Consider the following 123558-nt stretch of genomic DNA (forward strand, 5'->3'; position numbering starts at 1 on the left):
TCGAAGGGCGGTCGTGCAGAAAAGGGGTCACATCATTTTTAAAAAATATTTTATTTGTTTATTGTTAGAGATAGGGGAAGGGAGGGTGAGAGAAAGAGAGAAACATCAACGTGTGGTTGTCTCTCATGCGCCCCCTACTGGGGATCTGGCCTGTAACCCAGGCATAAGCCCCGACTGGGAATCGAACCAGTGACCCTTTGCTTCACAGGTCGGTGCTCAGTCCACTGAGCTACACCAGCCAGGGCCACAACATTTCTGTAAGGTTTCCATACGATCTGCCTTTTTAAAAGTCATGAACAAGAATTACTTTGGTAAATAAATAAATTTTTAAAAAAGAACACTAGAGATGGCCCAGAATGGCAAAACTGGGATGAAAAGGCAACACTTTTTTGATGCAAAGTCAGGAAGAACCGTCCAAGAAGTGGAGCTGCCCGACAGGAAATGGGGTGTGTAGCGCGACGGCGAGATTCTTGTTTCGATGATATTCACGTAAGTGCTGCCTGAGCCCTGGATCCCAAAAGGAATGGGGGGTTCAGCAAAGTGGCCCCCCTACTCAGTCTCCGTTCGGCTACAAAGTAAGAGCGACCTCCTTACAGTAGCTCCCGTCAGACAGGATTTCTGGAGAGAACGCAGCTCTCGTGACATCCACGGAAAACCTGAGTGGCGCGGCTGTGGGACAGGCAGGACAAAGGCAGAGGGTGGGGCGTGCTGCGTGACAGGCCTCCGGGCAGGACTTTGGGGCCGAAGGCTCAGGGCAGGGAGAGCGCAGCAGAGCCTGGCCTGCTGGTCTGAGGGGCTGGGGTGGGAGGAGAGGGCAGGGGAAGAAGGTGAGGGCAAGGCTACGGCGGTGTTCCTTGACTGCCAGCAGCCCAGCAGAGGCATGAAACACCGCAGCCTGTGGGACTGGATGGCCTGGGTTCAAATCCTCTTCGTCTCCCCAGCTGTGTGACTTTGAGCAAGTTGCTTAACTTCTCTGGGCCTCATCTGGGGGCAAGCCAAGCGCCTGCCTTCACAGGGCCGTCGTAGACCTGGAGTGAGAACGTGCGAAGCCCCGAGCACAGTGCCTGGCACCTGTGCTATGCAAACATTGCGAGCAGCGCAATTGTGTCAAATACAATAGTTTCAACGTTAATCAGTATTTCCCAAATTGTATTCCATGGGATGTTCAACTAACTTCCACCAAAAAGGTTCTTACAGTCAAGTTCTTACAGTTCGGAAAATGTCTCCTATCATATCCCCAGGAGCTCTGACATGTCTATAGTTTTAAAAGAAAAAACAAATAAACCTAACTCTGTTTAGTGCGGTGTTTCCCTTGCGGACACCATGTGGGACAATGTTTCACGGGACACCAGTTTGGGAAGGGCTGTGGGGTAGGCAGGGATGGGGGGGTCTCTGGAAGTAGGGGAGAGGTCTCCAGGAGAAACCAGGGGCAGGGGTAAGCCCCTAGGGTCCAGGCAGGAGGGGAGGAGGGGCTGAAACGCCAGCAGGGTAAGAAACTGTGAAGGAAGGGAAGGGTCCGTGGGAGAGACCCGGGGCAGGACAGGAGGGAGAGAAGACCAGGGTGCTGTGGGGTGTGGAGGAGGGGAGAGAAGAGGAGGCAGAAGTCACATTTATGGGCAGGAAATGGGGCAGCAGCCCAGGGGTATAGAGTGGGGAGCATCCTTCATTCACTCACACACCCACTCAGGTGTGTGAGTGGGCAGGTGGCTTCTCCAAGGAGAGGCTCAGAGAGGAGGAGGCAGGGGTCAGCTGCCTCCTGGGGAGAGACTTTCAGTTTCTGGAAGTCACAGAGGCACGCTGTCCTCACTGTGCACAGACCGCGTGGCCGTAAAGTTGACAGCAGCTGTCCAGGGCCCCTGGGCTGAACTCCGAGCTGGGGCTGGAAGGAACTAGAGGCTGCAGACCAAGCCCCAGGATGGGCCCTGCCGGCCACCTGAGGCTGGGCCGCCCCAGGAAATGCCCTGCTCCCTGTCTCGGGTGCGTCTTTCCTCCCCAAGTTTGGTTCTCAAGCCCCGCTTCCTCCTCCCCAGCCACATGAACCACAGCTGTGACATTTCTACCCCGGGCCCTGGTGCCCCAGGCTTCCCCCACGCCCTCACCTCTGGAAGGCCTCATGGCAGCACTGATACACCTCAAAGCTACTGCCACTGAGGGTCCAGTTCAGGAGGGCCACGCAGTCATCCTTGACCCCCTGGGCACGTAGAGGACCCCTGAGCAGGGAGAGCAGTCAGTGAGCAGCGCTGCTCTGCACCCCACCCCCCACTCCAGGGACCCCTTGAAGAGACCGGAGCCCCCTTGCCCGGCCCAAATAGGAAATCCGGCTCTGCCAGGCAAGGGCTCACCTGCGACGCACGAGTTCACCAGGGACACGCAGGTGCCTGTGCAGAGTGCCCGCGGTACGATCTGGGAGAAGTCACTCTTCCGCTGGGGGACCATGGAGACTGCGAGGGGACAGGGAAGCTCAGGGCCAGCGCGCAGGGGGCCTCTCTGCCCATGCCCTGCACCGCTGGCCGCAATTGCGGACTCCCTTTCCTTCCCTGACACTGGCTGGGTTTTGGAGTCCAAGGTCACTTCCTTGGCCTGACTTGGGCCAGTAGGTAGCACCCCACAAGCGCCATCGGGGGCGGAGGTCGGAAAAGAACCTGAGTCTGGAGTTGGGCAGCCCTGGGATTAAATGCAGGCTTAGCCAATCACTAGCTGAGTGATTTAGGCCATCACTTGGCTTCTCCGAGATTCCGTGTCCCAGCCAATTCAGTGTCCTGGTTCCCCCACTAAGTAGGGGGAATGGTTCCTCTGGAGAGCTGAGAGCTGGGCACCGCAGGCCTGCCTGTCCCCTGTGGGTGCCGGAAACGGCAGGCCAGAGTCTCGGGACAGGCCAGCACCACACCTCCTGCGGCTCCCAGATCCCAGGGCCAGACTTGGCCTGGGCCGTGCCTGGAATCAGGGAGTCAGGGAACTCCTAGGCTGGGAGGAGCCTCGATGGCCACCTGGCTCCAACCTTGCCTTAGACAACGCGGGGAGCTGAGGCCTCCAGATCCCCGGGAGGCTGCTGCACAGCAGGGCCTGGAGTCCAGGGCCCGGACGGCTCAGGACGCCCCCAGCACTCACTCAGGCCTCCCAGCACGATCCCGATGGAGCTGATGTTGGCAAATCCACAGAGGGCGTACGTCGTGAGGATTTCTGCTCTGGCCTGGAATTACAGAAGACGAGTGAGGAGGGGCTCCCCTCCGTCAGGACGGGAGCACCCTACACCAGCCAGCACCCTGCCCTTCACTTCACCCGCTTTCTCTGTGTCTTTGACCTTGGGCGTGCTCGGTGCTGCCCTGGCCTAGGCCTTGCACACCTGCCTTTATATAAGTCAGTTTGAACTACACCACCTCAGGTGCCCTTCAGTCTGCTTCATCAGAGCCTCTCAGGCTTGCTCAGTCCAGCTCTGCACCCAGCGGGCACTTGGGCAAACGGCCCCTTCCTTACTCTTTGTGGTCTCACACTTCTGTCTCCCGGGACCCTCTCAGGTGGAGAGCTCCCAGGGTGCTGTCATGCTGAGGGTGGGGAGCCAGGGACGCGGAGCCCACCCAACTTGGCTTCCAGGCTTGGCAAGTCAGTGGCCTCTTTACATTTTCATGTCCCTGCCTGGAACATGGGAGCAACAGTACTGGCCTGGAAGGGCCATGGCAAGGATGGCACCGTGTTTGGGGAGCACCGGGCACCCGGGGAAGAGAGGGTGGCAGGAATGGAGGGTGAGCAGTGAGGGGGAATCTGGGTTTTTTTTTACTCTTTCTTTTTAAAGAGTACATTCCTTTACAATTTTAAAAAAATACATAACTTGAAAGACAAAAAAAATTATTCATGTTAAAAGTTCCTAGTAACCCCAAGAAACACACGTTAAAACAGTGACCTATTATTCATCCATTCAGATAGCAAAACTTCTTTTTTGAAGAGGCTCCTTCATGCTGTTCAGTGTGTGGGAAAGTCCAGGCTCACGGGCACAGCTGGGGTGGGGGGTGGGGCGGGGATTCCAGCTGCCGGAACCCTTTGGGAAAGTCGCTGGCAGCAACCACGGGAGGGCTCACGCCGCACGATCCAGTCCCCCCTCATCTGGGAACGCTCCCGCGGAAGTGAGCGGAGAGCAGGCAAAAGTTCTGTACACAACCTGTTCCTTTCAGCCTCGCGGATAATCGCCAAGTAACGGCCTTACACTGAATGGCCGGACAGTGGGGGGTCGCTTAAATAAGCGGGGATACAGACATCGACAATGCTGCTTATGTCACAATAGTGGGTGGGGAATAAACCTGGCTACAGTAACGTATGGATACTAAAATGAACACTACGTAAAGTCTCTTTGAAAGAACCAAAGAAAACGCCCTCGCTGGTGTAGCTCAGTGGATTTGAGGGTGGGCCCGCAAACCAAAGCGAACCTAAGGGCTGCCAGTAGGGGGCATGCAAGAGGCAACCACATATTGATGTTTCTCGCCCTCTCTTTCTCCTTCCCTTCCCTTCCCTCTAGAAATTAATAAATAAAACGAGAGGCTGAATGTCACCGCAGGCCCAGGGAGCAGGGCAGACAGCGCAGGTGTCATGCCCCTGCCTCAGGGAGGGGACCGGGACACTCACGGAGATCCACTGCTTCTTGNGTTTTTTTTACTCTTTCTTTTTAAAGAGTACATTCCTTTACAATTTTAAAAAAATACATAACTTGAAAGACAAAAAAAATTATTCATGTTAAAAGTTCCTAGTAACCCCAAGAAACACACGTTAAAACAGTGACCTATTATTCATCCATTCAGATAGCAAAACTTCTTTTTTGAAGAGGCTCCTTCATGCTGTTCAGTGTGTGGGAAAGTCCAGGCTCACGGGCACAGCTGGGGTGGGGGGTGGGGCGGGGATTCCAGCTGCTGGAACCCTTTGGGAAAGTCGCTGGCAGCAACCACGGGAGGGCTCACGCCGCTCGATCCAGTCCCCCCTTATCTGGGAACGCTCCCGAGGAAGTGAGCGGAGAGCAGGCAAAAGTTCTGTACACAACCTGTTCCTTTCAGCCTCGCGGATAATCGCCAAGTAACGGCCTTACCCTGAATGGCCGGACAGCGGGGGGTCGCTTAAATAAGCGGGGATACAGACATCGACAATGATGCTTATGTCACAATAGTGGGTGGGGAATAAACCTGGCTACAGTAACGTATGGATACTAAAATGAACACTACGTAAAGTCTCTTTGAAAGAACCAAAGAAAATGCCCTCGCTGGTGTAGCTCAGTGGATTTGAGGGTGGGCCTGCAAACCAAAGCGAACCTAAGGGCTGCCAGTATGATGTTTCTCGCCCTCTCTTTCTCCTTCCCTTCCCTCTAGAAATTAATAAATAAAAGGAGAGGCTGAATGTCACCGCAGGCCCAGGGAGCAGGGCGGACAGCGCAGGTGTCATGCCCCTGCCTCAGGGAGGGGACTGGGACACTCACGGAGATCCACTGCTTCTTGCCGCCGACCCACTCCTCGGCCCCCGCCGGGCGGCGCTGCTTGTACTGGGACAGCTCCTGATAGGCCACAAACTCGTTCAGGACCAGCTTGATCCCCAGCAGCTCAGCCACCACGGGGCAGTCCTCCCAGGCCACGCCCATCAAGAAAGCCACGGGCCGCAGGACGTAGGAGCAGAGCAGCTGAGGCACAAGGCAAGAGGGGCTGCTGGGACCTGGGCTGATCGGGCCCTGCTGGGTGTCCACCCCCCGCCCCCACCCCAGTGCCTGGGCTACCCCCTCCACAGGCCCAGCCGGCCGCCCAGAGCTGTACCTGGAAGCTGAGCCCCTCAACGTCCACCAGGTCCCCCAGCCAGGAGAGGGCAGCGTTGATGAAGTCCAGTGCCGCCAGGAAGGCGATGAGGTTGGCCGCGATGTTAGCCAGGACCCTCACGGACATGGTGGCCCCAGTGCTGGCAGCCTCTAAGAAGTTCTGGGCGTCTCTGTTGTTGGGGTCGAGAGCCATCTTACTGGTCTGTCCCCACCAACAGCAGGGCCCCTCCTCCCATGGAGGTCAGAGAAGAGCCCTGGACAATGTACTTCTGAGCCGAAGGTTCTACTTTCCCCTCTGACAGCCAGAGAAAGAAAGGGGCTGGTCCCAGACCCAGGATGAGGCCTTCAACGCAGGGTGGCTGAGGCGGAAGCGGTCAGCCACGCATGTCTTCTGCGCACTTGAAAGGAGACCGCTCAGAACCAAAGTGTGTTGTAAGAGTAAGTGACACACCGGGCTTTGCAGATACAAAATAAAGTACAATGTAAAAATAAAATTATTTTATAAAATGATTACATTTCTATTTTTTACATGTTGAAATAATGGTATTTTGAATATATTACATTAAATAAAATATTTTTATTAAAATCATCTGTGTTGCCCTGGGTGGTGTGGCTCAGTGGACTGAGCACTGGCCTATGAACCAAGGGTCGCTGGTTCGATTCCCAGTCAGGGCACATGCCTGGGTTGTGGGCCAGGTCCCCAGTGTGGGGGCATGCAAGAGGCAACCACACATTGATGTTTCTCTCCTTCTTCCTCCCTTCCCTTCTCTAAAAAATAAAGAAAGAAAATCTTCTAAAAAATCATCTGTTTCTTTTTACATTTTTTAAAAGACGACAAATAGGAAATGTAAAATTATAGATATAGCTTGGTGGATTGAGCACTGGCCAGTGAGCTGAAAGGTTGCTGGTTCAATTCCCAGTCAGGGCACATGCTTGGGTTGCAGACCAGGTCCCCAGTAGGGGGCATGTGAGAGGCCAACGACTGATGGATCGATGTTTCTCTCTCACATCAATATTTCACTCCCTCTGTTTCTCCCTCCCTTACCCACTCTAAAAATACATACATAATACCTTTTTTTTTTTAAGTTCTAACATGATAGCTGTGGCTGGCATCGTATTTCTCTAGGGCCACGCTGCTTTGGACCTTTGGGCAGACTGGAGGCTACGGCTGGGGAGTGTACCCCGCAGCACACTCATCAAAGTGGCACCTTTTCAACACGTTTCGAGGGTTAGATGTTACACGGCCGCTGTTAAGTCTGTGATGTCGGGACGTTAGGAGGTGAGTGAGGTCCCCAACAGCGCTCCATATGTGAGTGTGTGACGACACCCTGGCGGTCTGAACTCCAGGTGGGTGGAGAAGGGGCCACAGAGACTTCTCACCGCCTCTCCGCCGCACACTCCAGCCCACAGCCCCAAGCCCTGGGCCGTCTCCAGCCCATTGTTTCCTGCTGGTCCCGGCGTGGAAGTTAAGGTCTAAGAACTGGGGGCCTTGTTTTTCTCAGCCAAGCCTGCTGAGAGCAGTTTCAGCAGAGTGGTGGGCCTGGGCTTGGTGGAAGAGCAGAGAAAATGGGGTTCAGTGCTATTCCTGCCTCTGCTCCTGTCCCCACCTCCCCCCCACCCCCCCACCCCCGCTGGCCCCTCTGTAGGCGCTCCCCCTGTGCTCACCCGGAGCTCAGTTTCACGCCTTCCTCACTCCTGAACTTGGACTCCTCCACCTCCGGGTAGACCAGCTTAGAGAGGGCCGCAGCACAAGGGGCGGCCATCACAGAGGCAGTGATCAAGGGGGCAGCGTCGATCTGGGACAGTGAGGGAGGGAGTTGCCGGGTGGGGGGGATGTGTGGGGGCCGAACGGTGCGGCCCAGGGCAGCACCTCTTGGGTATCCTTGGGTAATCTTGGGACTGTCCCTCCACTGGCTGGGACCCTCCCCCTTCCTGCGGCCTGGAGGGTACCCCTGGTTGGTCACCTGGAGTCCCAGCAGGGAACACATCCTACCAGTGTTTCGTTCCTGGCAAGCCAGTCACGGCCACAGCCTCCAATGCCCCAGCTGGTCAGTTCCTGCCCCCGCCCTAAACAGGGGCGCATCCTGCGCAGACAGGGCTCCCTGGGCCACTGGGTCAGCTCACACACCTCCTCCCCATTGCTGGCTGTTCCCCGAGGCCCAGACGACCCCAGGCGCTGCCACCAGAACCCTGGTCAGGAATGCATTCAGTTCCAGTGTCCCCCGGCTCAGGTTAGGGAGAGACACACAGTGTGCGCTTCCCCTTTGAACTTTCAAAAAGATCCTTACTGAGGAAGAAAATACGTCCAGACAACTACAGAGCGTGAAAAGGGCCTGGCTTCCAAAGGGTGGGTTTCGGACCCTCATATGCCAGAGAAAGAATGACCACGTCTTCCACACCCTGCCAGGTGCTTTCTGTCTATTGTTGCATCTAATTCCTATTGCTGTGAGGTGGGCAGGAATCCTGCCCATTCTACAGATGCGGAAACTAACTGCTAGATGTGCATTGGCCCTGCCCAGGACCCTACCGATCTGTCCCAGGGGCTCCCCTCTTGCCCCACTGACTGGGGAGCATCCGTGCCCGGCCCGCTCTGTGCCTCCCCACCCGGCCTCTGGCCACATCTAAACCTCCTCTCATGGTGGCCCCTGAACCAGGCGGGTGGGTAGAGAGACCAGTTCCCAGGGGTAGTGCAGAGAGCTGGTGCTTGCTTGAGCATCTTTGGGAAACACGGTGACAAGGGTATAAGTGTCAGCCGCCATGGAAGGACTCAGTCGAGGGGCCCCGGGGACCTCAGGCCCGAGAGAAAGTCTAGAGAGCACTGATGCCCACGGCAAATATAACGTGAACCACGTCTGTGATGCTAAGGGTTCCAGTGGCCAGTTACAACAATCAAGAGAAGCAGCTAACGTTCATTTTAATAATATATTTTATCTAACCCAATAGATCCAAAATATTCTCTTTCCATCCATGCAATCAATATTAAACATATCAGTAAGGTGGATTAATTCTTTTCCCCACTGAGTCTCACAGGGGATCTCATTTCAGAACAGCCGTGTGGGGTCAAGCGGCCGCTGTGTGAGACAGCACGGGTCTAGAAATGTCCAGATATTAGCGATAGGAGGGATGCAGGGCAAAGGGAGCCAGGGGCTCAGCAACGAAAACAAAGGAGAGAGCAAGAGGGATCTTCCTGGAATTCAGGGGCTGGGGCACAGCCATCAGCTCTACGCAGAGAAAGTGCGTGGAGGAGGGCGTGAAAGGCCAGGGGAGAGGATGGGAAGAAGGCCCGGCTGTGAGAGGTCCCCCGGCTGCTGCAGTGGCGGCCAGGAGCCAGGTGGGGGCAGAAAAGAGCTTCTCAGATACCAGACTTTTCACCTGCGCAGCTGTGCTGGGTGGTAGGTAGCCTGGGGGCTGCCACACCCCTGGCTGGGAACGGAGCCCCACAGCCGCCTGGTCCGCCCTGGCAGCCTGCATACCCTCTGTAGAGCTACAGGGAAGTGGGTGCCCAGGCCCCTTCAGTGGGGGAGGCCCTGCCGCCTGGGGCTAGGCCTAGACTTCTGCCTGAGAAAGGCAAAGAGAGCAGGATGAGTTAGAAGGCAGATTGCGGAAAAGGGACCCAGTTGCTCCAGGATCTTAGCCTGAAGTTAATGGCAGCCACGCGCATGCAGTAGAAAGAACGCCGTTCTTTACACTGGCCGTGAGGCCTGGAACAAGGTGAAGACAGTGAAAGCCCCTAAGTCCTGAAACTACGAGGTGTTCCCTCCCCTAATACACTACCATGGAAGAAGCTTCAGGAGCAGCTCTGAAATACCAAACTCCTTCCTCCATCCGTTTCCATGGGGGGGGGGGGGAGTGGGGGGTTCCCCAGTGCTGATGGGCCCTTCCTAAGCCTCAGTGAGACAAGGTATGAATCAGGAGAGTCTAGAATTCTAGAGGGGAGGGTGCCAGGCCAGGGGACAAAGCCAAGAGGCCTTCCTGAAAAGTCACACAGCTGCCTCTCTGCCCAGGGAGCTCCAAGGGACCTGGAGGTGACTGCTGCCACCCGCGTGTCCTGAGCAAAGGAGGGACCAAGCAGGAGCAAGCAGGCCTGTCCTCTAGCCCACACCCTTCAGCTGCCTCTAAGGAGAGAGATGAGAGGGACAGGTGCAATTTGGGACCAGAGAAGGGGACTGGGGGGTCACTCTGTCCTGCCCCGACCTGTATACGCACAGCATTAGGGGCTGTGCCAGGCCCACCTCACTCCCTCCAGGACCAACCGGTATTCGTGGTAGGGATGGACTTACCCATGCACCCCCTTACTGCTTGTCACGTGCGTTGTTTCTGTTTTTTTGTTTTGTTTTTCTATTGTAGGATGGAGTTTTGCATTTTGTGACCACGTGTGAAAATATTTCTGCACCCTCATATTCCTAACCAGATCAAAGGGACGTTATTTTCAAACCGACAGACAGATGTTCTCCAATAGGATGAGAGCAAGTTGTAGGGTCATCAAGAGTGTGTTCATACCCCGAAGAAGATGTAGGCGCCCAGCAGGGAGCCGGCAATGGTGGCGTAGCCCCCGGTCATGACCACATGGATCTCGGAGAGGGTCATGTCCTCCAGGTAGGGCCGAATGAGCAGAGGGGCCTCCGTCTGCAAACAGGGACAACGTCGGACAAACAGGACAGAGCTGGCTGGGCGGGCACAGGCCCCTGCGGATCTCCCCCAGCTGGGAGTGGGCAGGGGTCCCCAGGGAAGAGACAGCGAGTCAGGTGAGCGCCGTGGCCTGCCCCTAACTGGGCCTCTCTGCGAGATGGTGTCGGCCTGTCTCTGTGCAAGGACCCCCCAGTCCTCCCTCTTGGCCTGCCAGCGCTCCCCTGTACAGGGCTCCCTACATCCAAGCACCCCACCGAGCACCTCACATTTGCACTCATAACCTTCTGAGAAAAAAAGAGAGCACCCCCAATTTTCAGGGGAGCAAACAGAGGACAAGAGAAGTTCAGAGAATGACCTCTTCTTACACAAAGGACGCTAAGCAGATGTAACTCCAGTCCAGAGCTTCTAATGAAACCTGGTGGTTACCAGAAAGGCAAGTATGTCTCCCAGCAACTGAAACGTTGGCCAGATGGGCTGGGACGGCGGAATGGTTGGCGGAGACCCCCCACTGGCAGGAGGGTCAGACGTTCAGAAAGAGGCTCAGGGCTGATAGAGCCACATTTACTTGTGAAAAACACATTTCCAGAAAGAGGAAGTTAAAAAAAAAAAAAGACAAAATGATGTCGTGGAAAGAACCCTGGTCAGGAAGGAAAAACTGGGATTCTAAGCCCTGGCTTATCTTGTGGGGCCTTAGCCAGCCATCCCCACGCCAGCCTCAGTTTGCTTGTGAATGGAAGGAGAAAGTCGGACCTGCACCTCGAGGGCTTGCGAGTCTCCAGGCTGATGAAGGCAGCCGAGGCCTAGAGCGGTCAGAGGTGCCAGACGGACACCGTCCTCCCTGGCAGGACCCAGCAGGCAAAGTGCATCCCTGGGGGGGGTGGCCGCCTTTGGCGACCCTGGGGGAAGGCTCCCAGGCTCTGCCGCTGCCCAAGTCCAAGCCCCAAGGACCCGGGCGCCTGGCCTCCTGGGGAGGCTGGCGATCGGCGTGAGGGCAGCGGGCAGCGGCACCCACCTGGTTCACAAAGATGCTTCCAGCCACGCTCAGGGTCTCAGTGGCCGTGGTTCCCATGGTGACCTGCATCAGCCAGGCAATCTAGAAGGAAGCGGAGGACTTGGGGGCTGCCGTCTGCGAGCCCCAGGGGCAGACAGAGCTGGGGTGGGATGACCTTACAAGCCTTCCCTCCAGCTCCCAACCCAGGTAGGAGCCCCTCACCCACATTTCCCCCCAAAGGTCTATTCACCTTCCCATTCCCGACCTCCATCAAGGGGGCGTTTATCACCCACAGGGGCGGGGGAGGGAGGAAGGATTTCTTGGTCAAGTGTACTGGGGCGTTACTGTATGCGCACGCCTTGGACGTAACCCACACGTATCAGCTCAGGGAAGGCTCTGAGAAGTCCTGCCCAGGACTCGCTCACACCAGTCAGCTTCACTAAGTCACCTGACCGCGGGGCCCTTCACCTAGCAGCATTTATTAACCTGCTACGGAGCTACAGTTCTATCCCCCACCCTCACCCCCCCAAAAAGAAGAAAAGGCTTCAGGAAGCACTGTGTGAGAGGAGGAACGGGAAATCTGTTTCCCCTCACCTCTCAGGGGCCGCCCCCACGCCCCAGGCCGCCCTCCCTGCTGGCCTCTCCGTGTCTGCAGGCTGCTGCCATGCCTGGCCTCTGCCCCGGCCTTCTCTCCCCCAGGCCCAGCGGCCCCACCCGCTCCAGCCCTTCTCTGGAGGGCACGGTGTTTGGCCCTGTGGCTCCCCCGTGGATGGCTCAGTTTGTCACCGCCCCTGGGTTGAACCTATTCTCCAGGTTCGGGCGTCACTGCCTCACACACTGAACTGTTAATGTGGCCACAGGCGGGTTTCGACTTCCTGGCGGTCACCTGATGGCGCAGGTTTACTCTGAGCCCCGTCAGACAAAGGCCCCGCATGTTCTGTGGGGCCCAAGGCTGTCTGCTGCATCCCGTGGCCCCCTGCTCCAGTCTGGCAAGATCTTTTTGGTCTAAATTACATTTTTCCCCCTAACATAACTTCCCGATGCAGCCTCCGTGCTACCAACTTCACCTTGGATTTTGACGCCATTTCTCCTTAGTAGCACAACAAGGGACTCCGTGGAAAGATGCCTGGTTAGCTGTAGGCTGGAGAAAGTGTAGACCCTGGGAGCAAAGCATTCTGGGAGAGTCCCAGTCTCTGGGAGAGCTCGGGCCACGGCGCCAGGACTCACCTTCAGGATCACCCGCTGCATGAGGCCCACGTGGTAGAGGGCTGACATGACGCAGCTAGAGAAAACAATGATGGTCAGAACCTGCCGGGGAAGAGCAGAGGTCGTGGGTGAGACGGCAGCAGGTAGCAGGGGCCGGGGCCGGGCCGGGCCTTGGAGACACTGGACAGCCCACTCCAACCCAGGCCCGGCCACCCTGGGGTCTGACAGAAGCAGCTCGGAATTCAGTGCACGGAACCACGTCTGTGGGCCTTCAGAACACCTCTGACACCTACCACCTTGCCTCCGGGCCAGCGCCCCACCCCAGGGCCGCCTCCCGGCAGGCTGATTTACGGCCCCCAGCACAGGCCACGAGGACAAATGGAGGGTGAGTTTTGTGACCCGAGGAATGGCCACGCCACGGAGCGGTGGAGTTGGGAAGCGAGAACAAGGCAGCCTTCACTGGGCAGGTCTGGGGTGATGCCCAAGATGGGCTGTTCACGGGAAAAGGGGAGGTGCCCGTGAGTGGGGACACAACAGAGCTAGAAGGACCTCCCCGTGGAGAGGTTTGGGGGCTCGGCGTGGGAGGGAGGCACCCTACTCCCTTTCGTTCTGTTGGAATGTGTTCTCTGTTGCAGATTTAACAGCACAGTTTACGGTGCGCTCACGGGCAGTTACGCAGAGTTGCGGCGCGTTCTTGCGCTGAGATGTGGCTCGGGGAAATCAGGACGGCAAGCCCCCGAAAGGACGCTGGATCCGGAGCGCCCCCACAGCCCGGGTAGTGGCTTGTGTGTGCTGGGACGGTGGCTGGTTTGTTTCCTTCTTTCTCTATGTCCACTTTCTCACCTGCTTCTCTACTCTCCTACAACGGGCGGGCACTGTTCAGAGCGGGGAGCTTGGGCAGGGAGGGGAGAGGTGTGGGGCAAGCTCATCAGCTCGGTTTTGGACCTGCCGGGTTCGAGACGCCTGGAGGACATCCAAGTCGGAGAGCGGGCAGGAGGGTCAGGAGCCCAGAGGGGAGGCCTGGGCCTGGCCTCCATGCCGGGCTCCTTTGCACAGCTGTGCAGCTTGAGGCCAAGGGGTGGATGCCGTTCAGAGGCAACAGCCCTGAGGGAGAAGAGCAATGAGTCTGGCCAGGGCCCTAGGGTCGTGGTCAGGGAGCAGAGGGGCCGGGAGAGGGGCACGGAGAGACAGAGAAGGGACACGGGGACGGCCTTTCCGGAAGGCACGGCCGGTCAGCTGGGCCAGATGCCTCAGAGAACTTGAGAAAAATGAGGACTGAGATGGACCTTGGCACCTGGCGATTCAGCAGGCCCTGGCCGTCTAGCTGAGACAGTGTCAGACAAGGGCTGGGGACAGAGGCCGGGCGCCCACAAACCGAGAAGTGGGGCAGGGAGGGGTAGCGAGAGCAAGGATGAAGCTCTGTGCAGAGGCTTGGCTGTGTGGCAGGAAGGGGGGCCTGCGGGGAGGGAAGGGGAGGAAGGGCTGTGTTTGTTTTTCAGAGGAAGGAATCTTAAGCAATCGATTTAGGCTCTAGTTCAAAATGCACAAGGATGGCCGTCCGGGTCCACCCCACAGGGCGCCCCTGGTGATGAGAGACAAGACGAGGGAGGTGGGTTCCTTTCCAAGGCAAGGGCTGTGGGGTTCCTCCAGACCTGCTGCACTTGACATCTGTCACCCGCTTTGCTACGAGGCGGAGGGGGGAGGGATGTCACCTGACCGGGAACAACGGCCCTGGCTGGAGAAAGCCTTCCCACCCCGTGACTGCCCCTGACTGCCGGGTGCCGGACACACGCCCCCCTCCCCCCCCAACACGAGGGCTGCTGACGTCACACTACCGTCCCTGGGAGGGAGACGCATCGAAGGTCACGTACTGTCTAGACGGCCTGTCCAATCTGTCATGCGAGGGGACGGCTCCACAGGCTGGCAGGGCCGCTGGGGAGGCCGGAGCCAGGAGGGACTGTGCCCAGGGCCTGGGACCCGACTGCAGAATTAGACTTTCTCCAGGCAGTGGCCAAGAGACATTTTCTATCTGTGAGGTGGGGCTGGCTCTCTGGTGAAAGGGAAGCTGCGTTTTGGATTAAATGGTGACTGTCCAGGCAGGGAAGATAAATGGAATGGAAGAGAGGGAGCCCCAGTTTGCTAAGGTAGAACGCTTAATACTGAAGAACGTCCCTGAGGTTGGTGTGGGTGTGATCTCCCAGCCAGGAAACTTCACTCCCCAAGTGGGGCCACTGAGGCTGTGAGATGTTGGCTACCTGCCCAAGGTCACACACCTGCAAAGACACAGAGGACGCCCTGTCCACCAAGCAGGTGGCCAAGCCCCTGACCTGACCCCAGGGGAGCTCTGCTCTGGGCCCGCCCTCTGGGCCCTTTCTCCGTCTCCAGGGAGACCCTCCACGGAGGGCCTGAGCCCAGGGTGCGGCTGCGCCGGAGGGTCCTGACCGCCACTGTACAGAAACTCGGCTCGGGCTGCCCCTGCTAGTACCAGCGCTCACCTATCACTCAAGGGAGACGAAAGGTCTAGCCCCCCTCAGCCGGTGGGTCTCTGAGTGTTCCCTGGGTCAGCAGAATGGCCTGAGAACCCACCAGGAGTGCAAATTTGGGGCCGCCCCCAGGGTCTCAGATTCAGTGTGTCTGGGGTGGGCCTGGGAATTTGGCCTCTCAGAGGCTGCTGGGGCCTGCTGGCCTGGACACCACCCTCCGAGAGCCACACCCTCCGAGCAGAGGCCGTGTCCTCCCCAGGAAACAAGGTTCGGTTCCACAGGTCGAAACCCACTCGGACTAGGCCCGCCCTTCCTCCCCCTGGAGGGTGCTGAGCTGGGCTCTCCATGACCTCCCGAGGCTACCTGGGGGGTCCCTCACTGCCCCAAGGCCCAAGCACTGCAGACCGCTGGTCACCAGCCCCGGGCAACAATGAACCACAAAGCCCCAAAGCCTAGCAGGTTCCTTGGAGGTGGAAGCGTCTATGCTGGACACAACACCCTTCTGCCCAGAGCGATGTCACCACCGAGCCCCTCCCCCTGTCTCTGCCTGTCCAGGTCCCCCAGGAGACCTCCCTGCAGGTGCCGCGCTCTGACTGGCCCCTCCTGGGCCAATTGTCCCATCCCCCGCCACTCTCATCCCAACTCCGGTCTCCGTGTATTGCCCAGTCCTGCCCCTGAAAGCAGTGCCAAGGTGACCAGTGACCCCTTAATTACCAAATCCATTGGCACCTTTCAGTCCTTATCTTAATTTTTTCATCCCTATCTTACTTGATTATTTTATTTTATTTTTTGCAAAATTCGGCACTGTTGATCATTGGGGATTGCAAGGGCTGCACCAGGCAGATGTCCTGAAACCCTCAGGAGGTGAGAGCATGTCGCTTCCCCCTCGGGGCTCCTGGGGGAGACCGGGTGGGCAGCAGTGCTGAGCCCAGGAAGCGGGGGCGAGCAGCAGAGGCCAGAGTGTCCGCGAATGAGTGAGTGAGTGAGTGACCGCGTGCTCCAGGTCAGCCCGGCCCAGGAAGAATGCGGAGCCTGGCAGGGGGCGGGGGGAGCTGTCATGTGGGTGGAAAGTTACCAGAAGGGAGATAGAGCCAAGCCAAGGTGGAGCGACTAATCACAACGATGCAGCTGGGAGGTGGCTGCCACGGCAACCGGGCGGGACTGGGGGGGCGAGGGGGGTGTGTGGCTGAAGGAGCCTCAGGCTGGGGCTCGGCTTCCTGGAGGGGTGCTGAGCTGGACTGTGGCCAGCAGGAAGCTGTGGGGACTCTGAAAATCTGCGCAAGCTCAGAGAAGACTTCCCCAGGCTGACGGGGGCGGGGGGGGGGGGAGGCTGAGGGCCTTGGACTGGGGCCACATGATTCGTGGAAAGAACAGAAAGGAAGCTTCCGAGTCTTCGGTTCAGCTCAGCACCAAAGAAGCCACTCCCGCGTGGGGGACAAGCCCCAGTCCTGGCGAGTGTGTGTGTGTGTGCGCGCGTGTGTGAGTGGGCACATGTGTTTGCGTGAGAGCGTGCACGGCACAGAGAGGGGGCTGTGAATGAAGATCTGTGATGAGTGCATCTCGGGAGGAAGGGAGTTTCTTGGCCACGGAGCATCTGTTATAATTCCTCCCTCGCCCGCCCCACCTTTGCTCTGAAAGCCCCTGGCACGCGCACGGACCAGGGTTCATCCACGGGACAGGGCCTCCCAGAGGCCAGGAAAAAGTTCAGTGTGTGACGGGGCTGATTCCTGCCCACCTCCCTCAGTTTCTCTCTCCTGACGGAAGGTCCAAACACAAAATCTGTAGCGACCATTCACGTGATTTAAACACGTTACTGCTGTTACTAGGGATGCTCTTTGGGAAGTGGGCAAGACGTCACTGACTTAGACTATGAGGAAGACACATCGCCGGACCGGAAACCCAATGACCCAGCTCTAGGCCTGGCTCTGCCCGAACTCCCTGGACTCAGCATGGCCGTCTGCAATGCAAAGGGCAGACCCAGGGTCGCTGAGCATCCTCGCAACCTGATGGGCCATGAATTCGTGGTTCTAAGGGGTGGTTCGGGGAGGCGTGCAAGTAACAGGCATGTGCACCTTCTTCCAGAGAGGCAGAAGAGATGAAGGACACAGTAACATCAGCAAAAACATACCACCAAGCCTTGCAATCGCATTGCCAGAGCCCCTCCCAGGGCCTGAGGCTTAAGCACTGTTAGCTTCCAGGGTTCCCTCACCCCCTCACCCCAGGCCTGGCCCGCACAGCGTGCTGGGACCCCTCACTAGCCTGGCAATGGCAGGCCGGCCAGGAAAGCCTCGTGGCTCAAGAGTCGGCTGACCTGAAAGGCAAAGACATCCTTGACCAGAGCTTCCCCGAATACGAAGCTGGAGACGGCCTCCGTGTAACTCAGGAAGATCTNAGCTGGACTGTGGCCAGCAGGAAGCTGTGGGGACTCTGAAAATCTGCGCAAACTCAGAGAAGACTTCCCCAGGCTGACGGGGGCGGGGAGGGGGGGAGGCTGAGGGCCTTGGACTGGGGCCACATGATTCGTGGAAAGAACAGAAAGGAAGCTTCCGAGCTCAGCACCAAAGAAGCCACTCCCGCGTGGGGGACAAGCCCCAATCCTGGCGAGTGTGTGTGTGTGTGCGTGCGTGTGTGAGTGTGCACATGTGTTTGCGTGAGAGCGTGCATGGCACAGAGAGGGGGCTGTGAATGAAGATCTGTGATGAGTGCATCTCGGGAGGAAGGGAGTTTCTTGGCCATGGAGCATCTGTTATAATTCCTCCCTCGCCCGCCCCACCTTTGCTCTGAAAGCCCCTGGCACACGCACGGACCAGGGTTCATCCACGGGACAGGGCCTCCCAGAGGCCAGGAAAAAGTTCAGTGTGTGACAGGGCTGATTCCTGCCCACCTCCCTCAGTTTCTCTCTCCTGACGGAAGGTCCAAACTCAAAATCTGTGGCGACCATTCACACGATTTGAACACGTTACTGCTGTTACTAGGGATGTTCTTTGGGAGGTGGGCAAGACGTCACTGACTTAGACTATGAGGAAGACACGTCACCGGACCGGAAACCCAATGACCCAGCTCTAGGCCTGGCTCTGCCTGAACTCCCTGGGCTCGGCATGGCCGTCTGCAATGCAAAGGGCAGACCCAGGGTCGCTGAGCATCCTCGCAACCTGATGGGCCATGAATTCGTGGTTCTAAGGGGTGGTTCGGGGAGGCATGCAAGTAACAGGCATGTGCACCTTCTTCCAGAGAGGCAGAAGAGATGAAGGACACAGTAACATCAGCAAAAACATACCACCAAGCCTTGCAATCGCATTGCCAGAGCCCCTCCCAGGGCCTGAGGCTTAAGCACTGTTAGCTTCCAGGGTTCCCTCACCCCCTCACCCCAGGCCTGGTCCGCACAGTGTGCTGGGACCCCTCACTAGCCTGGCAATGGCAGGCCGGCCAGGAAAGCCTCGTGGCTCAAGAGTCGGCTGACCTGAAAGGCAAAGACATCCTTGACCAGAGCTTCCCCGAATACGAAGCTGGAGATGGCCTCCGTGTAACTCAGGCAGATCTGAAAGAAACAAAACGAAACAGTGAAGGGCGGCCACAAAGGAAGGCGAGGGAGCCGGAGGGGCCTTCGTGGCCATCCCCACCGCGCAGGGGGAGAGAGGGACACCCAGGTGCAGGCCCCCCGCAGCCCCAGGCAGGCTGGAAAGAGCAGGCTGTCCTCACAGAAGCGGGCACACTGAGTGGCACTGTCCTCGTTAAAGCTGCAGCTGCGGCCCTTCTCCCCTCCTAACCACATTCCCTGGAAGGCACACCCTTTAGCTAAATCTTAAAGAAATGCTCTGAGATGAGAGTTGTCTGGATACTAAAGAAACAGCCAAGGGACTTCCGGCCAAGATGGAGGCATAGGTGGGAACACTGTGCCTCCTCGCACAACCACGTTTAGAGACAACAAAATTTTAGTACCGAAAAACGCAGCCAAAACACAGAAAATTGAACTGTATGGAAGTCTGACAACAACGAACCATTCAGCCAGAATAGTAAGAGGGACGGGGTCGGCGGCGGAGCAGGGTCAGGCAGGAAAGATAGGTGGGACCGACCCAGGCGCGCAGGAGCACATGTGGCGTTTGGCAGATCCCAGGCATGGGGTGGCAACGGACAGACCCAGTGAGGGTGCAAGGCGGCTGGCTGACCGAGGTCACACATTCTCACGCGTGCAGATAAACCAAGTGAAGGAGCGATCAGTGAGACAGACCACTCAGGCTAGGGCCCCAGCGATGGGAATTAGAGCCTGAAAGCACCAATTGAAAAGACTTTCAGGGTTGAGGTGCCGGGAGAGGCTCCCAGGCTCACAGAGAGTTTGTTGGAGAGACCCACAGGGTCCTGGAGGGTGCACAGGCCCACACACCCAGGAGCCAGCACCAGGGGGGCCAGGTTTGCTTGTGGGAAGCAGCAGAGGGGACTGAGATCCGAGAGAGCAGGAAAAAACGCCATTGCCCCTCTCTGACGCCGCCCCCACCTACAGCATCACGACCCAGAGACTGGGTCGTCCCACCCTGGTGAACACCTAAGGCTTCGCCCCTCATACCTAACAGGCAAGAACAGACCAAAACATTACGGCTCAGGAACAGCTCAAAGCCCCGTAGCCGATACTTCTAAGCGACCAAGAAATAGCCAACCTTTCAGATACACAGTTCAAAATACTGGTGATCAGGATGCTCACAGAACTGGTTGATTTCAGTAACAAATTAGAGGAACAAATGAAGACTAAACTAACTGAAATGAAGGGAAATGCACAGGAGACCAACAGTGATGGAAAGGAAACTGGGACTCAAATCAAGGGAGTGGACCAGAAGGAAGGGAAAAATGACCAAACAGAAAAGAATGAAGAACCAAGAATTCAAAAAAATGAGGAGAGGCTTAGGAACTTCCAGGACATCTTTAAATGCTCCAGCATCTGAGCTATAGGGGTACCAGAAGGGGAAGAGAAACAGCCACGAGTGGAAAACTTATTTGAACAAATAATAAAGGAGAACTTCCCCAATCTGGCAAAGGAAATAGACTTCCAGGAAATCCAGGAAGCTCAGAGAGTCCCAAAGAAGTTGGACCCAAGAAGGAACACACCAAAGCACATCATAATTACATTAGCCAAGATTAAAATGAAGAAGAGAATCCTAGAAGCAGCAAGACATAAGGGGACAGTCACCTACAAAGGAGTTCCCATCAGATTGTCAGCAGATTTCTTAAAAGAGACCTTCCAGGCAAGAAGGGACTGGAAAGAAGTATTCCAAGTCATGAAATCCAAAGACCTACAGCCAAGATTGCTTTATCCAGCAAAACTTTCATTTAGAATGGAAGAACAGATAAAGCGATTCTCAGATAAGGTCAAGTTCAAGGAGTTCATCATCACCAAGCCCTTATTATATGAAATGTTAAAGGGACTTATCTAAGAAAAAGAAGAGGAAAAATATGAACAGTGAAAGGACAGCAAACTCACAGTTATGAACAACCACACCTAAAACAGAAGCAAACTAAGAGGACAGCTAGATCAGGAGTGGAACCACAGAAATGGAGATCACATGGAGAGTTAGCAACAGGGGAGTGGGAGGAGGAGAAGGGGGGAGAAGGTACAGAAAATCAGTAGCATAGACGGTAGGTAGAAAATAGATAGGGGGGAGGGCAAAAAGAGTAGGGGAAATATAGAATCTAAAGAACTTGTGGCACATGGACATGAACTAAAGGGGGGGGGGAATGGTGGGAGGAGGGTGTGCAGGGTGGAGGGGAATGAAGGGGGGAATAGGACAACTGTAATGGCATAATCAATAAAATATATTTTTAAAACACTTTTTAAAAAGATATTTTAAAAAAAGAGAAACAGCCAAGGGAGCAAGACAGTGAAAGGTGAGAAGGCTGTCAAAGGGGGCACCCTGTGCCTGCCACCCACTCCCTCCCTCCTGACCAAGGGCACAGACCCCACCTGGTCCCCANTAAGAAAAAGAAGAGGAAAAATATGCACAGTGAAAGGACAGCAAACTCACAGTTATGAACAACCACACCTAAAACAGAAGCAAACTAAGAGGACAGCTAGATCAGGAGTGGAACCACAGAAATGGAGATCACATGGAGAGTTAGCAACAGGGGAGTGGGAGGAGGAGAAGGGGGGAGAAGGTACAGAGAATGAGTAGCATAGATGGTAGGTAGAAAATAGACAGGGGGGAGGGCAAGAAGAGTAGGGGAAATATAGAATCTAAAGAACTTGTGGCACATGGACATGAACTAAAGGGGGGGGAATGGTGGGAGGAGGGTGTGCAGGGTGGAGGGGAATGAAGGGGGGAATAGGACAACTGTAATGGCATAATCAATAAAATATATTTTTAAATATATCATAATCATTAAAATATATTTTAAATATAAGTGGCACCTGTTGACAGATGCCACTCCCTCCCTCCTGACTAAGGGCACAGACCCCACCTGGTCCCCACCCCCATCCCAGGACCTCAGTGTCATCAGAATCTGGCCACCCCTCTACGAGGAGACCGATTTAGGACCCACACTTGCGTTGTGACTGCAGGGACAAGCCACTTCGCCTGTCTGTAAAATGGGGGACGGGACCCGAGGCACGACTTTGTCTTTGACACCCCCACGGCTACCCAGGTGGGGGACCTGGACAGACATGCAGGTGGGTTCCCTCCGGAGAAAACAAGGGCCTGCCTGATGAGAGGGGCGGAGCTGGGGAGCAATGGCTTGCCTCCTGTAATTTATGCTTTAAAGTGAGTCATGCTGGTTGCCAAACGACGGGAACAAACTTAATGACTTAAGAATGGAGAAAACGGGAACGGTCGTGTTGGGCGTGTGCGCTGCAGGGAAACAATGAAACTGCAAAAGTGTGGCTTCAACACACGGACCATTGAGCACACACATACGCAAAGCAGAGTCCCTGGTGATGTTTTAAGCGCTGGTAACTACGATGAGGGCCAGGTCACTGATGAACTAGGAGCGCCCTGTGCCCCGGAAGGCCTGAGACACACACCCCCACCCCCACCCCCGGTGCTGAGGCCTCTCCTGTGTCAGCCCCAGCCTCTGAGGGGACCCGGGAAGGTGGCTCCGGACCTGAGGGCAGTGGCATCTGTACAGTCCAGCCCCCAACTCCCCTCTGGTCTGGAGCTGACCACCCACCAGCCACCCCCCGTCCGAATCCCTCACCGCCCACCTTCCCTGCCCCCTCCCCCCTCCACACACACACAGTGGCTTCTTCTCAGTTCCCTGGCAACCCAAGACGCCCTGGGCAGCCAGGCCCCGTGGACACACCTGAATCTGCTCTCCCAGCCACTGGAATGCAATAAACCCAGGCTCCATTCTGATGACGAGGAGTCCGAGTACAAACTGTAGCCCGAGGCCCCAGGACACAGCCCTCCAGGATACCTGCTGTCGACCCAGGAAGGTCCTGGTGAGCTCAGCTCCTGGGGGACCCACAGGGACATGGTGGGGTGGGAAGAGAGGGCGGGGGCTGCTCTGAGGGGCTATGGGGGCTTTGGAGTGCCTGTAAGGTGGGGCTGGGCCTAGCCAGGGGTCTGGGCCTGTTGACAGTGGTCACTTCCTCCCTGGAGCTCATACCAGGCCACGCTCTTGGCAGCAATGAGCCTGGGGCAGTGGGCAGAGGCAGGCAAGGTCTGGCTGAGGACCCAGGTAAAACCCCACAGCCTTGAGAACACTGGGGCACCGGGTCCTACGTCATCACTGGTTGGGCGGAGTTGTGGCCTCGGTGTAACCTCCCCCATGTCCCTCCTCCATGGGCAGGGTCCCCAGCTGTCCTAACCCCACTCTGTCCATGCCCCTACTCCAGCAGAGGGGAGCTGGACCCCTCCCAGCCTTTCACAATTCCTTAGTGGTGCTTCCTCGGTATTTGATTGGAAACTCAGGTGTGCATCAGGATGCCTGCAGGCTTGGCAGCAGCCTGGGGGAAGGTGTTAGCCACACCGGGAGACCAGGAGGGGTCCTCACACTGGGGTGGTCGTCCCGCCAAGGAGGTGGAGGGAGGGAAGGGGCTGCGGCCCACTCTGGGCCTGAGAACTAATCACTGACCGCACGATGGTGCTTTGAACAGGCGAAGAGGATGCTGACGAACACGCAGACTCCTGCAAAGGACACCAGCTGCTCAGGCTGCTGGGAGGTGTCCAGAATTAGCCATAGGACCAGGCCCAGGGGAACGGAGGCGGCTAGACCCCTGCAGGGGAAGAGCGGAAAGACATCGCCCTCAGTACCACTCCCACCCCACCCCACGGCCCCTCGGGCCCCAGGGAAAGCACACGCAGGGCTGCTGGGAGGAGAGCAAGCTGTGTGACTCCAGGCAAACGACCTAGCCTCTCTGAGTCTGATCTCCTCACTGAGAAAAGGAAGCCAGAGACTCCCCCTTTCTGAGGGTTGGAAGGGGACTAAACAAGAGGGCGCATGTACGGAGCTTAGCACCCGCCTACCTCCTTGTCCCCAGGCAACAACTGATCTGTTTTCTGTCACCCGATTAGTCTTTATTTTCTGGAATTTTACGCCGATAGAATCACACATATTCCTTTTGGTCTGACTCCCTGGACTCAGCGTGATGGTCTTGCGATTCATCCGTATTTTCGCACTTATCGATTGCTCCTTCCTTCTTCCTGCTGAGCGGTATTCCACTCACCTGTGAATGGGCATCTAGGTTGTTTCCGGTCTGGGGCTATTATATACAAAGCAGCTACGAACGTCTGCACATTCGTGTACAAGTCTTGGCGGGGGTGTCTGTGGTTTCATTTCTCTTGAGTAAATACCCTAAACCGAATGGGTGAGTCATACGGGAGGTCTAACTTTTTAGGAGACTGCCAAACTGTTTCCCAAAGCGATTGCACAATTCTACCTTCCCACCAGCCGTAGATAAACGTTCCAGCTCCCCCACATCTTTGCCAACACTTGGTATAGTCAAGCTTTCGAGTCTTAGCCATTCGAGTGGGAGGACAGTTGTATCTCTTTGGGTTTTAATTTGCACTTCCTCATGACTAAGGATGTTGAGCATCTTCCCTTTTGTTTAATTACACTTACAGATCTCTTTTTATTAAATATCTGTCCAAATATGTCTTCTGCCTCTGGGTAGCCCATTCATTATTCTAGCAGATTTTGTTGAGGTGATAATTATTTCTCCACCGAATGGCCTTCGCACCCTTGTTAGAAATCAATTAACCGTATCTATTTGGCTCTATTTCTGGACTCTATTCTCTTCCACTGATCCATTTGTCTGTCTTGATGCCAAGAGCACACTGTCTCGATTACTGTCACTTCGTGACAAGTGTGCAAGACAGGCACGTAGTAGGTTCTTCAACTTCGTTCGTCTTTTCCAAAGTCGTTCTGGCTCCTCCAGGTTCTTTGCATTTCTATTCAGTACATGATTTTTAGACTTCCGCCCCAAAAGCCTGCTATAATTTTGATTGAGATATTATTAGAATCTATAGATTCACTTGAGGAGAACTGACATATTGACGACACAGGTCTTCTGATTCGTGAACGTGGCACTTGGCTCCACTTACGTGACGTCTCCTTTCATGCCTCTCAACAATGTTGTGTGGTTTTCCATGCACGGGTTTGCAGGCCTTTTGTCAGATTTATCCTTAAGCATTTCATATGTTATGCTATTCTAAATAGCATTTATAATTTAAACTTACGATCGCTGTTAGGAGACGAAAATACAGTCGTTTTTTGTATGTTGATCTTGTTCCCGGCAACCTTGTCAACCTCCCTTACTAGTTCTCCGCAGAGTTCTCTATATTCTCCGTCACGTTGTCTGTGGTAAAGGCAGCTTCGCCCCTTTCTTTCCAACCCACGCGTCTTTTAACTTCTCTTTCTCACCTGTAGTGCCCGAGCTGGAACCCCCAGCACCGTGCGAACGGAAAGTGGTGACAACGAACATTCGTACACAGTGACACCTGCACCCCAATCCCTCCCGCCGACTCGGACTCCAGGGGTGGTCTGATGGGAGGCGCCGATAGCGGCCCTGCCTGCTGGGTCCCGTTCTCTGCGGTCACCGTGGCCTGCGGTGAATGGGGCGGAGAACCAGACGGGAACTCGCAAACCTCCGCGAAGACTGCCGCCACCTGGGAAGCTACCCGGCAGCACCTGTCCTGGGACTTCCAAACGGCAAGTGGGGTGGGATGTGGTCCCCGGGGGCACAGGAACTGCCTGGTGGGGCAGACGGAGGCCCCCCTAGCTCAGCCCTGGCTGTGACCCCAGAGCTGACTCAGAGGCCTTCAGCCAACGTGCCCCACCCTTCCCCACCCCACCTGGGGGCTGTGAGCTCACTCACCTCTTAAACCACCGGCACAGGCAGGAATTCCCCAGAGGCGTGACGCGCCTCAGCAGCCCGGGCCCCAGCAGCCTCTTCCCCAGGCTGTGGGCCAGGAAGACCAGGACCACACAGGTGAGGACAAACGAGGCCAGGGGCCTCTGGAAGTCCAGGAGGCAGGCAATCAGCGGGAAGGCGGTGAGCGATGGGAGGAGGGGGACAGGGACAGAGAAGGGGGTCCGTGACGGGGACGCCAGCCTCCGCAGGCCCCCGCAGCTCCGCCCTCAGGCTCCACCTGCTTCACGCAGAACTCAGAGGGCAGGAATTCCACCCAGCCCCCGTGAGCCTCAGCCCCCCTCACCTGACAGTGAGGACAATCGCCCCTCCGGTGTCGGAGGGCTGAGATGGAGTGGACAGGACGTGCAAGAAAGGGCTTCGCAAAGCGTCAAGTTGTGGGCGAAACAGGAGGGGGACACATGAGGAGGCAGCCAGACAGCACGGACTTTTTAAGCATCAAAGGCGAGCCTTGTCTGTCCCAGGGCTCATGGGGTCCCATGGAGGACCGAGGGCACTGGTGTGTGATGAGCTGCCATTCTGAAATAGTACTCAGGGACCATTTCTGTCCTGCAGTCCCCCTTCCCCACTTTGTCCTTCTCCCCTTCGAGGAGCTAAGCCAGCCTGTGCCTCGAGAAAGCAGTAAGACAGTGGATCACAGAGGGGGACACAGCCCTCTGCCTGGCTTATGAACCTCTGAAGCCGGGGTTCTCTCTGGGAGAACGGAAAGGACTCACCGCCTTTCCATTGAATGAAAAATGCGGGAGGAAACATGGTAAGTGTAAACCCTACTGCGCCCCCTCTGCAGCCAGATGAGTGGGAGGACACTAGGGGGAGGGTCCCCCGCTTGGCTTTCTCCCACCTCTAATCTCAAATGCACCAACGAAACTGCAAATCGTTATTCTCAGACGTATTTTTCTCAGTCTGTTGAGCTCTGGCTACCAGGTGTATCCTTCGCTTGGTTGAAATAAATTGTTATAAAAGTTCTCTACAGATTTGGTCGTCCTTGCGCCAGCCCTGTCCCATCCGTCGTCCAGCCTCGCCCTCCGGAACTCCTGTTCCCCTCCAGCCACACTAGACTGTTGATCAGCGCCCTGTCCACACCCTGCCTGCTTTTTTACCTTTGCTCCCGGGGCTCCTCTGCCTGGAGTGCCTTCTCACTCCTTATCAGCCTTCTTCTCTACCTGGCTAACTCCTGCTCAGCCTCTGAGACTCATTTGTCACCTCCTCCTGGAAGTCCTCCCTGATCACCACCATCCCTCCTCGGTGCTCTCAGGTGGCTTGCTGCACTGTGTGGCACTAATTGTTGCCCTCTCCCTTGCTGGTCACAGTGCCCTGGGAACAAGGTCTGGTCTGCCTTTGTTCTGATGACCCTGCCCTGAGACATGGGTGGCTGGGGTGGAGGGAGCCAAAGTGGGCAGTGGGGCGGGAGGGGCGGGGCTCACCCGTGCAGAGCAGGCCTTTGCAGATCCATCGAAACCGCTGTGGATGCCCCCTGCAGAAGCCCCTCGCTCTCAGGGCTGGCTGTAGCCCCCTCCTGGGGAGAAGAGACCAGAGGGTCCACGAGTGGCCTCCAGACTCCCGTCCCTGTCGGGGTCCTCACCGCCTCCAGGTGGAAGCCACCCCAGTAAAAGGGCAACGTGGGGTGAGCCAGGCACTGGCCTTGACCTCCCACAGGGCTGCAGAGCAACCCCAACCCAGAGCACATGGGGGAAAGGCTCCGGCCACCCCTGCCTTCCTGCCGGCCAGTGCCTCTGCCTGACAGGCCCACACCCCTCTGGCTGCTACCCCTCCCCATCACTTTGCCACCTGTCCGTGGAGCAAGGCGGGGAGGCCCCCCCCCATCCTGTAATCACTCCCCTGGAGCCCAGGACACTTGGCATGGAGTCAGCAGCTCCTCCCCAAGAGGACGCGCCAACAGCCCGCCCTGCACCCAGTGGCAGTGGCCCCACTGCCTCCCAGGCCCCCCGACAATGCCCATTCCGGCCTGGCCATGGGGTCACTGGTTTATCTCTGCACTGAAGGCTAGACTCTGACTAGCCTCTGGGGTCCCCCAGGCTGAACATGTGGGAGATGTGCGGGCGGAGCGCAGCAGGCGTCAGCGGCAGTTGTAAGGATGCCCTCTTCCCTCTCTCTGCCCCCACCTCCCCAGCACATCTTTCTCACTCTGCCCCCAAGGCAGGCACATAGAATCCACCCCTTCATGATCTCCTCGACTCAGGACTGGCCGGTGAGGACCCCAGTGGTCCTGGGCATTGGGGGGCCAAGTCCAGGCTCCGACGTGCTGCTGTGTGACCAGGGCCCATCCCTTTCCCTCTCTGGGCTTCAGCCTTCTGGTGTGAAAACGGGAGCCTGGCCAAGGCCAGGGGTTTTCAAGCTAGGCCTCCGTGTTCCCCAAGGTGCCCGGAGATGGTGTGTGGTAGAAGGTGAAGGGGGGGTCAAGGGGAGGGCCAGTCTGGTTTGGGGACCCCACTCAACTTCAACCAGAGCCGCCCCACAGCACATCTGCGGGCTTCCCATGGGATTTCACTCTGGCTGCTTCAAAGCCGGTTAGGAGCCTTCTGGCCCCGCTCACGGGAGGAAGAGGCCAGCAGAGCGCATTCTTCGGGGGAAGCGTGCTTTCTCCTTCCCTCAACACCCCTGTCCCCCAAGTTTGCCCCTTCCCCAAGCCAGCCCGCGTCCCCTGCGGGAGACCACCTACCATTCTGAGAGGGGCTTCTGGCCGGTTGGGCTCCAACTGTTCCTGCCGTCTGCAGGGGTCAGGTCACGGCCAGGGGTCCGGCGTTCCCCCTAAAGCCACCAGAGAGTGACCACCGTGTATCTGCTGCCCCAAGGGAGGGCCAGAGCTGGGGGCCCGGAGCGGGGAGAGGCCCTGGCTGCCACCAGGCATTGCGGGAGCAGGCTGAGGTGGGGCCTGGGCTTTCGCACAGGAAGTAACTGAAGGGCAACTTAAATTCTGCAGCGCTCGCCCTCAGCCCCTGCTTTGTGCTAGACACCCCCTGCCCGCAGAGCGCCTGGTCAGCCCGAGGCTCGGCCGTGCCTGCGCTGTGGCCGCCTGGCCACGCAGCCCCAGGGCACCAACGGCCCCGTCTGTGGAGCTGTGTTCTGATGGGCAGCTCACGGCCTGAGCGGCGCCCCGCCCCGGTTTGTGCAGTGCAGTGAAGGGGAGCCGGTGTTCTCGGGGGATGTCCCTCTCAGACTCCGTGAGTTCCAGGTGGCAGGCCCGGCTGGCCGTGTCAGAGCGAGGACACGCTTGCCAGCTCCTCAGAGTCTGAGACTTCCACCGAGACCCCCCCCCGCCCCCGCCATGTGGTTGGTTTCTCCTTCTCATCCTTGAAATCCCAGCTCGGTCGGCTCATCCTGGTTGAGGCCTTCACGGCCCTTTCAGACTAGGGCGGGCGGTGCCGGCGTGTTGTGGGTTCAGGGGGTGGCATTAGGGGCTGCCCTGCGAGGAGGAGGCCAACACACGGGGAATGAGGGGGTGCGGGTCCCGATCGGCTGGCTAAGTGAAGAGGGGAGAGTAAGGGGTGAACTAAGGCCCCTCCCACTAGGCGGCCAGGATGGGGACAGGGAAGGAGACAGACCAGGTTTTCTAAGAGCTCAGCCCCCATGTTGTCCAGACCATTGGACACGGATGCGAGAGAGATGGACTCTTTGGGTCTCGGTGCGTTGTCCTCCATGCGCCAGACCTTCCCGCTGAAAGACAAAGTCGGGGCCCAAAGCTGAACGGGGAAGAAGACCAGGCAGGACCCAGGGAGGGGCCTGGAGAAGGGAGAGGGCTGGCCGGGGGCCGACAGGGGGCCCAGACACCCGGAGCTCAACCCGCCCGATGTCTGGAGGCCGGGGAGGGACGGAGGGAGGTGTCCCTTCCTACTCTCCCTGCTGAGCCCGTGAGAGGCAAGTTCTCACAAATCTGTGAGGCCAGGAAGTGTCGGGAGCCGACCAACACCTGTCTCTTGACACAGTTGGGGCGGATGAGATGCATCTGCACAGCAGAGGCAACTGAGGCTGGATTTCCCGTCTTTCTCCCCCTTGCATGTCTGTCTGTGCGATTAATAGGTGGTGGGATTTTTAGACACCTGTATTTCAGGTCCCATGTCTGTCTGTGCGATTAATAGGTGGTGGGATTTTTAGACACCTGTATTTCAGGTCCCATGATCCGCAGAATTCCAACGAGGTTGTACACAATGATTTCTTGCCCATAGGACAAAGGGCCCCCTAATGGGGTAGCCCCTGAACGTCTAAAAGTTGGTGAAGTAACAGCCCCTTCTCTACCTTGGACAGGAATATATATTCATGGAATTAGACAGGCAAAGAAGCAGGAGAAGCCGGTTAACTATTACAAACTGAGCACGTAGAAACAATCGCTAAGGAGTTAGAGTCCAAAGTACATAAAGTAAGATTCTAGACAAGAAAATAGTTAAGTCAGACACCGCAGAGGCCTTGTAATAAATTCTCCATAACCACTGTTCAGTCTAGCGTATCCTTCTGACCCATGCCAAATTCTAAGAACTTTAATAAACATCTATTCATCAATAAGACATTTAAAACTCTGTACATACAGCTATTTCTAATTGTCTGATTGATGGCTCTCCTGGTCAAAATAACCTTTGTTTAACATTACTGAAACTATGGAATTTCCTGTACTTTTCCTAGTTACTTCTGTATCGATTTTTTCTGCTTAACTGATCACGCCATGCACCTGTTCTTTTGAGGCCCTGTAAAACAATCTCTGTAAAAATAAAGCTCAATCAGACTCTGAGAGTTCGGTCAGACCCACAGAGGCTAGCTGTTCTCCAGCGTCTAACCAGGTGTCTGACTCTTCATTCGTCACCTGCACCGTCCATCCTTTGGGGACCCTGAGACCTGATGAGGCAGGACCCTGGCCAGGAAGAAACAGGGCAGTTCTGTCTAGTACACAGGGACGTGTACCTGACACAGGTATGTAGTCCCGAAGTGGAGCCCTGGTTTCCAATGTTCTCCACAACACTCTTGCTTAAAACCATTGCCCTTCAATGACACCTTCCCTGTATTGTACTGCCCCACCTCTGAGAGTTGAGACACTATGTCCTGAAGACTTCAGTCCAGTCCCTGGGTCCAGCTGTACCTGAAGCCAGCCTCAGCCCTCAGCTTTCCAATTCCAAGAGCCAAGTTTGTTGGTGGTGGTTGTTGTTGTTAATAAGACCCCTAAGGCCCCATCTCTCTCCATTCCTGTCCCCTCTCTTTTTCTTCCCCAGGAAGAGTGACCTACACTATCCGAACCCCAGCCTGGGGAAGGTCCCAGGCCCAGAGGTGTGCACCGCTGTGTGGGCACAAGAGCGGGAACATGAGTGAAAGTGCCCACACAGGTGGAGCCTGGGGAAGCCTCCCTGCCCACGCCCACACAGACACACCGCTGCACGGAGCGGGGCAGGCGCCTCTGCCTACTCACATATTTGCAGTACACAAGCCACCTGCCGGGACGGCGGGGAGCGTGGGTCTTCCATGAAGACAAGCTGGATCCAACCTGCTTGCCCTTTGCCCTGCCTTCCCATGTCGGTGGAACGCGTTGGGCAGAGTTCTGAGTTGGAATAGGCTGGGCTGCCTGGGCAGCTCCGTCAGAACCCAGGCGGGGACCCCAACCTCTCTCAGGGCAAAGGGGAACAGGGCAATTGGGCCCCGCTCTAGGCCTGAGCCAATGAGCTCGCCTACCCTCTTACTTAATCTGCCTTCCTCCTCTAAGATGCCCTCCTCTTCACTGTCCCCTGCTCCCAAACATCCTACCTCTTCCGGGAAGCCCACCCTGAGTGTCCTCACCCTTCCCACAGCCCTCCTCTGCGGCCCCCATTCCCCTGCCCTCAGAGCCACCCAGTTTTTCAGACCAGGCGTTTTCACCTTTCACCCCACGCCTTTTCCAGTCCCCCCTCCCTCCCCGGGTCTGTTTTCCTGGGCTTGAGGAGACGGAGGCAGCGCAGCCGCCACAGGGAGTGAAGGCGCTTCCGGTCTAAACGTCAGCTCCGGTCCTGCACACAAAACAAAGCCACGCAGTCTGCCCTCTCGTTGCGTTTTTCTCTGTAGCTGACACCTAAGCCCCCTCATGCAAAGTCAAGTGCGTGGTGTCTTGGTTCTCAAACCAAACGCTAAAACTCACCGGACAGGACTGACACTATCTCTTTAATGATTAAACACACACCTGCAGGACGAAACCCTTAGTGGCCCACCAATGCTTCCTGCAAACAGGGCACAGAGTTGCTGGCACGAGCTTGCTGTTCTGAAAGAACAGAAAATGATGGATGGAGGGGGTGGGTGCTCCCTGTTCTGAAAACCTTTTTGTCTGCCCTTCTGACAGCCGAAACATTACCTGTGCTTTGTGAAGCATTTGAAACGTCATAGGGATACACAAAACACAGGAAGTTGAAAAGCAGGGGCAGTTTCCCCCACGTGGGTAGGAGATCACCGCTTCCAAGTGCTTCTACTTGGTGAAGAATGTTTCCTTTGTTATTTCACGTCTTATCCTTCTTGCCTCTCCATCACGTATTAGCTTTGCATGTAATGAGAGGTTGAGGTTTCCGTTGGATCCAGGTTAAAATGTTCTACGAACCAAAGTCGTTCTTAATTCACATCATCCCACGGGGTTCAAAGATGGGTTCGTTCCTGGCCTTCAGACCGAAAGATCTGCCCTCCATCGGAGGTGCACGGTTGGCCTCCGGTCACGGGCAAGGGCTATTATTTTGGACACCTATGGCCTCGTCCGCCCAGAAGTTGACACTGAGTCCCAGCTGATAAATTGGTTATTTATGCAGGCAAAAATAATTCTTCGAACGTTCCGTCTTCTCTCCCTGTCTGAGAAGCAGCTCCCGGCGAGTGGAGAGCCTGGTCTTCCCTTCCGATTGGTGCCGACTGCTCTTCCAGTGCGGACCTGCCCACGCACACACACCGTGGCTCATGCCGAAACTCTCCTTTCCACGCCACTGTGCGTATGGAAGCATGCCTCATTGTTCCAAGGTTGTATCCAATTCCCTTCAGTTCCGTGACAGTGGCGGTTCGTGGAGAACCTGGCGCCACGCAGGAGGTCACCGCTGGCCGGCCTGTGGGTTGGGAGGCCCGTGTTCCGCACAGGTTGAGCACTGGGAAGAGGGCTTTCAGGGGTGGGGGAGAGAGACCCCCTGAAAGTCATCTTCCTAGCCACCTCAACCTGAGCGAGGGGAGAAACACCTGCGTCTTCCCACTTGGAGAAGGGCAGTGTGCGAGTGGGCCCCAAGATGGGCCCTGCAGTTCTGGGACCCAGTGACAGGCACAGCACCGCTGAGAGCTTGGTATCTTCCAGGCTGTGCTGAGAGCTTTACCCTCAGTATCCCGAATGACCCTCGGAAGAGCCCCACGAGGTAGGCGCTGGTCACTGCTTCTCCCCACCTGCCCTCTGCAGAGGTGTGTCCCGGGGGGAGCATCATAAATAGAGCACTGTGCAGAAGTCGAGCAGGCCGAGGTAGGGGCACGGGCTGCTGTGCTCAGGGTCATACTCGGGAGATCTGAGCTGACACTTGAGCTGTCCACTATCCACCCCGTGGGTCCACTTCACCTGCAGCTCGGGGAGCAGGATAGATTCTGGGCCCACACTGAGACGTGAGGGCTGTGAACTGCGTTCTCTGGTCAGACTCCCTGACGTCGTGGACACTACGTCTCTGCCCGTTTCAGGGCAGTGGGAGAGGGAAGTCTGCGTCTGTCCACAGCCTGTTCCAGTGAGAACTCTCACGGGCGGGAGGGGTGGGGTGTGGGACCGAAGAGGTTTAGTGTGAAACCAGGCCGTTTCATTTGATTGGAAATGTCAGTCGGGGCTGCAGCAGCAGCTGGGGTCCCAGGCCTTTCGTGTGGAATAGCTGTGGGGGTGGCGGTGGCATCAGAGAAGCAAGGCCTGCCCCAGGTCGCTTGGTCCTGGCCACCCCTCGGGGGCAGGGCACCCCTCGACCAGCCTCGCCTCAGGTGCCACTGTCCTGCCCTGGCCTGCCCCTCCAGGCCAGGTCCACCACCTCCAGAGCCGCCCCCACACTCTGTGCACCAAACCCCAGGCTGGTCATCCCCTCGGGCTGTTGCCCTGAGGACCCAGAAATCATCTTTCCCGGGGTTTGGCATGGACGGTGGGGGAATGCCGGTAAAGCCCTCCTATCTGGAACCTGCTGCTCTCCCAGCAGAGGAGGGACAGGGAGTGGGGAGCTGGGAAAGCGTCCCGAAATGTCTAACTTCTCCTGGGGTGTATGGACCCACCGGTGTGTGGGAGGGATGCCTTGCCCTGAGGATTTAACACTTTCTGGCTGGAGAGGGAAGCTGCACTTGTATCAGACTCCCACACCAGGGCCTGCCTGCTTTTATCCAAATGGCATAAAAAAAAAAAAAAACTTCTCAACATTACATATGGTGTNAAGCGTCCCGAAATGTCTAACTTCTCCTGGGGTGTATGGACCCACCGGTGTGTGGGAGGGATGCCTTGCCCTGAGGATTTAACACTTTCTGGCTGGAGAGGGAAGCTGCACTTGTATCAGACTCCCACACCAGGGCCTGCCTGCTTTTATCCAAATGGCATAAAAAAAAAAAAAAAACTTCTCAACATTACATATGGTGTTACATGCTACAGGAGGCCCTGCTTAGAAATTTGAAAAAAAAGATTTGCACACTACTGGAAACCTCCACATGCACAGATGGATGACCTTGACTGTCCTGCGAAGGGCGTGCTGCACGCAGATTCTGTCCGTGTATGTCAGCGGACAAGCAGAGGGCTATTGTTTTGCCAAGGCCTCAGAACCGGAGCGACGCCAAAAGGCACCCTTTGCCCAGGACGATGACCCCCCACCCGCTGCTGGTCATGGACCCCGGCTCGGGAGTCAGCATTTCAGCCGTCCGTTCCAGAGATGACCGAAAACACCCAGCTGGGACCAGCCTTGGAGGGGATGCCTTTCTGGGCTCGTGCGGTTCATTGACGGGCCGGGAACGTTTTGAAGGGGCTCTTGGGACGGCATCCACGGGTGACTGCCCCCCAGCCAACAAGCTGGGGTGTGCCATTCATGAGGAGAGTAGGAGAGACTCGGTCTGCCAGGCTGGGCCGTGGCATCGAGTCCTGGCGGTGGGGTGCAGAAGCAGGAGCGAGAACTGGCCAGTCTCGAAGGCCTGGCAGGAGCGCCTGTAGCCGCCGTCCCGGGGAACGTGGGTCCCGAGGCAGAAACGCCTGCTGCTCCTGAGCAAACGGACACAGCGCCTTTGCGGGGCGTTTTCTAAGAGTCCATCCTCTCTCAACAAAACTGTTGGCACGTGTGCCAGACCACCGGTCCGAAGGTCAGCAGAAAGCCTTGTTTCTCCGGCGTGAGGGATACTTTGGAGCGGTCGGTGCACTTCCCAGGCTGCCCAATTTCAGCTAAAGCATCAGGTTTCTCCCTGCTGACAAATGTCATCCGAGAGGCACTGAAACACGGAGGCGGCGTGGCTGCGTCGTTTGCCACTGGAAGCCAGTGGACGCAAGGGCAATCCTGTTTCTGCTGGTTTTTACGTCACGCTGCTAAGTGTTGCCGTGTTACCAGGTGAAGTAGTTCTAACTGGGGAAGAAGCGCTTCCCCTTCTGTATATAGCCAGTGTGAAATCTTTAAGTGTCATACAGCCTCTGGTTATTGAGCTTTCTCAGAAAGAAAGAAAGAGAGAGAGAGAGAGAGAGAGAGAGGAAGGAGAGAAGGAAGGAAGAAAGGAAGGAGAGAAGGAAGGAAGGAGAGAAGAGAAGAGAAGAGAAGAGAAGAGAAGAGAAGAGAAAAGAAAAGAAAAGAAAAGAAAAGAAAAGAAAAGAAAAGAAAAGAAAAGAAAAGAAAAGAAAAGAAGAGAAAGAAGTCCAGCAACCTAGTCCACAAGCACGTGGCCCATCCTGGGCCTGGACGCACTACTGCAATGGTTGAAAACCAGCCGCCGGAGGAGCTGACCAGACCATGACCTCAGCCCAGGAATCCATTCAGTCCTGTCCTGTTGGGACTCCACGACCCAGGCATGGGCCGCCAGGGTCACCCTCGTGTGCGGACTGCCCCCTGAGGCTCAGGGTCTGGTAGCTGCTGCCCCTCGCAGCCCTTTGGAAATAATAGGAGAGCGCCATCTCGGAACCGTATCAGCTCCGAGGCTCGAGGACAGTGTCTCGGGGGTTCCGGGGCCTTTGGGTGTCAGCAGGAGCCCCCTGCTGGAGCTGGCTCCAGCCATCCAACCCAGCTGGCTGAGTTCCCTTGGTCTTCGCAATTTAACAATGGGGCTCGAATTTGCCTGGTTGAACGGGTTACAATCTAATCTCCAACGGGTATTTCCTGAAGTCAGAGGAGTCGGGTCTCTCTGGAGGCCGGTTCGAAGTAAAACCCACATGAGTGGGCAGCAGCGGAAATTTAGAGGAAGCTCACCAAGGGGCAGTCTCAGAGAGGCCGGGGCTGGCGAAGCCAGAGACCAGCCCCATTCCCCGCCCGCCACCCCGACAGCTACAAACACGTTATTCTTGCCCCTCATTTCTGGTAGTGACCTCTGCCAATAAACAGAGGAATGAAAGATAGATGGACAGAGGAATGGGTGGATGGATGGAGGGAGGGATGGACAGACGAACAGACAGAAGACACAGAAATATAAGTACAGATAGTATTTTTTATTTTCAACTCTAGACACTATCTGTGGCCTCTACTGCATACAACGAAAATGTAGCCGTCTGATGTGTGATGACACTCATCATTTCAGCTCTTCCACTCACGATGCTGCGCGCGGGATGGGTCGCTGCTGCTCTTGCTTGGGTTGACAGGACGGAGCAGGGAGGAGCCTCCGTTCTGACGACATCCCAGAGCGGCACCATGCACCCTGCATGGCTCCCACCCAGCTCTCCTGCTGCCTACGGACTTCTTCCCAAGGACCAAGTGACTTCCTCTCCGTCTAGATCTCTGCCATTCGGGGGCTGCTCTGCGATCCCCCATTGCAGCGGATGCTAACGGATGCCCCGCTGCTCCCAGGACTCGGGGCAGACGTCCCCCCACCTCCCTGAGCCTCCTCCTGGGGCGCCACAGTGCTCTCGCTCACCGCACACACCACACACAAGCCGGCCTTCTGCCCCTGCCCCGTAACCTGGCTCAGAACCTCACACGGACTGTGTTCCCCGGCCTGGTACTCTCTTCCCCTTCCTCTGACCAGCATCTCTCAGGTCCTCAGCTCAAGTGTCAAACCTTGGATTGGCTCCTAACCCCCCCACCCCCACCCCAGCCTAATGTAGGTCCCACACCCAGCTGTTGTTTTCTCCCATTATGCTTTGCAGCACTTACTACTGCGTCTGCCGTTATACACTAATGGGCATGTTTGTTTCATGGTTGTCGCCCCCACTGACTAAGCGCCGTGAGGGAGGGGTGTGTGTCTGTTTTGTTCACTATTGTGTGCCCAGGACTTGTCATTACCTCGTCCGATAGGCGATCTGTAACTACCAGTGAAAGGATTTTGGTCAAACGTGCGGCATCTCAGTTCAGAGAGGGTGAGCAGCCAGCCCAGGGGCACGTGGCCGGGAACGCTGGACTTGAACCGAGCTTTGTCTGACTTGCTCTAAGCTCACCAACTGACTTTCTCCTAACTTGGCTTCCCCTAGACTTTCCCTTTCAGGAGAAGAAGGGACGCATTCCCCTGGTAGGTGAACGCTAGTGTCCGGTTTCCCAGATGGTTCAGCTGTCTCGATAAAAATCAGCAAGGTGGTGGGACTGGGTGTGCAAATTCCATTTTCTTGTCAGTTGAGTGAATGGGTGGGCCGGCCTCCCTGAGTTCGGTCCAAAGCTGAGACCCAGGCCCGCCCCACACAACACCGCCGATCTGCTAGGAACCAGAACCCACGTTCGGCATAGCCCAGGGGAGGGGGGGGCCTGAACTGGAGCAGAAAACAGGAGTGTTACACTCAGGAGAAACTGTATGGAGTAGACGCATTGTTAGAAAACATAAGGAAAACTTACGGAAGCTCTTTCAAGGCTATTTGACCCAAGTGACCGAACATAATTTTGGTGCACAGTATACGTGTTCATAGGCTCATTCATCAGAGGTTTTGCATTCGAAGTGGAAGCTCAAACTGCCAGATACATTCCTTACTGTTTTCTTTTCTTTTCTTTTTTTTTTTTTGCAGCGGTGGGAGGGAGGGGCGTTGAATAATACAAATCTGAACGAAATGTTGACCATGCTAAATTATACCCAAAGGCCAAAAGTCCAAGACAGGCAGGCATTCACAGGCTCAGGGGACAAGAATGCTTTACTGGGTCCTGGCGTGCATGCAGTCCATCCACCCTCTCTCTGCCCGAGTGGGCTCACTCCCAGCCGTGAGAAATACGTCGGCGAGGCTCTGCAGGCTTTCTTCCCCAGGCCTGGGGTGCGGGTGCGGAGAGCCGCTGTGAAAGCGAGCCCTGATCTCAGCAGCAGAGGCAGAGGGAAGGAACACAGTAGGCGGGGTCATCATAATGCACTTGGGAGCCAACGCCAGACCTCCAGCTGCAGCGAATCAGTCACTGGGTCCCGGGGATGCAAGAGACCAGACATCCCCTAAGCCGGCGCCTAGTTATTGCCATGACTAAAGGCTCCCAGGTGGGCGGACAGGTCTGACTCGGGATGCCACGGGAGAGTCAAAATCTCCCACTTAACTCCCAGACCTTCCACGGAGAGGAAGTCAAGTGTCTTCGAAGAGAAACCTTGTTTTAACGCTTAGAGGCACGTTGTCAGCCTTCCTTACAGCCTTTCCCAAAGGGATCGGCTGGGGCGCTTATCTGGGAACTGGGGGAAAGGGCACACACCCACACGTGTGGAGGGGAGTGTCCTCTGTAGGTCTCCGGCTCCATGCCAAGCCCATTTCTGGGAACAGCAGAAAAGCGTGTGGTCTGCCACTCAGTGAGGACGATTCGCAGGCCAGATTTTATGCTGCAGTCGACCCACAGGAATCTCAAAGCCAACCCGGGGCAGCTTTCAGTGTATAGGGGAAACAGATGTGTTTGGAAATAGGCATGCACCCCACGCTGGCTCTCTGACTTGTGGGATAAGAGTGATTCTAATACGACGGGACGAGTACAGGCCATCAGAATCCCCCCTCTCTCGCAAAAACGGAAAATGGAGAGCAATACCACACTCCTGGGGGAATCGCAGAGAGCAGTGTCACCACCAAAGGCATGACAGGGAAGGCGTGGTGCTTCCTGTCATGCCACAGTGCAGAGTGGCCAGGGCAGGACACCGGAGGCCTCTGGACTGACACGAACCTTCAAAGGTGACTCGGTCTGCAGGCGCCATTCCGGAGATATCTTCTGGCTAAAGTGAACGCATCCAGCTCCTGGCATTCGGCCTAAATCCTTTGACCTGGTGAATTCATTTTTTTTTTTTCTATGTGGATGAACAAAGAGCATTGGAAGCACGCCACCTTCACGGGGCGGGGCCTCAGGTTTCCACAGCTGTCCTGGCTTAACCACACAGAACTTGGCTCCCGGGCACCCTGACCTCCCTGCCGTGAAGTTCCATCACCCCGATGGCATCGTGCAGACGGGGCCTGGAGGCCACCCGTTTCCCTGATGCCCTGGTGGGGCACATGGGAGTCAGAGGTAAGAGATGAATCAGGCTATAATGCAAGGGCTCACCCGCTGATAAAGTTCCCCAAGCTCAAGGGGTCTGCTGAGGTCAGAATATTTCCTCCATAATGTAAAACAAATTGTTGCATTTTGAATCCCTTACCACTACGGCCCAATTCCAGTAAAAAAAAAAAAAAAAAGTCAACCAGGGGTATCTTGCTCTAAGCCTTTAACGAGTGACCTAGAAAGGCCACCGGCTTTGGGTTGGGCCTAGAGCCAAGGAAGGCTATCCAGCTGGGAAAACCTTTAGCAGAAATGGCTCTGCGTCCAGGCCACAGGACCTGGCAGGGTCCACGGAGATGAGGCCTCTGTCCGTCTGAGGTGCACTGGGGGCCACTCCGAGCCTGTGGCAGAGCTGAGTGTGATACGGAGCTTGTGGCGAGTACCGACCAGAAACAGGGGCACCCAGGGCTTGGAACCAAGTGATTCTCTGGCCAGAAACGATTGTCCTTTTGCGTCGTGGCCCCCTGGCTGGCCTTGGGGCTCTGGGAGGGCCCGAGTGCGTGGCTGCCGCACACTAGGTGGCCATGCTGTCCCCTGGGGCACTGGGTTCTCTGACCCACCAGCCACAGGAAGGCGCACCGAGCCCCCCATCATCAGGTGGGCACTCCAGAAGAGGGCTGCGAAGGCCCGGGAAAGCCGTGCAGATGGGCCGCCCACTCGCTCTGCCACAAGGCCCCTGCTGCCCTCCTGCCCAGCTCCCCTCCGTCTGCAGCCGCGGCTTTAAGAGGGCAGGAATTCGTCTGGACCACCCTAGGCCCTGCTGGACTTGGAGGTGCTTTCCTCACCCCTCACGCATGACCCACCACCAATATCCACGGAATGATGAAAGGCTGCAAATATCACCAAAAGGCGCACTTTACAGCGCAGGTTAACTAACAGGCCGGTGCCCGTGGCCATCGCTCATCTCGTCAGGACCCCCACGGTGCAGGCTCTGTCAGCCTGACAGAACCATGCAACGGTTTGTCACAAACTCAGCCGCGGCTCCAGCTGAGACACAATCCCTTGCAAGGTGGTCCAGGCCCACAGGACGTAGCATCAGCTCTGAACTGGCCAGCAACTCATGGTGCTGTTTCTCCTACAGGCAGGGGAGCAGCGTGGAGAGGGGTCTGTGACTGCTACCTCTCAGTGCTCTCCTCGGACCTGAGGCTCAGGGCCAGGCTGGAAGAGAGATTCCAGGGCCCGAGCCAACGCTCCCTCAGAAAGTCACAGTGATGATGCCAGGCGACTGGAAGCTGAGGCGCCTGGCCACGGCAGGCTCCTTACACGGAGAGGCAATGGGCGTGGCTCGGATGATTGGCTCTACCCGGGAAACGCACTTGCTGCTACGGAAAAGGAGCACAGGGCCGCTAAGGAGCCGACTTCAGAACTGATGATCTGGGCCCCACAGACGGGCAAAAACCCCTCCTTGTGAGCACTGGTCCTCGTGACCTGGTGTAGAAGCGGATGGTAGCCGTTGCCCAGGCTCACCTTCTTGCTAGGCTATATCGTTTTGGTGGAAAATGGTTAATTTTCACCAGCTAATCCACAGGTTTCAAAATGGGATTGTGACAGAAGAGGACGGAGAAACCTAACGGAAAGGATCTCTTCTGAGACCACATCCTACATCTTTGACCCCCAGCGGCCGTCAGTTCTGGGGCTGGCATAGCGTAGGCAGGTGTTCACCACACGTCTGCTGGGTGAATGGATGGATAAATGGACAGGTGGATGGACAGATGAATGTATGGGTGGATGGATAAATGTGTGGACAGGTGGATGGATGAATGAATGGACAGGTGGATGGACAGATGGATGAATGGATGAATGGGCAGGTGGATGGACAAATAGATGGATGGGTGGATGGACAGATGAATGGATGGGTGGATGGACGGGTGGGCAGACAGATGAATGGACAGGTGGAACACATCCCAGCTCCAGTTCACTGAGGCAACCTGCACAGGCAGGCTAGGAGGGTAGGGCACACACGGGCAAGAGTGAACACTGGGAAAGTCACGAGGGGAGAGAGAGGTCGGAAACATCAGCAGGGCGGGGTGAACACCGGGCAGGGAAAAGCCCGGGCCATGGCGGGGGTTGTGGGAGGACTGGGGTCCAGAAGCCTCTCCGTTGCTGGGAGGTGGGGTGGTCAGTGAGTGGCTGTGAGGCAGACGCTGGCTGTCCCCTGGGCTGGGCTGGCTGCTGCGGAAGAAGCTGACGACACTGACAGTTCCCCAGAGCCCACAGCTCAGTTTTACCCTCCTGGACTCCTTCTCTGTGCTCATCTCCCAAACGAGGGAGCAGGGCCAACCTGGCCCCAAGTCCACAGCCATCCTGCTAAAGGGCACAGCCGTCAGCCCAGTTGTACGAGGAGTGCAGCCTGTCCAGCTGCGGCCACAGAAGGCTGAGACTGAATGTCAATGCAAGAACGAAACGCAGATTCATTTTCCCAGTGCACCCGGTAGCTACAGGTTGCCTCGGAAAACCTGCCTGCAGAGAGGGGGCCCGAGTCCGCACACCTACAACTGCGCCAGACGAGGGCAAGCAGGAAACACAGTTGCTGCCTTTATTGAATTCCAAGGGGAGCAGGCTAACTCCAGACACCCCTCCCCATATCCAGGGCCTGCAGAAGGGGCTCCCAGGAAGGGCACAGCGTCCTGGGCCAAGTGCAGCTATTCCTTGAGAGCTCACGTACTAGGTCCTGGAGCTGGAGATTCGGGATCGAGAGTTAATGCTTGGGGACAGGGGTCCTGAGTCCCAGGCACAGAGGCAGCCTTCCACCGCAGTGGGCAGATGGCTGGCATCCTTCCCAAACTCCTGGCCCTCCACCCCAGCCAGGAGGAGATTTGAACTTCACATGAGCCACCTCCGTCAGTATGCAGCACGCAGTCCCTCAAAGTCCACACTCCCCCTCTGGCCCCAGCTGCTGACCACCCTCATACCACTTCTCATGTCACAGGAGGAGGGCGTGGAAAAGTAGGGAAGGAGTGGACTAGGGTGGACTAGAGGCTGGAGGGTCTGCTCTTCACCTGGGTCCTGGGGGGGCGGGTGATGGGCCAGGCTAGGAAAGCCATTGGGCAAGGAGACAAGCAGAGTCTTAAAGGGCAGGCAACAGGCTGCAACTGGGTTCCAAGCTAGGGCTGGGGGATGGGGTGTAAGATAGCATAAGAAGCAAGCAAGCAAGAGCCTGAGAGATGAGGGAAGGAAAAGCAAGAACCCGTGTCACCAAAGACCACTGCACAAGGACAGAACAGGCCCCAAGTGGGGCTTGGGGGCAGGTTAGTTGCAGGCTAAGCTGGGATGCATGAGGCAAAGTAGCCTGAGGGAGGAGACACCCTGAGAGTCACACAGCAGAGAAAGCCCCGAGCCCTGAGGTCAGGGAGAGATCGGGGTGGAACAAAGGCAGGGGGTGAATGCTGGCCTCCACGCCCCAGGGGACACCGTTCATGGCAGGGTCTGGTGGGGGCAAGGGGTCGGGGTGCCAAACTCATGCAGAGGACGCGGGGAGCCTGCAGCAGTGGCCAGTGTAAACTTTGAGGAGGGCCTCAGCCCCCGGGGCACTGGGAGTGGGGCCTGGGAGCCCTGGGTGACATGGCACCAGAAGAGGCCACTGGGCTGTGTGCCATGCACCAGAGCCACCTGGTGAGGAGCCGACTGAGGAGAGACCACACCGAGAGGCCCCCGGGGCTACCCGCGTGGCGCGCCTTCCCGGTTGGTCTGCATTGGCAACGTCTCCGTCAGTTCGAGCTGCTTCCTTCTTGATCTGCTGCTGGGCGAAGGCCCCCAGCCTCTCGCAGGGGCTACCGCGTGCCCTGGGCCTTCGAGCTCCCCTCTTGCGCAGGAGGCTGTCCCAATAACTGGGTGGCGACTGTCCCCGAGGCCTGAGGAGCGGCCTTGGAGCTTGGGGCACTCTTCCGGATGCCCTGGGGACTGGGGAGGCCTTTCTTCTGGGGCTGAGGACTCAGTTGGGAGCCCTTTCTACCAGCAGATGGACTCTTGGAGCCTTTGGCCTTGGCTTGGGAGTGGGCAGCCTCGGGGCCCTTGAGGGGTTGCAGCCCCAGCATCTCACAGAAGGCGCTGCACTGGTGGGAGGAGGCAAACTGGTCCAGCAGGGCGGGGAAGCAGCTCTCCTTCAGGCCTTGGTATCTGCAGCCCAACAGGGGGAGCTGAGCGGGAGTCTGACCCAAACTGAGAGTCCTGGGTGGGGGGGCCGACTTTGGGACGGCCATGGCCAGGGGGTCTTGGCCACGGCACAGAGTGCTGGGGATCTTCCCGGTGCCACCTGAGGTGGCGGGCTCTGAAGCCTCGATTCTACACGGAGGCCTCATTACGCCCTGGCACAGCGAATTCGTCATGTAAGGCACTGATTGGGGTGAGGACAATCTGCCTTTTCAATGTAAGTTAGAGCAGATCCCAGGGCATTGCTCGTCTGCATTGCGAGCGGGGAGGAAGGGGAGCAGGAACAGTCAGAGCCCAGAACAGCAGGTGACCCTATGTGGGGGCACCAACAGCTGCTGACCCAGGTACAGGGCAGGGGTGCAGCCCCACGGGCACCACTGGGGCCACCTGGTCTAGGTCCGGAAGCTCAGGGACGAAGAGCCAGGAGAACCTGGACATGTTAGACCCTAGGAAGACTCTCAGAAGGCACTCTGTCCTTGGAAGTACTCACCCTCGAAGCTTGGTGGCAATCTGCACATCAGTCATCTTCCAGTCAACCCCTGAAAGGACACAAAGTTGGGAGTTGAGGTGGTGGCAGCCTGGGCTGGCTCTAGGGCCCCTGCGTCTCCAAGACGGGTTTCCCTTTGGGCGGAATGTTGCCAGGTTTCAGGGCGCACCTTCAGGCAGCGTGGGTGCTTTGGGATTCGTACTAGTAGTAGTAACCGTCCCGCTCTTACAGGTGAGGAGCTGGGCTCGGAGCTCAGCGACTCGAACAAAGTCACATTTACTCATTCGTTCAGAAATGGAGTACCGGCCACTACGCGTCAAAGTAGAAGTTCGACTTTTCTTATTCCTAAACCCAGAACGCCTCCGGGCGTGCAAGCCTGCCCCTACCAGGTCAGATAGGGTCACAAGCCGGGCTGGCCTCTGGGAATGAGCTAAAGCTTTCGCCTTCCTCTAAACAGGTGCGTCTGTTTGGGCCAGAGGGAGGAGGTGGAAAGGGGAGGGGAATCAGGGCGGGACCAGCAGTAACGTAACCCTGGGAGAGACTGGCTTCTGCGTGCGCACAAAGAACGAGCACTGAGAGAAGCCACGTGGAGCTCGGCGTGCGTGCCTCTCAGTACACCCTTGGTTCTCGACCAGCGCCCCAGGAGGCCCTGGTGTGCGGTCGGGCTGCACGCACAACGGCGCCTGCCCGATCCACTCCACAAGGTTGTTGTGAACAGACGAGGCGGGAAGGCACGGAAGCAGGCTGCTAACCAGCACACAAGCCCTGTCCTCTGCCCTGCACCCATCCTCTCATGCGCACACACACACATGCACACACATGCACACACACACACACGTACGCACACCCTCCTACCTGCCAGATCCGTGACCAGGAAGCTGCCGTTCGTCCACAGATACAGCCAGTGCTGGAAGGCCTGGCATTTCTGCACGGTCTCCAATCTGCCCGGTGCTGGCGCCGTGGCAGAGCCCCAGTCCCGGGAACAGTAGGGCTGCAGGGGCTTGCCCAGGTCTTCCTCCAGCGTAGCGTACGGGATAGTGTTCGCAGGCCGGTAGATCAGGTACAGCGGGATGATCCTACACACAGGGCCACCCTGCAGTGAGCAGGAGGTGGGGTGGCAGAAAGCTCCCCCTCCGTCTCAATTCTATAGTCTGGGATCTAAAACCAGGGCTTTTCCCAGAAAGAATCCCCAGTTCTGGGACCGAAGGACGGCCAGGGAGGGGAGCTCGGGAAAGGAAAGGGAGGCCAGTGGCTTCAGGGTCCCGTCCATTCTGAGGTCGGGGGTAGACCTGAACCACACTAGGGCCCCAGGAGGACTCCAGGTGTGAGGGAGGGGAAGAAAGGAACCCTGCAGAGGCTCAGTGCCAGCCAGACCCCAGTCCTCAAGAGCAGGCATTCTGCTGTCGCAGTGGAAACAGTTCCCACTTAGCGCTGACTGCTGCAGACCCCATGCTGACCGCTGCTGCCACCACAGCGGGGCCCGGAGCCAAGTGCCGAGGAGCCGAGCCCAGCCCACCACCTCCAGAGGGCCCAGAACCTGCTGACCCTCCCGCTGCCATTAGCAGAGACTGGGCCGAGGTGCAGGGATCTGGGGTGGGTGAGGGGAGACTGACGACCACAGCACAGGCCTTCCTGAAGCAGGCAGGGAATCCTGGGGTCTCTACTTTTGGATTTTGCAGGACTATCGAGCTGAGCACGGGTGAGCTGCAGGCCCTGCCACACGTGGCCATGACTCAGGCCGCCCCTGAGGGGCTGTGAACTCGAGGTTCACCCCTGGCCCTGCACACTTACTCAGGCACCTCCCCAAAGCCAGGCACTGCCCGGGCTTCAGCTGCAAAGATTTTGCAGTACTCCCGGCTCATGTTCTGGATCTTGCAACCCTGTAGATAACAGAGAACCCACCCTGATCATTGAGAAAGCCCGCCGTCCTCTCCCTGGCCCAGTTTGGAGGGACAGGTCCCATGCCAGAGGCCTGCAGCAAACCCCGGGGCAAGTGCCAGTGCCCAGGGCCATGCTGATGGGTGGGGCACAGACCAGCTCACCCACACACACTCCCCCCATCTCAACCAGAAGGCCTCTGTGCGAGTTACATTTGAGGGGCTACAGCTCAGACTCCCCTCAAGGACCACCCAGGACCCTCGACAAGGTCAAGGCCGATGGCTTCTGCCTCTGCACTGGCTTCCCAACAGGCCCCGGGCTGGGAAGGGGGAGAAGGTGCGAGAGCGCAGGGATGGGAACGGGGGCGGGGCGCGGTACCTGGATGGTGACATCGTAGTTCCTGCCCAGGAGGGCCGTCTCGCTGCTGGGCCCAAACACCAGCAGGCTGGACACCTTGATGACGCACGTGCGGCCCGATTCGAAGATGGGCTCCAGCCCGTAGATGACCTTGGCCTGGGAGGCCTTCCGAAGGCCGTGCCCGTGTCCGCCCCCTCGTAGCTCCTCACTCACCAGGCGCCCAAAGAGCTTGTCCCCCCAGCAGCCAGAGTCAGCCAGACCCTTGGCAAACACCATGGGGGTCATCTCAATCTCTTCTCCAACTGAAGGGAAACGAGACACACGTGGAGAACCCGCCCCCCTGAGGGGGGCGCGCAGGGCAGGAAGAGGTAGGGGAGGCCACCCCCGCCGCCCCGGTATGCTCGCTCTGTCTATTATTGCTCTCTGGTGCCCACCGCAGGCCCCCCAGCAGAGTGTGAGCTCCCGAGGGTGGACACGGCATCTGACGCATGCTTGTCACGTGTCAGTGCTCGAGAGCACTCCTCACAGAAAGAACGTGGTCAGTGCCTGTGGAGGGACAGCAGGGTTTCCGTGGCGGGGGACAGTCAGGACAGAATACCAGAATTAGTTGCTTTTAGAATCTGCTGTTTCGATCAGATGAATAAACGACTCCATCTCAACCAACATGTCTGGCTCACACGAAAAGTGTGCAGGGCCAGTCCCGTGCAGGGAGCGCCCCCGTGCCCTGACGGTGACCGCTAAATGCCGTTTCCCACTATGAGGACCCGGCACTCCCCCAAGAAACGGCCGGGTCCAGGTCTCGGGCAGGAAGCCCGCGAGATGGACCTGAGACATCTGGTCAGACCAGAAGGGAAAGGAGCTGTTGAAAGTGAGTGGAGGTTGGTCCCCAGGACACAGGAGCCAACCTTCCGATGAGGCTCCCACTGGATGAGATCGGACAACATCACCAACGGAAAAAATATGTTAGCAATGTATGACACATATCAAACATATCAAAAATCCCTGTGTTCATAACCTCCCCCCATCCCTGAAAAAGACCCAAACCTCCATGGTGACCTTGGGAGGGCACTAGGGCACCAACTCAGAGCAACCCAACCACCATTGCTCCTTTGCAGAAGGGATTCAGTGAATGAATGAAGAAAAAAAAGGATACAATTAAAATACTCCACCCTGGCTGGTGTGGCTTGGTGGATTGGACCCTGGCCTGTGAACCAAAGGGTCGACAGTTCGATTCCCAGTCAGGGCACGTGCCTGGGTTGCTGGCCAAGTCAGGTCCCCAGTAGGGGGCGCCATGAGAGGCAACCGCGCATTGATGTTTCGCTCCCTCTTTCTCCTTCCCTTCCCCTCTGTCTAAAATAAATAAATAAAATTTAAATTTTTTTCTTTTAAATAAAATACTCTATGTTGCAAACACTAATGAATTAATGGACTTAGACAATAATTGGTGATGGTTAAAACCCCTAGTGACAACACGGGTATATCAGATACAGTTGGGGTTTTTTTAACTTTTAAAAAAACATTTTATTTATTTATCTTTAGAGGGGAAGGGAAGGAGGGAGAGAAATATCAATGTATGGTTGCCTCTCGTGTGCCCCCTGCTGGGAAGTGTCCTACAACCCAGGCATGTGCCCTGACTGGGAATCGAACCACAATCCTTTGCTTCATAGGCCCGCGTCCAATCCAGTGGGCTACACCAGCCGGGGCCTTTTTTTTTTTAACTTTTAAAAGGGATGGATCAGGCAAAAAACACCTGGAGGGACTCGGTGATCGATTTTTAACGTCATTAAAAGTAAAACGATCGATGTTACATGACTCCAGAGAGGATGAGAAAGAAAAGACACTGTACACGTGAGCAGCGGCCTTGCCCAAAGTGTGTGCCTGAGTCCATAACCTCTTGGTCGAATGCCAGTTTGGGGGGAGCGTGTGGATGGAGGAACGTGTCGAATGGTTACATCGTCCACACAGTCTAGAAAGCAAGACATTCTACCCGGCACGTGACTTCAACAACTAAATGGCAAGGAGGGAAAACAGAGGAGGGTGGAAAAACTCACGCGTCAGAGAGCCGCGTGAGACACGGCAGCCCAAAGCAGTGAGTGGTCTCTAATTCAAGCGCACCAAAGCTCATGAGACCGCCAGGAAAATTGGGTTGGACAGCTGACGATATTAAGGAATGATTACAGGTACACCTCAGATGGGTTGTCGGCGCGGTTCCAGACCGCCACAACAAAGTGAGTACCGCAAAAAGGGGGGGGTTGCAGCCTTTTCTCTGGTGGAGACTCCCGCCTTCAAGTTGTAAAAAAAAAAAAAAAAGGCGACGTCTTTGAAGTGCAATCAAGGGACGTTCGCCTAGACTGAGCTTTCAGGTACGAGGTTAGATTCGATGTTGCTGGAATTCGATTTGACAACTCAGCAGAGGGGATCGGTTAAACGGCGAGTGATTGAAGGAGTGCGTGAGGGGAGGAGCGAGCGCGTCAGGTGGCCAATGGAACTCTTTCATCGCCGGCCGCCGTCACAGCCCTAACCCTGAGCACGTCTCTTGGAGGCATGACACACACTCTCCCTCCGGTGTTTGGACCTTGAAAACGCTCATTGAATGATGAGGCGCATCACCGTCACCAGGGAGCCCCCCGGAAATGCACTTTTCCTAGGTCCTTCCCCAGAGATGGTGAGTCGGGGGATCGGCAGTAAGGGGGCTCAGAAACTGCGTTTTCAGCAGGCTCCCCATGGGAACCCAACACGCGGAGCACTGTGAGAAATGCTGGCAGGGGAAGATGCCTCCTGGCGGCCCCTCCTGCCCTTGGTCAAGCACTCGGTCGGACACAGGCAAAGGGCACAAGGCTGAACGGACTCCTTGGGGAACGTCCCCCGCCCCCCCGAAACAGCGTCCTGAACTGGGAGGCAAAGGCAGCTGTCTGGGGAGCTGCGCGTGGCATTTGGGACAGATTCCAAGCCCTTGCAGAAGGTCCCTCAGCAGACGGCTGGGCAGGGACGAAGGCCACCCACTCCTCGCCCAAGGGGCTGCCTACCTTCCCCTTCTTCTCTGGATATGAATCCTGACAACACTGTGTGGAGAGAGAAAAGAAAGCAGCTGCCTCCGGTGGTCCGCCCAGAGCGAGGGCCACCTCTGTCGGTGACCCCTGCCCTGCTTCAGGAGCGAGGCCGGGCAGCGGCCGGCAGCGGCCGGGCACACTCACCCTCGGGGCTCAGGCAGAAGTCCGTGGAGGCCGAGCCGTGCTCATTCTGGATGGTGCAGCGGTACACCCCGCAGTCCACGGGGGAGGCCTGCACAATGGCCAGGGCTGCCGGGCCCTCGTCCCCTGCGCTGCAGAGAACGGAGACCCTTCCGTGAGGGCCACCGCCTCGACACAGCCGGGGCCAGAACGAGGGCTGCAGGGGGGTGGCCAGGCCAAGAGCTGGTGCCGGGCCACACGGGTCTGGTTTGCAGTCCTGACGCTCACTGGCTGTGTGACTTCGGGAAAGGGACGGTGCCCGACACTACAATTGGTATAACGAGGGGCCAGGTCCGGGGAGACAGCCTTCTGGCAGCTTACCTCCTGGCCACCTCGCCTACTGGGTGCTGGTCCTTGGCCCATGTCAGAACCGAGTCGCTGAGAATGTTGAAAAACTGGCACCAGAGCTTCAGGCTGCCCGAGGCGTCGGGAAACTGCTCCACCCGAATCTTGCGAATCACCTGTGGGGCTGGGAGCAGGGGCCCAGGTGAGACAACTGAGTCCTTCTGCTCCATCTGCGCCCTCTCTGGCCTGTCCCGTGCTTCCCTGGGTGTCCCTGAGGGAACAGGCTAAGGGACAACGGGACTCATGTCTCCACACAAATCCACTCCTTCTCTGCCCCCCCTCCCCCCGCTGGGCCCCATCTGCCTCTCTGGTACGTCTGCCCTGACCCCCAAGGCACACATGCCAGCTAGGAAGAACCCTCGGCCACCGCACCCCCTCCCAGGCCAGCAGAGGACACGACAGCGGTCAGGAGAGGGACTCCCGTCTGCAGGCCAGGCCCGACTGCGGGACCCTGAGCCCTGTGCCCACCCCTCTGCTCGTGGGACGCGTCTGCAAAGGCAGGCTCGTGGTGGTGACGACGTCAAAGGTAGCGGGAGGCTGTTGAAGCCAGTTCCGGTGCTAAGCATTTGCTTTAGTCCATCTTATTTAGCCCTCACAAGGTCGCAAAGTTGGCTCCGTTACCAACCCCGAGAGAAGCAGGCCCTCCGGATCCCTACGCCTGGAGGGTCGTGACAGGCGAGCGGCTTCACGGGGTTCTCAGCAAACCCCTAGCAGGCCTGCACCACCCCGGCTGACCACGGCAGGAGCGTCCTCTGCTGTGCAGCCCTCTCTGGGAAGCCGCACCCTGCCCCCGTCACCACTCACCTTTTAGCAGATCTTTGGCTTTCCTTGACTTGTCAGCGGTTTCCTGCTTGCCTTCATCCAGGCCCAGCTCTGCGTCCGGCCCGCTGGCCTTAGGGCTGGGGCCCGGGTCCCCGGCTGCCTGCTCCTCCTCCGCTCTCGGCACCTCCAGCAGGCCTGCCTTTCGGCCCTGGGTAGGAGAGCGTTTCTCCCGCCCTGGCACCCCGGGGGACCCTGGGGAAAGGCCCTTCCTGGGTCCTCGGGGAGAAACTGTGGGGCTCTCCCTTTCCTCAGACTTGGTTGCCTCCCCGTCCCCTCCTGCTCTGACCTTAGGCAGGAATCTCTTCCGCCGGGCGCCCAGAGCCAGCTCCTCAGGGGTAGCTGCGGGGAGCCCTGGTGGCGTCTGTGGGCACCCCTCCTCCAAGAAGGGTCCCTGGGCTGACAGAGGTCCCTGGCCAGAGGCTGCCTGACCACCTGCCTCTCCCAGCAGACGCCCCAGGCTGCTTTCCTGGGGGGCTCCCAGGAGGCCAGGCCCCTCAAGGGGAACCTCTCCCTCGCCCTTCCTGGGTGCTTCTGAGGTCGGCCCAGGGCCCTCCTCCTCACCCACCACTATGGTGGGGACAGTGAGGGGGCTGGGACCACGGCTCTGAGCAGTAGCCAAGGCCTGCTGGCCAGCCTCCACCTCCCGGTCCAGGAGGCCAGTGATGCGGCGGGTGGTACAGGGGCTGAGCAGCAGGTTCTGTGCGCTCTGCACCAGATGGTCATTCTCCACGTGCTCCAGGATGCGCCGTGACGTCCTCGGGCTCAGGCCGGCCACTCCCACGGTGGGGGCCGGCGAGGGTGAGGGTTCCAGACCCTTGGGCGCAGCTCCCCCCAGGGACTCTGGGCCCCCTCCGCTCATCCCTGCACTGGAAAGCTTCAGCAGCAGGAGCAAGTAGTTCTTCAGGGAATCTATGAGGCCAGGGTCACAGCTCCGGGGGCCCGAGGGCGCCCCTTCCTCATCTGGCATCGTGGCGCAAGCCCCCTCATTGCCGGCTGCTGTGGGTTCAAGTGGGTGGCTCTGGGCGGGGGTCCCAGGCCCCAGGTGCCGTGTGGGAGCGGAGCTGAGCAAGGCTGGGTCCCCAGAGGGCAAGAAGGCAGTGGCACCTGTGCGCTGGGAATTGGGGGTGCCGGGCAGCCCCTGAGGTGGGCTATCCGTCAGGCCAGTCCCAGGAGAAGGCAGAGTGGGCACCTCCGGAATCAGGCCAGCGGGAGGACAGCTGCCCAGCCCCACAGGCAGCCCCTCCCCGGGCCTCTCCTGCACAGGGCCCTGGGGCAGGCTCCCCGCTGGCGCACCCTTGACTGGGCCTGACCACTCGGGCACCCAGCATCTCTCCCCTCCTGTCTGCTCCAAGCTACGCTCAGGAAGCGACTGTGGGAGCAGCATGGGGCCCCCTGACAGGGGACGCAGCCCTTGGTCACCAGAGGCTGTGACTGCTGCCTCCTCAGGCCTGAGCACTAGACTGGGTTTCCCCAGGACAGAGGACCCTTCTGGGGTCTGCTCAAAACACTCCATCATCTGAGGAGACCCGGGACCCTCCAAAGATGAGGGCTCAGGGACCCTGGGCTGTGGGCTGAGGCTGCTCCCAGACCTCCTCTCTGGCGGACCCCGGGCGGCTGTAGGGACGCTCCCCTCTGCCTGCGTCCCCTGGTCCTCCTGTGTCCTTCTGTTTTCCTGGGTCTTCTCATCTGCCTGAGTCTTCCTTTCTCCTTGCGTCCTTTCCACCCGCCTTCCCTGTACTACCACACCCTCCTGGACACTCCTGCCTGGCTCCTTTCCCTCGCTTTTCTGTGTCACCGTGTCCATCTGTGTCTTCCTGTCTGCCCGTGTCCTTGTGGTTGCTTCTGTTCCGTCTCCCCGTGTCCTCTCATCCACCTGCGTCTTCCCGTCCACCTCTGGGCTCTTTCTGCCTCCGTGTCTCCAGTCAGCATACGTTCTACTCTCCTGGGGGTCTGTATCCATGGGCTCAATGACGCCCTGACTTCTGGGGATGCTGCCGCCAGCCGAGGCTACCTCAGCGCTGCCGCTGGCCAGTACGATAGGGGCCACGGTGACCTGGGACTCCAGGACCTGAGAACAAGTGGATAAAAGTGAGAACTCAACCTGTGTGTCTCAGCATCTGTCTCCAGTCTGGCATCCCAGCCTCCTCTGACCCCATCCAGAACAGCCTGGACAGGAGTCCTGCCGCCTGGTATCCGGGCCTGGCAGGGGTTCGGGAGGCAGAGGACATGTGGCAAGGTGCTAAAGCTGCCCACCCCAACCCCCGACCCCAGCATCTAGACCAGGGAGCGCCCAGCACCCAGGTCCAGTCCCGCCCTCCTCCCCTCTCCCTGGAGAAATCCTGCCGTTCCTGAGACACCCTGCTCCCGTGCTAGCCCGCCCCACACCCCAGCCACGCGAGGGGAGTGGCGTCTCCCAGGGGCTCCCGAGCCACTGACGGGTCCCTGTCTCGTGGCACCCACTGCCCTGGTGAGAACTATGGGTGGAGTGAGGATGGAGAGATATATAACCTCACTCTTTTACAACAAGATGAAACAGGTGTGAGAACATCTCCATCTTCGAGATAAAAGCCGTGACGGTCTGATGGCATCTGCTCTCAGATGGCAAGCGGCAGGGTTTAGTTTAGAAGCCAGACGCGTCGAGCTCCAAATGCCAAGCTCTTTGCTGTTCTGCTGGGATGCCACCCACTTAAATGACAATTAAAGGATGTCCTGTCTAAACATAGTGGTACGAGACAGTCATTTGCCTCTTTCCTCCTGAATGTAATCAGAACCAACAAAGGAAACAAGAAAAAAGCAAACCCCACTCCTACTGGCACTGGAGGCAAATAAAACTCCCAGCCTCAAAAAAAAAAACAAAACGGGTCAGGGCTGCCGGAAGCAGGCACCCGCAGCCCCAGGGGCTCGGCTGGAACACAAGCCTGACTGGGGAGATAAAGTGTGGACCTCCTCAGCAGGCCTCGGCCCGTGCCAGCCAAACAGTCACTGTAGAGAAAGGACTCAGCCTGGGCTCTCGGCCCCGGAGCCCCACCTGCAAAGGCTGCAGGGTCCCGGAGGGCTGGGCGGGGTTGGAGCAGAACGCTCAGAAGGCAGGTGCTCGTTCGTAAAACGTGAAAACACACCGGATGGACAGGCAACTGAAAATCTCACGAAATTTAAATTATAAATGGCTATACGCAAATACTTCTAAGTATCAAAAGAACCACACACAAAACCGAAGCGAACCGATTATATAATAATGACTCTTACAAATATATAATTCAAACATATTTAAATTAATTAGGGGATTTGAAGTCAGTTCACTGACTACAGAACTGTGAATGAAGGGGATGGGTAGGGGAAAATAGATGAATTTGGAGAATATCAGGAGCCAGCAAATGTAAGTCCAACTGACCAAAGAATTTTAATAAAAAGGTTTCTCCAACTTCTCTTACAACCAGTGAGATACAAACAGACAGAAGGGCCTTGGAGCCAACAAACAGCATTTAGTAATATATTAGAACCTCTTTTGGTTCCTGATAGTCTAGGAAATATTAACACGGACGTGAAATCTGTAAATTTACAAGAAAATTCTGACCCGGCACAGAAGGCGCAGGAAAGCCGAGTGTCAGGCTACAGCTATCCTCACCCCCTCCCCGAAGCCGACCCATCCCTGAGCGCCGCCACGCCCATGTCCTCGGCTGCCTCTCTCAGTCTCCACTGCCAGCAACCTGATCCGCGCGCGGCCGGCCATCCTTTCCTGCCTGGACTCCTGCAAAGCCCCCTCATTGGTACCCAGGGCTCTAACTCATCACCTCTGCTCAACGCACAAGTGATCTTTCCAAAACTCAAGCCTGATGCTGACACTCCCCTGCTGAACAACTGCCCGGTGGCTTAGCAGCGCTTCCAGGATGAAGCAGGAAAAAGCCCTCGCCTGACAGACCAGGAAGTTTCAGAACTCTCTGTGGGCCCGGCCAGCCTCGGGACACCGGCATGGACACAGCCTCTGAGCAGGGCGGTTTGGCTTCATCCCAAACAGTGAAACCGGAAGATCTCTGCTCTTTGGCCAACAGCACCCTCCCTAGGTGCTTATCCTAGATACGCTTTCACGTGCACGTCCGCTTAGGTCCGAGGGCATTCGCCAACGCAGCGCAGTTTGCAAGAGCAGACGACTAGGAGTTACCTAAATTCCATCAACACAGGACCAATCCGATACGTTGAGATACCACCCTATTCCAAATAGATAAGTGAATTCAATAAACAAACAAATAAGAAAGCAAGGTACGACGAGATAGAAAGTATCCTGTGCCACTTTTGTGTAGAAAGACACACCAAAACGTAACGTATTTGGAAGTACGTAGAAAATAGCTCTGGAAAGATGTCTGAGGTAGCAGTGGTGGAAACTGGCTTCGGGAAGAGGAACAGGGTGATGGGGAAGGAAAGGAGGGGATATTGAATCTTCTCTAACATCTTCGATACTTTCTGAGTTTTATACCACAGGCCTAGGGTGCCTACTCCATGAAATCTAATTAAAAGTGGAGGTAAATAAGCAAACCCTTCGATAATCCACGAGCCCTGTCCTTCAGCGAGGTCCCGGGTCTGTCTGTCTCTGGCTCCCTCCCCCCCACACTCGCTCACGGCACCAACTGCTGTGCTATTTTACGGCCACTTGGCTTTTCCCCTAGGGGACATGCCCACCCTTCTCCTTGCCCACCTGGACAGCTCCCCCACTTCACTGAAGACCTCCCTCAAGTGTCTTTCCTTCTATGAAGACTGAGTTCACCCCTCCACCTCCCAGAACGTGAGTGGCTTCCCACCCCACGCACTCATTCTGGGCAGCAGTTGCTTGTTCCACGTAGTTACGCGTGGCCTACCGATCTGCAGACCCTTCGCCTGTGCAGAGGGGCCCGGCACCGGCCCAGGGTGCAGAGGGGCCCAGCACCGGCGCTCAGCACTGGCTGGTGTGTGAGTGAACGCTCTCTGTGTTTCTACTGCCCGGCGTGAGTGTGAGCCCGCACCTGAACTGTGTGCAGACGGGAGCGGGGATGTCCTGTGCCCCTTAGAGATAAAATTATGTGAGCCTGGTGGGCCCAGTTGGCTCTCTGTGGGCTTCTTCGGTGGTTTAATTCGCCACCCCGTCTGTCTGTCTTCCCCGTGAGTTCTCAGAGCACAAGGACCTGGTCTGGGTTGCCCCTGAACCTTTACCGCACACCCAGATCAATTCCAGGTTGATTTAAAAGTCAAATGTAGCAACTCAAACAATAAAAAGTACTTTAAAGTGTGGATTAATATTTAACCTTAGAATAGTGAAGGAAAGCCTAAACCCTGCGGAGGAAATGATTAAAATGTGCCTACAAAACCATTCAAAATAAAGTATTTCAGATCATTTTTAGGAACCATGAGAAAATGCTCATGAACCAATGAGAAACAGAGAAAGCAGGATATACAACTAAACTAGAACAAGAGCACATATTAATTTAAAAAACTAGTAAGATTACATATGCCCTGGCTGGTGTAGCTCAGTGGATTGAGCACGGACCTGTGAAGCAAAGGGTTACTGGTTCGATTCCCAGTCAGGGCACATGCCTGTGTTGCAGCCCAGGTCCTCAGTTGGGGACACATGAGAGGCAACCACACACTGATGTTTCTCTCCTTCTCTTTCTCCTTCCCTTCTCTCTAAAGATAAATAAAATCTTCAAAAAAAAGATTACATATGTAAAAAGATGTCTTTTAGGCAGACCAAAATGTCTCTTTTACATGTTGGAATTGCAGGTGAATTTTTATTTTCTCCTTTGAATTTTTAGGGCTTTACACCATATTTTTCTCTTATAGCCACATGTTTCCTTCGTAATCCAAAAACAAGGTATTTTTTTAAAAGATTTGGGAACATAAGCACACCTATGTTCACTGCAGCATTATTTATCATTTCCAAGATACGGAAGCAGCCCGAGTGTCCATCAGTAGATGAGTGGATAAAACAACCATGGGACATATACACAATAGAATACTACTCGGCCGTGAAAAGGAAGAATCTTTTACCCCTTGCAACCGCGTGGATGAACCTGGAGCACATTATGCTCAGTGCAATGAGCCAGTCAGAGAAAGATAAAACCGTACGATCTCACTTACAGGTGGAATCTAATGAACAACTTGCACTAACAAGCACAACACAGCTACAGACTCGTAGAAGTCTGTAGAAGGAGAGCAGGCTGACAGCTCGGGGTGGGGGTGGGGGCGATTAGAGGGTGGAGGGATCGAGCAAAAAGGAAAAAGGACTCGTGGGCACAGACAATAGGGCAGCGATAGTGGGAGGGGGAGGGTTATAATAAGAGGGATAAACGGTAATGGGATGAAAAACTTTTAAGTAATTTTTTTAATTTTAGAAAATGATTTGTTACTATGAGAATATGAAAAACCAGTCAAATTCAGCCACCAAAAACCTATAGCTTCAAAATATACACAGACGTGAAATACATTTTTTTTCACATGTGCACTTCCCGTTTATTTAAGTATGAGGAAATTTGTTAAAAGTCACACACCCTTTTTCAGGAATAGAAGAACCGTTCCGGGCAGCCTCGCCCAGGCCGGCACGGCCAGCACCCTCTCCCCTCACCTCTGACAGGCAAGGGGGACCCTGCCAGGACGCTACCGGGGTGTGGCACACCCCTGCAGGAGGGGAAGCCAGATGCACGCTGGCCCCTGGCTGCCAGCCTGGTCACTCCCGACAGGAGCTCCCCTGGGGCCCTGCCGCCCAGCCTGCAGGCTGTCGGGGCCCCACAGCGGCTCCATTGGGCCGCCAGGGCTCACGCCAGCTGCTGAAGCCTCGAGACCCAGAGACCTGGTTGGAGCTTCACCCCGCTCGAAAGCCCTCTGAACGACTGTCCACACAGACTGACCTTGGCACCCACTGAAGTAAAACCGTTCCCCCCTGTTCACCCTGGACACTGCTCTCTCCCTCCTTCCCCAGGGAACGTCTCTCCGTGGGAAAGGCGGCCCCTCGCTGTGGTCCATTGCCCTCCACAAGGTGCTGGAACCGGCTGTCCCTCACGTGAGTCCCTCACAGTTCCAGGAAGCCCTCTGTCCTCTGCCCGAGCCCTGTGAGGCATGGCTTTCAGGGGCTCCTCCCGTTTCCTGGGGCCCCCCGCTCCTGCTCCCTCCAAGAAACAGTCTTAGCTTAGTTCCCGCCCAAATGCTGTCTCCACGCAGGGCTGCCAGGGTTAGCAAAAAGAAATATAGGACACCTGCTTACATCTGAATTTCAGATAAACAGACGATCATTTCTCAGTATTGGCATGTCCCATTTCTCTTACCCACCCACCTCCACTCTTGAAACACTTCATTTCTGCCCTTCATAAAAAAAATACTACTGTCTTCTTTTTTCCACCTGCCCTCTGCCCCCTGAACCCTGGAAATGGTGATCCAGCAGGACACACCCCTTCCCTTCTGTCTACCTTCTCTGTCCACCCTCGTCGAACTCCTTTAGGTCGTCACCCACCCGCCTCCTCCTTTGAAGAGGGGAGACTCCCAACCTGTCTGCACACAAAGCATCACCATCTCCCCTGTTGGCTGCCTGACCCGCAGGAATGACACCCCTGTTCCAAGCCACAACAGTCCGCCTCTGGCCTCCGCCACAGCCTGCCTGCACCCACGGCCGCTCCCCCAGCTGTCAAGGAGCCCCGGGGCCTGTGCCGCGCACCCTGCTTCTCCCCTCAGCTCTGTGAGGCAGCTTGTTACTACTTCTCTGACGTACGACCTGCCCAAGGTCACACGATGTTAGGGGTAGTCAGACGTGCGCACAGGCACGCCTGACTCCAAACTCTCAGCACACACCCACGTGCAACCAGAATTTCCTGGGCGTTGGATGATTTTTAAATCTTCTAATAAGCCCGTCGGCACACTCCTGCTCCCGCCTCTCCCACGACACGGCGGCCCTCGGGAAAGCTCCCAGAGAACCATCCACCGGCTTTTCCCCCTACAAATGACACTGTCCTCCTGCACCTCCCTCTGGGGCGTGGGCCCTTGGCTGTGAACTGCCACATGGTCAGGGGAGAGGGTCACGGTGCGACTGCACTGCCCACACACCTGGCACTGGGAGACGGGCTGGGCGAGCGCCCCGGCGGTGGTTCTTGCTCCAGGCTGGCGCTCCCTCCCACCCCACCCCTGCTATAAATACCCCCCTGCTCGCTGGCTGCCGCGCTGCTGCAGCAAGAGTTTCCATGAAGTCAGCCTCCCCCCGGAGCAGCCCCCAGGCACCCAGCACCCACACTTACCTCTCCTGGGGTCCCGCGGCCGGCTTGCGGGGGGCTGTCCCGTGCACCGTGTTTCCTCCGGGAAGGGGGTGTAGGCACCTGAGCAGGAGCCTGAGGTGGGGCCTTTCCCAAGCCCTGGGCTCTGGGTTCGGGAGCTCGACTCAGGGAAGAGCCGGGCTCACCATTGGCGGTGGGTTCTCCTTTGGGCTTCGGGGGGGCAAATCTCTTCCTGTTGAAAAGCCTGGTTGGCTGAGGGGCCGAGGGCGTGTGCTGGCCGGGGGCAGCAGGTCCCCCCTCACCTTCCGCTTTGCCGGGCACCTCGGCTGCGGGCGTCACCCCAGGTGCCCTGCCACTGCCCTGTGCTTGGTGACCGTCCCCCCCCTGAGGCCTGGCTGCTCCAGTACTTTCCAGATACATGTCCTTCAGGGAGAAGTACACTTCCCCGTCTGGACCTGGGCCAGGGGCCGGGGCCTTCTGGGCCTGGTCTGGGGAGCCCACGGCGGACGCTGGCTCCCTGGCTCTGTCTGTTCCCGAAGGCCCGGGCGCCCGGTCTCTGGGCCAGGTCTGGATTCGCTCTGCGTCCACTGGCCCCTCCGTCCCTCGGGGGTCAGGCTGGTCTGGACTGGGGACACAGTTTTCAGAGAGGTGGCCTCGAGCAGCCTTCTCTAACTCTGGCTTCTGCAGGCCAGGCCTGGGTTCCTCCGCTTTCTTTTTCTTCTTGGCCCCCGACTCCTTCTGGGGGGCTCTCTGAGGTCCCAGCTCCATGGCCTCACAGATGTAGGTCAATAGGCCGTGACCCCTGTCCTCCCCATTTTCAGGGGCAGCATCTCCATTGGTGGTCGCCTCTCCCGGGGCAAAACTGTCGATCAGGCCCAGACCTGGGTGCTGACCAGGCTCCGTCTCCCTGTCCTGCCAAGCTGCTGAGGCCCTGCCCTCAGCCTCCCTGGCGGGGGCCGAGGGGACCGGCCCCCCGGCCCCGCTCAGCCGCCGCTTTCGTTGGAAGCGGTCGGGGCTGAGCTTGCGCAGGGTGTCGGCCTCTCCCGCTGCCTCCTTCCCTTGTTTCCAGCTCTGCTCGATCTCGCGCATCTTGGCCGCCGCCTTGCACTTCAGCCTGGCGAACCAGCGCTGGTGGATCTTGTACTCGGTCATGGTGCCCACCTCGAGGACCCCCGAGCAGGACACGATGCCCTTGGTGTTCCGGGCAGAGGCCTGGTAGATGGCAGCGTCTTCTTCTTGACACCTGGAGGCAGAAGCGTTCGATGCCAACCCTTCCCCCACTCCCCGCAGCCAGAGCCTGTCGGAGTTGAGCGGGCTGCCCGGGGTCCTGACAGGTCCCACCAGGCCCCGCCCTGCTCAGACAGTACTGCACCCCACACTCTCCATTATTACACTTGGGGAAACTGAGGCCAGCAAGGGGGTGGGAGCTGACCCGATCTTGCTGTCCCAGAGGGGATTAGACTTGGGCACAAGAGAGTTCCCTTCAGAAGCAGGTGACCCACACGGCCCCTTGGGGAGGATGACACGGGAGCTTTTTTTGGCAGCTGACCTCACGGAAAATGTCTCTGTGGGTCTGGACCTCCCCTGGTTGCACTCGGCTCTCTGGCTGTCGCAGATTCTCCCACCCTGGCCTCAGGAGACCCCAGACACAAGCAGGCAGACACGGTCCACCACCAGGGGGTTGCACTCAGCAGCAGAGCCCCACCTCCACCCCTAGGGTCTGCCTGGGCACCTTCACGCAGAGGACTCCGTTTCCCAGGGCAGGCCTGGGCCGCGGAACCCTCGGGAGGGCGGCCCCGCCTCCCTTACCGGTAGAGCTGCAGTGTGTGGCGGTTGCCCTGGTGCGTGATCTCGTACTTTGGCAAGCCGCAGTAGCGGTCCAGCTCCGTGTCATCCTTGTACCAGGTCACCTCCGGCTCTGGGTACCCTAAGGAGGAAGCAGGAGACTGGGTTGCAGGGAGACCAGTCCTGGAAGAGTGGAGAGAACAGGGTGCCGCGGTTCCCTGAAGACCGCCTGAGGAGGCCGGCCCAGCCCACCTGCCCCAGGAGAGCAGGGCCGAGAAGAGACTCAGATGAAAGCTGCCGCCCCCCCCCGGCCCCCCCCAGCAGCTGGAGGCAAATATGGAGGATCAACTTCCCTCTCTTCATTGGCCTGTTCGACATCCTCAACTGTACTGACGGCTCTAGCCACAGGGGTGTCCCCCAAAACTAACACCCCTGGAAAGAGCCCCCCTCCTTTCATTCTCAGAACCCGAGCTAGTAGTTGGTGGCACAGTGAAAACACCCACCCGCCCACCCACCCACCCACCCACCCACCTGCTGCCGTGAGGCTGACAGAAGTGCCGCCCCAGGCCCTCCCCTCCGGGGACTTCCAGCACAACCCACAAGGAGAGATTCTGAGGGTTAGAGTCCCGTGGTCCCTGCCTCCCTGGCCATAAAACTGACGGGCCCAGTGACAGACGCCCGGCCAGCTAATCCAAATCGTTGACCTAGGAATTGGGAATTAGGACGCCCTCGGGTCTGGAAATGTAACTCCGGAGGGGGCGCGGCCGCGTTCTGCCACATGGACCGAGAGACAGACAAAGCTGGTCTGTGGGAAGACAGAAAAAATACGGTCGGGGTTCGGGGTAGAAGAGGAACTCAGAGCCACAGCCGGCCCAGCGCCCTTCCGAACCCTGGCTCCGTTCCTTGCCTGGGCACAGCCGCACTCCTGTCCGTTCCGTGAAAAGCCTGTCTAGCCTTACCGGTGAATTCAGCTAACTTCAACTGATTTGCAACGTATATCGGGAATCTGAGACCCCTAACATCTGTCCCCTCAGTTACACCCATTCAGCGTGTGCTGACTGCGGAGCGAGAGGGCTGGCCAGCCGCTCTCAGCCAAGCAATTGTCCAGCAAAAAAATAGGTAAGACGGGTCCCCACACCAGGGAGGGACGTACCTGCCTCTGCACGCACCCGCTCCCCCTGCCCTGCTGTCTGCGGATAACCCGCCCGGACGCCTCCCTGAAGCCCCCACCCTGGACCACACCTCTCCCTGTCTCATCGGGACGCCTCTCCAGCAGCTGTCCCTGCTCTGTCCTGTATGGGCCAGCTTCTGCTCTGCCACACTATTGCTGTCTGCACACAGGCCTGCCACACCACCCGCTGTCCCTTTTACCCCAACCCCCTTCTAGTGCCTGTGCCCGTTTCTCTGTTTTCTCTCTCAGAGGGTAAACTCAGACAGACTTGTCTGTGCTCCTTTGTCTTAGTTCCTCTCCTCCAAGGAGGCTTTTGCACCCGCCACTGCCCCAGAACGGCTCCTGTGGGGGGCACCTGTGCCTCCAAGGGCGGCTGATTCTTAGGTCTTACCACCCCTGCCCCGATCGATCGCATTGACCCTGCTCCCGAACGCCCAGCTCTTGTTTCTGACTGTGGACTTGACATCCGCTTGGAGGTCTGACAGGTACCGCAGTCCACGTGGCCGGAACGGGCCTCCTTGTTCTCTCTCCCCCAGGCTGGCTCTCACCCAGCTCAGGGAAACAGTAACGCCGTCCTTTTCCTTTAAGAGTGACCCCTCGTCCCTTCCTCTTCTCATGTCTCCCCCCCATCAGCTGACCCCAAGGGTCCTCCCTGCGGAAAAGATATCCAGAATGGGTCACTTTTTGCCATGCCCACCGCCAGTCTGGTCTATGCCCTTCAGCTCCCACGGGTCTGCATTTCCGCAATAACCTCCTCTCGGGTCTCACCGTTCCCATCCTGGGAGCCCATTTCCAGCACAGCGGCCAGACGGAGCCTTTTTAAACAAAGCAGGCCAAGGGGCTCCTCTGCTCCAAACCCCGCAAAGGCCCCCATTTTATCAAGGCCTCCTGGTCTAGGGGACCCGTTAGTGCGCTGGCCTCGCCTCCCGCCCCTCTCTGCCTTGCTCACTGCACCCCAGCCACGCGGCCCTGCGGGCTCGGCTCTCACGCACCGCGTGAACATCACGCTGCAACTCCCTGTCTGTCCTCGCATCACCTCCTCCGAGAAGCCTTCCCTCCCTGCACTTCTTAATCCTCATGCCATGTTTATTTTCACAGAACGCACGGCTACCTGACACGTTATACACCGCGGGTCTGTCGGCCCGTGCCCCTCCTCGCCAGCTGCCCGTGGAGATACCAGCGGCATGACTTATCTGCGCTCTTCACGACCGTGTCGTCAGCCCCCAGAATAGCGCCTGGTGTGGAATCACGCTCGTTGAGTATTTATAGATGAATGAATGAAGCAACGCACCGAGTGCTCGGGGCGCAGGGAAGGGAGCAAGCACCCCCGGCTGGGGAGTCGGGGAAGGCTTCACCGCGGGAGGGGCTTCTGAGCCGGCCCTGGAGGGTGGGCCAGAGAGTGGGGGTTCAGCGCCCACACTGCAGAGGACCTTGCTGCCTCCCCCACCCCGACGGATGTGGGCGGGAACTGGGCCTCCCTTACGGCTCTGCCCCGCCCCCTAAGACAGTGTCTGGCACACAGTGGGGACTTGATGGAACCTGCGGGATGAGTGGGAGCATGAGGAAGGTGGGGAGGAGCACACAAACAAAGCAGAGGTGACATAAGGGTGTGCCTGACCGGGGAACACGGGGGCAGTGCGTGGCCGTGGAGAACAAAGGGCACCCGGGGGGCGGGGACTGTGTACAGAAGCAGGGAGAGAGAAAGTCAAGGCCGCGGCCAGGACGGCCAGGGACAAGCTCTGGGCAGCCCTGACTGTAAAGCGAACCCCGTGTTTCCACTTCGCGCTAAAGCCCCTGCTTACATCACTGCGTGCGCGGCCAGGACCAGCACAGGTGTCCTCACCATCCTGTGGGATGATCTCATCCCCGCGCCGCCCAGCTCAGAGCCTTCCTGCCCCGTGACCTGCCCGGCGGGGCCTCAGCCTCCAGGGCCTCCGAGTCTAGCCAGGCTGGAACGAGGGGGCAGGGCTGGGGAGAGGTCACCGAGGGAACCCCACAGCCTCAGGGCCGGGGCCTCAGCCCCCATGCCACCCACTGGCACCTCTTCCCAAAGCCGGGGCTGACCTGGCCGCTTAGGGCTCCGTGGCAGCCGTGGGTTTTGGAACCAGCGTTGTTTGGGAAGGCATACGGCCCTGTCCTGGGATAATATGGCTGTAGCCTAAAACAACAAAAGTGGGAAAGACCCATCATGCCCTGCTGGGCACACATGCTCACCCCAGTGTGCACCCACAGGCAGGCGTGCACACACGCACGCTCGGCCCTGGCTGGGGGAGCTCACCGAGGCACTGGAGGCTCCAGCCTGCCCTTTCCCTGCCATCCCCCTGCACCCTCTGCTTCCCGGCCAGCGGGCCTGGGGCTGGAACCCAACTTGGAGACGTGCGGCCTCGTCCCGACCCTTCCCAGTGTGGAGAAGCTCGGATTCAACGGAAGAAGAATCACGATGAACGGAAATCTGGAGTGTTCAAAGGGCTTTCGGACACAGAGTCTCCTCTGGCCCTCGCGACAAGGCTGGGACATCAAGCGCTGACACTTACTGAAGACTTACTATGTGCCAGACACGGAGACGCACATTTTCCACACAGTATGTCATCTAATCCTCACAAAAGTCCTGCGAAGAATGTTCACACCTCCCTGTTTGAGGAGGAGGAAATCAAAGCCCGTGAAATGAAGGCTTCTACCCAGTCATCCAGCTGGTAAGGAGAAGAGCCAAAATTCAAATCCCTCTCTGCTATAAAACAGACGGGGCAGCGTTTGAATCCTGATTTCATGCAAGGAACTAAAGAACGCACCCAGGGTCACCCAGCCGCCCGTGACACAGCCCCGGTCTCCTCTTCCCAATTCTAACGCCCTTTCTGCTGGGGATTCTGGGACCAACACGCCAAGTGTTTTCAGCCAGTCATCCTGAGTTAGACTTTACGTCTCGAGAAATCTCCCTCAGGAACTTGGTTCTGTGTAAAGGCTCAGTCCGTCTGTCCATCTGGCCTGCTCCTGGTACTTCTCCTCCCCCTGCCCCAATATATGTGTGCGCACACACACACACACACACACACACACTCACACACCCCAACGCAGAGCCTGCAGCGGTGATGAAGAGGGAGAGGGAAGGAGGCCTCCCCGCTGAACAGCGACAGGCTGCCTCCAGGACGGCAGCCCTCTGGCTTGAAGAAACAGGAGCCAAAAGGCCCATCAAGGGCCACTACCCTCCACGTGTCCACTCTGAGACGGAAGAACTGCAGGGTCGGACTCCTCCTCTCTGAGCCCCCAAAGGGACCCCTCTCCGCTCAGCCAGCGTGGAACCGGCAGGGAACCAGCCCAGACCCTCTCCCTCGCCTGGACTGGGTTCGGACCCACCGGGAAGGCGTCCCCTACTCCTGGCAGGGCGCTGGTGGGGCCGACTCACCACAGCAGCCCAGGTTAAGAAACGCTGCTGCCAGGGTGGGAGGGAGAGAGGCCAGTGTGGCTGCTGTCTCCATGGAGACGGGCCGGAGACTGCCCTGCCCGTCTCCGCCCCAGCCCAGTCTCGCCTGCCCATCCATCCACCACCCACCTTTCCAGTCTATGGAGAGCCAGTTACTTTTTCTTATTCTTATTTTTTTTTAATTTGTCATTGAATTGACCAGGGTGCCATTGGTTAATAAAGTGACAGAAGTCTCGGGTGCACAGTTCCGTGGCCTATCATCTGTGTGCTGCGCTGTGCGTTCCCCACCCCAAGTTCAGTCCGCTTCCACCACCGTTTATCGCCCCTGCAGCCTCTCCTGCCTTGCCCTGTGGAGAGCCGGTTCCCAACCTGGTTTCCTGTGTTCTCTGATCATTCTGCATCACCCTCCCAGCCTCCCCCCTCTCCTAACCAGTCCGCATTTTCTCTTTTCTCCTCCCTACTTGGAAATGGCTTATTTACAGGGTGCTACGGTGGCCCCAGACGACTCTTTCCTGATCCGCTCAGGAAAAAAACTCAGGTAGCCTGAGGGTTATTTTTTTATATGTGTGGAGATGAGGAGGGGGAGAGGGAGTTAGCCAGAACAAGGGACAAGGATGTGGCGGTCAGTCGGAGAGAGCTGGGGCCCCGGCGACGACCCAACAGCCCCGGGGGTCGGGCTGTAGATCTCAGCAGGGGGTCTGCTAAGACCCGAGTCCGCATGAGACCCGAGCAACTGGGGGGAGAAAGGTTTGCTCCTTTGGGTCGGTCGGGGCTTGAAATGGAAACACTCACCGCCATGATGACATTGGAGTATTTGATAAAACGCCCCAAGATTCTGTAACTCAGACTCACGTCAGGTTCTGTGAGTACCTCTCAGAGTTCGTGGCTACAAAGGGCAGAGGACACCAGGGGACAAAGGGGGAGCTGTCCTGAGCCTGCACCTCTCAAGTGGCCCGAGACCCCCACAGCAGGTGCTGCCGCCACGGCACTGAAGCTGCCGCTGGAATGCACAAGCAGCGTGGGAAGTGGAAGAGATGCGGGGTTTGGTCGAAGCTCGGCCACTTGGCGAACGTGTATGGAGCACCTTCTTCCTGCCGGCTCCCGAGAGTGCCAGGTGTCAGGAGTGTGCTCTGAGGTCACAGTCTCCGTGGAGAGGGAGAGCCGTGCAAACGCACTGTGCCGCGGCTTAGAGGGCAAGCGCTCCCCACGCAGACACTGAGCAGGACCCCCTGGAGGGCGAGCCCTCTGAGCTGGGACTTGAGAGATGAGAAGGGGACTTGCGAGATGAGAAGGGGACTTGCGAGATGAGAAGGAATCTGCCCGGCAAAGGAGGAGTGGGCGTCTAGGGCGTACAAAGGCCAAATAAGGAGACCCTCTGCTTTCACGCTCTCCCTCCAACCACTAAGACTACCCCAATGAGGTTTTTCCCTTAAAGGTAAAACCACAAGTAAGAGGAGAACAGGCAAGGAGAGCGACAGCGGAAACGATAGTGAGAGACGGACAAGGACAAACTCCCGGGCAGACCCAAGACAGCCTCACCGTCTGGACCTATGCCGGCAGTGAGGAGAACTGAGAACCCCGCTTCCAGCACCAGAAACCCCCCAAAAGGTGTAAAAACTGCCCACCAGGGGTGTCTGGGACGGGGGGTGAAGGAGGAGGAAAAAGGTGAAAAGGTGCTTAAAAACCAACCAGGTCTCTGGGTGCCCTCACCCGCTTGGCACCACTGGGTGACAACTTCTTCCCCGCCACAGCCAAAGGTGAGGTTTATAACCAGAAAGATAAAACTCCGCCCTGAGGGTAAGCCAGATGAGGGCACGCCTATTCTATAGAACACAGAAAAATGTAATAACCATACACAGACAGTAAGTGTTGTGTGCAGAAAGCCCACTCAACCCTTTAATCTGTGTATTTCCCACAAAGCCTTCACCCTCCAGACAAGCTGCTGGGGGGATGTCCGCTAGGGGGTCGTGAGGTCTGAGAGGAAGGGAGTGCAGAAACACAGGCACCCCTTCTCCACGGCGCCCCCCAGATCACCCTGCGGGGAAGACCCCAGTAGCCAGGCCCCTCCGACTTGCTTAGAACTTCCAATCAGCTTTTTAGTCATTGTCTGTCAGCCATTTCCTGGATCTCTGAGGAAAATTTGTTCATAGAAGATTATGGACCAAAAATAAACAGAAAAAGGTCAATGGTAAAAAACGCGGGTTACCGGAGAGAAGGAAACTTTTTAGAAAATGATCATTACCTACCCTGGCTGGTGTAGCGCAGTGGATTGAGTGCGGGCCTGCGAACCACACGATCGCGGTTCGATTCCCAGTCAGGGCACGTGCCTAAGCTACAGGCCAGTTCCCAGCGCAGGACACACAAGAGGCAACCATACATTGATATTTCTCTCCCTCTCTCCTTCCCTTCCTCTCTAAAGATGAATAAATAAAATCTTAAAAAAAATTATCATTACTCGTCTCAGAGAGTAAACAGGAGATACCACATTGTGAAAAAGAACAGGATACTGTAGGAAAGGATTTAAATAGAGCCCTTAGAAGTTAGAAGTTAGAAGACTTGAAAGATAACAGTGAGGAAATGTCCCAGAAAGCAGAACAGAAAGACAAAAAGATGAAAGGGGAGGAAAGGATCAGAAAGTAAGATGGTAAGTCCTTGGGAGCAGATGCCCACACTGGCAGGAGTTCCAGAAAGAACAGAGAAGACGGGAGGACAAACCAACATCAAAATAATCTCAAATTTCCCAGAACTGAAGGCATTCGGTTTCCAGATTGAAAGTGCCCAAGCACATCCCAGGGTGAAGAGAGACACGTATCAGGACACGCCATTACGAAATAGCAGAGCTCCTTACAGGCTACCCGAGATGGGGGAAATGGTCTCACGCAAAGAATTTGGAACCGAGCATGTTTGGTTCCAAACCAAACTGTTCGGAGCTCCTACTTACTGCTCCAAACAGTGACATTAGGAGCAAGAAGGCATCTCTTCAAAAATTCTGAGGGAAAATTAATATCAACTTCAACTTCTATACCCAGCCAAACTATCACGAGCGAAACAGGGAAAACAACAGCTTCAGACACGAGTTGTCTAACATCTACTTCTCGTATACTCTTCTTAGGAAACTACCAAGCAAAGATGCAAATCAAGAAACAGAGAAATGTGGAATACTAAACACAGAAAATTGATTACAAGAGAGACATTAAGGGAATTCACCAGACGACGGTGAAGGGACATCCTAGGATGACAAGTGCGCACTGGACACAGAGCAACTAAGTTACATTGGAACAGAATGACTCAGAAGAGACAGGCTGAGCATCACAAGGCCCGTTGCTGCTGCACCTCCCTCCAGCTCTGCCGAAATTACTGTTCAATAAAGCGGTGCAGTAAACCAAGAAAAGGGAAGACCTGAGGTCCAGGAAACAGAATCAACCCAGAGGTGAGACCCAGGAGGACAGCTGTGGATCAGGCCTCACGGGCCGCCGGCTCAGCCAAGAGACTAGAAATCTGCAAGAGGAATGTCTCCAAGGAGGTAACTGACAGAGTACCAATGGCGATGACCTAGCAAAAAATGGTATTAAAAAGCAATTGGAGGGTATAAGAAAAATCAGCAATAGATCCCAAGAACTAATTAAATGAAAAACTAGTTAGTACTAAAGTAGTTAGTACTTTCTATAGAGTATTACCTTTGGGGAAAACAGAAGAAATACAATCATGGTATACTACAATGTCAATTATAAATAATATTTCACAGGTATAATAAGGCACACAGCAAATATTGATTTGAGCAAAAATTATGATATCACTATGTGGGGAAAACAAATATGGGCAGCAGAGAAAATTATGATAATTCTTTACCTGCCATAAAAACAAGACTGGATACCATCTAAACTTGAAAACTCAAAAGCTAGCAGTATTGCCCTGGCCAGTGTGACTCAGTCAGTTAGAGCATTGTCCCATACATTCAAAGGTCACAGGTTCAATCCCTGGTCAGACAGTGTATGGGGGTCAATTGACTGATGTTTCTCTCTCACATCAATGTCTGTCTCTCTGTCTGTCTGTCTTGTCTGTCTCTCTTTCTCCCTAATAATCAATGGACATATCCTCAGGTAAAGATATTTTAAAAAAAAGAAGAAGAAGAAGGAAAAGTTAGCAGCATTCACACATCACTCAGTAATATAGAAATGTACACACACCAGAAGCAGCAGCTCAAAGTCGAAAACAGCCACTTCTAGGAAAGGGTGAAGTGCTGTATTTTGATATACACCTTTTCGTATAACCTGGAGTGTTAAATGATGTGCACGTGTTAGTTTTATTTTGGTAAAATAAACGATGAAGGGCTCTCTATGGGGGGAAAACAGCACCTGCGAAAGCACGGAGCTGTGCTGCGGCCACACCTAACCGCCCGCGCCACCGCGGGAAGGCAGGGGACGCGGGCGTGTGCAGGCAGCATCTGAGGCGGTGCAGCCAAAGCGGTCTCTCCTCTGCCCAAGCTGGGTGGGAACTATTCCAGCGCCCTTCTCTGTAAAATCCAACAAATCGTAGCCCTTCGCGGGGTTGTGTAAAATTTCAGCGATGACGGAAACAAGATGGACGTTGCAAAATGTGTTATGCTGCACAAAGGGAAGAGATACCGGCACCTCTCTCTACCTCCTGGAAGGGACAGGGTTCCCAGACTGGAGCCCAGAGCATCCTGGGTTACAGGTGAGACCCACCCAGGGGAACCCAGTCCCAGGGAGGTGGTTTGGCTGGCTGAGGCAGACAAGTCCCCCAGAATCAGGGCGTGCCACAGCTGGAAACTCCCAATGCCCTTGATACAATACATGCGCTTATGGAGGCAACCTTGACCCGGAGCCCTTGAACGGCTGGCTACACAGCTGGCAGGGGCAGGCGTTCATGGGTGGGCCCTGCACGACCTGAAGTGGGTCGGGATGGTGCAGTGGGGGAGTCTGTGGGGAAGCCTGGGGGAGGGGCAATGCCTGGGTCCTGCTTTCCAACCCTCTACCCACCCCTTCCAAGGAGCATCACTCTGCTTCATCGTCTACCAACCCGCTGCTCCAAACCCTGCCACAGAGCTCCGTGAAATGCAAATGATACAGGCTTATTGTCTAACACTCACATGGTCCTCACTGCGCGCCAGGTACTATTCCAAATGCTGTGTGGCTAAAGTGCACTCATTTTCACAATACACCTCTGAAGTTCATGCTACGATCATCCCTACTGTGCAGATGAGGCTCTGAGAGGTTATTTGACCTACTCCGTGCCACGTAACAGAAAGGGGGACAGGCCAGCACTCCCAGCCAGGTGGTCGGTCTCCAGGGCCTGCCGTCAGAATCACTGTCCATCACTGTCTCCAGGCCTGAGACTCCCACGCCTCAGACGACTCAACTCATAAAACAGGGAGGTCTGGGGAGAAGGCTTCAAAGATGTCTTTCAGCTGAATGGCTCCTTGTTTTGGGACTCAGAGTCACCAGCCATGTGCGTGTGCCTGCGGGTGAGGGTCCCTAACTGAAGGCGGGTTTGGAAGAGGAGCAGGGTGGTGCGTCCGGCTCCAGAACTGGAGGCAGACGGGGGCCGCAGCCCACACAGGGAGGGAGAGAAAACCAAGATGGCGGTGTGCGTGTACAGCCCATCCCCTCCCCGCCCCGGCTCCACGGCGCCCTCGGGCCCTGCTCTGTGGACGGAACAGAGAGACGGCCGAGTTACCTGTGATGACGCAGGTGAACCTGACGTCGCTGTTCTCGGACACGGCCTGGGACTTGAGCGTGGTCTCGAACAGTGGCTGGGTCTCTTCTGTTAGCTGAGCGATGATGGAGCAGAAGGTGCTCCTAGGAAAGGCAGAGAACTATTCAGAGCAGCCTCCCCCCGCCGTTCACCAGAGCCTGGCACGTCCAAGGCAGCTTCAGTCTTACCGTGTCCGTCTGTCATGCCGGGGCCATGGCCAGCACCTAATCAAGTCTTTCTTCAAGGAAGCCTAGGCCTCTCGGCCAGGTATTGGCAGCCAAGGCACCGAGGTGCCGAATGGAACCCGGACCCAGACCCATCACAATAGGAAGGCTGCTGACCACCGGCCAGACTACTGAGTGTGCCAGACGGCAGCCTGGCGTCCCAACCCCATTCTCATTAGGGGCCTTGCTTCCCCCTCCCCCTTCTACCTGGGAAGCTCGTGCGTGGAGAGACCCAGCCTCAGGGAGGAAGACCCCTGCCACAGCAGAGCCACCACGAGGGCCAAAGAGGGGAAGACCCTCAAGAACGCACAGGTCCTAGGAGCCTGGGAGCCTATCCTACAGCTTGGGCTCGGGAACAGAAAAGACCCTGCGTTTGTAAACACAGACCCATAGCAGACAGAGAATAAGTCAGCCAGTGCCAGGCGTCCAGACTCCAGTGCCCAGGGGTATTAGAAAAGAAAGACTCACATGAATTCTGACCCTAGAAGGGGCTCTGCTGTGGACAGCCAGCCACGGCCCCCTGCTCCGCCCCCAGAGACCACATGCTGCAGGGGACACATGGCTGGCAGGACTGCCAAACTACAAAGGGGACGCCTAGTTCCCTGGGACGGTCCACCTCCTGGAATTCAGAGGCATTTGCAGGCACACTGAGCCCAGCACAGGCACATCGACACTGCCCAGCATGTACAGTCCTCTCCTTCCTGGGCACGGGAAGCGCAGCGCCGTGCCAAACCTCCTCGTGGGCCAGCAGAGACTCGGTGCGTCCCCAGGCGTGAAGCGTGACCACACAGCCAGGTTGTTCGGTGCAGAAGCCGTGCCCCGCCCTCCCCTCTCCCAATCCACACGCCCCGTCGTGAGCAGGAGGGGCCACTGCGACGAGAAAGACAAGTCACTCAAAGCTGCCTTTCTCTGTGCCCCGGAGGAGGGGGCGGTCACCCCCAGGCCCTGGGTGTCTCCCCACGACCTCCTCACCAGGAGTGGGCAGACTGGGAGTCTGTGGGATGGACAGACAGAAACTGTAGCTCTACACCTTCCAATTCAACTTGTCATTTGCCATGCATGTCATTCTGGGCTGAGAAGGGTGTGGCCGTGGCTTCTGAGTGGGAATGCCGACGTCTGTGCCTTCGAGGAGGGCAAAGACCACCTGACCTAGACCGGGGGCCCTGGCCTCTCCCATGACCGAACATTGGAGTGAGGGGTGCAGTTAGACTTCCCGGACGCTCCCCGAGACACCTGCACCCACAGCCCATCTGTCCGCACACATCCTTTCCTTTCCCTTTAATCCACTCAGAAACAGAGGGGCCTTCAGGACCGGACCGTCCACCCCTGGCACTCAGGAAATATAACCTCCGAAAACATCCCTTGCTGCTCTCACACCGACAGCAACCCCTGACTTCAGGGAATACTCACGCCCAACCCACCGCTTCCAGAGCAGACGGCCACGCCAAAAGCAATCACACTTCTATGACTTTGCAACTAATCCGAGACATTCCTAATTACGACCTCCTCCGTGCTTAGCAGGAATCCTACCTTCCTCACGAACATGAGCCTGGATCTAATATTCAGCTTAGGCTCTCAGGGATTAAGCTGCTTGAGCAAGTCTAAGAAGATAATTTCCACTACTGGGTGAAGGGGAAAACAGGGAAATCAGGTTTTCGAGGCGATTTGCAGGGACGAGCGCCCGGGCTAGGTGGCCGATTGATCGCATCGCCCGTTTTGCATGGGAGAGAATGCTTCTCACATTGCATCCCAAGCCGTATCAGGCAAGAGAGTTCACATTGGAAAAACATAGTAACCGAAAGGCAGGCCTGAATGGGAGCCCTCCGGGAGGAGTGGGCCTGGGGTGCCTGCCCGGAGACAGTAGCTGCATACACTGTTATGTTCCACTGAGTGTCACATGCTTCCTGTCCCCATCCTCCAGACCACGGGGACATGGGGCGGGGTAGGTGTGCTGCTCGCTTCCAGCCCCCAGGAAAGCCAGGAAGTCCACACACCTGCAAATGGTCTCTTCCCAGCCCGACACCTCCAAGTCCTTCCTACGCTGTGACCACACGAGGCGATCACAGCCCGGTCATGTATTCGCCAGAGAACACCAGGGTCATCGGTTTACGTGATGTTCGAACGAACCCAGACTTGCCCTGCGGGTTGGTTATTTCGCCTTGCTTTCAAGGAACTTCCAAGATCATCTCTTTCAGCGCCGGCTGCGTTCTGCTCTGAACTCGTTGCAATAGACTTTCTCCCCTCTGCACCCAGGTTCCTCACCCTTCTCCCCATCACAGGAAACCTACGTGGCAGGGGCTCCTCACTGTGCAGACATCACCAGCTGCTGAAACCGGTTAGCTACTTAGAAATCGTTCTCTGCGTAAAGAAACTGCAGCCAACGCTCCCCGAATCTACCAGTCTGAGATGAGGACCAAACAGGAACCACCCCCGACTTGGACTGTAACGGTCAGTTCAGCCAGCGACAGAGAGCTGTCCCCAGCGTGGGAAGCAAGAGGACAACGGTCCTTCCCTGGGCAAACCCCATCTGTGGCCTGCGCAGGCCCTGCCGCGGCTCTGCGGTGGGTTCAGAGAACAAGCTCTTGCAGGAAGACAGCAATGCAGTGTCTGTGCCCGGACCTCACAGAGCTCGCAGTCTGCAGGGCTGGAGAGGAGTCGGAGGAAAGGGGAATTCAGAGTGCGAGGTGGTCGGAGAGCACAAGGGACTGAAGAAAAAAAGTTAAGGCCAGAGTCCTGATTAGAAGACAGGCGGTAAGGTGTCAGCCCCAGATATGTGGTGACAAGAACCACGAAGACCTAGGATACCGAAGTGGGTCTCCTGGTCTGGTCCCACTGTGCCGCTCCCAGAGACCTGGTGCAGGCGTCTCAGGGCCCTTGCCGATTTCTGGGCCCCCGCACCCCTTTCAAGTGGCCCATGCAAGCATCAAACGTGGCCCCTGTGAGACCCATGCTCACGTGAGTGCCTCTCACCCCCTCCGCCACCCGCCCTCCCGCCCGCCCCTCACCCCATGCAGCCTGGTTAGGGCACAAGCAGTCACCCAAAGGCCCCTCGGCGTCCATGCCCGAGAGAAAACAGTCAGAGAAATGTAATGCAATATGCATTTACCTTCCAGAGCTGGGGTGAGACAGCCGGCTGCTGGATAAGCTAAGCAAAAACAGCAAATGGAATCATTAGGCCAAAAAAGCAAGGAGGAGGAGGAGGAGGCGGCGGCGGCGAAATCAACAATGGTCTGTACAGTATTAACCGGCCATCGTCTGGGGCCCAGAGGCCTTTCTATTAAAAGGGACCAGCTGTCCTAGCTGGCCTGCTCCGGTTAGCAAGTGGCCTCCCCACTGCACGCCCGTCTGTCCGAGACGGAGAGTTTGTTAAACGCAGCAGAGCCCAGGGAAACCGTTAGGCAGAGGGGAGGCTCGTGGGGGCTGCACTTTGAGACCCATGTGTCCTGGGCAGTTCAGTCACTGCCCCTGAGAGCGGGGCACAGAGCTGCCTGGCACGGTTCCTGAGCCTGTAGCACGCCAGCCTGCAGGCGGCTCCTGCTTCGACGCTCAGCCTTTTGGGGGGCAGGGAGCCCCCATTCCTGGAGAAGAAGCCGGGAAGGAGACAGGTGGCTTGGAGAACACCCATTAATGTGTTAAAGTTCGGTTAAAGAGGCCACGCAAGGCACACCGGCTGGGGCAGCGGAGAAGAGGGAGGAAAAACACAAAGCAGTTATTTCAGCAGGAGCTGGGGGGGCACCCGGCTCGGTCAGACCAGCACAAGGCCCGTTAAAGCCTAGAGCCCCGAACATCCCTCCTGCCCGGGGGCAGCTGAGAGTGGACACTAGCTAGGGGCTGGGTAGGCCACCGCAGGGTGAGAGGACCCACCCGGGGCTGCCCCTCAGTGGAGATCCGGCCCACTCGATCTGAACCAACGTTTCACCCCTTCTCCCACCTTCCTAACACAACTGCTTCCCGTGGAATCCAGGCCACCATCTCCCCCAGCTCTCCGGGTGACGGCAGGGGCCGCCCCGTCCATGCCCACTCCTTGCTGCCGTCCCTACCGTGGGGCTAGCTGTCCCTTCCCCGTCAGCAGCCCAGCCAGCTCGATGGCACTCACGGTCTCCACCTCTAACCACGAGACAGCGCCCCCGACAGCCTACCTCTTCCAAACTGAAAGACCAAACTTTGTCCTCTAGCTGAAATCATGGCTTCTGGTCCAGTGGCCGCGTGGACGCCAGCAACACTCACCCCGACTCCGAGGCTCTGAACCTGCCGTTCTGGACCCCTCTCTCCCTCCAACCTGCAGGTGCAGTTGACGAACACTTCTGGGTCCTTCTCTCTCCTTTTCTCTCTACGCCTGCTGTTGTGTTCTCACCTGGACCCCTGTGGCTCCGCGTCGGGTGGCCATCTCAACCCCCTTCTCCTTCACCCCTCATAGCACACCCCTCCTCTGGAAAAAAATGCTCTAGTTCCCCCACCACCACATATGATACTGAGCTTCTACTCCTTCACGGGGCACGTAAGGCCCTCGACCTGTTCTCACTCCCACTAGAACCATGGCTCTCTGCTTCCCAACATGGAACCGCAGCCAGGCGTGTCCCTAACTGGCACGACACGTCTGCCCCTAGCCTCTGAGCCCTCCCTGCTTGGAAAGCCCTTCCTCTTTCCTTCTGCTCACATGAATCCCGACCCACCCGGCCTTCGAATCCAGCTCTTTTTGCAGCCTCGACAGCCCCCAGCACCGTGCCAGGTGTAGGGTGGGCCTTCGACCACTGTTTCGGGGGCAGAATGAAGAGACGGAAAGAGCGAAGAGGAGTGAGGGGAGGAAATGCATCTTCCAAACAGCAAGGGTCCCGCTGCCTCCCCCGCCCCGCCCCGCCTCCCCACCCCCAAAGAACGGCTGCCCTGAAAAAGAAAAAAGCAAGAATGCAGCTGCCTTTGCTCAGAGCTTTAAAAATCCTCCGAGGCAGCATGGGAGGCACCTCCCGCGGTTCCAAGGCACTGGCCCACTGCATCCTTTCCTGACCATGAACTTCCTCTGCCTTTCTCCTCAGAATCCAGAGATTTCTCCTCTGTGGGGTCTGGATTTCTTCCCTGGGAAGTAGAGGGAGAGAATCAGCTGACTCAGAGAGGAAAACGACAGGTCCGCAGCTTCCACCTGCAAGTGTGCAAGGCACTGGACCTGGGCCGTGACTCCTGTACAGCCGGGGGGCTGGAGAGAGAACGGTGTCCAGTGTCCGGGCTTTTCCTGAACAGCCTGGAGCCCTGGCCCTCCCCATTGGGCCTGGTTTCAAAGCCCCCCTGCCTTCCTCCCTCCATCGCTGCTGCCTCCAAGAAAGGCCCTGCTTCTCTCTCCTATGTGTCCCACTGCTAGTGACAACGGCCAGACAGGGGAGGCAACACTCAGGTAAGTCCCTGTGATAAGTTTGAGACAAGTGTGGGGTTTCCCCCTACCAGGCAGTCAGCTCCACCACGGACTGGATGGAATAAATGGCCAAATCTTGTTTTGTTGTTGTTGTTGTTGTTGTTGTTTTCATAGAGCCGGGAGCTGGGAGCAAGGGGCATTCTTTCCTGGCAGCCAGGGGCCTTGTCCAGTCTGACTCAGTCATTAACACAAGCCCTCAGTCCTGCCCAAGACACGTGACACCATTTGACGAGTTTTATGCAGAAACAGGTTCCGGTTACATTTGAACTTTTCCGACTCCAAGGTCAACAGAACTCAGCCAATTCACGAGGAAGTGCCTGGGACTTTTCCTAAATGTCCTTGCTGCCTATTTTTGGGCTGTTTCAGGGACCGAGGACAAGAGGCGTCCAGACAGCCTCTCCAAGTGGCTGTTTTCTGCTCTACGACAAGCCAAGTTCTGGGGCTGTGACACGGCCACTATCCCGGTAGCCGACCGTCACAGTTTCCTTTGGAAAATATGCTGGGGGGCTGGAGGGGGAACGAGCTGCCCGGAGGGGTCAGGAAGTGCCCGTCTCCGTGGCAACGCGCGTGTCCCCGTGCGTCTGCGTGGCTCTGAGTGCCCGTCTGCTTCTCTGCTCCCTATCTGTGCGCCTCTATATTGGGGACAACCCAGGCCCCCAAACAAAGCCCCCACGGCTCTGGAACTCTTGGAGGAAGGAGGAAAGGGCACCTCAGTTCAGCCCCTCCCTTGGCAGCCTGCCCCCCCCCCCGCCCCGCCCCCAGCAAACTGGGCAGGGCGATTGGCTCTCTGAGAGCCACACACTGGGAATCTTCAGACAGGGCCAGCCAGCACCCCATCCCACCCTGTCTCCCCTTCCCCCAACCCGCCGCCACAAAGATCCCAGGGAGACCAGAGTCCTGGGCCCAGCAGAACCTCCCTGGAATAGGTTCGGTTCCTCCCGGTGACCCCTGCCCCAGCTAGGAGCCCCCACTCCCCCTGCGCCCCCCAGGCTCCCTGTCCCCCGTTGCCCCCCACCTGGCGTAGCTCTCCCCTCCCTTCCAGCCCGGAGGAATTTCAGGCTCTCTGGCTTCCTTATCGCTCGCTGTGGCATCCGAGGCCCGAGAGTAGCCAGCGCAGGCAGCCGAGGGGCCCTGGCCCCGGGGCGCGGCGGGAGCGATAAGGAACCCTTCTGGCCCCTCTGGAATCGCCCCCATGGAGGCCCCTTCTCCTCTTGGGCAACCTCGAGTAGCCCAAGGCCTGAGGCCCACAAGCCGTGAGGGACTGTGAGGGACTGCGAGGGACTGGAAAGGACGTGAAGGCCAGGGCGGGCCTCCGCAGGCTGGGCTGGGAGGGTGCCCCACCCCGCCCCAGGCCTGGCTGCGGCCCGGTTCTCCAGCCCCCGCCGACCCCCAGGGTGCCACTCACCTGGTCTCCGGCCTCACGTTGAGCAGGTAGCTGCGGCTGGTGGGGCTGGGGGTCCACACGGGCCCGTCGTCCTCGCGGGAGCCCCGGGCCCCGACCCGTCCCCCCGCACCCCAGGTTCCGCTGGGGACCCTCCTTGAGCCCATGCTGCCACCCAGCCCACCTTGCCAGCAGCTCGGCCCTGGCCCCGCGCACCCTCCTGCCTGTGCGCCGCTCCCGCCTGCAGCTGACTCGCGCCCCTATTTATAGCCCGGGCGGCTGTCACCTGCTGCTGTCCCTCCCTCGCTGGCCTGTGGGCCGGAGGCCTGAGACGCCTGCGGGGGGCGCCGGGCCCTGCCTGAGGGGCCTAACAGGCGGCCCTGTTAGCCGGGGGGCGCTGCTTCAGCACCCTGGCGGTGCTCGCCTTCCTGCTCTGCTCCCAGGCCACTTGGCAGATGTGGAGGCCGAGGCTGTGGGCCCTAGTGAAGCAGAAGGTGCCCAAGTCCCCAGGAGCTGCGTGGGGGGTGCAAGGCGAGGCCCTGTGAGACCCAAGGCCTGGGAGAGCCAGGAGGGACAGGACATGGCTTGCAGTGCCCACGGCCCACTGCCAGGCAGCAGCCCGGACTGACCCTCCACTAGCCGGGGCCTGTGGGCCCTGCGCTTGGACAAAACCCGCACACCTGTGGGTGACCTCAGTCGCCGGGGAGGCCACAAGTCGTCCGGGTTTGTGTCTGCCCTCCGTTATCTAGCAGAGACAGATGGGGGCTCCACAAACACTTCTGGAATAACTGAACCTCCTTTTCACCGCTTCAGCCTCCGCTTCCCAGCACCCGAGGGGAAAGGAGGCTGAGCCCTGGAGCCCAAAAAACCATCGTTTGCCAGTTTCTGAGACAAGGGGCCAAGCTGTCTCTCCACAACTTTCCCACCCTTTCCCGACCCTCACCTCCCCAGTCCCCATTTAAAAATCTTATTCAAAGCCCTCCCCAGAACCAGTCTAGGGTAGAAATAAGAAGTCTTCCTAGGCAAAGAGCTGCCTAGAAGGCAGAACCCACCGTCCTCAGATCCCCAAACTGTTCAGCCCTGTCTCTCTATGCACGAGTCTTAAGGCAAAACTCCGAGCAAATTGGTCTAAAGACTGGAAAACCCCAGAGGAAAATAGTAAGTGTACGCAGTGGGCTCTGGGCTGTCCCCAAAGGGGGAGGCCTGGAAACGGAGGAGCTTGACAGTGAGGCGAGAGTCAGGTGGAAACAATGAGCATCTTCATCCTTCTCTTCAAACACTAAAGGCAAAGTCAATGATCCCCCCATTTTCCGAGAGAAGAGAGCAAAGGCTATGGAATTAAGTCTCAGATGTAGCCGCTTTTAGACTCTATTGTATAGATACAATACATGCCCAACACCAGATGAGATGGTGCTGCTGATCCCGCCCCCAAGCTCGTCCCTCGGGTGCTTTCTAGCATGGGGGGGGGGCGCTTTTCCCAGTTAGAACGGACTGAAATGGCTTTATCGTGGCCTTTCCTCCCGTTTGCTTCCTCCCGTCCACGCAGTCCACATTTGTTGATCTGTTCGTATCCACTCACTAAAAACGAAACTTGCAAATAATAACGTGTTTCCAAAAACAGAGCGCCGTGAAGGGCTGCGTGGCACACTGAGCTGGCTCAGGAACGCATCGGGACCTAGGTCCCTGCCGAAGACAGACCCGGAAGCATTGGAAGATGTTCAGGAATCATGAAGTAAACAGAGTTCAAACTTGGAAAAGGCTTGACAAAAGCCCAAAGAAATAGGCGCTCGTGAGAAGAGCCAGAGCTCTATCTGAAAAAGCATCAATCTCATGCAAATGGAAATATAAATAAATGCAAATAAAAGGGATACCGGCTTGGGGAGAAGGGGCAGAGTAGGAGGGGTCTTTTCCATTTTTTTGATATCTCGAAGCCAATACATAAATAAGATAAATAAAAAAAAGGAAGTTCAGTAAGAGTTCTTGCCTTTGACAAGGTGTCCCCTATTTTGACGTAAACATACACAAGAACTGTAAGATAAAATCTAGCCAGGCTCAAGATCCCCAGAGATTTATGTGCCCCCCCCCCCGCCCTTGACAGATACAAGGACCAGGGCCAAGAGAGATCAAGTGACTTAGTTACAGAGCCCAGACTGGAACCTCATGTCTGATTTCGTCATTCGATCACACTGCCAGTGAGTTCGGTCAGGAGAAACAGGGATCAATACCAATGAAACATGTCTGCAGAAGTGAAAAGCTCTATGCTCTCTTCCTGGCTGGTGTAGCTCAGTGGATTGAGTGCTGGCCTGCAAACCAAAGGGTTGCTGGTTCGATTCCCAGTCAGGGCACATGCCTGGCTTGCGGGCCAGGTGCCCAGTAGGGGACGTGTGAGAGGCAACCACACACTGGTGTTTCTCTTCCTCCCTCCCTCCCTTCCCCTCTCTCTAAAAATAAATAAATAAAATCTTAAAAAAAAAAAAAAAGCTCTGCACCATTCCCTGCAGTGGCGAAGTGGGCCATTCCCATGTAAACGGAAACGTAAATTATGCTGGTTTGGAGATGATTACAATGATTGAAAATGATGATTAGAAGACTGTGGAGAAACACAAAAATGTCCAAGACACGATGTCAAGTAGGAAGGTACAGGGCACAAAACCCCGGGGCGGGGCTGCGAATGGAACTCCTTCACGCAGGAGTGAACCCCTGCTCTGCCCCTCACTCACTCTACGGCATTAGGGAAATGACTCAACCCCTCTGAATCTGCGAAGGAGTAATAATAGTATCTGTCTCATAGGCTTATTATGAGGCAAACTAAGAGAATGAATGTGAGAAGAATGTCTGTCATCTACACATGTTCAGTGTTAACCACCGTCATACCATACATAAATGTAAGCTATAAATTGATCAAGGATGGAACAGTGATACGCAGAAATGAACCGCAAAGATAAGACAGGATTATAAATAGGCATTTAAAAAAATTTTTTTTTCTCTAACAATTCTATATCTTTACCAATAGGGAAAAAGTAATTTTAAATAGGGCCCCCACAGAAATCCTGTACTTGGGACCTGGGCTCCCTGCTCCCAATTCCTAGGGCTCCTGTCAAGTGATAGAAAAGGTGAGCAGTGACCTGCGCCCCTTAGAGAAAATCGGGGACGGGGGGGCGGGGGGGCACGTTCTAGCATCTAGAAGATCCTGAGAAAATCTGATTCTTCCACTCACACATTCATTCACTCATTTGCTCAAACACTCTGCGAACTACCGCTGAATATTCCCAAGGGACTGTGCCCGGGACTTTTAAAGAACGAGACCGGCCCCTGTTTGAATTTGGAACAACCTCCATTAAACAAGCGAAAAAAGCAAGCTTCAGAACACTGTGTATATAGAATGCTATCATTTGTATTAAAAATAGATATATAAATATACATATTTATAAACTTGTAAATGCATAGAATTGCTCAGAAACGATACACAAGATAGAGATAACAGCAATCAACTCTGGGGAGGGGATGGGGAACGGGAGGCCGACCTCCATTAGAGGGAGATTTTAATTTTGTTTATTATATATACTCTTGTATTATTTGGATGTCTTACCATGGGTATGTATTAATTTTTCAAAACACACACACACAAAAACTAAAAAACAAGTAAAATAAGGTGTGCTCAGTGCTGAGGATGCAGTGATGAACAGGGGGGTGGGTGGTAGGGTCCTCGGTCTCGGGGGAAGCAAAGTGTGTTGAACGTGCTGAGTCCCAAGTGTTAAATGTTCAAAACCCAGACTGTTTACATAAGTTAAGGGCACAGTCCTTTCTACACACTCAATGGGCTTCTAGTCACTCGGCGTATCATTTTACAAAGATAAAGCGGCTGGAAAATAAATACTAGTCATCTGTCAAGCCTCAGCGTGTAGTGAACGGTAGTTTCTATGAGGGTGGCAATTTTATCTGTTTACCTTGATCAGGAGAGCACTCCGGCTAATGTGCAGACAAGTGCTTGCAGCCAGCAGTTTCTGATAACAAATGAGGGCGCCACCATTAAAAAACACCTTACAAAAAGAAAAGATCAAAAGATCCCGGGCCCCGAGGGAGCCATGTTCCCCGTGAAGGCCAGGCAGGTTTTTCTGGGACGACCCCAACTCCTGCCACCGCAAGAAAGGAGTTAAATCCAAATGAGAGTCAAAGGTCACAGAGACACTGCCTGTGCTTTTGTCACAGGCAAAGGTGGTGTGGGGGGCCCTCCTTGGGGGTGACAAGGCACAGTTTGACTCCAAGAAGAGCCTGGTGCTCCAGCCGCAGGGGAGGTAGGAAGGTGGATGTCTGGACGCGCTGGCCACAGGCCACAGCAGCTGGGTGACTTAAGGCTGCACAGTGATCGAGACCGTGGACTTGAGAACTGGACAAGCCTGACTCAGCACCATTGCTTACAGGTGACCCAGCCAGTGACTTAACTGCTCCGGGCCTCAGTTTCCTTCTCCGTACAGTGGAGGGTACCTGGGAGCTCACTGGGGGCACTGCACGAGAATCAGTGGAAAGTATTTCCTAAGATCAGGGGCGGGGCTGAGCGCGCTGTTGTCGTCAGGGTTACCAAATAATGGACAGGTGTCCCAGGCGGATTGGAACTGACCACTGGCGTCCAAAGTGTGAACCGCAGGCGTGACTCCACTGCCCTGGAGTCACGTTACAAACCCTCCACATTAGTGTTTCACAAACTAGAAAATGCTTCCACACTCATCATCACACAAAGCCGGGGGATCGAGTTGGATGGGAATGACCACCTCTCTTTAGAAGGGGTGGGGCCGGTGAAGTTGGGGGGCTCCGTGCAGAGGTGGGGAAGGGCAGGCCCCAGGCTGCGTCCAGGTTTCCCCGTTAGTAGCTTGGCAACCCCTCAACTCCCAGGAAGGAGGGAGGAGTCTGGGGCCAGGACGGGTGGTCACACCTTCAATGTCACCGCCTCCTCCTCCTCCTCCTCCTCCTCCTCCAGGTTACCACCGTCTCTGGGCTGGAAGAGACTCGGCCACCCATTTCAAACCTTTCTCCCAGCCTCCGATTTCCTTCTGGGAATGGAGCCAGGGTGCAGGGTGGGCACCCTGCAACTGGAGCGAGGGCGGGGAGAGGACCTCGAAGTCGGGGCCAGCTCTGGCCTTGCAGGTGGCCGGCATCAGGCCCGGCTTGCTCTTGCGGCCCCCTTGGGAAGCAGAGACAGGGTGGCCTGGCCAGGCATAGCAACCATCAAACACTGCAGTCTCTCTGAAGCTGAGGCAAGCGCTCACCTTTCCCGGGGCCACTAGCATTTCCACTAAAAACTTGGCATTGCACAGAGGAAATGAGTCTCGTTTTCAGTTGTGAAAACGTCACGCATGTTTATCCGATTTAGTAATTTATCACTGATATTCCATTCAGTGCCTGCCTGGGAAGATCTTAGTGGCCCGGTATCCTGGAGGGCCTGACCCCACATCCTACCCAAGCAGGGCTGCAGGGGCCCCAGGGGTCAGAGGTCAGAGGGCACCCCCCCCACTGCCCCGCCTCAAGGATCTGACCCCAGTTCTGTCACACACAGGCTCCCAGGGTGGCCGTCATACCAAGACCTCTTGAGCACTGCAAGAAGACTACAGCATTCCTCCCTCCAGGAGAGGGTTCCCTTAGGTTGAAAATCAATTTGGAGGAGAGATGGAGGGGCCCAGAAAATTTCAATAGGCCCTGAAGCCGATGCCACCAGCAGGGGGGAGACCCTGGAGGTGACTCCTCTCCGGCACCCAAGGCACCCCTCTCCCCTTCAGAACGCCTCTAGAGAATCGGGCCTCCCCAGGCTCCGGGTTTCCTAACCCCGGCTCCGGAATCTAGAGGACCATCCTCAGACGGCAGGAATCTTGTTCTGCCTCAGAAATGGGACAGTGAGGGGCGTCTGGGAAAGGCCCTCGGGTGGAGCAGGGTGGGGCCAGGCTCACCTGAAGAGGAATACAAGAGCCCACCTGCATGGTAAGAAGAACTTTTTATTGGAAATATAGTCTGAGCAACATTGAGAGGAACCAGAGGACGGGCCAGCCTGCCCGGGGCGGCAGCCTCCCTGATGGCACAGGGGGAAGAGCACAGACACAGCGGCGTCTGTGTGCCCCACGCCCGGCTCCTCGGGAAAGGCAGGGCAGCGGCACACACGCTCCTTCCCAGGGGCCCGCTCTCGCTGCCTGCCTGCCTGCCGCCCGGGGCACACTCCTGCTCCCCCGGCCCCACACAGGGGTGTGCTGCCGGAGCTCCCCCCACACGGACGGCATGGGCCAGTGTGACCACCCACCCTCCGGGACTGTCGTTCGGGGAAAGCCAGAGAAAACGGGAAGGAAGGGCCAGGTGGCCACGGCCAGGCTGGGCAGAGCGCTCCGAGAGGGAGAGCACCAGCCCCCGCGTCCCCCCTTCTCGGGCCCTGCCCTCCCAGGCAGCTCGCAGGGCCCCCGGCTGAAGGGTGGGGAGGCTCCCAGGAGAGCGTGGCCGCTGAGCGGTTTTGAGCGGAGCGGGCAGCGCTGGGGCTGGAAGGACACAGGCGCGAGTCGGGGCACTGAGAAGCAGCACAAAGCCATAAATAACAATTCAGATCTGGGCTCGTCCCGGGCCACCCACATCGCCTGGGGCCGGGGCAGCCCGGCGGACACTGCTGCAGGGCCCCGCCCCTCTGCCACACTCACACCCGGCAGAGCGGCTGGTTCGCCCCTGTGCACACGGCCGGCCAGGGCAGCACGCCACGGCGCACCCGACCGCACGCATGCCAAGCCTCCGGTCACGCCTGAGGGGACGGTACGTGGCTGTCCTGATCCCGAGAGGCCTGTGGTTGACTCTGAGCCTCCTGGGCACCGACCTCCTCAGGGGCCGGGCCCGGCGATCTTCTGGCCTCCGGGTCACCTGACAGAGGCTCGCCGGTACATTCTTCCAGTCCGTTCTCCCTGGTGTCCGTGGACGCCTCCTCCCCGGAGCCCTCCTCCGGCTCTGCCCCCTCCATCGCCTCCTCTTCATCCTCCTGCTCTCTCACCTTGTGGACGATGAAGAGGTGGCGGCCGAGGGAGCCGGCGGAGGTGTAGCACAGGCCGCAGAGCGGACACTGGGCCGTGGAGCTGTCCGTCTGGTGCTGAGGTATGTGGCTCTGAAACTCGAGCCCCGAGTCTGTGGCAAAGCTGCATTTTGCGCACTGGAAAACGGACTTGTGCCTCTTGATGGAGGAGTCGGTCACGCCGTTGCTGGTGCCTGGGGCATCCGCTGCCCCGCTGACCCTCCTCTTCAGATGGTTCACCTGAAGGGGACACAGCGTGAGCCAAGCCCTGGCCGGGCCGAGCCCGGGACAGGAGCCCCCAGATACAACCAGTGCCGCTCAAGGCCTCGCAGAATCGCCACCTGGGCCAGGGTCACCTCAGCCCTGACTGCTGGTCTAGCTTGGGTTTGTCTGGGTTTTATTTTGCTTTTTGTTTTGTTTTAGTGTAACGTATGCTTGTGGCACAACATTCCAAAGATACAGAATGGGCACGGAGACCATGTCCCTCCAGCCCACGCCCCCAGCCTGACCCCCAGAGAACACCGCATCACACGGGCCCAGTGGCTCCTCCCGGAGACAGTCTACGTGGGCCAAGCTCCGCCTTCTACAAAACGGTACCATGTGGTTTTCTCTGTCCTTCCCCTTTCACGGCATGGCATGACTGGTGCTGGTCTCCGTGAGGCTTAGCCAGAGGCCCCATCTCCCTAACAGCGGCACAGGAACCCACCGTAGGGGTGGACAGTCCCCGCCAGTGGACACCTAGTCGAGTTCCATCTTTGGCACGCACACAGTGCTGCGCTGAACACCCTTAACACACTTCTTTGTGCCCAAGGCCAAAGGTATCTGTCAGATAAAGCCAAGAAGCTGAGTCTTACTGCACCAAAGGGTGTGCACTTTTGGAGGGAAGAGGAGGGGGTGTATTTTAATCACAGACAGACGTTGCCAAAATGCCAAGGACACCCCGCCTGCCGGCAGTGAAAGGGCCTGCGCCGACGAGCGAGACGCCTTCTCTGAACAGCCCAGAAAGAACGTCCTGAAACTCCAGGGGGCTTCCAGCACGTCCCAGACATGCCAGGGCCCTCCGAGGAGCGGCCCCTTGCATGGGGGGGCAGGCAGGGGCGGAAGCAGCTACAGTGAAGAGGGAGGCGAGGCAGCCCCCAAAGTTCCCCAGAAACAGGAATGGGCATGGTGCAAGGATGAGAGCTCGGGACCAGGCTTCAGGAGAGCGGGGGTCCGAGTGTGGCTCCTCCCACAGCTAATGAGGGGGGCACCTGACGGCCAGCCAACCTCGCCCACTGCTAGGACTAGGGCAGAAGCAGGCATGTACGTGTGGACTCCTTCCCATGTTACTGAGCTCGGCCCAGCCCTAACAAAGGGCTCACAGAGACAGGGCCACAGCAGGAACGAGGCGCCGACGGGCTGCATCACAGGCCTTGGCCTCCGTCTTTCACTGCGTGCTGTCCCATGGGGGTCCCAGTGGGCTCGCCCACACCAAGGGAAGTTGTCGCTGCTGGTGGTGGCACGGCCATAATGACAAAGGGGACGTCCCCCCCCTCCACCAAGCGCAGTGCTGCGCCAGGCAGGAGCCCCACACTCACCTGAGGGGGATGTCCGCCCGGAGGTCTGGTGTTGGACGTCTGGCTCAAGTCAGGGTTTCTGATACCATGCATAAGGCTGATGTGGCTCTCCAAGAGGGAGGGCCGAGGAAAGCTGGGGCTGTCCTCTGTGCAATACCTGCAAGGGGACAGCCGAAGCCATCGTGTGAGAGGACGGGCCACAGCGCCCAGCGGGCCGAGCAGAAGGCAGAGGTGGATGCTGCTGCTGGCTCCAGGGGAGAGAGCCTGGCGCAGATGGAGAGTGGGCAGGGTAGTCCTGGGGCTGGCTGGGGGTGCTGGGTTCTCCCCAGAGAAGTTCGGCCAGCAAGCCGGCAACCCAACTGACAACAGCAAGTCAGAGCATTTGCCCGGGGACCCGGTCACGAGCTTACTCTCCACTGCCCGACGTCACTGCCCAGCAGCCCGAGCACCAGGCAGGGACTCAGCATGAGAGGACTCGTGTGCGCATGCAGGCGGTGCTGTGGGGCTCAGGGTCACGCCACCACCCCTCGTGAACCTCAGGGCCCTTTGCCATTGACAGGCAGCCTGGAGGGGGGAGGGAGGGGGGAGGGGGGAGGGGGAGGGAGCCCCCAGGTCCTGCAAGCTGGTTTCTGACCTTCTCCAATTCCTGACCTAGCCACAGCATTTTCCATTGAGAAACTCGCTCACCTCTTGCCTTTGGCCCCTGATCTCAGAGCAGAGAGAAGCCCCCTGACGCGCTGCGGGCAGAGTTTTGGGATTCCGGGCCTCCCGGCTTTCCCCGCTCCGGAGACTCACCCACACGTGTAGACTTTCTTGACGGTGTCGTGGTTGTTGCGGATGTGTTTGCGCAGGCTGCTGGGCGTGTGGAAGGACTGCTCACACTGCCGACACGGGTACCGCTTCAGCGTCTGCGGGCGGCCACGGAAAGCAAGGCGTCAGCACCGCAAGACGGCTCCCGCAGGCACCCTCCTCCTCAGGCAGGAAGGAGGACGCCGCGCAGGCCTCAAAACCTGCGGCACCCGCCCTGCCCAGAGCACCCAGAGCCCGCAGGGGTCCGCCCCAGAAGGGGGCCGAGCCCCCGGGAGAGGCGTCCGGAAGACGGGGCGAGGCGCTGGGAGCCCCGGGAGGCACCTACCCGACCATGGCCCTTCTTCATGTGGGACANCGGGTACCGCTTCAGCGTCTGCGGGCGGCCACGGAAAGCAAGGCGTCAGCACCGCAAGACGGCTCCCGCAGGCACCCTCCTCCTCAGGCAGGAAGGAGGACGCCGCGCAGGCCTCAAAACCTGCGGCACCCGCCCTGCCCAGAGCACCCAGAGCCCGCAGGGGTCCGCCCCAGAAGGGGGCCGAGCCCCCGGGAGGCACCTACCCGACCGTGGCTCTTCTTCATGTGGGACACGTAGCTCTCCCGGTCGGGGACCCACTCCTGGCACTCCTGGCAGGTCCAGCCCGTGCTCCTCAGCCGGGGCTTACCCTCCGCCCTGCGATGGGCCTCGGACCGGCCCCAGCGGCCCGACGGCAGCGAGCTACCCCGAGCGGCCACGCCGGTCGGCGGGGGCTCAGCGGAAACCCGGGAAGCGGGACGGCTGGAGGCCGTGTCGGCAGAGGCCTGGAGGCTCGACAGCTCCTCCACGTTGCGGGGAACGCCGTGCACGCTCTGGGGATGGGGAGAGCGGTTACTGACTGGGCGAGGGGAAAGAGGCAGAGAGTCAGACCCCCGGCTCGGGGCGCGTGCCCGCCTCCCGGCCTCCTCCCCCGCCGGGCCGCCCACCTTGACGTGTTGCATCAGCTCCGGCTTCTGCAGGAACAGGAGCGGGCACTCGGGGCACTTGAAGACGCCCACCTGTGCCTTGCTGGCGTCCTGGTAGAAATGCTGCTGGATCTGCCTCTTCTTGTGGAAGACCATCTCACAGGAGCACTTATACGTGAGCCTGCAAGACAGGCCGGGGCGTGAGGCGGTCGGGGCTCCGGGGCTCCGGGGCAGGACCACACGGCCCTCCGCCCCGTCTCTGCACTCTCTGAACCAGTGTGGACCCTCCCCAGCCCCGGGAAGTTTCCGGGGGACTCCAGATACCTCTGCTGGTAGCCAGGCCCCTGGTTTGTCCCTCCCCCTCCCCCTCTAGCACCCAGGCCGCTGGCCCCGAAGGTGCACTCACTGGGAGGGTTTTGGGGGCTGGGTGGGGTGCTGGGTGGTGCTGTGGTCCGCGGTGCTGCTGGCCGTCTTGAAGGCCATGGGGCAGAAAGCACATTTGTGGAAAACCTGGCAGTGTTTCTCCTGGATGTGGCTTTTCAGCAAGGCCAAGGTCAGGTGGACGACCCCGCAGTGGATGCACCTGAATGACAGAGGTGGGGGTGGGGGGTGGAGGTCAGACCCAGAGGTGAGCCTGGAAAAGGAGGGATGGAGGGACACGCCTCCGAGCCGGGGCCTGTGGACGTCTGGCTCAATGTGGTCTCTCGGGCCACCCAAGGCCAAGGCCACGCCTGGTGGGAAGGGGGGGAGAAACCCTCCCCCCCTTCACAGACCAGAGGATATTCGTCTGCCAACCAAAACTTCAGGCCAGTGAAGAGAAGCCGGTGGGTGGAGAAGGAAGGGAGGGGCCCACAACGATACAAACAGTACTCATTCCACGCGGCACCGCCGCAGGAGTCCACCAGGAGCGTCAGAGGGCTGTGGGGAGCTGCGCCCTCCCCTGGGCCTCGCTCAGGCCTCCGGGTGAGAACAGCGGTGCTCCCCGGGACAGCCACATGGAAACGAACGGCCCAGAGCCCAGGCAGAGACTCGGCAGCAGCACCAGCCAGCGGCCTCTGCCGTGAGGGTGGACACGTGCCCCACTGCACTGTCCACGTCGCCGTCCTCGTTCACACTGATGACATGAAGTGGCCAGCCGCACCGCAGGCGCTCGGCGCACGCCGGGGGCTGGGGCCACTCTGTGCCGCGCGGCTCCTAAGTGTCGTGACGCCTCCTCGATGGGGGGGGCCACTTGTTGTTTCTGTCTCTCCCCCCCCCATGCCCATTCACGCCATTTTTTATGATGTATGAAGAGTCTGAAACCATTTTTCTGTGGTGGAGACCACGGCAGACCCCTCCTCTCGACTTCAAATCTCTCTCTAGCCACTCGGCCTCTCCTTTCTGCAGTAGGTGACCTGCGTCCACTCAGCTTCCAAGACCCTCGCAGGTGTTCCGTTCTTCCTCTGGCTTGAAGACACACCTAGGGCTCCTGCCCCGAGAAAACGGCTCTGCCCTTCCTTTGGCCATGATGCTGCCTGGGACACTGGCGGCCCCCGTGACCTTGGCAGTGGGCAGGCTGCGGCCGCAGGAAAGGAAGGACACGCCTTCCCGGAAGAATCCCTTGATTCTTCACATACTTCCCTTCGGGTCGCGCTATGGGCCCATTTTCGCAATCCACATAAATCATCCCAGAATCCCGACGGATGTTCTTGTCTTTCTTCCTTTTGTGTGTCTGCATTTGTGGGAGATGCTGGGGCTTGCGTAATCACCTTTGCAGACTCACGAGTCGTGGGGAGCAGCCCCCAGAACCAGGGAGCTGTTTGCAATGACCTTGGGGGAGTGGCCGTCACCAAGCCTTTGCGTGCGGTACGGCGTCTGTGCAAACTACGGACTTAATTACATCTTCTCTCCCGTTAAACAGAGCAGTGGCCGACTTCTGGCACACAGAGCGAGCACCTTCCATATCACGAGGTATTAGCAGGAGGAAAAAAGAACCCAGATATTTCCAAATTCACATATGTGGTTTTAGAAAAGATAGAGCGCAGTAAAAAAAAAATTAATTTTGCTAATAATCCCAAACAATTGAAAAATAACATCTTATTTAGAACAGTCTACACCTGTTCCCTTATGACATCATTGGCCCCGCTCCAAAGTATCGACAAAGAGCAGAATAATTTATACAATTCTAAATATATACGTACGATGTATATACACATTTTGCATAAGACCCAAACATAAGACACATATGAAATATACAGGCTTTATACACTGTCTTCAAGAAAAAGCAAAAATAGGCCCTGGCTGGCGTAGCTCAGTGGATTGAGCGCGGGCCTGCGAACCAGACGATCACGGTTTGATTCCCAGTCAGGGCACATGCCTGGGTTGCAGGCCGGTTCCTTGCAGGCTAACTACCAGCAGGGGACGCACAAAAGGCAACTGTACATTGATGTTTCTCTCCCTCTCTCCTTCCCCTCTGAAGATAAATAAATAAATAAAATCTTTTAAAAAAAAGAAAGAAAAAGAAAATATGATTAAAAAAAAAGAAAAAGCAAAAATAAAACAAAACAAAGTAATATTATAAAACTGCTTGTAGTGATGGTACAGCTCAGAACACACTGAAAACCACTGGATTGCGTGCTTTAAATGGGTGGATTGTATGGGATGTAAATTATATCTGCATAAAGCTGTTACCAAAAAACTATGTTCATAGTAGCAGATCTTAACTGTAACGAAGAGCGTGTCAGTGTGTGTGTTTTTGGAAGCCCACAACAACTGAAGATCTGAATGTCCATGACATTCAGGAAAGCCCCTCTATGGCTGAATCGCCATACATTTTTGGCCGAGATTCCTGATGAAAAGGCTTGAAAAACTAAACTGCTTTCAAGACTGTTTCTTTTTACTTATAGAAGAACGTCAAATAAGATAGTTAGAAGGCAAAAAAAAAAAATCTGTTAATCCACCTGTGGCACTGGAAATTTCTTGGGTTCGAGATTCAAAGATAAAAATCGACGTGTTGCCTGGCGTGGCTCGCGGGTTGGAGCGGGTCTTGGAAGACGCAGCACACACTTACGGCGAAGTCAGAAAGGCGTTTTCCAATGGTCCAGGGCACTGCAGAAACACTCGTCAGGTGTTTGCTTTAGAAATGGAGCCTGGAAGGCCACCAACGCCGGCCCTTGAAGCAACATGGTGGCAAGGGCTTTATGCAACCCCCCCACGGGTTGGTTGGTTTCTCAGGGCCTTTAGATTCTCTGTCCTCTGTGACATGTCAAGAGATCAGTCTGCCTTTGGAAACGTTCGTGCCAAGACAGAAACCCGGGAGTCTGCATCCATCCTCACCCCCGCCTGTGAGCTGCCCTTGAGCCCCACGCTTGCCTGCACTTCCCGCATCCCTCCCCACTCCCCCTTCACCTCCACCCGGAGACTGCGCCCAGGCAGAAGCCCTCAGCAGCTCGCCCTGTCGCAGCACCCGCCTCTCAGCCAGCCTCCTTGTTCCTGAACACATGGTGTCAGCTTCCCAGAGACGGTCTCGCCGAATCACCACCCCCCTCCCCCCACCACAAATCTTTCTGCGGCTCCTCCGGGTCCACGGGATGGCGGCCAAACGTCTACCGGGGAATACAAGGTCGGGCAGGGCCTGGCCTCCACCAGCTCCCGGTCTTGGTCTCATTTCTGGCCACTGCCCCCAGGCACTTGGTCCGCCTCTACGGAAACAGGGATCTTCCCAGAACCTCTCTGGGTGGGATGGTGTCCCGCCCGCCTGTATCCACACCCAGTATCCTCTCTCCCTTTCTTCTGCCCGAACCTCCTACCTACTCTCTCCTCCAAGAAGCTTTCCTGACCATCCCTCCACGAGGGGACTTACCCCTCAGAGTCGCCCTTACTGTGCACGTGTCTATAATCTACCACACCACAGCCTCCTTGGGCACCAGGGCTGTGTCTTAATCATTTTTATTATATCTTGGGTGTCTGGCACCGACCTAGATCAATAAATTTCTGTAAATATCAAAGAGAAGAAAACCTTACTAAATTTGGGCAAAATTAAGTTTCAGAAGTGAAAGCAAACCACGAGAAGACGCAGAAACTCCCCAGCGCCGTGAATCGGTCCAGGAGGCCTGGCTGGGTCGATGGGAAAGGCAGAGGTCAACAAGCTTTGGAGGGAGTTTCCCTGCCATTTTCATCTTTTTTTCCCTCAAAATGACTTCGCGCTTCTGTCCATTTGACACCGTGGGGGAGATTCCGTCTATGATAAACTTCTCTTGTTTTTACTACGACGCTGATCATTTTTTCCATTCTCGGGTTTTGCTTGCTTCTCACAATCGGGCAGAAACTAATCAACACAAAGACGCCAGAGCCCTTGGAGTTTGGAGCCGTGCAGCCCCACTGGTTAATGAAAGCGGAGAACGTCTCCAAGTGCCGCAATCCGTAACTTTATGACTGCAACAGTATTTCAAATGCGATCTGCCAAACGCGGAAACTTTGCGAGCAAATTAAATGTATGTCTTTTTAAACGCCAAGCTGACACGGCCCATGGTCCCGGTACTCCAATCTCCCCCAATCCTCCCCCCTTCAAAGCTCTTTTTGCTAATGTTTTTTTATTATTTTTTTAACTCCTTATTCTTCTCCCTCTTGCTCTTCTTGGCTCTCTAGAAAATAAACACGTCCGCCCACAGACCCACCCGTGCTTTGGCCTTAGTGAGTGGGGCCGGGGACCAGGAGAGGGAGCGGCCCCTGGGAGGGCCGGGCCGGCGGGCGGGCGGCGCAGCACCCACCTGTAGCCCACCTTGCGGGCGTAGTGCAGGCAGTTCTCCTTCACGTGGGTCTGGAAGTAGGCCGAGCGGCAGAGGGCCCCGCACTCCGGGCAGCAGTAAGGGGACTTGTGCGTGTGGATCCGCTGGTGTGCGCAGAAACTGCACTGGTTGGGCAGCAGCATCTGGCACACGGGGCAGGTCTAGGAGAGAGCAGCGAGAGAGCAGCTGAGGCGGCGCCGCGGGCCGTGGCTCTCCGGTCGTCGTGGGCGGGCGGGCGGGCGGGCGGCCTTCCCGGGATGTGGGTCAGGTTGAGCCACCCCCACGGCCATGCTCTCTTCCAAGTCTCTCAGGGCACGGGGACGCCCCAGACTTCAGCACGCAGGCTTCACCTCTCACCTTCTTAATTGGAGACAGACCTGACCCAGTGTTCCCAGAGATTCATCTGCCCCCAGCCTCTGGGTGCTCCTTCGGGCTTTTCCTCTCCAGAGGCCTACGGCACTTCTTGAATTCTAAGATCTCACTTGGCTGCCAGACTCACCGGGGCAGAGGTGGCCCCTCCCACTCAACACCTCCCGTCAGATGGGTCAGTGACCTCTGGGGGGACCTGGGCCCCCCACCCGTGACCGACAACAGGCTGCAGAAGCCCCAGGCGAGGACTGGCGGACTGACAGTCTCCATGCCCTCAGCCCTGGCTGCGTGCTCTGGGCAGGTAGGGGGTGGAACCCAGGGAACACAAGTCCTCCAGCCAGACCCACGGAAGCTCTGTTGGGCAGGGTCCTGGCAGCCAGAGGGGGGCGCCTCGGGCGGCTGAGGTGGCGCCCGCACCTGGAGGGCCCTTCTCAGTAAAGAGGAGGTGACTGTGCTGCTCACAGCGGCGCGTGGAGGGGCCCTGGCAGGGGTCAGAGCAGCTGTGCTGGGGGGGGACAAGAAAGGGACAAGCTGGCGGGGGGGGGGGGGGGGGGACAGGAAAGAGTCTGTGCTTTAATCAGCCCAGTCCAGAGCATGGGGCCTGGACAGGACAAACCCAGTTCTTTCTACAAATTACAAAGGAAAAAGAGACAGAGAGAGGGAAGAGGAATTTACAGATTGAAAGAGACTAAAGAGCAATTTTCAACAATCGGAACCCAAATAATTATTTGTGCGTGTCCAAATAATTACGTGCCTAATCCAAATAATTACTTGGATTCTGATTCAAAAAAGCCAAGTGTAAAAGAGGAATGAGACACTAAGTTTTTATTACTATTATTATTATCTACCACTCACTTGGAAAACTATGTAAAGTATATGATTGTCTAGTCACTAAGCTGTACACCTGAAACTGATACGAAATAGAAGTGAAAGAGAAAAGTAACTATGTCATAAAAAAAACTAACTTAATAGCATCGGGACATTTGACACTGGATATTAAGATCTGGTCACGAGCAGTTGTTAATTTTGAGGTGTAATGGTATTATGCCTCCATTTCAGGGGGGAGCCCTTATCCTCCAGAAGCACATCGTGAAACACTCACAGACACTATGACACTGGTGGAAACCGTCCGCCACAGACACCGTGACGCCTGTTTGGAAACCGTCGCCGGAGGAGGGGGGCGGGTAAGAAGACACACGGAACAAGATGGGCCGTGAGTCCGTGATGGAGACAAGAGAGTTCACGAGGCCGTTCTCCCCGCTTTGCTGTGGCGTTCTGGACATTTCCACAATAACCACTTTTTTTAAGTGTTGCAAAACAGTAAATGAGTACGCTCTTTCGTGTAGGAAAGAGGAGACTATCTCACACACACACACACACACACACACACACACGCATTCACTTTTATTCGCAAAAAAAAAAAGGAGCAAGGCGGAGATAAACCGAAAGTGAATAAAAATGGCTGCCTCCAGGGAAGGAGCGAACAGGCTGAAAGGATGGGGGCGGGGCGGAGGGGGCAGCAGAGCTTCCCCAGACACACCCTGTCCTGTGGTTTTACCTCGGGCATCGAGCGTTTTAAGTGATTTTTAAAAAATATGATGTGAAATAAACAAAAGCATTCCCTAAGAATTGAAAAACTGCACATCAAGTATCAACCATAAAGAAACAAAGAATTCCTCCCAAGGGCCGTTCAAACGCACCAGTGTGACCCACACATCCACAGCGCGAGGCAGCGTGGGGGTGGGGGGGGAGGTGCGCGTGCACCCTCACCTTTCGGCTGCCGTCCAAATGTTACAGGTAACACCGCCTCGGGTACTCTGTGTGTGTGGGTACGTGTGGTAGGAAAATCATAGGAACCAAGACTTTCAGTATCAAATCAGTTCCATAAAAACTCTATGGTCCTAACATTTGGATACCGGTATAAGTGCATGATCTCTCTTTCCTCTTTTTAAAAATATGTATTTCTGAGCTCTGGCCACTGAAAAAACCCCGAAACAAAGTTCGTGTACCCAACAGCACCGAGCATCTCTGGTGCTGTCTCTAAATACCATTCCTCGCAGAACGAAACCTGGGTCCTTGGGAACATGGACGATTCTAGGTTTAGCCCCCAAAATGTACCCAGGGCATCTTGTCGGGGCTGAAAGGAAGGATGCGTCTCAAGGCTTAATGCGCTCGTGTGGGAAGGAGTCAGCTCGGAGGGGCTCCCTGTGACCAGTGCCGGGATAACCTGAGCATTCGAAAAGAGGGACTGAATACAGAAACACTCGGAATACATAAAAACGAATGAGTTCATCACAACACTGACAGTAAAAATAATAGGGGGGGGTCACCTGACACCCATCAGGATGGCTACTCTTACAAAAAGAAAGAAATAACCAATGTTGGTGCAGACGAGGCAAAACCGAAGCTCCCGCCCCCTGCTGGTGGGACTATAAATCAGCACCGCCACGCACCGGCACGGATTTACAGCCCCACCAACATAAACTGTATTTCAGGGTAACCAAACAGGACTCAGGGAGGAGGGGAAGATAAGTTATAAAGAACCCCAGCTAATACACGAAAGGAAATAATAAAATTAGGAACACACCCTTCTGCAACCCTTAATGTTACTGACTCGGGCAGCCATTACGAATGGACGTTAAAATCACCAGGTAAAAGACAGGGACTCCTCAATGAAGGGATCAGAAAGCCACCGCAGAAGGCTAGCACCGTTAAAACCGAGGCCACCAAGCACTCGGCACCTCCCTGAAGTCACGAAACCAGAGGACACAGGACTGACTGCCCCCCGCCCCCCCCAATACCGAACCAGAAGCTAATGGAGTCTTTATTGCTAGTTTCCAGTCCCCAGCTAAAATGTGGGATTCTAGAAGAACGAGTGGATTGCACACGGAAGCAATCGGGCACTCGAAACGACCCTGCGACGTCCTCAGGAAGTAGTCGGTCAAACACAGAAGTGCCCTGGAAAGGCCTCAGGCCACGGGACCCAGTTCCTTCCATAAACCAGAGGAGGGTCCGAGTGGGCAGGGTGGGGCGAGGGGCCGCTGCAGAGAAGTTTAGAAGATTCGAGGAACCAGTATGAAGTGTGGTCCGGGTCTGGATCTTGAGTCAAAGGCCATTTGGATGCGGACGGGAAGACCCGAATAAGGACTTGTATTAGGGCGTACTAAGGAACTGTTACGAACTGTGTGCGGTGTGAGGATGGTATTAAGAACAGGAAGAAACAGTCTCTCTGTGCTGGCGTCCCGCCCCACAGGGTCAGGGGAAGGACTGACCCCTCCAGCCGCTGTGCAGGAAGGCCAGTCCGGTCCGGTCCGGCCGGGCCCGTCCAGTCTGGGGGCTCCCAGGGAGAAGACGGACGGCCCGAACACGGGGTCCTGCAGTCCCTGCCCTGGGAGTGACTTGAAGCCAGGGTGCCGTTTCGGGGAGACCCAAGCCCAACAGCTGTCCAGAAGGTTCTGATCCCCGAGCTCCAGCTTGCCCTTTCTCTGAGACCCGAAGGCCACTTTTCCAGGCAGGAGACTTGGGGGGATCAGAGCATCACAAAGAAGGACTGAATGCAGTCTGAGGCTGAGAGAAGCCAGACCGTGTTCCTAGGTACTCCCTCCCTTCCCGTCCGGGGGGCCCCCCCCCGCTATCCAGCCCCCGCCAGAGGAGAATGACGCAGGGGACATGTGGGATGGGAAGGGTGCCAGCCTGGGATCCTGCAGCCAGGCTCCGGCTCGCATTCCAGAAGTCGGGTGGGGAACAGTGTGGGGAAAACCGCAGAGGCCCAGGCATCAGACCCCCCACCGGCCGTGGTTCTGAGCACACGACTCCGAAGCAGCGATCTGGGGTCAAGTCAGCCACGCCGGTCCGTGAGGCCCCAGAGGAAAGGCCTGGAGTGGCCATGCCGCACATGACTCACCGGAAGGAAAGGACAAACAGAGACAGGGGCCACCACAAGAGGCAGCAGCGACCCCGTGGCACCCTGCTGGCCGCTTCTGGAGCCACAGAAGCCCCGCGGTCCCACTGATTCCTGCCCGTCTCCAGCCCAACTCTCCAGGGCTGGCCCCGCCCTTTCACATGCCCTGGTTCCTCTGCCCAAACACCCTGCTGTCCCCCTTGGCCGTGCGCCAATGTCACCTGTGCCATCCCAGTGAATTAGTCCCTCTGAGGCACCCTCTGCAACTACGGTTTCAACCCAACGCTGGGTCTGCAGGCACTGGCTGTGTGTGGGGTGAGCCCTGCCCCTGCTGTGCTCCAGCCAGAACCAGGCGACTCCCTCCTGCGGGCACCCAGGACTCAGCACAGGGCCCCATGCACGCCGTGGGCACCTGCAGCACGTGCACGACTCATCGCACCAGCCGGTGTGCAGCCCCCCTAACAACTGAAGGAAAGAAGCTCCGGCACCCCACTGTGGGCCCAGGCCCTGTGGCCCTGGCTGGGGGAGGCTGGGGAGGGGGCAGGCTCAGGCCGGTCATGAAGAGACTCCTCCCACACGGAGGAGGAGGAGGAAAAGAACCTTCTTGAGGCCTGTCTGGAGCCCCGATTGGTCACGGGACCCTGCCAACACAGACAGCCACTGACTCGGAGGGTGCCAAAAGGTATTTTCCTCACAGATGCGTTTTCTCCTTTAAATACAGCCAGGCCTCCTCAAACGTAACCCAGAACGAGAAGCAGGTAACTGGCTGCTTCACTCGGGGGGGGGGGGGCGAGTACAGGGAGGAGGAGGGAAGAGGCCCACGGGCCCTTCGCTCTCTCCTTCCTTCCACGTGGGCCCTGATGCCGCCGCCAGCCTGCTGCAGCTTCCCCAGGGGGGCTGCGCGGCAAGACCTGTGTCCACGGTGGGTGGAGCAGAGCGCAGCCACGGTGTCTCTGCCCCGAGTCCTCCTACCGCCCGCAAGGACTGCGCCAGCCAGTTGGGGCCCAGCCCGGGCCTGCCAAGGGGCCCCAACAGCACCCTGGGGCGGCAGCGGAGCGGAGGATGGAGCACATCCTCAGACACCCACCAAGTCTTCGAGGGCTCCCCTCAGTGTGGGCCCCACGCTTTTCCCAATAAACACCGGCCACTGCATGTATGGCAGCAGATGGCTGAGCATCAAGCCAGACATCCTCTCCTAAGACACCAGCAGGGCCTCCACGGCCCCCACCGATGACCTTTTCGGTCCCTGCCCCACGCGGAGCCCCGGTGAACCAGCGCCAGGCACCTGCCCCAGGAAGAAGGGTCACTCACCAGCCCCTCGGTTTCCTCTGACATCCTCTGGAAATGCGCGGCCATGACCGTGTGGTCGCGGATCTGCTTGTGACATTCAAGACACTTGACCCCGTGCCGGATGAGCCTCACGGGGTCCGGGTAGAGCGGCAGGGCGGGAACGGTGGGGCCGTGTTTGGGGGAGGGCGGGGGAGGCGGCGCGGGGGCCGGGGCCGGGGCCGGCGCCACGGCCGCCGCGGGGGCGGCGGAGTTCGCAGGGGCCCCGGCAAACATTTGGTCGGCGGAGATGGGCTTCACCAGCAGCTGCGAGCACTGCATGACGAGCCCCTTGCCCTTGTGGTCGCGGGCGTGCCGCAGCAGGCTGCACTTGTTGAAGAAGAGCAGGGTCCGCGAGCAGAGCGTGCACAGCACCTCGATGTGCACGCTCCGCCGGCCGTAGTGCTGGCTCAGGCTCTTCTCTAAGGCAAACGCGTCCCCGCACTCCAGGCAGCAGTACCCGCTGGCGGGCACGTGGATCCTGCTGTCGGCGGGCGGGCTGAGATTGGGCGCGTAGAGGGGCACGGGGTTGGAGCTGTGGAGGACCTTGTTGAAGGCTTCCACGACCAGCGGGGCGGCCTTTTTCACCTGGTGCACCAGGGGCACGGACATCTGCGTGGGCTGCGGCTGGCCCCGCCTCTGCGCGGAGGACTTGGCCGCGACGGAGGCGGCCACGCTGTGGGGGACCAGGTTCAGGTTGGCCAGGTGCACGGCTTTGGGCAGCAGGTTGGCGGAGGCCGGGGCGGACGCCTGCAGCCCAGCGCTCTGCGGCGGCTTCTTGCCCGCCTGCGAGCCAGGGGCCGCGGCCTTCGGGGGCCGGGACCCAGAGCTGCCGCTGGGAGACGCAGGCCCGCCGCTGGCCTTGGGCGCGCCCTCGACCCCTTTGGCGTCCCCCTGGGGGCTCCCTGCGCGCGGGGCCCCCTCCGGAAAGTGCTCGGCTGCGGGCAGCGCGCTGACCTCGTCCTCTGGTGCCTCGCTGGGGGCCTCGGCAGCAGTGCTGCCCAGTGGGGACCCCACAGGTGACTTGCTGGGATCGTCGGGGTCCGGCAGGATCCTCGTGACAGTCCGTTTGATTTGCCCCGATGATGTCTTGATGGTTTTGATCCTGACTTTGGGGATCGCTGGGGGGGAGCTGGCAGCCACGGAAGGGGAGCCCTTGCTGCTGCTGTCGCTGCAGATGCTCCGAGGGCTGTCGGGGGGCTTGGTGCTTCTCCGTGCAGCCTCCAGGGGGCTGCGGGGACTCTTTGGTGACTTGGGCATTTTGGGGCTGCCCTTGGAGCCCTCTTTCGCGGGCCCTGAGGGGTCCTTGGCGTGGCCAGGCTGATCCTCCCTGGTGACGCCAGCGACGCGTTTGGCCTGCAGGGCCACCAGGGCCGCCACACAAGAGGACAGCTTGGAATGCGCCGGCTTCAGGCGCTGCCTCGGGGGGACGGAGGAGCAGGCTCCCGGCTCCGCCGTCAGCCCCTTGGGCTCCGCGATACTGTTGCTGGGGTGGCTGTTGAACTCCAAGGCCTCCCCGAAGAAGCGGCTGGCGTCCAGCTCCTTGGGAGTCTCCCCGGCCTTCTGCGCCCCTCGCTCCTGCTCCTGCCGACTGCCCAGGGGCAGGGGCTCTGGCTTGGGCTCTTTCTTACAGAAGTGGTCGAACATGTGCAGCTCGGGGACGGGAAACTTACCCAGAGCCTCCAGCACTGGGCCCGAGACGGGCCCGCACCCAGGCGGGGGCGGGAAGTAGCTGTCAGGGTGCTTGGACTTCAGCCCAAAGCCGTTGTCTTTGATGCCATCCTCGGGCTCCGGGCTGGAGATGGGGCTGAACTGGTTAAAGGTCGGCAGCGGCTCCGACTTGGAAGGCTCCAGCTTGCCCCCGGGGAAACTCCTGGCACTGTCTCCATTCATGAACGCGGAATCAAACTTCCCACAGTTGTGGCCCAAGCCGTGGGCTTCTGGAGGCAGGTCCGAGCCCCGGAACCCGTTGTGCAGGAGGCTGGGAGCGATGGGGTCTTTCTCCGCTTCGAACGACTCCTGGCGGCTGGTGTTCTTGACAATGACACTCACGGCCGGCACGTCGGAGGCTGACCCCGAGTGAGACAAAGACACGCTCTCTTCCATGCACATGCCTGGAGGTTTGAGGGGGTTCTCATTCTCCTCGCTGGGGGTCTGGATGGCCTCCTTGGCATCGAGGCTGGTGGGGTCTGGGATGTCAAAGGCAGCCAGAAGGTCATCGAAATCTGGAGTTTTCATGTCCCCCATGGCTGGACGCTGGCAAGGGCTAGAACAGAAACAGAGAACAAAAACTGATCACCGGGCTCTTAGCGGACTCTGCCCGGCACCCTCTTCATCGCGCACCAACACGCAGGCAGCACGCCCACGCACAATGCCCTACACTACGGGAGGTCACACATGTGTTTCATCCCAGCAGGTTTCCAAAATGCGAGGGGCGTAGAGAGAGGAGTGGGGGGAAAGTTTCTATGTCATGGCAAGCCTGGCAGGCCCTAAACCTCCACGCCTAGACATTCCCGGCTGGTTGCACAGCCAGAAAGAGGGCACAGACAAAGCACACTTGCCCATCTGTCAGGGGCCACCTCGCTCCGGGGTCAGGCTCGCTGGCCTCTCACTCACTGGGCCCCTTAAAAACATGCGTGACTCAGCACCTCCTTTCCTTGAAAACTGATTCACATACGTGACCTGGCTGTAAGTCCTGCTAACCAATTCTTAGTGATCATGAACTTTGTACAACTTCAGATTTGGGCTGCATAGAATCCAATCCGCTTCAAAATGATTTGCTATTGCCGGGATGTGCGCTGTTTCACAAATACGCTCCCGAAGATCGTAACCATCTCCTCGGTGCTTACCTATTCTAGTCAGCATCTACGTAATCCCTTAATGTCCACCCTAACACTGTTACTGATTTGGTGACTAGACCACCCAACCTGAGAGGCCGGGGGACCCTTCCAGAAATGCATAGTTATCAAATCGGCCAGGGAGCCATTTTTGGAGATGTCCTGAATTTTATTTTTTTAACGAGAAAAGGAGAAAAAAGAGAAGAAAAGAAAAAATGAAAAAGAGAAAAGGGAAAAGGAAAGAGAAAAAGAAGAAAAGAAAAGAAAAGAAAAAATCTACCTCTTGCACGATCTGGAAAAGCAGGGCCACAGAGCTACGGCAGCGAGGGAAACCCAAAGCCCCAGGAAACAGGCCTGACTTCCGTAGGAAGTCTCTGTGACACACCAGATGGAACTTGAAGCTCGGACCCCCAGGGGGAGGAAGAAAACCCACTGCCCGCCTTGCTGGGTCTGCACTTGACCCAGGGTCCCACGGCCTGACTTGCTCACGCACTTCTTACACTGCGTTTATACGGCACACATTTCTGGACACAGGTCGACATAATTCCTTTTCTTCTTTTCTTGCTTTTTTTTTTTTAAATCGTCACCAAGGATATGTTTATTGATTTTTAGAGAGAGGAAGGGAAAGGAAGAGAAACATCAATGTGGGAGAGAAACATTGATCGGTTGCCTCCTGTGCACACCCCAAGGATGAACCCATGACCTTTCAGCTCACGGGATGACGCTCCAACCAACTGAGCCACCCAGCCAGGGCAGGCTGACATGATTCTTGTCGAAAGCAGTACAGCAGCTGTCTAGAAACCAGACAAGTAGGAAAGCCTCGGGTCCAGGAAGCCCACTGCCAGAAACTTATCCTAAGAACAAAAATTCCCAAAAGCTATAGGCAAAAGTGTACAGCACTATTAAAATAACATAAAAGACACACACATACACAGTGTAAATGTCCAAGGATAGAGAGTGATTGACTGAGAGACTATAATGCAGTCAGAAAAACCCTAATTATGAGCCCTGGCTGGTGTGGCTCAATGGATTGAGCGCCGGCCTGCGAACCAAACAGTCAGCCTACAAACCAAACAGTTTGCCGGTTCAATTCCCAGTCAGGGCAGTTGGGTCGTGGGCCAGGTGCCCAGTAGGGGGCGCTCAAGAGGCAACCACACATTGCTGTTTCCCTCTCTTTCTCCCTCCCTTCCCCGCTCTCTAAAAATAACCTTTAAAAAAAAAAATCCTAATTATGCTATGTGTCCTTCCACAAAAGACCTGACAAGGAGGGTGTGGTACGTATGCACAACGGAACACGACTGAGCTGTAGGAAAGACGAAACACTGCCACTTGCAACAACATGGATGGACCGCGAGAGTAGTATGCGGAGTGAAATAAGGCAGATGAGAAAGGACGAGAATGACAGGATCCCACTTCCGTGGGGCACGTAAAACGAAAAGCCCCAAACAAACAAACTCACAGACCACAGGATGGTGGCTGCGGGAGGGGGGGGAGGGGAGCGGGGGAGGGTAAATGGGGTCACATATAAGGTGAGGAAGGAGCCCAGACCGTGGGCGGTGAGCACCCAATGCCAGGTGGAGATGTCACATCATAAAGTGACACACCTCAAGTTTATCGCATGTTATTAACCAGCGTTATCCCAATGCATTTAATTTCCCCAAATCCTACTTAGGAAAAGTCTGCATTGCAACCTGGGAAATTACTTAGAGAGTGGTAAGTTTTTTTAAAAAAACTATCACAAAGCGTTGTCATGTCAGGTGACAACCATGTAAATCTAAGGCTGCATCTGAATCAAGAGAAACATTATTACACAGGGTGGTAGGACTACTGGTGGGTTGTTTTTTCAAAACTCTGTGTGTGTGTGTGTGTGTGCAGAGAGACTGCTTTTATCATTTTAAAAAGGGGAAAATAAAGGACAAAACCACCAGAACCACAGGGAAGCAGGTGGCGTGGCAGGGGTGTGCCTGTCACCACCCCATGGGATCCGTGGGCCTGCAGGTCTGGTTTCCTCCCCTCCCAACCTCCAACCAACAACACACACCGCATCTGCTTAAGAGTTCTCACGGAAAGTAAAATGACCCCCGCCCCGACGCCCACCATCGCAAAGCTACCTCGTGATGGCGGGTAACAAGGAAGCAAAGCAGCTACCTCACACGCAGCGGGCAGGACACCCGGCCGAAGTCTAACGCTCCTGGACAGCCACTGAGCGTGCACTGCAGCAGGCAGAGCCGGAGCCCAGACCGAGGGGCAGACACCGAACACCAGTGACGGCACCTGGCATCCTAATACCAAGGGCACACCTGTGTGACATTTGCTTTATAAGCCGATTCCACCCCCTCCTTTTTTTTTTTTTTTTTTTTACTATCTAAGGATTAAAAAAAAAAGACTGAGGAGAAGGCAGAATAGATTTGTCTCTTTAAGGCGCTGGGAGAGCGCGTGGGGAGGAGGGGTAGTTGGTGGTGTGTGGGGGACGTAGCGGGGAGCCTCCTATTGTCTCACTCTTGAAGCAGAGAAATATTACATCAGAAGAAAGCAATGTCTTCCACGCGCAGAAGGCTCCGGGTCCGGCTAAGAACAGCCGGAGGCGGGTACGGTATCTTCTGCTGGGAAAATCAGAGCTGGTGAATGGGGTGGTTGCTCACGGTCGGCAGCAGGAAAAAACATGTCTAACCCTTGGGTTCTAACCACCAAAGCCGATGCTTTTGAAAGCCAAAGATCCGGTCCTGTTTTCTGTTTTGACCTCGTGAGCAGAACCCCCAACGCCCGCCCGCGATCGATAGCAGTGACTGAGGGGCTCACGGTGTATCTGAGTGCATTTCTTTCCGCTTTGCTCTCACACAGTGCACTGTTTACAAGCAGAAAACAGACATTCGTTGAAATGAACCCTGTTACAAAAGCAGGGGAAGGAACTGTCAGGAACAACCCAGCCAATAAAAAAACCCCGGCGCCTACCAATACAATGAGAGGACTATACATGAAACTCGTGAGCAACCACTTTTGGCTTACGAAGCCAACCCCGGTTTCTGATCACCCTTAGTGCTGGCAGACACGTGGCGAAGGAAGCCTTCTGAAAATGACATACATGGACAGAGCCCGTCCCGAGAGCAAAAAGTCCATCTTGCTTGGCCTGCTGCGGTGGATGCCCTCCCGACCGGAAGGGGTGTCACTTCCCAGGATTCAGCCTCCGCAGAGAACTGCTGTGGCTACCGACAGCAATATTTATTTCTTGCACAACACTCCCCAGCATAATTTTATGTCACTCATGTTTCATGCCTTTGCTTAGGCTCGCTCGTGCGTGACACAGGCATCCATGTGGACGCCCCAGAGAGGCCTCATTTTTAAGTAAAAAAATGTTTTGGAACCACCCTCCAGAAAAAAAAAAAAAACAACCAGGGCGAGTTAGCAATATGTAAGGCCCAATAATTCCACTTGCAGAAAATTATCCTAAGGACCTCGATAGGCACATGACCAAGATCATCGCCACAGGATTACTTATAACAAAATTCGTGTCCAATCAGGCCATTTCCGGAAGACGCCATGCTGCACGTGTCGTCACGGAAGGCCCGGAAAACAGCGGGCATCACCTGCAAGGACGCTGGAGACAACGTAAAACCGGTGACCCTGCTCCTGTTCAAACCACCCAGTGTCCGTGGCTGCATGCGCCGGGGGGTGTGGGGTCCCCGCGCCTCGAGAAGGACACCCCAGAGCTGGAAGGCAGGCTGAGAAGTGAGTCAGGTTGGAGGCCGATGAGGAGCTTTTTGATGACACCTTCGAAAACTGCGCTCTATGTCGCTCCACGGAGACAAAGGTTTGGGGACCAGGGGGTGTCGTAACCAAGTCCAAGTCTGTTCATCAAACTTCGAAATACTGAAGAGGAAAGGGCAGCCTCTTGAAGTTTAAAACAGAACATGTAGGCAAATGCAAGATAAGTTCATCCATTAGTCGGAAAATACACCAAGGCTGTTAGAGGTAAAAGACATAAATGCAGGAAGGTCCACACCTATTCAACTTCAGAAATAAAAACAAGAAAAGGCTCCGAGGAGCGGAGAACAAGGAACCGCCACTACACCGACGGGCTCCCTTACCCTCAGTATCGACGCTGCCGACTTTCAAGTGACACTGAACTTAGCCATGTTTTTCTTAGCAGTTTAATTACGTTCACCAACAAAGAGCAGATGAACAGAAGTTCAGTAACAGGCTATCATGCGGGCAGAGGCGCTCCAAAAGCACTAAGAAAAAATCCGACGTGGGTTCAGCACATTGCTGATGGGGACGAGGGAGCACGAGGCAGGGCACAGACTTTCACGGCGAAAGCGAGAGCCCCTTGGCCCAGAGGCACTGGGCCGGGATGACAGACCTCTTGATCCTCTCTCGGCCCAGGACTAGAAGGAAGGACGTGTATGTGTGTGTGTGTGTGTGTGTGTGTGTGTGTGTGTGTGAGAGAGAGAGAGAGAGAGAGAGAGAGAGATAACCGGTTGGGGAACTCTTCCCCGGCCCACCCACAGACTGAGGCTGACACGGTGATATAATCCAGGTTCGACAGGCAAGGGTTTAGAAATGGGTAAATGGCCCTGGCTGGCGTAGCTCAGTGGATTGAGCGTGGGCCTGCGAACCAGAGGATTGCGGTTCGGTTCCCGGTCAGGGCACATGCCTGGGTTGCAAGCCAGTTCCCAGCGGGGGACGCATGAGAGGCAACCATACATTGATATTTCTCTCCCTCTCCCCTTCCCTTCCCCTCTAAAAATAAATAAATAAAATATTTTTTAAAAAAAAGAAATGGGTAAATGAAAGTGCCCCTCAGCTTTGTATTTTAGAAGAAGGAGGCCTGGCTGGTGTAGCTCAAGGGATTGAGCGCGGGCCTGTGAGCCACACAATCTCGGTTCGATTCCCAGTCAGGGCACGTGCCTGGGTTGCAGGCCAGTTCCCAGCAGGGGACTCATGAGAGGCAACTATACATTGATATTTCTCTCCTCTCCTTCCCTTCCTCTCTAAAGACAAATAAATAAAGTCTTTTAAAAAAAAAAGAAGAAGGAGCACAGTAGGGGCAAGAGAGCAAAGAATGGCTGAAGTGTGAGAGACAGATATATATAGATAGGGAGGGGATGGGGGAAGAAGGAAAGAAAGAAGGAAAGAAGGAAGGGAGGGAGGGAGGGAGGGATGACTTAGCAGAAGCTGGGACCAGAAGCAAGTGCCTGAGTTGGCTGCTGGGGAGGACCACTTCTTCGGCGACAGGACGGGACACTGGGAGGGGAGAGAGCCAGAGCCTGAGCCAGCGAAAGAGGAAGCCGCAGCTCCCATGATCTGCAGGGGCTTCCGTGCGGACGGTGGTGGAACGCTGCTCAGAGAGACAGTGCAACCCAGGGTGGTGGAGAAGGGAGAAACTCTAGCTGGATCAAAGGAAATAGGGGGGGAAAAAGTCCCGCATCCCTGGACGCAGAATGAAGCCCCCTACTGGGAATGGCGGAGCTAAAAAAGTAAGAAACTGGGAACACAGGAGCCGGCTTTCACCCCTGTGCTCTCACCAATTGCCTGGGTGGAGATTTAGGGCAGATCTTGGTTTAATAAGTAAAATTAAACTGGCTCGAAGGATCTCAGTCCCTCAACAGGCGAGGAGGCTGCACGGCTGGGCGAACAAAGGGAGACGGGCTGGGTTTCTACAAAGACTAACTCCTCACCCCTCTCGCCGTCCCCCTCAACATGTGTCGGACGGGCCNCTGGATCAAAGGAAATAGGGGGGGAAAAAGTCCCGCATCCCTGGACGCAGAATGAAGCCCCCTTCTGGGAATGGCGGAGCTAAAAAAGTAAGAAACTGGGAACACAGGAGCCGGCTTTCACCCCTGTGCTCTCACCAATTGCCTGGGTGGAGATTTAGGGCAGATCTTGGTTTAATAAGTAAAATTAAACTGGCTCGAAGGATCTCAGTCCCTCAACAGGCGAGGAGGCTGCACGGCTGGGCGAACGAAGGGAGACGGGCTGGGTTTCTACGAAGACTAACTCCTCACCCCTCTCTCCGTCCCCCTCAACATCTGTCGGACGGCCCCCTCACAGGGCTGAGTGACCTCAAGGCGCCCACGTTCTGGGTTGGTCAGCGGCCGAAGTTTCATTTCATGAGGCGGCTCCCAGAGAGGTTCTCGGCCACAGACAAGAAAACAGGTGCCCCGTGGACCCAGGCAAAACGACAGCGCTGGTCACCCCCTTTCCCTGTATGGCCTCGGCCTCTCCTGTGCACGCTGTGTTGGAGCAGATGCTGTGATCTCGGATCCGATCCCAGAGGCGTCCTGGTTCAAAATCCCTTCAGCAGGGAGCTCCAGGACTGGGCAGGGCGGTTCGCTCCTACCTGGTCCCTGCCCACCTCTCTGGCCACGTCCCAGGCCCCTCTTGCTCCCTGGCGGTTCCTTCGGCCTTGCTTGTGTCTCTGATGGGGCGTGAACACCTGACACCCCACCGGCCCCAGACACTAACCGCCCCCGCCCTGAGAGTTCCTCTACAGCCCCAGGGCCCCTCCTGGACTCCCTGCCCTCCCTCAACTTCCCCCCCTCCTCCCCTCCTCTGTGGTAGCACTTCCCTCCTGTCTGTGAGCTTCTCCAAACGTTGGGATCATGCCCTTTACCTCTGTTTCCAGGACCTAACACAGACATCACGGTGTTCCAGCTGTCACTGCCTCCAGCCCTCCCAGGTCCATTGTAATGCCTCCCCACAGCCCGGGCTGACACCCCTGCCCCAGGCGCCCTTCCCCTTCACCGGGAGGCAGCCTGTCCTCTCCCCATGCAGGCCCTTCCGCCCCGGCCAAAAGCCCCATTTCCCAAGAACAGAGCGATCCCGCAAGCCCTCCAACCAGACTCACAGGACGTCGGGGCTGGAGGGGGCCTCAGGGGCTATCGGTCCGGTGGCTCCCGAGAGCCCGTCTGCAGACGGCTGCCGGCTGCCGGACTGACTGCAAAAGAACAACACGAGGCTCTGAAGCCTGAGAGTTCTGACCCGGTGGGTCTGGGGCGGACCCCACGCTTGTCTGAGCTTCCCACTTGATCCGACCACGCTGACCCAGTCTGGCCTCTGCACCTTACACAGGCAGAGCCGACTCTTGGCGATGGGGGGCCACCGTCCCACATTCACCACGAGCCCAGACCGACGCCGGGCACTGAGGACCCGGGGGAAGAAGGCCCAGGCCCTGCTCCTGAGTGCCCACCCCACCCCACTCCACGGGAAACCCGGAGGCCATGCTGCGGTGGTGTCCCTGAAGGCTCCCCCAGGGCACAGGTGTCCTGCCAGGAGGAAGCGAGGAGGGCTCCCCAGCCCGCCGGGCCACAAGCCACCCCGCCCACCCCTGTGCTCACGTCCCCAGTGCCCTCCGCGTGGCGTGGTTTTCTGCCTCTGCTGTAGCTGCTTCGGGTAAACGTTGTGCCATTTGCTATTTCATTAGCCCCTCCACAGGCACCTACTAAATTACCCACGAGGACCCTGAGATTCCAGGTGTGGGCATCTCCTGAGACAGGCAATCCGAACCTACTCTGTCCACAACCTAGCCCTCGATTTCCTCCCCAAGTTCCTTGTTTTGTTTCCGGAAGTGGCCACTTCATCCTTCTGGGGGCTTGGGCCGAAACCTGGGCGTCCTGGAGTCCTCTCCCCTCCGAACCGGGCATCTGATCCGCCCTCACACCATACCCAGGCCGGACGTTTCCAACGGCCTCTGCCGGCCCTTCTCTCCCCTGACCCCGTGACTGCCTGCGGCTGCCCTCCCCGCTCCCGCCTTTGCCTCCACTGCTCGCTCTGCACAGAGCGGTCCCAGTGCTGCCCGTCACGCCTGTCAGCTCGTGTCGCCCCACCCTGTCCCCCACGTCACGCAGAGCAAACCCCGGCCTTTACCAAGGCCCGCCTGCAGGGGGCGTGAGCGTCGGTTTAACTGCCCTCCGGTCCTCCCACCGCAGCCGGGCCCCCGCTGCTCCCCAGGCACGCCGGGCACCCGGCTCGGAGCCTGCGTGTCACACGCCCTCTGCTGCGAACTTTCTCCCTGGGATCTCGGGGACTCAGGGGCTCAGTCCTGGCCGCCTGCCGGTCGGTCTTTATTCAAATGCCACTTTGTCAGGGAGGCTCCCGTGACTGCTGTGCATAAGCCACCCTCTCCATGCCCACCGTCAACCTCTGCCCCTCCACTCCGCCTTATCTTTCTTCATAGCTCGTCCCACCGCCAGACCCGTGTCTTCACTGCCTGTTTACAGGCTCTGGTGCGTTCGCTGGAGGGGGATCCACCGCTCGAAAGGGAGGGCAGTTTGACGCCCTCGCCTGCCCAGAACTAAGACTGGTCCCGGATACGCACTGACTCCTGAGCAGGCTTTTTACCAGCCAAGCAGCAGGCAAATCTGCCCTGTTCCTTGCGTTTAGCATGTAACATCTATGTGTCCCGGCTCCCGCAGGGTGCCGGGGTGAAACATTCTACTGGTGCAAACTGTCCGCTGGTCAGTGTCCCCACAATAGGGCCATCTGTCTGGAGAAGGGGTCGGGGTGATGCCAGGGGAGAGAGAGGGCACCGGGGCTACAGCTCTGTGAAAATACTGAAGACCATTGCACTGTGCACTTTAAATGAGCGAATTGTCCGCCCTGGGAGTTTTGCCTCAATAGAGCTGTTATACATTTTTTAAAAGATTAAAAAGGAAGAAACGGGGATAGGACGGGAGGGAGCTGGGATAACGGAGCAGGACTACAGAGCTGAGTGAGACGCTGCGATGCTGGGGGCAGAAGCTAGGAATGGGCAACAAAGTTTCAACAGGGACAGACGGACAGACACAAACAGACACAAACTGAGATACACACAGACACACCGTAACCAGCGCCCCCTTCACCTCCTTTACTGGCAAACAGGTCTCAGCACTAACTGGGCGCTAACCTAGTTAGAGGGGAACGAGACCCACAGACTGAGACAGAAAGGGCCTCAGGGCACCTCTTGTTCACTCACCATCCCTGAGGAGTCCGTTCCCCTGAACTTTGTAAAAGCGTCATCTCTGGGTGGTGGGGACTCCCACATTGAAGCAAGAAGCCAGCAGCCTGCACTGTCTGATCAAAAGGCCCCCCAAAATGGAACGTGGCTATTCCCTGGGGCTGCCCCTTCCGTACAGTCGGCACCTGTGTGTCTGGTGGCTCCCGGGGTGCCCCAGTCTCGTCCGCCACAGGCAAACTAGGTTCCCAAAGAGTCCAAACTCGAAGGCTTGGGGGGACCCAAGGCACGGGCTGTTCGTCCCGGGGTATCCGTGCGGTTCCCTTAGACGACTTCAGGAGGTTAGGAGCTGGCGAGGGCGCTCCCCCCACCCCCGTATTCTGTCTCTCACTCCCCCATCTTTCCCCTCCTTCTCGTCCCTCCACACACGTCCATGCACTCTTCTCCTTCCCATCCCCCCACCCCTTCCTCCATGCCTGCCCACCCCTCCCTCCTCGCTCACTCTCTCATGCTCTTCCTCATCCGCCCCCCCCCNCCCACCCCCCCCGCTCTCAGCTGAGATCTAGGTGGGCTCCTCCAGGACGGCTGCTCAGACCCGGGGGCCGCTGGCGCTCTGCGAGAGAACTGGGCCCCGGCCACAGCAGCCTCTCACCGCCCACCCGGAATGGTGACAGGGGCCCAGCTCTGTGTCCACCACGTATGGCCCTACTGACCCGCGGGGGTGATCGGGAACAAAGTACCCAAAGGAACATCCCTCTACGCCCCCTCCTGCCGCCAGACAAAATGAAACATCCGAGCCCTCATGTTTTCAAGACACGTGACGAAATGTTTACAGATAAAATTATGTGATGTCTGGAGTTCGCCTCAAAACAACACAGGGCGGGAGGAAGCGAGGAGGGGGAGGGGGTAGAGAGATGAGAAAGCACTGCCCACGACCTGGGAACTGCTGATCCGGGTGAGGGGTCCACGGAGGCTTATCCCTTCGTCTTCTCGACATCTGGACACTGACGCACAACATGCACCAAGGTTATACCCGTGAGGATGACTATTATCCAATATAAGAAGAAAAAAAAAAAACAAACCCAGAAACTAACAAGGGTCAGTGAGGATGTGGAGAAATTGGAATCCCTGTTCGTTGTTGGTGGGAATGTTACACGGTGTCGACACTATGAGAAACGGCATGGCCGTTCCTCGGAAAAATGAAACACAGAGTCACCCCAGGATCCAGAAGTTCCACGTCAGGGCCCAGACCCCAAAGACCTGGAGGCAGGGTCTCAGAGGCATGCGCACACCGTACTCACGGCAGCATTATTCAGCAGGTGGAATCAAACCAGACTGTCCATCAGCTAATGAGCGGACGGACACACTGAGCTATAAATAGACGCTGGAATATTATTCAGCCTTGAAAAGGACTAAAGAATCGACACAGGCCAAACATGGGTCAACCTTGAGGACATCATGCTAAGAGAAATAGGCCAGTCACAAAAAGGCGAATCCCATCGGATTCCACTCAGAGGCGGCAGCAAGAGTGGTCAGATTCGGAGCGACAGGAAGTAGAGGGGGGTTGCCAGGGACTGGGGGAGGGGGAGGGGGAGGATGAAGGAGGGGGAGGTCACGTGTAATGGGCACGAGGTTTGTGCTGGGGTAGACGAAAAGGCTCCGGAGGTGCACGATGGTGTGAGTGTACCGAGTCCCCCTGAATAGCACTAAAAAAGGTTAAAACAGTCCATGTTGTTATGTGTATTTTACCGTACTTTAAAATAACAACCCCCGAGGAAAAGCCACAACAACAAAAAAACCACTTGTGTCCAGACTCTCAGCTCGGGAAGGCCCGCTCGACACCGTACCTCGGGGGGCTCTCAGAAGGAGGGCGTGGGCAGCCTTGCTGGGGGCGCAGAGCCGCGGAGAAAGGGGCAGCTTCCACCCAGGCACATGGTCTACAGTCCAAACACCACCTAAGGAAACAAAGGAAACAACGTTCTTTAATAGGCTTCAAGGTCAATGTTAACGTGGGTTCAGATGATAAGTAACAGTAATAATGGCGTACGTCAAACCCTGAGAAAAACCTCCGACGTCGATTCCACGCAGGCCCCCCAGACAGTCAAGGACGACGCTCGCCCTGAACCCAGACCTTGCCCCCTTCCCCATCACAGTGTGGTGGTTCGGAGTGCAGACTCGACCCATGTTCAAATCCCGGCTCTGCTACTTTCTGGCCATGTGACCTCGGGCAGGTGGGTCCACCTCATCCGAGCCTGTGCCCCAACTAGGTGTTACGGCGATTAAACGAGTTGACATTTGTCAGGCTCTTACTACAATGCCTTACACAGAGCAAGTCTGTGCTGGTTCATTATGAGGCCACCAACCACAGTGGCCAGAGAGCCGTCTCTCACAGTTGCTCGGCGTGTCCCAGCAGACGGCTGAGCTTCTAAGTGGCAGGCCGACTGGACGTGTGCCCAAGGGACGGGGACCAGGTACACGGGGGCCGACAACTGCGATGCACGGCCCACCCGCCAGTGCACAGAGGCCTGCTGAAGCAGGGGATGCGTGGGTCAGGGAGCGGCGTGGGACCAGGGGGCAGGTGAGCGGGCCAAACCCACAGGTGGGGAGAGGCCGGGAAGGGACAGCACTGAGCAGGTGAGGCAGAGAAAAGATGAAACGCTGGCAGAACCCACTTTTAAAACCTGGTGGTCCCCAACCGCAGCTGGACATCAGAACCCCCTCGGGCACTTTGGAAACGGCAGAAGCTCAGCCACGAGCCCCGAGCCCCCGATTTAAGTGGCCAGCGTGGGGGGCCCGGTGAACAGTCCGTCGGGCACAGGGACCCACGGATGACAGAATGAAAGCTTCACTTCTAACTCTGCTCACTCTCTCACCCGGCATTCCTTACTTACAACCTCATTTTTGTCTTAACTTGGAAAGACCAGCCCTGAGTTTGGATTCTGAAGAGAGAGATACAGACAATATCAAAGGAAAAATCGAGGGGGAGGGACAAAAACTCCTGATCCCAACTCTAAAACAAAACAAAACAAAACACCTTATTTCCCCCTGAAGTGTTTCCTTTTCCTATTTCAACCTTCACATTCAAAATATAAACGAGCAAGCAGAAACCATTTTGCCCAAACGAGGGCAGAAGCCAGAGACCAGGGGCCGCAGCAGAGGGGTCTCGGAACCGCTGTCCTGAGGGAGCGAGTTCTCAGCCTCCCAGGGAGCCAGGCTGGTGGTTTGTTCTGGGGTAACCCCGGCGCCGGCGGCCCCTGGTTTCTGCCGCTCATTCCAACTGCCTCTCGCACCAGAAACACAGTCAGGCAGCAGAGAGGAGCCGGCACACCAGAGCACCAGGCTTCCCTGAATCCACCAGGCCGGCGGCTTCTCCCAGGCCGAGCTACCACACAAGCACACTCCGACATCTGGGAGCCTTCCAGTGTGCACCCACGCTATCCCCTCTTCACAGGGGACGCGCCAGGGTGTGGCGCAGCCAAGACCAGCTCTCGGGGCGCTGCCCGCCTCCAGGGCCACCACGGCCTGGCCTGTCCCTCGAGACTCTGAACCGGGAGGTCAGATTTCACATTTCGGATTTCCCAACCGCCTCGCTGTCCCAAGCTGCTGATCTGTCGCCGTGGGGCATGGAGACAGTCGCTGTGGCCTTTGCCACAGTGATGACACACCTCCGGGGGTTCAGAGGTCGAGATTAGAAGACAGGGTTCCAAAACGTTGTTCTAGCTTAGTGGTTCTTCCAACACCAGAAAGATCGAGTACTGCCCGAGCCAAGGGGATCCTAGGAAACCATTAAAGTGGCTGACTCTGTGCCCAGAACACGGAGGCCCAGAGAAGCAAGGTAATCGAATGAGATAAAAGACTCCTGCTGTTTCTGGCAGGGGTGGGCCCTGCCTCGGCCTTCTCAGAGGGGCTGAAGTCTCCAGCTCACAGCCACCCAGTCAAATTTCCCCACCGAACACCAGGCTTATTTATCCCCCAGAGCAGTGATGCGAGCTGTGGATGCGCCTCTGGGAGCAATACTAATGCCTGACTCCCCCTCACACCAACTCAATCAGAATCTTTGGGGGTGGGAGTCGGGCATTTTTTTAAAAAAAAATCAACCAGGTGTCTGATGCTGTCTGGGGTTGAAAACAACTGGTCCCCAAAATCACCCCTAAAAGCTAAGTGCCGAAGACTTGTGGGCCCACCCGGGGCCTGGCTTGGAATCAGAAGCCCTGAGAGCCAGCCGGTGCTCGGAGAACAAGGGCATGGAGTGAGTCCCTGAGGTCCATCATCCCCCCCCCCCCCNCCCCCCCCCCCCCCCCCCCGCAGCTGGCCTGGAAAAGGCTCTCGGATTATTCCAGCTCTGATGCCCACCCTTCGCTGAGAGCTAAGGCCGGCTGCTTCTGCCCGGGCAACCCTCCCAGATGAGGCAGGGTCCGCTGTGCCCTGCATAGCCCCACGTGGGGCTCCTGGCTCCCCCGTGCTCAGGGCCCCTCCAGGACTTACAAGCCTGGTGGGATTGCCCAGGCCCCTCTCCCAACCTTCCCCTCCCAAGCTGTAGCCACGCTGACTTCCTTGCTGTTCCATAAACTTCAAGCCACCTCTAGCTCTAAGCTCCCCCCTCAGCAAGCCGCACAGCCCCCTCTCACCTCCGTCACATCTCTGCTCCAATGTCTCTAAATCAGTGAGACTTCTCTGACTGCCCTCCTGACCAAGCACCCCCCCGCCCCCCCCCCCGGTCCTCCGTCCCTGCTTTGTTTTTCTCCAAAATACTTTTTACCATGTGCCACACTTTACGTTTTACTTGTTGCCTAGAAGGCCACACACACTAGAACAGGAGCTCCATGAAGGTAAGACTGTTTCTTTATTTTGTTCCCTGTTATATTCCCAGTTCCTCGAATGTGCCCAGCATGCGGCGGCCACTCAAATACTTATTCTAAAAATGAATACATTAGCCCTGGCCGGGGGGCTCGGTTGGTAAGAGCATTGTCCCGCATACCAAAAGGTTTGGGGTTTGATCCCTGGTCAGAGCACACACAGAAGGCAACCAGGTGACATTTCTCTCTCTCTCTCTCTCCCTCCCTGCCTTCTTCTTTTTCTCTCTAAAGATCAATGAATATGCCCTCAGGTGAGGATTTAAAAAAAAATAGAAATGGCCCTGGCTGATGTGGCTCAGGGGATTGAGTGCCGGCCTGCAAACCAAAGGGTCACCCGTTCGACGACTCCCAGTCAGGGCACATGCCTGGGTTGCAGGCCAGGTCCCCAGTGTGGGGCCATGTGAGAGGCAACCCACACATTGATGTTTCTCTTTCTCTCTTCCTCCCTCCCTCCCCCTCTCTCTAAAAATAAATAAGCAAAATCTTTTTTAGAAAAATAGAAATGGACACAACAGAAACACCGGTCTCAAAACATACCTTGTACCAAAAGATCCTAAGCAGCTGATTATGCCAAAATCACTTCTCCACTCATCTCATCTTGGCAAAGGCCGTTTTGAAGATAGGCTAGGAGCCTAGTGAGACAGAAACCACTTACTAATAGTAAGTATTTCCAGTCAAATTAAACCAATCCAAATGGGTTTATGAGTCAAAGACGGTTTGTTCTGAGAAACAGATAAAACGTGGGTGACAGAAGATGAGGACGGACGGAAGGTGGTGGGACACACGGGTTCCAGGGGCCGCCCTGGATGTGCAGAGGTTCGGGGGGAAGCTCCGGCACTCACCGCCACTTTCAGACAGACCAGAAAGAACAGACGGGCTCCTGGCCCAGCTGCCGTCGGAGACGCAGGCCCAGTGAGGAGGGCCCCTGCCCTCCCTTCCTCGGCCCTTGCGCCCCATCCAAAGCCACGCACAGGGCTTTAGGCTCCACTAGGCTGGGAGCCCTGGAGACCTTCACGTAGCAGCTGGGGCGCCTCCGGCCTCAATCACATCTCGCTGATGTCCCTGGTCCCGCTCCACGGCTACCCGCTCCTTGGTCCCTGTCCCTGTTACCTCTTCCCCCACCCACTCCCCACCGTCATCCTAAGACCAGCCTTCTCCGAACGCCACTGTGATCTCGTCACTCACTCCCTCACAAACGAGAGTGCCCCGCAGCCTGTCACAGGCGCCCCGACCCCACAGACAGGCTTGTGAGAACCTTCGTCACCTGGGCCTAGACCCCTCGCCTGTTGCTGGCTGTCTGTCCGTCGGTATAAAATGAAGAGGGATTCGTTTTCTTCCTGGATGCTCCAAAAATGTCTAAACTAGGCCTACAGAAACAACCTCCCCAACCCTTTAAGACTCTGCTTGAAGTGTCCCCCCACCCCCCGCCCTGCCACCAGGGCTCCAAGCCCCATTTACCAGTGCAGGACCCTCGGCCCCACCAGCAGAATGACCAGGGTGGCCCCAGAGCTGGCCACGGACTGGGCTCCGCAGCACCCACCGGCAGCCACTGACACGCGCGGGAGTTCCTCCTGCCCACAGGACTGTGTCCCTTCAGGCACTCTTGCCCCCGAGTGCCTGCCTGGGTCCCTGTCTTTCTCTCTGTTGACTTAATTAATTCCTGGTAATTAAAGCGACTGTTGGGTGATGAACTGCTACGCGTCCGCCCTCTCCCAGGAGGTGTACGTATCTTCGAAGGGGCCTCTGAGGGGCAATGCGAAAGCCTCTGACTGGGAGGAATGGGGAGGAATGGAGCGACAATGGCACAAGGCCCAGGGGCCTTCTCCTGAGGGGGCAGGTGCTCAGAGGGGCAGTGTGACAGGGAGACAAGGGAAGAGGAGATGACATCATTGCCACCACCTCCCTCCTCCCAAATGGCCACTTGAGCCACCCTGGGCACCAGAGACCATTCCCCAGAGGGAACCCCGGCAACCTGGGGGGTGGCCTGGGTGGGCGTAACGGCCACCCTCAGAGAAGCCCCCGGGGGGAGACACTTGTGGTCTGGAAGCAGAGTGTGCTCGAATTGCTTTTGGCAGGGGACCCTGGAGGGCCAAGGTCATCTGGCTTGATTCTTTTATGTTCCTCAGTCACCTGCAAGGGACGAGGGTCCAGGGGGGGCCTTTCACAAGGAAACACCCTCGTTGGAAATACCCGTGGTCTTCCTCACACATCGGATACCCGTGAGTGCCTGAGGGTGTGCGGCCCCGCGGACGTGCCAGACAGCGAGGCAGCCCCGGCGGCCCCGGCCAGGCCAGGGGTCTGTCGGACCCGCCAAGGGCAGAGAGCAGCCCTTGCCCGCACAGACCAGAGCCTCGGCCGGGCCAAACCCCATACACTCGCTGCCCACCCCTGCGTTCCCTTCTCCCCCGAAAATGCCAACGTGCCGCCGCCTCAGTCAGATGTGTTGGCAGGCCCCGGAACAGCGCGGAGAGGCCCGCGGTACACCTGGACACCCGCCTTCAAGCCCCCCTCCCGCTCCGGTCCCGCTGCTCACTGGCCTGCTAAAGGAACACCTTCTGCTCCGGGAACTGAATCGGCAGGAAGAAGTGGAGCAGTCAATGGCGGCAGACCAGGGCAGGCGAAGTGGACCCAGGGTCACTCTGCTCGTCCACAGTCCGCTCCAGCATGCCAAGGGCCACGTGGGCAAAGCACTCCCCATGCCCAAAGACTAGCTGGATAGAAGGAAGAAATGGCCTCCTGTCTCATCCCTGAGAAAAAGGCTGAGCCCCCAAAGGGGACAAATCCCAGGAACGCCCATGAGGCTTACATACAAGAACCCCATCTCTTCAGAGTCCAGTGGTCCCCGGGAGAAAGCCCAGGGCCACGCCCAAAACGAATGCTTTCTTTAAAAGCACTCTCACAGAAAACACCCAACAAATGAAGCTAGAAGCCAAGTCATTCAGATGCTGAGCTTAACTATTCCCCTGCTGAATGAAAAAGAGTAAGACGAAGCAGCCAGGTCAGACTCGACGCGTCAGCGACCCGCAGGCGGGGCGCAGGGCCCACCGCAGTCGGAAGTCCTGGCCCGGCTGCCCTGACCAGAAGGGCTGTGTCTACTGCACACCTAACCGGGGCGTCCCCTTGGAGATGTGCCCAAGTTGGGGTGGCCAGCTGCGGCAGCCTGTCTTCAACACGGACACAGTCCTGGGCTTTAGGGCATTCAATGTCTGACTCTCTAAAATGAAAACTGATTTGCCAGTTATTAGTTTGTTTTCGTAAAGATGAGAGAGGAGCCTGCAGGGAATTCATGTGATAGGAAAAATATGAAACTAAAAGAGTAAAAACCACCCCAAGCCCACTACTCAGAGGTAAGAAATCTTTCAGTAAACTCAGTTCTGCACAGAAGTGAGCTATTCTGAGTTAAAGCCGGGGTGTGGGTTCTGTGGCCTGACTCTTGCAAAAGACCCTTCACGCCACCTGTGGGCCACTCAGAACATTTTCAGGGGGCCCCAATAATCGGGACGCTCTCACCCGGGAGGCCGGGAGTTAATCTGTCACATGTAAAGACTTCATCATCCTTCCCAACTCCCGGAGTGCGTGAACCAGAGGAAGGGGGCCGCCAATACCTTCTGATACAATGCCTGCCTTCCGAGTCTGAAGTGGAGAACGGAACGGATTCAAGGAAAGGCAGACAGAGAGCCAGGGTGGCCCGTGGTGCTGACAGGTTTCAGAGATGACTCTGCGGCGAAACCAAACTTGAAAGGTGTTCATTAACTTTTCTTTGAGTCATAAAAGGATCGACTACGCCATTTCGACACACACATACACACACACACACACACACACTCCCCACCGTCGAATGAAAGCCAGTGGTTGGCTGAAGCAACGCTCTGATCCCCTGAAAACACGTCTCAAAAGTAATTAGCTAAAGGGCATAGCACCCGGCACTCCCCGAGGGGGGAGAGGGAGCGTGCTGGCCCAGGTGCCCACAAAGGGACACACAGAGATTTGGGGGTTTCCGTGCCACGGCTCCGCTCACGGGAGCTCTCTCCTCTGCAGGGGGTTCCTATTCTTTCAGGACAAGGAAAAGTTAAGAACAGACCCACATGGGGAGACAGAGCTGAAGGTAAAGGTCTAATACAAACAGTAAATATGCAAATGTTGACAGGAACTCCAGGTCCAGCTACTTTCATTCCCTTTGCCTACCTGCCCGCAATTCCTAAGCATTCTCCATGAATACTCTCGGGGAGTTCATTTTCGAGCCGTAAAAGAAAAGTAATTAATCCACGGTCTAGGCTGGTCTCTTTGGATTTCGCCTTTCACTGCAGAAACACACAGATTCAAAACTCTAGCAGGCCCACCACCCTTCCCCGAGTCACAGAAGCAACAGCAAATAAGGGGCTTGAACCCCGCAAACACCGCGGACCCCACGGGAAAGCTCGCTCCCGCCGGGGTGGACAGAAGGCAGGAATCACCACTTTCTTTTCTGTCTCCAGTGTGTGTGGACGATGAAGATTCTACACCCGCCTCCCCTTCAAGTACACTCGAAAGCCCACTCTACCCCACCCCCCACCAGTCCGCAGACCTCTGCTTCCAGAACAACTTCCAATGAGTCTGTCCACAACCCTGGCCCCCGGCCACAAAATGGCCCACGCCATCTACAATCCGCAAACCTCTCAGGGTGGCGCACACGCAATACCGTATTGCACATGACGTGTGACAAACTTGTACACCTGAAAGCTATGGTATGTAATTTTATTAACCGATGGCATCCTAATTAAGTCCATTAAAAATAAATAAGTAACTAAGAATCTGCAAACCCCCTCCAGGAACACAATTCAAGGGAACCCTTTTTTCTAATAGTTGATTTCTTTAAAAAACAAAAACAAAAACAGTTATTCCTCCTCTTCCTTCAGTTTCACAAATACAGGACCCAACCGGGCCGATGCAGAATCACTCATTCTATCAATTAATAATCATTGCTGACTCCAGTATACAGAGCTGGGGGGGGGGAATTATGTTAACAGAAAGGGTTAGTTTTCATGGAGCCTGGGAAAAACAAACAGGAATTGAGGAGCGAGAGTTTGTTAGCATGTCCCAGGCCTGGCCTGAAGTGGGGCGGGGGTGGGGAGGCCATGGCCAGAGGACAGAAACATCTGTCATTCTGCAGTTTCATTTCTCAGGGCCAGTTCAAGACCCTGAGTTTACGCATCAGTTTCTTCCAAGTTTGATTCGTAAGTCTGTCTCCCGGGACCCAGGCAGTTCTGAACGCCCTAGGAAAAGCTGAAGTTTGGGTCTACAAAACCGAGAACTAGACCCTGAAGCACAGCGATCCCAGCAGTAAAAAGCCACCCTCTGGGATGACGACATCTGTCTCCGCTCTTCAACGGTGACAGGCACCACATTAAGTACTGGACGTATCTAATACTGCCCTGCTAGCTCCCCGTGGTTTACAGACTAAAATCCAAACTTCTTGACCTGCTTTTCACAGCTCCAACTCAGCCTTCCAGCCTCATCGCCTGACAAAGCAGGCCTTTCGGGACTGCACGTTTTCACACACAGTTCTCTCTACCTAGAATATCCTTCACCCAGTGTTGCCCATAAAGTTCCTATCCTTCCTCCAAAGCCCAGTTCCAAAGTCACCTCCTCCCTGAAGCCTTCCCTACTTCTCCAGGCCTTCAGTGCTTGCTTCTGCCAACAGGTGTCTACCTAAAGGTGCACTAGAGCCCTCTTAAGTCCACTGCAGCCATAGGTCCTAGCACAGTATCGAGAATGAAATGGGAGATCAATGTTGAATGATTGATCACACGGAACACGGCATTAAGTTATTTAGAGGAAAAAGAAGGGACCAAGAGTCTCACAAAATTCAAAAATGTCACTATCCACGTGTTTAACCTTCTCCAAAATGTCTGCAGCATGCTGAGAGGCAATATGGGTGTTTGACACTTTTAAATAATAACAGTAACTAATATTTGAGGTGTTACAATGTTTACACGGCTTAGTTCATGTGACCTGCATGACAAACTTATGAGGTAGGTCCGTCTTGTCTTTAGGCAATCCAGAAAACTGAGGCACAAGAGAGGTTATAAAAAAAAAAACAACCCTCGAGATCATTCAGTTTAGCAAGCTGAGGGAGCCAGAAGCAAACCCAAGCAGCCTAGCTCTAGAGCGCAGGGCTGGGCTCTGGAAACCGGGCAGACCTGGGTTTGAACGCAGATTGGGTTACAAAGGTGGCCTCAGATAAGTTAGCTATCCCCTCTGGGCTTGTTTTCTGTCCGCCCTGGGGTTTGTATCTCTCCAGGGTTAGGACAACCTTGTTCTCTCGGGGTGTAGAGAGGATCAGACCACAGGTGGCCGGCACAAGGCCCTCAGGCGGAATCCGGCCTTGCACCTTGTTTCTACCCCGAGGCAGCAACGAGGAGCTCTCTCGCTTCGCTGTGAAGGAGCAGTTACATGTACACAGCCCTAAAATTACGTTCGGCCCTTTGAAGGCCACGGCCAGGCTGATGTGGCCCCTGGTGATAATGAGTTTGACACCCCCGGATTGGACTAAATATAACGTGGGCCCAGGTCTCCAAGATCGACCGCCCCACCTAGCATCCGCTCCATTAATGCGTTCCCTTCCCTTCCTAAAAGCTGGGCAGAACAGACTCACGGAGGAAAAGGGTCTCCCAGGGGCTGCTTGAGATTTTCCCACACTGAGCAAGTAGTTAGGTCACTCAGGGCCCACAGGCCCGGCCTTACTTATCTCTGAGTGCATTCCCCACCCAGAGGCCAGAGACCTTTTAAAATGTAAATGTCATCGTGTCGAGTACTTAAAACCCTCCCCAGGTGTCTAATAACACTGGGGATACGATGCAAACTCAGGCCTGGACGTAGGCCTGTCCCATAGGCCCCCGGGGGCCGACCCACCTCTCCACAGACTCACCTCCCCTCTCCCTCTCCCCCTGCAGCCACACAGGCCTCTTTCACTTCCTCCCACTTGCCAGCTCCGGGCTGCTCCACACACGGTTAACTCTTCACCCTCCTGCGGGTCTCAGCCTAAACATCACTTCCTTCCCAGAGCCCCTAACCCGGATCACGGCCCCTTCCTCGTTCCCACCACTCCCTTCCTCTTTCTTTCCTTGCACAATTCGAAATGGTTCATTTACCCCTTCCTTCCAAGTTTCATCCAAGAGACACCTTCTCCCGAGGCCTTCCCGCCGCCGCATGCAAATGTAAATTCAACGCCCCCCCCCCAGAAATCTCAAATCTTCCTTCCCTATTTTTCTTAGTGCTTGGCACTTTTTCTTTTTGAACAGTCTATCTTTTATTACATATTTTATTGTACTGTCTTCCCCCCCCCCCACGAAAATGAAAGCGCCAGAAGGGTAGTTATTTCTGCTTGTTTTCTTTACAGCATCTAACACCGTGTCTGGCACATCCTTATTAATCAATACTTGCTGTTGGATGTAATTTCCAGAGTATTTGTTTATTACGGAGCTTTGACCCCTGGGCTATGACCTGGTTTGCCACGGTATTCCCAACACCTAGGCCAGTGCCTTTCCCAAAGTAAGTGCTCAGTAAAAAAATTTCCTGAATGAATCAAAGCCACGACCAACTGGGGGGCGGGGGGGGGAATGGAAAATGGTGGAGATGTGTTCACGCACCGTACTTCCTCTTCTCGTTCACTAAGGGGCCTGTGCGTTGGAGAAAACAGACCCCTGAGGTCCCACCGAGCACGCCCAGGGCAGACATCTGTCTGTCCACATCCTGTCGGCTCAGCCACACCACACACTCCAGCAGATGTTCAGCACTGGCCCCGCGTGAGCGCGAAGTGAGGGCGAGGGGGCGACCCCAGGCCAAGCACCACCGTCTCGCCCCTCACCCCAGTCCAGTTCCTCCGCTGCCGGTCCTGTTCTAGGTAAGTCCAGGGGTGCCACACGCGCTTCCCTGGATGGGCCTGTGGGTTTACTCCAATCCAGGACTTTTAATGCCACCTCTGGCCTACTCAAAAATAAATAAATAAATAAATAATTCCGGGACAGCTCCCACCCGCCCAGGGTGCGCGGACCCCTCCCCCGCCCGCGCGCCGATCCCCGGCCAGGAGGCCATCTGCCCCGCAGACGCTCCTCCGTCCTCCCGCGGGTCACATTGAGCCTCACCCCCAGGTTGGCAGGAAGCGCCGCTGCAGAGAGACCGTTTCCAACAGGCCCGGCCGCCGCGGGAGGACCCCGGGCTCCGGGGCGGGAGTACCTGTCCGCGCGCGAGCAGCCCTCCCCCGGGTCAGAACTTGGGCGGCGGTGGGGGAGGGACCGCGGGGCACCCGCCAGGGTCGCTCCGCCAAGTGCCTGCCCCCTGACGGCGCCAGCTCCCCGCGCGGCGGGCTGACAGGGCGTCCCGCCGGGGAAAGTGCCCCGTTATCGGCGCCCGGGTGGCCCGGGTCCCGCGCGCGGCGGGGCGCGGGGGCGCGGTGCGAGGCGGACGGGCCCGCCAGGCGGCGGTCGGGGCAGCGGCTGCGCCCGGGGCGGCGGGCAGGGTCCGCGGGGCTGCAGGGCCGGGCCGCGGCGCGGACGCGCGCTCGCCCCGGCCCCGCGCAGCCCGGGCCCCGCGCTTCGGCCGCCGCCGAGGCCGCCGAAGCGCGGGGGGCGCTTACCTTGCGGCGGCGGCGGCG

The 123558-nt window shown here is 56.9% G+C and overlaps 3 protein-coding genes, 1 long non-coding RNA gene and 1 pseudogene across 6 annotated transcripts; 2 read left to right on the plus strand and 3 right to left on the minus strand.

Moving 5' to 3' along the window:
* Positions 1-399: 399 nt before the first annotated feature.
* SLC28A1 (solute carrier family 28 member 1) lies at positions 400-29496 on the minus strand. The gene is given in 18 exon segments (XM_037053543.1): positions 400-1879; positions 2100-2181; positions 2184-2210; positions 2343-2441; positions 3109-3190; positions 5453-5650; positions 5781-5949; positions 7445-7575; positions 10280-10405; positions 11421-11501; positions 12627-12707; positions 17400-17477; positions 22370-22483; positions 23144-23285; positions 25386-25568; positions 26863-26955; positions 28120-28208; positions 29003-29496. Coding segments are annotated over 18 exon segments (1947 nt in total). The 5' UTR covers positions 29099-29496; the 3' UTR covers positions 400-1803.
* On the plus strand, positions 22422-26162 carry LOC118991929 (uncharacterized). The gene is made up of 2 exons (XR_005067506.1): positions 22422-22508; positions 24938-26162. It is a non-coding gene; the product is annotated as an uncharacterized LOC118991929 (long non-coding RNA).
* A 4044-nt stretch (positions 29497-33540) lies between the features above and the next one.
* Positions 33541-34804, plus strand: LOC118992083 (pantothenate kinase 3-like; annotated as a pseudogene).
* Positions 34805-41537: 6733 nt separating this feature from the next.
* Positions 41538-77841, minus strand: ALPK3 (alpha kinase 3). Of its 2 annotated transcripts, XM_037053544.1 has the most exons (14): positions 77635-77841; positions 73932-73970; positions 70584-70705; positions 60322-60439; positions 58537-59755; positions 50273-52358; positions 49445-49592; positions 49088-49215; positions 48920-48955; positions 45915-46195; positions 45450-45538; positions 44514-44734; positions 43662-43710; positions 41538-43138 (listed from the first exon to the last, which is right to left on the minus strand). In XM_037053544.1, the coding sequence occupies exons 1-14, from the start codon at positions 77775-77777 to the stop codon at positions 42793-42795; spliced, it is 5025 nt and encodes a 1674-aa protein (XP_036909439.1). In that variant the 5' UTR covers positions 77778-77841; the 3' UTR covers positions 41538-42792. The 2 variants fall into 2 exon arrangements, with proteins under 2 accessions (XP_036909439.1, XP_036909440.1); XM_037053545.1 differs by lacking the exon at positions 73932-73970.
* Positions 77842-83574: 5733 nt separating this feature from the next.
* ZNF592 (zinc finger protein 592) lies at positions 83575-123552 on the minus strand. 2 transcript variants are annotated; one of them, XM_037053547.1, is made up of 11 exons: positions 123541-123552; positions 111911-112025; positions 107986-108063; positions 98290-100570; positions 92691-92869; positions 88349-88525; positions 87964-88123; positions 87562-87849; positions 86989-87101; positions 86215-86350; positions 83575-84877 (listed from the first exon to the last, which is right to left on the minus strand). In XM_037053547.1, the coding sequence occupies exons 4-11, from the start codon at positions 100549-100551 to the stop codon at positions 84371-84373; spliced, it is 3822 nt and encodes a 1273-aa protein (XP_036909442.1). In that variant the 5' UTR covers positions 100552-100570; positions 107986-108063; positions 111911-112025; positions 123541-123552; the 3' UTR covers positions 83575-84370. The 2 variants fall into 2 exon arrangements, with proteins under 2 accessions (XP_036909442.1, XP_036909441.1); XM_037053546.1 differs by lacking the exon at positions 107986-108063 and having other exon boundaries at positions 111918-112025.
* Between the last annotated feature and the right edge of the window lie 6 nt (positions 123553-123558).

Source organism: Sturnira hondurensis, unplaced genomic scaffold (assembly GCF_014824575.4).
Source record: "Sturnira hondurensis isolate 20B ecotype Veracruz unplaced genomic scaffold, ASM1482457v3 Scaffold0007865, whole genome shotgun sequence".
In the NCBI taxonomy this organism is placed as follows: Eukaryota; Metazoa; Chordata; class Mammalia; order Chiroptera; family Phyllostomidae; genus Sturnira; species Sturnira hondurensis.

What these genes read in the sequence shown, in the direction of transcription:
- ALPK3 (XM_037053544.1), bottom strand. Translation starts at nt 77,777, where the DNA reads ATGGGCTCAAGGAGGGTCCCCAGCGGAACCTGGGGTGCGGGGGGACGG. An exon ending in CACACACTGCAGCTCTACCG is followed by an intron (nt 59,756 to 60,321) that starts GTAAGGGAGGCG and finishes TTCTGCCTCCAG; the next exon opens with GTGTCAAGAAGAAGACGCTG. An exon ending in GTAGGCGAGGTGGCCAGGAG is followed by an intron (nt 49,216 to 49,444) that starts GTAAGCTGCCAG and finishes CGTTCTCTGCAG; the next exon opens with CGCAGGGGACGAGGGCCCGG.
- ZNF592 (XM_037053546.1), bottom strand. Translation starts at nt 100,551, where the DNA reads ATGGGGGACATGAAAACTCCAGATTTCGATGACCTTCTGGCTGCCTTT. An exon ending in CAGAGGAAACCGAGGGGCTG is followed by an intron (nt 92,870 to 98,289) that starts GTGAGTGACCCT and finishes GCTCTCTCCTAG; the next exon opens with ACCTGCCCCGTGTGCCAGAT. An exon ending in CAGCCCCCAAAACCCTCCCA is followed by an intron (nt 88,124 to 88,348) that starts GTGAGTGCACCT and finishes CCTGTCTTGCAG; the next exon opens with GCTCACGTATAAGTGCTCCT.